Source organism: Pan paniscus, chromosome 5, assembly GCF_029289425.2.
Source record: "Pan paniscus chromosome 5, NHGRI_mPanPan1-v2.0_pri, whole genome shotgun sequence".
NCBI classification, from domain to species: domain Eukaryota; kingdom Metazoa; phylum Chordata; class Mammalia; order Primates; family Hominidae; genus Pan; species Pan paniscus.
Genome location: NC_073254.2, coordinates 69,316,982 through 69,461,160, shown reverse-complemented (window position 1 = coordinate 69,461,160; position 144,179 = coordinate 69,316,982). Strand labels below are relative to the sequence as shown.

General features: G+C 36.1%; 1 protein-coding gene across 1 annotated transcript; it reads right to left on the bottom strand.

Annotated features, from left to right (window-relative positions):
• Positions 1–50,658: 50,658 nt before the first annotated feature.
• FAM83B (family with sequence similarity 83 member B) lies at positions 50,659–125,225 on the bottom strand. Its single transcript, XM_008954368.5, has 4 exons — positions 124,722–125,225; positions 69,238–69,402; positions 68,138–68,262; positions 50,659–56,059 (listed from the first exon to the last, which is right to left on the bottom strand). The coding sequence occupies exons 1-4, from the start codon at positions 125,163–125,165 to the stop codon at positions 53,758–53,760; spliced, it is 3,036 nt and encodes a 1,011-aa protein (XP_008952616.2). The 5' UTR covers positions 125,166–125,225; the 3' UTR covers positions 50,659–53,757.
• Positions 125,226–144,179: the final 18,954 nt, after the last annotated feature.

Below are 144,179 nucleotides of genomic sequence, written 5' to 3'. Positions count from 1 at the left end.
ATTTTAAATTTTTAACTCCTATGTAACACTTGTCTTAAAACACAACATTTTACAGCTGTGCAGAAATATTTTTTCTTTGTATCTTTATTAAATTTTAAAAAATAATTTTAATTTTTTATTTTTAATGTTTAAAAATTTTTAGTTTTATAGATTCAAAAACCAATTTTTCTTGTTTTTGTTTTTTGAGACAGAGTCTCACCCTGTCACCCAGGCTGGAGTGCAATGGCACCATCTTGGCTCACTGCAACCTCCATCTCCTGGGTTCAAATGATTCTCCTGCCTCCCAAGTAGCTGGGATTACAGGCACCCACCACAACACTCAGATATTTTTTGTATTTTTAGTAGAGACGAGGTTTCACCATGTTGGCCAGGCTGGTCTTGAACTCCTGACCTCGTGATCCACCTGCCTTAGCCTTTCAAAGTGCTGGGATTACAGGTGTGAGCCACTGTGCCCAGCCCCAACTTTTTGTTTTATTGACCATTTGTATTATTATTTTTTCTCAATTTTATTTAGTTCTGCTCTGATGTTTGTTATTTTTTTTTTCTTCTGCTAGCTTTGGGTTTGATTTTTTATTCTTCTTCTAGTTTCTTAAGTTGTGACATTAGGCTGTTAATTTTAGATCTTTCTCTCTTTTTTATATAGGCATTTAATGCTATAAACTTTCCACTTGGCATGCTTATGCCATATCCCAGAGATTTTGGTATGCTTTGTCTCCATTTTCATTGGTTTCAAGAATTTTTTTTTCCGCTTTAATTTTGTCATTTATGAAAAGATTGCTCAGGAACAAGTTATTTACTTTCCATGTATTTGTTTAGCTTTAAGAGTTCCTTTTGGTATTGATTTCTAATTTTATTTCACTGTGGTCCAAGAAGATAATTGATATGATTGTGATTTTTCAAAATTTATTGACACTTACTTTATGGCCAAGCATATGGTCTATTTTAGAGAATGTCCCATGTGCAGATGAGAAAAATGTATATTCCACAGTTGTTGGATTGAATGATCTGTAAATATCTGTTACTTCCATTTAGTCTAGAGTCCAGTTTAGTTCCAGAGTTTTGTTATTGTTTTCCTATGTCTGTGATCTGTCTAATGCTGTCAGTGGGGTGTAAACTCCCCACTATTTTTGTATTGCTGTCTAGCTCTTTTCCTAGATCTAGTAGTATTTATTTTATGAACCTGGGTGCTCTGGTATGGGGAGCATATATTTAGGATAGTTGTACCTTATTGTTGAATTGAACCCTTTAGAATTATATAATGACCTTCTTTGTCTTTTTTTTAAAACTGTTGTTGATTTAAAGTCTGTTTTATATAACTATAGCCACTCCTGATTGTTTTTGTTTTTCATTTGCGTGATATATCTTTTTTCACCCCTTTACTTCGAGTATATGGGTGTCTTTACCCATTAAATGGGTCTTCTGTAGGCAGCAAATAATTGGATCTTGTTTGTAATACAGTTTTCCAATCTATATCCTTTAAGTGAAGAATTTAAGCTATTTATGTTCAAAGTTAATATATATATGTTAGGTTTTGCTCTTGGCATAATGTTATTACCTAGCTGCTTTGTAGTCTCAATTGTGTAATTACTTTATAGGATCTGTGAGCTTTGTACTCACATGTGTTTTACAATGGTGAGTATTGTCCTTTTATTTGCATGTTAGAACTCCTTCAAGCAATTCTTATAGGTACGGTCTAGTGATTAATTCCCTAGCATTTACTTGTCTGGGAAAGACTTTGTTTCTCCTTCATTTATGAAGCTTAGTTTAGCATGATACAAAATTCTTGGCTGCCAATTGTTTTCTTTAAGAATACTGAAAATAGGACTTTATTTTCAGTAAGTACTTACTTAGGACCCTATGTAAGTAAACATTATTAATGTTTAAAAATGTTTAGTTTTATAGATTCAAAAACCAATTTTTCTTGTTTTTGTTTTTTGAGACAGAGTCTCACCCTGTCACCCAGGCTGGAGTGCAATGGCACCATCTTGGCTCACTGCAACCTCACTGCTTGCAGTGGCTTGTAAGTTTTTTGCTGAGAAGTCTGCTGTTAGTCTGAAGGAATTTTCTTTAAATGTGATTTGGTTCTTCTCTCTTGCTGCTTTTGGGATTCTTTCACATTGACACTGGAAAGTCTGATGATTGTATGGCTTGATGATGTTCATTTTGCAAAGTATCTTCCTGGTATGCCCTGAGCTTCTTGTATCTGGATGTGTGTATCTCAAGCAAGGCCAGGGAGATTTTCTTAAATAGGTTTGCCCAATGTTTTACTGTTTCTTCTCCCTCAAGAATGCATATAACTTGTAGGTTTTGTCACTATACATAATCCCATATTTCTTAAAGATTGTTTTCATTTTTTTAAATTTTTTATTTTTGTCTGACTGGGTTTGCTTGAAAGACCTGTCTTTAAGCTCTGAAATTCTTTCTTCTCTTCAGTCTAGACTATCCTCAAAGCATTCAGCTGTGTTTTGTAACTCCTTCAGTAAATTTTTCATTTCCAGAAGCTCCATTTGTTTGGTGTGTTTGTTTGTTTTTCAGATACCTATCTGCATTCACATCCAACACTGCTTTTCTGATTTATTTGTGCTGGTTTTCAACTTTCTCTTAGATCTCATTGAGCTTCCTTACAATCTATATTTTGAATTTTTTAATCTATCATTTCAGAAGTTTCATGTTGGTTAGGATCCATTGCTAGATAGGTAGTGTGATTCTTGTGTTACGATACTGTATTTTTCATGGTGCCAGAGTTTTGGGTCCTTTTCACCTGGAGAAACTGTTACTTCTTATTTTTGAATTTACTTTTATTTGGATAGGATTTTTTTTCTAACCGTTGAAAGTATGACTGTAGTGTCTGTTGTTTAGGGTTTTTTTTGGCTTTACTTTTTTAGCCTGGTGCACTTCTGTCAGTAGTTTTTGTATTGTGATGTGCAGTTCAACCTCCAGGCCAGTAGGTGGCACTTACATGTAAGAATTGGCTGCAACAGCAGTTGAGTGTGTGCTTGGTCTTTGCTTATTGAGAGGTGTTCTCTGGTATTTCAGGTGATGGGCTTCTCTGTGGAGTTCCCCTTGCCTTAAGTTCCTTGGTCAGCAGGGAGTGGAGAGGGTGGGGAAGACCAAGCTGGGTAGAGTTGGGCCACCAACTACCAAGCTCACTCATAAATACCCCAGTGACAAGCACAGGCACCAGCCCTGATAGGGGTGGGTGGTTGAGCTCCTGGTGAAATGTGCTCAGGTCTCTGCAGTGGGGGATTGGGCTGCACCAGCTCCCTGTCCTGGGCAGGCAGGAATGTGAACTGTTTCTGTGTCACATCCCTGTCCTAGGACTCGAGACTCTCAGTTCAGAAAGACACTGCTATCTCCAGGCCACAATGTAGCTGAGAGCCATGGAAAACACCTGTCCCAAGATCTTCATGGGAGTGACTTTGGGGTGAATACATCTTTGTGGCTCACTTGTACTCTGATGCATGAATACTGCTGCTTTGTATAGAGAGGAGGAGGGGCTCTGCCTTTCAACACGTGTGGGTGTCAGCTGTGGTGGTACTGGCTGGTTGGGTGTGTGGAGGTGCCAGTGGTTGTGGACTGGGCTAGACATTCCTCCAATCCTCAGGCCCCTGGATGGTCCCCTGGATAGTGTGCACAATCCTACAGGGACTAGGGCAGGTCCAGACCAGTGTACTTGTTCTCAGTTCCTCAGGTTTCAGGTGCTGGCTGTGTTAGGGAAGGGAGGGCTAGCTCCCAGGCCACTGGTAGAACACTCAGGCAGGGGCAGGCAAAACACTCAGGCAGCTGTAGAACATTCCAGTGACAGCTGTGCCAGGGAAGATCACAGGACTTTAGGAATTGGGCTCTCAGGTGGGCACCAGGCCATGGCTGAAATGATTAGGCAGGGGCAGGGCAGTTGTACAGAGTGCCTGTCGACAGGAGGGATAGTCCCCATCAATGAGAGCAGTGGAGGCCAGCAGCTGTCAGGCATGACAGGCCTGCTCAGGCCTCCCTCCCACAGAAACAGTGACAGAATCCACAAAGATGCCCACTCTCCCCACTCCCTCCTTGGCTGGATGTTGGCATTGACAGTGGTGGAAGCCCCAAGGCAGATCGCAGGCCTCTGGAGGCTGGGCTCCCAGAAGGACAACAGGTCAGAGATGAAATGCTTAGGCAGGGGAAGGTGGCTGTGTTAAAATTTTCTGTTAAAAACTAAGACACAAACATACACTTTAGCCTAGGCCTATTCAGGGGCTAGATTATCAATATCGCTGTCTTCCACCTCCACATCTTGTCCCATTGGAAGGTCTTCAGGGGCAGTAACATACATGGATCTGATATTTCCTGTGATAAGAATGCCTTCTTCTGGAATACTTCCTGAAGGACCTGCCCGAAGCTGTTAATTGACAGTTAACTTTTCTTTTTTATAAGTAGAAGGAATACACTCTAAAAGAATGATGAAAGTATAGTATAGTAAATATATAACCAGCAACACAGTCATTTATTATCAACTATTGTGTATTATACATAATAGTATGTGGTACATAATAGTAAATAGAGTTTCTAGCTCTAAAATCTAGAAACAAGCTACCTGTGAAAATGCTTTGTGATATGCTGTTTCATATCACAGAATGGAACCTGTGTTTTGATTCACCAGGTTCCAAACACTCTTTTTGTGGAATCTATGAAGTGACGTTGCTGAGCCTGTATACTTTTATATACCTGTCAGGGCAGTAGGTTTGTTTACACAAATATCACCAGAAATATATGTGTAATGTGTTGTGCTATGTATTAGAACAGCTATGATGTCACAAGGCAGGCTAGGAAGTTTTCAGCTCCATTATAATTTTATAAAATCACCATTGTATATGTGGTCTGCTCTTCACAAAAATGTTGTTATGTGATAACATGGATTGTGTATTGTTGAATAGTGTTATGTATTAATCCACTTGTACATTGCCCTCTCCCAGTTCCTACTGAGCCAGACAAGTACTGTACTAGTTTGTTCTTCTAACTATAGAAACAGCCTTTACAAAGTAGGTATTCAATAGATACCTTGTGAATAAATGAAACCAAATGAGAAATAACAAACTTAGCACAAATTAATTTAGTGCCATGAGAACACAAAGACATTTTCTTTTCAGTTGGAAATAATTAATGATAATACAGGACTTGGTATAGTAGACCTCATTTTATAATAAGGCACTAAAAGAATTGTTGGAAATGCTGAAAGTGGAATTACTTTGCATTAAAATTCACAACGTTTGTAGTCATACTGACCTGAGTTCCAATTCTAGCTTTCTCACTTCTTGACTTTTGGCTGAGAGCAAACTGCTTAAAAAAAAATTTCACCTAAGTCTCAGAATAATGTATATACATCATTGGGTTGTTTTGATGTATAAATAAAATTATGCATTCAAAACATACAGCACAAGGCCAAGCACAAAGGATAAGTTGAATAAGTAACTGTTATTCTCATTGTTGGTAGTAATTGTGATAGTGTTATTACCTACATTTTAATTTGAAGAATACATTATTTGGAATATAAGCTAAGCTGCTAGGACAAACAGACCTCAACGTTTCATGACTGAAACAAAACAGAAGTTACTTTTGCTTTTAAATGTACAATGACAAACAGACCACAACATTTCATGATTAAAACAAAACAGAATTTCCTTTTGCTTTTAAATGTATAAGTCCAAAAATAGCTAAGTGATCCAAACAGAGTAAACAATCCTGCTCTATCAGGTGACTACGGCAATCAGGTACTTCACAACTCTGTCATCCTCAAAAGGGTTGAATTTTCCTTAGTCAAATCTGCCTCAGCTTCACATCTACATCCTGTCCTAAAAGAAAGAAAAAAGGCACCTGCATTTTAAAATCATTTGAAGCAGAAGTTGCACACATTACTTCTATTCATATCCCATTGCCTAATTACCTAGTTACACGGCCACAGTTACCTGAAAGGAATACTGGGGACTCTAATCGATAGTTGGGCTACCATGTAGAGTAGTCACCCCTTATTCAGAGTTTTGTTTTCTGCAGTTTCAGTTACCTATAATCAACCATATTTTGAAAATGTTAAGCAGGAAACTCCAGAAATAAATAGTTGATAAATTTTAAATTGTGTACTATTCTGAGTAGCATGATAAAATCTCACACCATCTACCTGTGATGCAAATAATCTGTTTGTCCAGCATTTCTATGCTGTATACAGTACCCCCTGCGCCCACCCCCCATTAATCACTTAGTAGCCTTCTCAGTTATTAGGTTGGAAAAAACAGTATATCTAAGGTTCGGTGCTAGCCATAATTTCAGTCATCCAATGGGAGTCATGAAAAGTATCCCCTGGAGATAAGGGGGACGTCCCGTATACAGCCTATGGATTGAAGTAAGAAGAGAAAGGAAACTGGGAGATCAATATGGTTTGTCCATGTCCCCACCCAAATCTCATCTTGAATTATAGTTCCCATAATCCCCTCGTGTCATGGGAGGAAGCTGGTGGGAGATAATTGAATCATGGGGGCAGTTAGCCCCATGCTGCTGTTATCATGATAGTGAATGAGTTCTCTCAAAATCTGGTGGTTTTATGTGGGACTTTTCCCCCTTTGCTCGGCACTTCTCCTTCTTGCCATCATGTGAAGAAGGACATGTTTGCCTCCCCTTCTGTCATGACTGTAAATTTCCTGAGGCCTCCCAAGCCATGCGGAACTGTGAGTCGATTAAACCTCTTTCTTTATAAATTAACCAGTCTTGGGCAGTTCTTAATAGAAGCATGACAATGAACTAATACAGAGATCACAGCAGGTGACTTAGTTGTAAGCTGCATACAGTCCTCTTTATTGTTTGATCCTTTTCACAGATTAGGGCCTTCAGCTTCCCCCTAGAAAATAAGGTTGTATATTGTAGTTCTTCTGGAAGCAGCCATTAGATTGCTTTTGATTTTGAAAATTATTTACATTAAAATATCTTTATATATTCATTTTTTCACTTTATTCTCTAAAGACAATTCTTAAACTTTAGCTCATAAATGTTCAAAGACAATGGGGGTGGCTTATAACACACAAGGTGGGGGTGAGGATGATTGCAAATTTAACAATATACCTTGGGATAGGTTTCACCTAACTGTCAGTGAAACCCTTTACGACCATGTCTACAGTAAGGAAGATATTTACAATATGACTCACAGTGTAAGTACTTGGAATTCTCTATATGCAGCATTCTAGCAAATTATTTAACTTATCTTTGCTTCACTTCTTTATCACAAAAAAGTACTAATAACACCTACCTTATGAGATTGTTGTAAAAATTAAACTACTTGAAGAATCTTATAACAATCTAGCAAGTATTAAGCAATTTTAACTCATTAAATTAATAGATAGGTGGATAGATAGATCGATAGATAGATAGAAAGAACACCAAATAGGAATGAAGCACATTTTAGGCACTTGGGTTACAACAATTAACCAAATGGAAAAGCAAAACAAAGCAAAACAAAACAAAACATTCCAGAATTTGTGTGGCTTATGTTTTAATGCCATCTCATTTAAACTCTAAGAAGTAGGTCTCATTATCCTCATTTTACAGACGAAGGAACTCAGCTCTGAGCTATGATTTGATTTATCCAAGTAGCTAATCACATAAACAATGATAAGTAGAGCCAATATTACACACAAATTAGCTCTAAGAACACTGGCTACAAACTACCATGCTATATGTACAGTAAACATTTCTTGAACTTCTACTATGCACCAGGCAAAAAGTGAGCCACACACTACCCACAGCCACTGAGAGGCAAAGCACTTTAATGCTTTGATGTGGTATTTCCAGAGACCTTGATCTAACCACTCCCTTACACACCCTGTGCCATGTAAACACACCCTCACATCTCTATGCTCCCCACTCCTGAATTCGTCTCTGGATAAACATATTTGTGGCAGCAATAAATCAATTAAGAGTTAAATCACTTCTATTTGAAATTATTTGAATGAATAAGAAATAATTTGGATGGCAAGTTTACAAAGAATACATGCCTCATTCACTGAAATTCAAGGACAGAATCAATATTCCTGGAGGAATAGAGTTCTTTCACTGTGGTATTGAGTCTAAATATAACTCTCTGGCTTTAATGATTTGCTTCTACACAGGAAAAGAGTACATGCCAGTGATTTAATGAGGGAATGGATTTTCTTTCTAGTTTCACTATTTTACTACCACCTAAATACCTCTGAGTGTACATTACTGTTCTCATTTGTATATGATTCTATATAGCATATGAAAAGATTTTTTGTGAGAACCTTTAATTTTAAGAAAAAATAGTAAATGTGAGTCATTTGTCTAGATTATTTAGAAAATACAGTACCTATTTAATTGTTCTGAAACATTGGTAGAATGTTCATTCCTCATAGAAACCATGAGCAAAACAATGCTTTAAGATATAAGTGTAATAAAAATGATACTTACATAATCAAGAGCATATGATATGGTTGGTATATTTGTCTCCTCCATCTCATGTTAAAATGTAATCCCCAATGTTGGAGGTGGAGTCTGGTAGGAGGTGTTTAGGCTATGGGGGCAGATCCCTCATAAATGGCTTGGTGCTCTCCTCGGAGTAATGACTGAGTTCTCGCTCCAAGTTCACACGAGATCTGGTTGTTTAAAAGAGTGTGGCACCTCCTCCCTTGCTTTCTCTTGCTCCATCTCTCTCCGTGTAATACATCAGCTCCCACCTTGGCTTTCCACCATGATTGTAAGCTTCCTGAGGGCCTCACTAGAAGCTGAACTGATGTTGGTGCCATGTTTTTACAACCTGCAGAATCGTAAGCCAAAATACAATTCCTTTCTTTGTAAATTACCCAACCTTGGATATTTCTTTATAGCAATGCAAAAATTGACCAACACAACTTAATTGAATCACTCTTCGATAGTTTAAAAGAAAATTTAGAATGTTTCAAGTCATCATTCTAACATATTATTTAAAAAAATAGACTTTAATTTTTTTAACTTTTATTTTAGGTTCGGGGGTACATGTGAACGTTTGTTACACAGGTAAACATGTGTCATGAGGGTTTGTTGCACATGTTATTTCATCACACAGATATTAAGCCCAGTACCCAATAGTTATCTTTTCTAATCCTCTCCCTTATCCTTCCTCCCCCATCAAGTAGACCCCAGTGTCTGTTGTTTCCTTCTTTGTATTTGTAAGTTCTCATCATTTAGTTCCCATTTATAAGTGAGAACATGCAGTATTTGGTTTTCTGTTCCTGCATTAGTTTGCTAAGTATAATAGCCTCCACTCCATCCATGTTCCCACAAAAGTCATGATCTATCTCATTCTTTTTTGTGGCTGCATAGTATTCCATGGTGTACACGATCACATTTTCTTTATCCAAGCTCTCATTGATGGACATTTCTCCATGTCTTTGCAATTGTGAATAGTGCTGCAATGGAGATTTGCATGAATGTGTCTTTATGGTAGAATGATTTATATTCCTCTGGGTATATACCCAGTAATGGGATTGCGGAGTTGAATAGTAGTTCTGCTTTTAGCTCTTTGAAAAATCTCCATACTGCTTTCCACAATTGTTGAACTAATTTACACTCCTGCCAACAGTGTGTAAGTGTTCCCTTTTCTCTGCAGCCTCGCCAGCATCTGTTGTTTTCTGACTTTTTGATAATAGCCATTCTGACTGGTGTGAAATGTTATCCCATTGTGGTTTTGATTTGCGTTTCTCTAATGATCAGTGATGTTGAGCTTTTTTTCATATTCTTGTTGCCCGCTTGTATATCTCCTTCTGAGAAGTTTCTGGTCATGTCCTTTGCCCACTTTTTAATGGGGTTGTTTTTCTGTTATAAATTTGTTTAAATCCCTTGTAGATGCTGGATATTAGACCTTTGTCAGATGCATAGTTTGCAAATATTTTTTCCCATTCTGTAGGCTGTCTGTTTACTCTGTTGATACTTTCTTTTGCTGTGCAGAGCTCTTAAGCTTAATTAGATACCACTTGTCAATTTTTATTGAGATTTGTTTGCTAGTTTTTGTCATGAAATCTTTGCCTGTTCCTATGTCCAGGATGGTATTGCCTAGGTTATCTTCCAGAGTTTTTATAGCTCTGGGTTTTACATTTAAGTCTTCAACCCATCTTGAGTTGATTTTTGTATATGGTGAAAGGTAGGGCTCCAACTTCAATCTGCCTATGGCTAGGCAGTTATGCCAGCACCATTTATTGGATAGGGAATCTTTTCCCCATTGCTTATTTTTGTCAGCTTTGTCAAAGATCAGATGATCATAGCTATGCAGCCTCATTTCTGGGCTTTCTATTTTGTTTCACTGGTATGGGCCTGTTTTTGTATGAGTACCATGCTATTTTGGTTACTGTAGCTTTGTAGTATAGTTTGAAGTCAGGTAACATGACGCCTCCAGGTTTATTCTTTTTGCTTAGGATTGCCTTGGGTATTCGGGCTCTTTTTTTGGTTCCATGTGAATTATAAAATAGTTTTTTCTAGTTCTGTGATGAATGTCTTTGGTAGTTTGATAGGAATAGCATTGAATCTATAAACTGCTTTGGGCAGTATAGCCATTTTAATGATACTGATTCTGCCTATCCGTGATCATGGGATGTTTTTCCATTTGTTTGTGTTTTCTCTGATTTCCTTGAGCAGTGTTTTGTAATTATCATTGTGAAGAACTCTCACCTCCCTGATTAGCTATATTCCTAGGTATTTAATTTTGTATATGTGGCAATTGTGAATGGTATTGCCTTTCTGATTTGGCTATTGTTGGTATATAAGAATGTTAGTGATTTTTGTATGTTGATTTTGTATCCTACAACTTTGCTGAAGTTGTTTATCAGCTAGAGGAGTTTTGGGCCTGTGACTATGGGGTTTTCTAGATATGGAATCATGTTGTCTACAAACAGAGATAGTTTGACTTCCTGTCTTCCTGCTTGGATGTCCTTTATTTCTTTCTCTTGCCTGATTGCTATGGCTACGACACCCAATACTATGTTAAATAGAAGTGTTGAGAGAGGGCATCTTGTCTTGTGCCAGTTTTGAAGGGGAATGTTTGCGGCTTTTGCCCATTCAGTATAATGTTGGCTGTGGGTTTGTCATAGATGACTATTATTATTTTGAGGTATGTTTCTTCAATACCTAGTTCATTGAAAGTTTTTAACATAAAGGAGTGTTGAATTTTATCAAAAGTCTTTTCTACATCTACTGAGATAATCATGTGGTTTTGTCTTTAGTTCTGTTTAAGTGATGAATCACGTTTATTGATTTGCATATGTTGAACCAATCTTGCATCCTCAGGATGAAGCCTACTTAATCACAGTAGATTAGCTTTTTGTTGTGCTTCTGGATTTGATTTACTAGTATTTTTTGAGGATTTTTGCATTGATGTTTATCAAGGATATTGACCTCAAGTTTTCTTTTTTGAGCAGTGTATAATGACATGTATCCACTATCACACTATTATACAGAATAGTTTCACTGCCCTAAAAATCTTCTGTGCTCCATCTGTGTATCCTTAACCTCCTCTCCCCTGAGCTTTGGGCAACCACAGATCTTTTTATTTTGACCATGGTTTCAGCTATTTCAGAACATTATATTGTTGGAAGCATACAGTCTGTAGCCTTTCCAGATTGGCTTCTTTCACTTAGCAATGTGCATTTAAGGCTCCTCCATGTTGTTCTGTGGCTTAATACCTCATATCTTTTTATCTCTAAATAGTTTCCATTGTATGGATGTACTTCTACTTCTGTTTGGTTATCCGTTCACCTACGAAGGGCATCTTGCTTCCTTTCAAGTTTTGGCAATCATGAATAAAGCTGCTATAAAAATTTCTAATGCCATAAGCCATCATTCTAATATTTTTTTCATTCTATAGTCCTCCAGATTTAAAAATAGGAAACCTAACAGATCTCCATGAATAAATTCCAGAAGCTGGTTAAAGAACAAATTCCTGATTCTAACCCATTTACAAACATTTTATGTATCCATAGATTAAGGAAAAGTGTTTGTAAAAGCATGCTGTAACTTTAAGTTCTAGATAAATAGGTGCTTGATGTATAATTATATGTTATTTAAAGGCTAAAAATAATCAAAATTCAAATTATAATAAATGAAGTCCATTTTCTTTAATTTTGGAAATGACTGAAAACACAATTTACTCTCTAAATTACATTACAGTATATAGCATGTAATTTTTTTCTTTTCTAAAGGACTTAAAAAATTTTTGCTATAGCATACAATATTATGTTAATTTTCTTTTGTAAAACAATTATGGTTGGCAGAATCAGCAGCATAAGGCAAATAATCAGATCACCAATAATATTTATAAGTATCTACAGTTAACACTTACTTACATGATGTTTACTGAATGATTCTCCCAGGGGCCTGAAAGCTTAAGGGAATTAATAACTCCCCCCTCCTCAGGCCCAGTCCCAAGGCACTTGCGTCAGCAAGACAGCAGAAGTAGGAAGAGAGCTGGCTGGAAGACACGGTACCCGCTGAAGACCAAGAGAGAGGCCGTCCGGGTACAGCGGTACAGCGTAGCAGTTACATCAGACTGAGTTGTTACTATAAACAACTTCCTGTTTATAGGAGACTATAAAACCCCTGCCTCATCCTAATTTGTTGCTGACGCCATTTTAGGCCTCAGCCCATCTGCACCCAGGCGCTCATTAAAAACAGTGTGTTGCTCCACACCACCTTGTGTTGTTTGTTGGCATGCTCTTGGGGTTCGAACCGATACAAGAGCCTTGCATTTACTATGTGCAGGCACTGTTTTAAGTGCTTTTATATACATTAATAAATTTTTTCCTTATAATAAATGAGTGTGTCAATACTATTAATAACTCCATTTCACAAATAAAGTGTTGTGGTCACCCTGAAGAGGCAGAATGGGCTCTCCCCACTCAAAAGTTGGTTGAGTTGTTGAGAATGATGACACTACACATGCACAGAGGGTATGAAAATATTTGTTACTCACATAATGAGGTTTTCTGAGGAGAGGGGAGGCTCCCAAGCAGTCCCGAAATGGATTGAGAGTAGGGAAGGAGACGGGCTTGGCTTTTAGGGTTTTTGTATGGTTTAAACTTTTTACCAGAGCCACAGGAGGGAACACTCAGGCTCCCTTATCACATTCTCTAGAAAGGAGGCAGAGGGTCCATAAGGAGTGGCAGGGCTTGAAAGCTGATAGCAATCAACAGAAATGGAGTCAGATTCTTTGTTTAAAAAACAAAAACAAAGGCTCAGTGTGGATAGTTTACCCTAATCACAGAGCTTTTAAACTGCAGATCTCAATTACAGTTCAGTCAGTTGGTTCCAGTATCCATGCTCTTAACCTAGATACAACGTTTCTAATTATAAAAGCATCACTTGCTTGCTGCAGAAAATATGGAATTTATAAATAAGCTGTGAAGAATAAACAAAAATCACTCTTAATTATACAACTCGGGAAGGCCATTGGTTGTATTTAGTTTAGTTCTACATTGTCCTTTAACTGTTACAGTGTTTTAATATTATGTAAGGTGTTTGGGATTTTTCTAAATTAAATATTATATATAAAACATTTTTTCAATAAATTAAATATTCCTCAAAGTGGTAGACAGAACTCTAAGATGCCCCTGAGAATCCAACTCTTGGTGTTACACCCTGCATTATCCTCTCCCCTGTGCTTTGATTCTAATGAATAGAACCTGGCAGAGGTGATGGGGTATTAGTACCATAATTACCCTACTTTATATAACAGGTGCAAATATTTTACAGCTATAACTAAGGTCCCTTGAGTTCATCAAAAGGGATATTATCCTGGATAGGTATAATGTAATCAAGATAGTTCTTGAAAAAAAAAAAAATGCTTGGCCATCCCCAAAGAGAAACATTCTTCTGCAGGTCTTGAAAAAGTAAGCTGCCATGTGGAGAGAGGGACTAGGAGAGGCCATAAGGCCAGGAACTGCAAATGGCCTCTAGGAGCGGAAAGCAAATCCTGGCTGACAGTCTTATAATCACATACAATCATAGAAAATAGGGACTTCACTCCTATAATCACACATACACACAAATGGAATTCTGCTGGCAACCACGTGAGCTTGGAAGAGAACCCTGAGAATGGAATGCAGCCCAGCCAACACCTGGATTGCAGCCTCGCGATACCCTGAGAAGAGGACTCAGTAAGCCACCCTTGGACTCCTAACCCATGGAAATCATGAGATAATTAATAAATGGTTTAAGCTGCTATCTGTGGTAACTTTTTATGTAGCAACAGAAATCACGTAAATATGTGTTTTCAAGTCATGGTGCAAATAACTATTAGATGACTCAGACTTAAATTATTTAAGTATTTTTAACATAAACACCAACCTAAATCCATGATTCTTTTCTTGGTATAAATTTAAGGAAATAGATATAGAGAAGAGAGTGCGCATATGTTATTTTTTGCATTTTCAAATTCATGGCACTTTGTTTTAGTAATAGCAACTCAATTGTCCGATGCTTGCAGTCTTGATGAGACGTCAGCCTTGGTACGCAGCCTTTGCCTGACCTGAGGAGAATCATGGACCTAACAAGACCCATCAGACTCTCTTCCTGGAATTTGAGTCTCAAAAAAAAAAAAAAAAAAAAAAAGGCACTGAAAATCCATAAATCTGATTCATGCTTATTATGACATCTGATGAAACTTTCTGTAATTCCCTTCCAATTGGATCCCCATGTGCCTGTTTCATACCACTTCTTACGCTTCATTGTTCAATTTTTCTTTAATTCCATGAGTGCTGACTCATATCCTTCTAATAAATCTCTCTCTCTCCCTCTCCATGCATACACACACACACAAACACATACACACACACGAGTCAATCCTCATTATTCAGTACTTATGAATTTGCATGCTAAATGTATCTGTAACTCCAAAATTAATATTCACTATGGTTTTGTGGTTATACGCTCACATGTACAGGGCATTGAAATCTTTGTGTCACCCACACATACATTCTCTGATGGGGTGGAACAAGGCAAGACTCCACCTTCTTGTTTCAGCTCTCACACTGTAAATGTGCTCCTTTCACAGCCTACGTAATGCCATTTTCACATTTTTGTGCTTTTCAGGGGGGTGACTTTGATGTATAAAATGGCCTTTATATGTGTTAGGCTGAAGCGCTGTCTAATATTTCTAAGCACAAGAAGGCTGTGATGTTCCTTTAGAAGAAATGTGTGCTAGATAATCTTTGTTCAGGCACGTGTGACAGTGCTGTTGGCCATGAGTTCAACGTTATGAGTCAACAATACCGTATGTCTAGAAAAAGAAAGAGAAAACTCACTGATGTGTACATGAGATTGCTTTGGAAAGTGCTAAAGCAATGTGTCCGGAATTGGTGGGTTCTTGGTCTCACTGACTTCAAGAATGAAGCCGGGGATCCTCGCGGTGAGTGTTACAGCTCTTAAGGTGGCGCGTCTAGAGTCTGTCACTTCTGATGTTTAGATGTGTCTGGAGTTTCTTCCTTCTGGCAGGTTCGTGGTCTCGCTCGCTCAGGAGTGAAGCTGCAGACCTTCGTGGTGAGTGTTACAGCTCTTCAAGGCAGCGCATCTGGAGTTGTTCGTTCCTCCCAGTGGGCTCGTGGTCTCGCTGGGCTCAGGAGTGAAGCTGCAGATCTTCAAGGTGAGTGTTACAGCTCATAAAGTCAGCGTGGACCCAAAGACTGAGCAGTAGCAAGATTTATTGCAAAGAGCGAAACAAAAAAGCTTCCACATTGTGGAAAGGGACCCCAGCGGGTTGCCAATGCTGGCTCCGCAGCCTGCTTTTATTCTCTTATCTGGACCCACCCACATCCTGCTGATTGGTAGAGCCCAGTGGCCTGTTTTGACAGGGTGCTGATTGGTGCATTTACAATCCCTGAGCTAGATACAAAGGTTCTCCACGTCCCCATCAGATTAGTTAGATACAGAGTATGGACACAAAGGTTCTCCAAGGCCCCACCAGAGCAGCTAGATACAGAGTGTCGATTGGTGCACTCACAAACCTTGAGCTAAACACAGGGTGCTGATTGGTGTATTTACAATCCCTGAGCTAGACATAAAGACTCTCCACGTCCCCACCAGACTCAGGAGCCCAGCTGGCTTCACCTGGTGGATCCCGCACCAGGGCTGCAGGTGGAGCTGCCTGCCAGTCCCGCAAGGTGCGCTCGCATTCCTCAGCCCTTGGGTGGTCGATGGGACTGGGTGCCGTGGAGCAGGGGGTGGTGCTCGTCGGGGAGGCTCGGGCCGCACAGGAGCCCATGGAGTGGGTGGGAGGCTCAGGCATGGCGGGCTGCAGGTCCTGAGCCCTGCCCCTCGGGAAGGCAGCTAAGGCTCGGTGAGAAATGGAGCACAGCACCGGTGGGCTGGCACTGCTGGGGGACCCAGTACATCCTCCGCAGCCACTGGCCCGGGTGCCAAGTCCCTCATTGCCCGGGGCCAGCAGGGCTGGCTGTCTGCTCCGAGTGCGGGGCCCGCCAAGCCCACGCCCACCCAGAATTCCAGCTGGCCCGCAAGCGCCGCACGTAGCCCCGGTTCCCGCTCGCGCCTCTCCCTCCACACCTGCCTGCAAGCTGAGGGAGTGGGCTCCAGCCTTGGCCAGCCCAGAAAGGGGCTCTCACAGTGCAGTGGTGGGCTGAAGGGCTCCTCAAATGCCGCCAAAGTGGGAGCCCAGGCAGAGGAGGTGCCGAGAGCAAGCGAGAGCTCTGAGGACTGCCAGCACGCTGTCACCTCTCAGTAACATAGACACAGGATGTATTGAAACTATGGAAAAGACAAAAAAGTAGTTAAACGTGTGGATTCATGTGATGACTACGAATTGTTAAGAAGCATAGTGGTCAGCATTGTTGTGAGGTTAAAACCCAAAAATATGTATGGTCACCTTATCCATGCTCAAGAAAATGTTAAAACCATTCTCAGCTAGTGCTGGCTGGTTTGCGTGTTTCAAAAAGCAATGCTACATGGAAAATGTTAAACTGGCAGGCAAGGCAATTAAAAAACACTTGCCAACTGTCATACAGAAAAAGGGTTATGTACAACAGCAGGTTTTCAAAGGTAATGAGACTGGCTTGTTTTTCAAAGATTTTGGCAAACAAACCTAGGTAACACAAGTGGTGTTTGGAGTGACAAAAATTTTGTGACCATAGGCTCACAGGAACCTAATCCTGTATTTCCCCTTGGAGCAATAGTTTGATATCTGCTAAATTAATATTCATGGTGACTTTATGGAACATAGCTACCATGAATAATGAGAATTAACTATGTGTGTGATACACACACACACACACACACACACCAATGTTTCTGTTGCTGGCAACTAAAGAATCCAATCAATAATACACTATATCAAAAGACTGAACTTCAATCACTTTTAATATGGTTAACTTTTAATATATAACTCAGAAAACTATCAGCTTGCATCAGTGATATTTCCAGTTTCCTTATACCATACATCTTGTTATAGCTTTCCAATTTGGTAGACAAAATATTTCCATTTTCCCTATATCATAAAACTTGTTATATATTTCGAATTTGGTAGACAAAAAAGAAACATCTTTTTGTTTTAATCTACACTTCCATTCGAGCAAAATTTGCCTTATCTCATTTCTTGTATGTGTAATTCTCTGTTGTTGTTGGGATGTATTCAGGCACTATCAATTTTTCTTACTGCTTTCTGAAATCATTTTTTACAATCTTCAGGCTGTACTAACCTCAATTTTCTGGTCTAATTCAATAACCTTTATAGTTTCCTCATTCTTTTGTGTTTCTCGTTTTCCTCGTCTTCCTTTTGGATTAATTTTGTGATAAAAATCTATCATACACTATTTCTTCAGCTAGTAATTTTGAGAGTAAGCTTTGTGAGTCCTAGAGGTTTGAAACAGTCGTATTGTCCTCACACATATAATTCATTTGGTTCTGGAAAATTCTAAATCAGACCTTTTTTAAAATCAGATCATATATTCAGAATTCTGGCAATTATGTTCAGAATTGCCAGCTAGAATTCCAATGTCAATGTGATACTTTGTCTTTTAGTCTCTAATTTTGTTCATCTTGAAACTCATAGTAAGTTTCACTTGATCCTGGGTTTTCTAAAATGTTACCAGTATGTCTGGGTATGAAGTTTTGCTTTGTTTCATGTATTTACAACATGTTAAGCACCCAGTTAACAAGATTAATGCACACCTTTCTTCAATTCTGATAGTATTTATTATTTCCTCCTTTCTAATTCTGAGTATTCTATTTATAATGAAATTACTTTAGACATATATTGGAACTTTTAGATCTATCACCCTTTTTTTCTAACTTCTATTTTCATACATTTTAATTCTCTGTCCTTTATGGGTTGAACTAGGAAGGATTTTTCATTTGATCTTGTACTTCACTAATTCACTCCTCATCTGAGTCCATTCTGACATTGATTCTGTCTGCTAATTTTATTTATTTTAACAAGTTTTAGTACTTGCCAAATTTATTCTTAGCTCTTTTTGTGTTTTGGGAAGTGTATTAAATTTCTTCTTCATCACTTTGAGGATAATTCTGTCTATTCTAAATTTGTGTGTTCTATTCATGCTGTTTCATTAGGTGTTATTTATTGACATTCACGTGTCTTTTTTTCATGGAGTTTTGTTGCTTATGTGCCCAGATTTTTTTTTTTTCTTGTGTGCTCATTTTACTGGGCAAACTAGTGAGAGGTAGGATGCTATAGAAAGAACTACATCAGAAGTTAATTTTCTGGTCACAGAATTTTACATTTTACATTTCTTCCTGGGTGTCTCTAGCTCTTCAGTACATTGCCATGTTTCTCTGACCCAAATGACCAATTTCACGGCTTGTGCCTGGCCACAAAAACCTCTACTTGGCCTTAAACTAAGAGAGAGAGGGAAGGGTTGCATGTCTTTGGGGTAGTCTCATCTTCCAAGGCTCTGTTAATTGACTCATGGTCCCTTTCTCCTTAACACATGCATCATGTCCAAGCTTGGAAAAACTTCCCCCTACATCCCCCAACCCACCATCTTTATTTTTTCTATCAGTTTTCTTGTATATAGCTTTTGAGCGGTGACTCCCTCCTTTAATCTCATTCTGTTGTCTGCCACCTTTCAATGATTTATTTCTGGTCCACTGAGGTTATGACTTTTCTATTCCTAGTTCTAATGAATTTTTTTTTAAAAGTATACTGTTCAGCATTTGGTAAGGGAGGGTTGTCTAGAGTGTGTACTTTGTTAATCACGTTAAGGTAATCCTTAAACAACTTTCTGAGTTTAAAACCATCTGAAAACATGAGAAATAAAATCAGCTTTAGATTTGACTTATTTAAAAATTCAAAGCTGCATTACAGTAAAAAATAAATAATTGAATAGAATTAAACAAAGCAATACAAAAGGGTCATTTGGAATAAACACAACAAAAAAGAGTTCATATGAATATATAAAAAAATTAAGGTTCCAATAGATAAAAAAATTAACTGGAAATTTAAATGACAAAAATAAATGTAAATAAACAGAGAAGTCCAATCCAAATAGTAAACAATATAGACACTGAAAAACTGAGAAACTTTTATATTTGCTAAATTCACACATAAAAATAAATTGTAACGAGAATATTTAATACTACCAAGTATGTGGTAAAATAAACATTATTAGATACTGTGGATGAGTATTGGAATTGAACTGTTTGCTAATGCATTTCAAATACCCCAAGTGTTTACCCATTTGAGCCAAATATATGATTAGTTTTTAAAAATATGTTCAAATGATGATATGTTTTATAGAAAATTTGTAATGGAAGAAAAAACAAAGCGTTCTTTGACAGAACAGTTAAGTGAATTACAGTTCAGTCACATCATAGACTATTCTGTAGGCATTAAAATTGATGTTTACAAAGATTTATTTTATGGGGAAATGCTTACAATAGGTTATGTCTTTAAAATAAAATATAATTATGTATATAGGTTTCTTTTAAGTTAAAAAAATGCACATGTGAGTAAACCAAAAACTAAAAGGATGTTTATAAAAATGTCAAGGAAGGTTTTCTTTAGTTGACGAATTTATTTAAAATTTTAAAATCTTCTATGTATTTTCAAAATCATCTGCAGTGAGGAGATAAACTGATAAATAGTAAGATAAATTATTTTAAAAAGCAGTTATCTGAAAAATATTTTACTTTACTTCTCAGCATCTTTCCCTTTTATTTCATGTCTGATAGCTTTTTTCTTCTTGTATTAGTTTCCTAGGACTGGTGTAGGAAATACCAGTCACTGGGTGATTGAAAACAGTATACATTGATTCTATGACAGTTCTGGAGACCAGAAGTCCAAAATCAAGGTCTTGGCACATCTATGCTCCTTCGGAAGCCTGTGGGGAAGAATCCCTCTTTGCCTCTTCCTAGCTTCTGGTGGTGTCCGTGGATCCCTGGTGTTCCTTGGCTTATGACAGCACAACTTCAGTCTCTGCCTCCATCTTCACATGTTCTCCCTGTGTCTTCACATCATCTTCCTTCTGTGCAAGTCTGTCCTGTGTTCAAGTTCTCCTTTTTATAAAAAGCGCACTGGTCCTATCAGTTTAGGGCCCACTCATGATTTCATTTTAACTTATTTAAAAAGACCTTATTTGTGAAGACCCCAAATAAGGTCACATTTGGAGATACCATGGGTTAGGACACCAGGGTATCTTTTTGAGGTGACACTATTCAATTCACCATAACCCCACTTGCCAAGTAATGATGCCATATCTACGTCTGTCTTCAAAGGGGCTATCTCTTGATTCTGAACATCTCTCTTAATCTTCTCAATTATCAAGATGTACTGAATTAGTATGTTATCGCTTAAAGTTGTCTTCTCAATTAGTTGGAAATTTTCTTATAGAAAAGGGCATGATTTTAAGGTAGGCTTAAGGTACAGTAATGGCTTATGGGGTAAGAATAATTACAGAATGGAAGACATTTTGAGCACCTCTCCAATCATATCATATGGGAGACGTGATAAACTACTTCACCTAATGCAGGGAGAGCAGAACCAAGCAGCTGTCACCATGCGGTCTCACTAGAGGCAACAAAGGAAGACAAGATTCAGGATCATTGAAAAGTGGCAGAAATGTCATGTTATATAATATGTGTAGTGACTCTTTAAATTGCTTCCTTAATTCAATATTGTAATTTTTGTTTAGAGAAACCTCTCTTGGAAGCAGTAGTAACCATTTCAAAGTAGAAAGTAATAGCATGAAGCTAGAGCCAATCTCCTGGCTTTCTTTTCAAAATCTGCAACCAAAATACAAGAAACAACAATATATAATACAGATGGTAATTTAGGTGGTCTTGGAAATTCTCAGTAAGATGCACTGAATAAGGTATCAATTAAGTACTTGAGAGGTACTAAGCATTACTTATTCACTAAATGGGATATAGATTTAATCATCAAAATAAATCTTTAATTGTGAAGGCAGTAAGTAAGAAATCTGGGAGCAATACATTATTAATATTTCTTGATCCCCCAAACCCTTATTCCTTTGATGACTCACATAGAAAGTAGTGTTCTGGTATGCATTATGAATTATAACTAGAAAGATTTTTTATTTTAAACCACTTTGGAACCAGTGTCAGTGTCTATTATTTAGATGTCTATATTAAATTACATGGCTTTTTTTCTAGTTTATTTCCACATTTAAAATATATATGCCACATGGTATTGCATCTACAGGCACACTTGCAGGAACTAATTTCAGAGGTAACCCTGTTACAGAATCACTCCTAAGCCATTACCTCCGCATGACTTTGTGGGATCATATGGGGGAAAAAATGCTCTTTCTTTTATGGTGAGTGATTTTTTTCTGTCGTGTCCATTCAGTTCATGACAGCAGAATTAGTGGTTTTGACATGTGGAGATTATTCTAAGCCAATCCAAAATTATAGACAAGTGTCCTACCTGTGTAAACACTGCTACTCTTCCAAATGGAAGGCTTACATTTGAAATTTTCTAAAACAAATCTAACCACTGTTTTTATATTTAAAACCAGCTGTATTTAATGTATTAGTTTTGTTGTTATTCTGAGGGAAATGATGATTTAATACCAAAATATCTTTAAAAACATCATTAAATCTGAGAGGTAATCATTGATGTTGCATTACTCTCCCAAGACATTGTTTTATTTTTTTTTCCTGCTTCATAAATTCCTTAGTCTTTATGACACTGAATTCAGAGAAACACTGCAAAATTTCAAACAAAAGTATGGGTTTGCTATAATGCCTAAATTATCTTTTAGAAGACCAATTGGACATCTACTGGCCTGTATTTTCAACTTCCTTCAAGATGATTTTTCTGGTAATTTTTATCCAGCATTAGCCACTTCCCTATCTTGAATTTCTCAATACCTTGATTATTATTGAGGTAAATAAAACTGCAGAATTTTATTTATTTTTATCCAGAATAAATGTTCTTTAAATACTCTTGGCTGTTTCTCTTTCTTGTGATAGAGATATCAAGTCCTCAGTTTTGGAAATGTCACCAGAATGCCATCCCAATAATTACCTCCCACCCCCATCCCCCCAGAAAAACAAGCACATGACCAAAGTCATGATGTATTTTGTTTTGGCAAAGACCTTTGGCTTAGGCGCTGGTGTTGGATGGTGGTGTATTATGAATGCACTGCCTTACCTGCTGAACATCTCTGCATCCAGAAATTTACTTAGAGATAAAGAGAAAACCAAAAGTATTGTGAAGGTAACATCTGCTCCTTTCTTTTAAGGTTTGAATATTTAAAATAGGAAAATATTTTTGCCCTGATAAAATGAAACCAGGGTTACCCAAAATGAAACTCTGTTTTAAGATGGGGATTTGGCCCATGACCCAAAATTGTCACGGAGGCTTTGTTCACTGTGTGACTGATGCTGGAATCCCGTGGAGCCATTGTACATAGCATAGGTGGGTGCGCCTTAGGATTGGAGGCTGTAGGTATGAATAAAACAGCTGCTCTATAAGAACTGTGAGTCTAATTCTGAAGGGAGAAGTACTCCTTCTTAGAGGTCTTGCCATTTAAAAAGAAGTGTAGGAAAATAAATATAACTTTTTACCCCAGTGAATAAATGCGGCATACCAGTTACATTTATAATATTTTCTTGTATTTTTGTAGATTGTTCCAGCATAGTAGTTTTATTTCTTCAAGAAGGTTATCTCCCTGAGATAAAGAACCATATTTCCTATAGTTTTTTTGGTTTATGATAATGTCGTTAATTGTATTAATTTGTGGATGGTAAACATCTGATGTGTGGTTGTTGAGAAAATGATATCTCACCTTTATATGGCTTTATGGTTCATAATGTGCTTTTGCAAAATTATCTTACAACTGAACAGAGAGACAGCTGTGCCAAATAAAATTGTGTCCCTGAGACTTGAGGAAATAAGGGATTTGTTCATAGCTAAAATCTCATAGCTAATAATGGGAGAAACCAAAACTCAAAAGTATGATGACAGAATCTGAATAAATTACTATTTCAACTAGTACTAGAGGCAGCAATCTAGGAGACTTCAAGCCAGACTTTAGCCACAGGTTTTTTTCTTTTTTTTGGATATGGGGTCTCACTCTGTTGGCCAGGCTGGAGTGCAGTGGCACATTCATGGCTCACTACAGCCTTGAACTCCTGGGCTCAAGTGATCCTCCCACCTCAGCCTCTCAAGTAACTTGGACTACAGGCATGTGACACCACATCTTGTCTTTTTTTTTTTTTTTTTTCACCTACCACTTGATGAAATGCTCTCTCCCCAATTGATCACATTACTCAGCACTCACAGTTAAGCGATACCTAGCATTTCTCAGTGACTCATGTTACCTGCCTAGCCACTGAAGACATGATTTCCTAAACTTCACTATAAACTAATACAAGATGTAGAGCTTCTTTGCCAGCTTTGGGACTTAGCTTAAAAGAGAAATTATTAGGAGTTAGACAAAAAGCAGAGTAAGCAGTGAATGGACTTGAAAGGATACAGAGCTGTGGGAAAAGACTTTTGTTATCAGAGATCCTCATGAAAATTTCAGTGGGCCCTGAGACCACCATCATGTAATGATCATCCCTTCTTACAGAATGCAAAGGAATTACAAACTGTGAATTTTGGTTTTAAGCAAATAAATCTCTTAATACCCCTTTCAAGAAATAACCAGCATATAAAAAAGGGATAGAATTATGTAAGTCTACAGTTTCGCCCTTATAATCTCTCAGTGTCTTTAAGGGATCCCAACATCTGCAAAGTCCAAGCATTTCTCTGCGTTTTATCCCCAGTTAATGGGAGAGAACCATGAGCCTCTGCTCAGAATTGGCAAGACAAGGAACAAATCCCAAATCAAGCCAAAACTGGAAGGAATACTATTACTAGCAGATTCACATTGCTTAGCGTCATATTTAATAGGGAATTGAAGGATAGGATATCTCTTTCTGGCTGTCTATACCTCTAATTTTCCTGGCACTTTACCCTTCTTGATGCTCTTTAAAAATAAAATAAAACTCAAACTCAGAGAAGGAAATCACTCTTAATTTTCCTGAAAGAGGATTGTTGTTCTAATTTGTACTGAGGGTGTTTGAATCATTGAAATGCCTTAACTTGCATCACTTTTGTTAAAAATCTCTGTCCCTTTCCATCTTCTCTAATTCCAATTTTTCAAGATTGCATAAGAAGGGTCTACACATTTTTTAAATAGATCCCTTTGGAGAAAAGGGTCTTTCTGTGGAAAACAAGTCTTTAAAGATTTAGGGTTTTTGTTCTGTTGATCTATTGGTAGTAGTTTTCCATAGCAGTTAATTAAGAGGAGCTATAAGTCTATGTTAGGCTCAGTGAGAGCTTTTAAGTCAATTTGTGTCTTTTTGTCTTTTGCAGAGGCTTCCGAGAAAGAGTGAAGATGGAAAGACCAAGCACTTGTCATGATCAATGTAATAATCTTGTTATGATCAATATGTCTACATGATTAACTCAGGTGACTATGGCTCAGGTTTGCTGGAATCTCAGTAAGAAACAAAGGCTAAGGACTTGGCCAACTGTATCACAAAACTGACAGCTGACCCTGGCTTACCCAGTGCCTAAGAATAAAATTGCAGTATGCAGAAGGTCCAAAGGAACTGAAGCTCAAGCAGGTCCATCCTCAAAAGGCCTGATGTGGCAACTACAAATCAATTCAAATCTTAATACGGAAAATTACTTAAGGTGATGCAAATGCTGAGTACCTGGTGGATTCATCTTCTGTTTATAACTCATGGCAGTGTTTTCTAGGGGAGAGGAACACAGGACTTGGACAGCATCAAGGGTCAGTCGGTCAAGGCTGAGCCTAGTAGGGAAATGGGGCTGGGAAGTAGAAATTGAGGTTAAAAGAGAGTAACAGCAATTGGAAAAATCTGGCCAAGGTGGGTAGAGGAAGGTTGAAGTTAGTTGAGCTAGGCATCTCGAATACTGACAATAGTGTTGAAGATTGCAGGCCCCATGACCAGTTCAACATAGTCCTACCCTTTCTCCAGCCAGCCCTCTGCTCCCTGCATCATGTTGAGTTGCAGGGATGGGGATTCTGCCTGGCACTCCAGGTCAAACTGGGCCCACTGGGAGTAGTGTGTCATTGGCACCATTCAAAGAAGATCCTTTTCTGAGCTTCCCAGGGAATACAATCATCATGGACCTAAACTTGAAGTAACCGTGTTGACAGGATCTCCACTTTTAACTATGGTGGAAGAGAAGGGTTCAAAACATTTTATCTACAGATTTCATGCTGCTCAGTACATCTCTTACTTACGCCAAAATGCAAACATTTTTACCGAAATCATTTTGATTCTTTCATAGGTGTGGTCTTAAAAAGAGCAGTTTATAGACAACAAATCCAACACAAGAAACTGCCTAGTGTCATGGAACGCATTCTATGCAAAAAACTGTTTTAATATATTTTAAAAAATAATTTGTATTTATTTATTAGAAGATAGTGTCTGCTTTGTAATTCTTTCCCAACACTGGGACATTGAACAATGCTAATAAGATAAATGACATAATGTGGATGTTAATTTATCCAGAAAAAGTGGATATATTTTGCTGTCAAATAAAATATGAGCGAAAAGAAGAAATCATGATGGGTAACTGCTCAAATCTGGAGTTGCCATAGTTTAGTACAAAAGTTTCTCAAAATGAAGTATCTGAGAATCACCTGGAGATCTCTTTGTGCTTCATAAGAGAGTTTGAGAATTGCAGATTTATCCAATTTAGAAAATTACCTTAAGTAAGATAGTTTCCCTGGTTAAGTTTTAGAGACCCAATTATGAATGTCAAATGCAAAGTATATACAGCAAGAAATTATGAAGATTATTTTACATGGTGTACTACAATTTTAAATTATTCCATATATCAAATGACAATTATCTCTGTCTTTAAAAATTGAATTGATTTTCATAATAATGAATGTGAAAATGCTCAATAAGTAGAATGTTCTAAATCTACTTCAGTTCTGGAACACTATTTTTTGTTTGCTTTTTGTATATGTACATTTATCTATATCATTAAAAATATAAAAGCAATGTCATTTTCTAATGTACTGGCGAAAATATGTGGCAAAAGATGTAACTATTAAAAGATATGTAACTTCTGAATAAGAAAGATATGTTAATTTGGCGTACTGAAATACATTTTTAACTATTAGGTTGGTGCAAAAGTCATTGCAGCTTTTGCCATTGAAAATAATGGCAAAAGCTGCAATGACTTTTGCACCAACCTAATACATAACTACATGCTACAGAAAAAAAGTTCAGACAAATAATACATATCATCACTAGCAGTAAGAAATTTGTTTATTTTGTATTAATGCCAGTATGGGTATTTTATCTGACTATATGGAAAGAATTTATTTTTCTTATTATCATTAGCTGTGAATTCAGACATGTAATTTTAAACAAAACATAATTTAATATTACTTCCTCTGTATACTGTACAGGACTGGGCTCTTTGTTCTTTTGTATTTCAATCTCAATTTTAACAGTATCAGGAAGGAAGTTAGATATAAGGTTGCCTTGGATTTATAAAATAGTTTTCTTCCCAGGAACTCAAAATTACTTGCATTTATTCTTTGGAAATGTTTGTCAGGCTGCCAGTCTTTATTGTGTTCTTTTATGCACAAGATGTGCCTGGCAGAATGTCTATTAACCCCTCCTGCCTTCTAATCAACAGAGCTGGGCAGGCTTAAGTGGAACTAAATGAGTTATAGGTCTGATTTACTTATTGACACAATAAAACTTAGACATCCATGTATTTGTGGAACTTTATCAAAGTGGTCACCTCGGAAGGATAAACATTTAACAGAGTTGTTATTGTCTCACATGTATTTAGTGCCCTTTTTGATAAGGGATGGCATTGCCTTCAGAGCCAGTGGATGGACCACTTTAGTACCACACATCACTCTTTCATCTTTCATCACATTCCTCCTTCATCAAACACAACTCCCACTTATTTTATTATTGTTTCTCTTTTTGTTGCCTTCTATCAAATTATCCCCATGAGGAAGATTTTGCCATCACTGTAAACATGCAATGAATAATAGGCCAGACCTGCCTTCACAGATCTGTTTAACAAAAATGATGATCATAAGTATAATGTTAGGTAACATTTTATTGAAAGTTTCCTGTAAGCCAGAAACATTCTGAGTCCTTTGTTTGCGTAATTTTAACATTCAACACAGCTCTGTGGAATGGGAACTATTATTCCCATGGAACAATTTTTAAAATGAGACATTGAGAGATCTCAGGCCTATAGTCATAACTTGTAAAATGTTCATAGGCAAGCTTGATGTTGCCCATTTTCAAGTCATCTCTGACCAAGGCAGCGAATATATGGGAAGTTGACATAGACATACCACTAGCAACACAGAGAGTGAGAAAAATGTATTATAAAAATATTAACAAGGAAAAAGTTTGCAGTAGAGTAGACATGACTCCTCATCCTCCAGTTTTCTATTTATCAAAGAAGCAGTATTGGGTTGGGCATAATTGCATGCCAAGAAAGAAATCCACCCTTGGACTCAACTGAATCAAATTTGGTGGTGCCTGAAGCATTTTAATTCAGGGGCCTGCCCTTTACGGAAAAGATTATAAAAATGTGAACAATGATAGGGGAAGAAATTGTATATTTATTAGAAATGAGAAAAAGAACCTCAGTCAATTTAAAAAATAAACAGCATCCCAAGTTTCACAAAATAAATAAAAGAACACATTACTATTATTAATTAATAACCTGTATATCTAACACTTTATTTCTTTTCTTTTTTTTTTTTTTTTTTTTGGAATGGTTTGAGGAAGAGGTTTTATTTATTTTATTTATTTATTTATTATTATACTTTAAGTTTTAGGGTACATGTGCACATTGTGCAGGTTAGTTACATACGTATACATGTGCCATGCTGGTGTGCTGCACCCACTAACTCGTCATCTAGCATTAGGTATATCTCCCAATGCTATCCCTCCCCCCTCCCCCCATCCCACAACAGTCCCGAGTGTGATGTTCCCCTTCCTGTGTCCATGTGATCTCATTGTTCAATTCCCACCTATGAGTGACAACATGAGGTGTTTGGTTTTTTGTTCTTGTGATAGTTTACTGAGAATGATGATTTCCAATTTCATCCATGTCCCTACAAAGGACATGAACTCATCATTTTTTATGGCTGCATAGTATTCCATGGTGTATATGTGCCACATTTTCTTAATCCAGTCTATCATTGTTGGACATTTGGGTTGGTTCCAAGTCTTTGCTATTGTGAATAATGCCGCAATAAACATACGTGTGCATGTGTCTTTATAGCAGCATGATTTATAGTCATTTGGGTATATACCCAGTAATGGGATGGCTGGGTCAAATGGTATTTCTAGTTCTAGATCCCTGAGGAATCGCCACACTGACTTCCACAATGGTTGAACTAGTTTACAGTCCCACCAACAGTGTAAAAGTGTTCCTGTTTCTCCACATCCTCTCCAGCACCTGTTGTTTCCTGACTTTTTAATGATTGCCATTCTAACTGGTGTGAGATGGTATCTCATTGTGGTTTTGATTTGCATTTCTCTGATGGCCAGTGATGGTGAGCATTTTTTCATGTGTTTTTTGGCTGCATAAATGTCTTCTTTTGAGAAGTGTCTGTTCATGTCCTTTGCCCACTTTTTGATGGGATTGTTTGTTTTTTTCTTGTAAATTTGTTTGAGTTCATTGTAGATTCTGGATATTAGCCCTTTGTCAGATGAGTAGGTTGCGAAAATTTTCTACCAATCTGTAGGTTGCCTGTTCACTCTGACGGTAGTTTCTTTTGCTGTGCAGAAGCTCTTTAGTTTAATTAGATCCCATTTGTCAATTTTGTCTTTTGTTGCCATTGCTTTTGGTGTTTTAGACATGAAGTCCTTGCCCATGCCTATGTCCTGAATGGTAATGCCTAGGTTTTCTTCTAGGGTTTTTATGGTTTTAGGTCTAACGTTTAAGTCTTTAATCCATCTTGAATTGATTTTTGTATAAGGTGTAAGGAAGGGATCCAGTTTCAGCTTTCTACATATGGCTAGCCAGTTTTCCCAGCACCATTTATTAAATAGGGAATCCTTTCCCCATTGCTTGTTTTTCTCAGGTTTGTCAAAGATCAGATAGTTGTAGATATGCGGCGTTATTTCTAAGGGCTCTGTTCTGTTCCATTGATCTATATCTCTGTTTTGGTACCAGTACGATGCTGTTTTGGTTACTGTAGCCTTGTAGTATAGTTTGAAGTCAGGTAGTGTGATTCCTCCAGCTTTGTTGTTTTGGCTTAGGATTGACTTGGCGATGCGGGCTCTCTTTTGGTTCCATATGAACTTTAAAGTAGTTTTTTCCAATTCTGTGAAGAAAGTCATTGGTAGCTTGATGGGGATGGCATTGAATCTGTAAATTACCTTGGGCAGTATGGCCATTTTCACGATATTGATTCTTCCTACCCATGAGCATGGAATGTTCTTCCATTTGTTTGTATCCTCTTTTATTTCCTTGAGCAGTGGTTTGTGGTTCTCCTTGAAGAGGTCCTTCACATCCCTTGTAAGTTGGATTCCTAGGTATTTTATTCTCTTTGAAGCAATTGTGAATGGGAGTTCACTCATGATTTGGCTCTCTGTTGGTCTGTTGTTGGTGTATAGGAATGCTTGTGATTTTTGCACATTGATTTTGTATCCTGAGACTTTGCTGAAGTTGCTTATCAGCTTAAGGAGATTTTGGGCTGAGACAATGGGGTTTTCTAGATATACAATCATGTCATCTGCAAACAGAGACAATTTGACTTCCTCTTTTCCTAATTGAATACCCTTTATTTCCTTCTCCTGCCTGATTGCCCTGGCCAGAACTTCCAACACTATGTTGAAAAGGAGTGGTGAGAGAGGGCATCCCTGTCTTGTGCCAGTTTTCAGAGGGAATGCTTCCAGATTTTGCCCATTCAGTATGATATTGGCTGTGGGTTTGTCATAGATAGCTCTTATTATTTTGAAATATGTCCCATCAATACCTAATTTATTGAGAGTTTTTAGCATGAAGAGTTGTTGAATTTTGTCAAAGGCCTTTTCTGCATCTATTGAGATAATCATGTGGTTTTTGTCTTTGGCTCTGTTTATATGCTGGATTACATTTATTGATTTGCGTATATTGAACCAGCCTTGCATCCCAGGGATGAAGCCCACTCGATCATGGTGGATAAGCTTTTTGATGTGCTGCTGGATTTGGTTTGCCAGTATTTTATTGAGGATTTTTGCATCAATGTTCATCAAGGATATTGGTCTGAAATTCTCTTTTTTGGTTGTGTCTCTGACTGGCTTTGGTATCAGAATGATGCTGGCCTCATAAAATGAGTTAGGGAGGATTCCCTCTTTTTCTATTGATTGGAATAGTTTCAGAAGGAATGGTACCAGTTCCTCCTTGTACCTCTGGTAGAATTCGGCTGTGAATCCATCTGGTCCTGGACTCTTTTTGGTTGGTAAGCTATTGATTATTGCCACAATTTCAGATCCTGTTATTGGTCTATTCAGAGATTCAACTTCTTCCTGGTTTAGTCTTGGGAGGGTGTATGTGTCAAGGAATTTATCCATTTCTTCTAGATTTTCTAGTTTATTTGTGTAGAGGTGTTTGTAGTATTCTCTGATGGTAGTTTGTATATCTGTGAGATCGGTGGTGATATCCCCTTTATCATTTTTTATTGCATCTATTTGATTCGTCTCTCTTTTTTTCTTTATTAGTATTGCTAGCGGTCTATCAATTTTGTTGATCCTTTCAAAAAACCAGCTCCTGGATTCATTAATTTTTTGAAGGGTTTTTTGTGTCTCTATTTCCTTCAGTTCTGCTCTGATTTTAGTTATTTCTTGCCTTCTGCTAGCTTTTGAATGTGTTTGCTCTTGCTTTTCTAGTTCTTTTAATTGTGATGTTAGGGTGTCAATTTTGGATCTTTCCTGCTTTCTCTTGTGGGCATTTAGGGCTATAAATTTCCCTCTACACACTGCTTTGAATGTGTCCCAGAGATTCTGGTATGTTGTGTCTTTGTTCTCGTTGGTTTCAAAGAACATCTTTATTTCTGCCTTCATTTCGTTATGTACCCAGTAGTCATTCAGGAGCAGGTTGTTCAGTTTCCATGTAGTTGAGCGGTTTTGAGTGAGATTCTTAATCCTGAGTTCTAGTTTGATTGCACTGTGGTCTGAGAGATAGTTTGTTATAATTTCTGTTCTTTTACATTTGCTGAAGAGAGCTTTACTTCCAAGTATTTGGTCAATTTTGGAATAGGTGTGGTGTGGTGCTGAAAAAAATGTATATTCTGTTGATTTGGGGTGGAGAGTTCTGTAGATGTCTATTAGGTCCGCTTGGTGCAGAGCTGAGTTCAATTCCTGGGTATCCTTGCTGACTTTCTGTCTCGTTGATCTGTCTAATGTTGACAGTGGGGTGTTAAAGTCTCCCATTATTAATGTGTGGGAGTCTAAGTCTCTTTGTAGGTCACTCAGGACTTGCTTTATGAATCTGGGTGTTCCTGTATTGGGTGCATACATATTTAGGATACTTAGCTCTTCTTGTTGAATTGATCCCTTTACCATTATGTAATGGCCTGCTTTGTCTCTTTTGATCTTTGTTGGTTTAAAGTCTGTTTTATCAGAGACTAGGATTGCAACCCCTGCCTTTTTTTGTTTTCCATTTGCTTGGTAGATCTTCCTCCATCCTTTTATTTTGAGCCTATGTGTGTCTCTGCACGTGAGATGGGTTTCCTGAATACAGCACACTGATGGGTCTTAACTCTTTATCCAATTTGCCAGTCTGTGTCTTTTAATTGGAGCATTTAGCCCATTTACACTTATGGTTAATATTGTTATGTGTGAATTTGATCCTGCCATTATGATGTTAGCTGGTTATTTTGCTCATTAGTTGATGCAGTTTCTTCCTAGCCTGGATGGTCTTTACAATTTGGCATGTTTTTGCAGTGCTGGTACTGGTTGTTCCTTTCCATGTTTAGCGCTTCCTTCAGGAGCTCTTTTAGGGCAGGCCTGGTGGTGACAAAATCTCTCAGCATTTGCTTGTCTGTAAAGGATTTTATTTCTCCTTCACTTATGAAGCTTAGTTTGGCTGGATATGAAATTCTGGGTTGAAAATTCTTTTCTTTAAGAATGTTGAATATTGGCCCCCACTCTCTTCTGGCTTGTAGGGTTTCTGCCGAGACATCCGCTGTTAGTCTGATGGGCTTCCCTTTGAGGGTAACCTGACCTTTCTCTCCGGCTGCCCTTAACATTTTTTCCTTCATTTCAACTTTGGTGAATCTGACAATTATGTGTCTTGGAGTTGCTCTTCTGGAGGAGTATCTTTGTGGCGTTCTCTGTATTTCCTGAATCTGAATGTTGGCCTGCCTTGCTAGGTTGGGGAAATTCTCCTGGATAATATCCTGCAGAGTGTTTTCCAACTTGGTTCCATTCTCCCCATCACTTTCAGGTACACCAATCAGATGTAGATTTGGTCTTTTCACATAGTCCCATATTTCTTGGAGGCTTTGCTCGTTTCTTTTTATTCTTTTTTCTCTAAACTTTCCTTCTCACTTCATTTCATTCATTTCATCTTCCGTTGCTGATACCCTTTCTTCCAGTTGATCGCATCGGCTCCTGAGGCTTCTGCATTCTTCACGTAGTTCTCGAGCCTTGGTTTTCAGCTCCATCAGCTCCTTTAAACACTTCTCTGTATTAGTTATTCTAGTTATACATTCTTCTAAAGTTTTTTCAAAGTTTTCAACTTTTTTGCCTTTGGTTTGAATGTCCTCCCGTAGCTCAGAGTAATTTGATCGTCTGAAGCCTTCTTCTCTCAGCTCATCAAAGTCATTCTCCGTCCAGCTTTGTTCCATTGCTGGTGAGGAGCTGCCTTCCTTTGGAGGAGGAGAGGCGCTCTGCTTTTTAGAGTTTCCAGTTTTTCTGTTCTGTTTTTTCCCCATCTATGTGGTTTTATCTACTTTTGGTCTTTGATGATGGTGATGTACAGATGGGTTTTTGGCGTGGATGTTCTTTCTGTTTGTTAGTTTTCCTTCTAACAGACAGGACCCTCAGCTGCAGGTCTGTTGGAGTACCCTGCAGTGTGAGGTGTCAGTGTGCCCCTGCTGGAGGGTGCCTCCCAGTTAGGCTGCTCGGGGGTCAGGGGTCAGGGACCCACTTGAGGAAGCAGTCTGCCAGTTCTCAGATCTCCAGCTGCATACTGGGAGAACCACTGCTCTGTTCAAAGCTGTCAGACAGGGACATTTAAGTCTGCAGAGGTTACTGCTGTCTTTTTGTTTGTCTGTGCCCTGCCCCCAGAGGTGGAGCCTACAGAGGCAGGCAGGCCTCCTTGAGCTGTGGTGGGCTCCACCCAGTTGGAGCTTCCTGGCTGCTTTGTTTACCTAAGCAAGCCTGGGCAATGGCGGGCGCCCCTCCCCCAGCCTCGCTGCCGCCTTGCAGTTTGATCTCAGACTGCTGTGCTAGCAATCAGCGAGATTCCATGGGGTAGGACCCTCCGAGCCAGGTGCGGGTTATAATCTCGTGGTGCACCGTTTTTTAAGCCCGTTGGAAAAGCGCAGTATTCAGGTGGGAGTGACCCGATTTTCCAGGTGCCGTCCATCACCCCTTTCTTTGATTAGGAAAGGGAACTCCCTGAACCCTTTCGCTTCCCGAGTGAGGCAATGCCTCGCCCTGCTTCGGCTCGCGCACGGTGCGCGCACCCACTGACCCGCGCCCACTGTCTGGCACTCCCTAGTGAGATGAACCCGGTACCTCAGATGGAAATGCAGAAATCACCCGTCTTCTGCGTCGCTCAGGCTGGGAGCTGTAGACCAGAGCTGTTCCTATTCGGCCATCTTGGCCCTAACACTTTATTTCTTACAATTTTTGGTGTATACTCTCTGACTGTCTCTTCCCATGGCAACAATTTTGTGAAATAATTTTCTAAAAAGAAAATAAAAAGGTAATAGTCAATCTCTCTTCTGACATGCTTCATGGAAAGTTGGGTGTACTTTTAAAAGTTATTGACACAAAAGAGTCTGTGTATGTCACATTTCTTTACTAATAGTGCAACATCTGCTCAGACAGTGCTCCTTGTCAGGGGACAAGTCATCAGAGAACTGAAAAGACAGCAATTGGTCCACCTTAACTGTGTCTTCCTTGAACCATGCCAGCCCTCACCAGACCATTGGTGTGCAGAGCATGAAGTAACTATGAAGCTTAGACATAGTAACTTCTGGATAGGAAGCAATGGAGCAGACTCTGAGTCAGTTCCCTCTTCTTTAGGTCAAAGACGGGGTCCAGATGAATGATGACATCTACTGGGCACAGATCTAACTATTGAAGGCAAAGATGGCAGCCTATTGGCCCACCCTCAGCCCCAGGGCCACCATTGGTGAACAGAGGGTGGTATCATGCCATGCTCCCAGCACTTCTCCACATACACTATGAAGAATTCTCCTATTCATTTTTTATTAGCTTCTTGATAAAGCTATCTCTAACTGCAATATTTCACATAATTACAGAGAAGCTAGGAGGTGGCAAGTAACACCCATGGACTATGCAACAATGGAAGATTTTTAGCCAGAGAAATGGCTGGTTAGAAAATGCAAAATTCCAGGTGAGTCTGAATACCAGCACTGCCTTTACCTAGAGACCTCGCGTTCTTCCACTGAGCAAGTTTAGTTCTACTAGCCATTTTTTTTGCTAGGTTATCAGAACTTTGAGAGACAAGAGGGACATTAAGAAGAAAATTTTTCTCCCTCCTAATGCTATAAGAAAGAATGAATTTTGGATCCTGATAGACAAAGTCTGTCTCTATTACTGTCTTTATAAAATTGGAGTAATACATATGATTGAATGTTGAGTAGAGATTAAATGAAATATTTTATGTGCAAATAACTGTGTAGTGCTTGGCTCATATACGTTTTATGATAAATCTTTATCATCTCTCCTGAACCAAATAGGACCAATATTTTACACCAGTGGAATAAGTTTGACTTCTGTAAACTTGGCAGGTGGGGCATCTTGTTGAGCACTGGAAATTCAAATATGCACCAATTCACAGCCAACCTCAATCTCTGCTCTCTATGTTTGATATTGCACTTTTGAGCTTAGTATGCCAGATCCCCAGTGGATTGAATCTGTGCTGTAAATCTCTGCTCACTTGACTAATTCTGAATGTATTCATCACAAGGATACTTTGTATTGGCCACTTAGTGACTTAAACATCCTTTGATGTGAGTGACCTTTGCTGCCTTGTTCAATCAACTAAATTAGATTGCCTTCAGTGTCGTTGCTGGCCTGTCTGAAGCCTAGAATTACCCAAGTCTTGTGGCACCAAGGGCCTGGCTACAAAGCTAAGTCATTTGATTTCACCTGGAGCATTAGTGCTTCTCTTTGCTGCTGTCTCATGCTGCCAAGTACTCAGCCAGAAGGAGAGTCTAACGCAGTCTCTTAAGCCATCCGTAAAGGTGTACATGAAACTGCTCTCAATAACAACATAGTTGAAAAATACAAATTGGCTTCTAGGATGACAAGTTTGTAAAATCCACACTTACCTGAATAGAAATTGTAAGGGCCAAAATAATGCTAACAATTGTACCTGCATTCTCTCTCTTACTCTTCGTCAGAACTCTGTAAGGGAGCTATATTTTTATCACCATTTTATAGATCAGCATTTAACAAACTATGGCTCGTGGGTCTGGCCTGGGCTGCTACCTGTCTTTTTGTTTTTGTTTTTGTTTTTGTTTTGAGACGGAGTCTTGCTGTCTCCCAGGCTGGAGTTCAGTGGCGCGATCTGGGCTCACTGCAAGCTTCGCCTCCTGGGTTCATGCCATTCTCCTGCCTCAGTCTCCTGAGTAGCTGGGTCTACAGGCATCCGCCACCAGGCCTGGCTAATTTTTTGTATTTTTAGTAGACACGGGGTTTCACCGTGTTAGCCAGGATGCTCTCCATCTCCTGACCTCGTGATCTGCCTGCCTCGGCCTCCCAAAGTGCTGGGATTACAGGCGTGAGCCACCGCGCCGGGCCTGCTACCTGTTTTTGTATGGTCCATAAACTGGGAATGGTTTATACATTTTTTAGTGGTTGAAACAAAGTCAAAGGAAAAATAGTATTTTGTGACATGTGAAAATTACATGAAATTCAAATTGTAGCATCCATAGATAAAGTTTTTTTCAAACACATCCACATCCATTTGTTTACATATTATCTATAGCTGATTTGGTTCTATAAGACAGAGTTCAGTAATTGTAACAGAGACCCTATGGCTCACAAATCCTAAAATATTTACTATCTGACCTTTTATGGAAAGCTTTGCTGACTCCATTTACCAGATGATGAAGCTCAGAGAATTCTGTAACTTAGCTAAGGCTACCTTGAAAATCAGTGGTGAAACACATGAAAACCCATGTCTGATTGCTCCAGAGATCATACTTTTAACAACTACACACTGTCACTATAGTGCTTGTTTGTTATGAAATCAGTGAATTTCACACATGAAAAGTAAATCACATTTTAGTGACTCCTTAGTTGTATTTTCTATCTAGAACATTGCAGAAAGGTTTGGCAGAAGGTGGCTGCTACCACTTTTGTAAAGTGGTGTGCTGCTGAATTTAGGAGAGTGTTTTGTTTTGCTGACATCTGCACAGCACAGTGAAGTTCCGGTCCTAGTTCAAGTGCAACGGTTGCCAGCCACAAATTATAAACACTTCCACTTCTAACCTAACTTCAAAAGCACAGCACATATACTAGGCTTTTGGAATTCGATGAAAGGTATGGGGACCATGCCCAAGAAATAATTATAAATGATTATTCAAAATTATACATTCAGTTAATTGCCAGTGAAGAGAAAAAATAATCCCTTCCTGGTTTCAGAAGCCAGAAATAGTGGCAAGATTTGGTCCATTAAACCAATGAAAAAAAATTATTATGTCAGAATTATTCTCTCACAGCAACATTTTAATATCCAATATTCGTTTTAATATTCGCTTTTAAATGCATTTATGACATTTTAGTTTGCACCTTGACAAATTTTACATTTTAGATATTATGGTTTAAAACAATCATACAGCCTGGTTTTTTAACTATAAAAAATAGTGCTAATATTCAAGAGTACTATTTTGTATTCTGTTAGGCCACCCAAGCAGGGTCACGAAGGATTAAGGGATATCTTTTTAAAAATATTTGCAGAGATGTGTTGACAGGGGCACAGTGGCTAACTAATAATTAGTTTGGGGATTATATATTGACTTACGAGTTAACAAATTTATAATTTGTATCCCATGCCATCTATGTTGTCAATGGTTTTAGGATCTTTGGACTGAAACACTTGATCTGCATTTGTTTCATGGCCTATTCTGGAACATGTAGTCCTCCAATTATTGTTATGTTGGGTCTTAGGACATCTGTTTTTATGACTTACCACTTAGCAGCAAAGATACATAGCACAGCTTGGAAGAGCACTGCTTTGGTTAAACTAGTATTTACTGTAAGTGGAAAAGGGAGATAGTTATTAGAAAATTATACAGAGTAAATGTCTTGTCTAAAAATTAAACTGGATATTTCTAAACTTTCTTTTTTACTTTTGGGTATCTTTGACTCATTTTTTGGACAAAGTTTGCTTCAAAACTAAGTCATTTTCAAACAGTAATTAAAACATGAATTTTCATCAGGTTATGTTTTCTCCCTCCTCTGAGTCATTTTAGTATTTTGTGTACATGCCTCTTACTGTACTTTTGATCTTTCATTACAGCTATTTATTTACTTCAGTCATTCTACATAGCCCTATATATTGTTAAGTCATTGAAGGCAGGTACCAAATCTTTAAATGATATTTTTTATTCTGGTTCTATGATAAAAGGGAAAGCATTAATTAAAATTGAGTAAAACATTTAATTGTGGAAATGTGTATTATAAGGAAAGCTGTGTGCTTTTGTTTGACAGACACAGGGAAATTATATGGGTGCCACATAGTTTCCTGTGTTCAACTAAAGCAAACCTGACCATTTATAATGTTTGATTTGCTTTGATCATTTGCAATGATGAAGAGAGACATATATGTAGCAGAGAGGGCAATTTATATTTTGAAGAAAAGGAAAATAAGGAGAAAGGGAACTTGAGGGAGAAGACAGAAGACTAGACATGAAAAGAACTTGCAGTTCCTAAGGCAAGAAAAGGATACAGATATAATATTAGGAGCATTGGAGAACATGCCCAGTCTGAACAGTTTTCAGCATTATCCTCCTTTCAGATACAATCACAGTATCCAAGTATTTTCCTCTCTTTTCCCTGTCTCTAATATTTATTATTTAGTATATGCAGGACACTCTGCTAGGAACCATATCTATACCTTATAGGCTATGTGTCTCAAATTAATTTTAAAGAGGTGAATAGATAAATATGACTATTTTAATTTATGATAGTAAATCTGGTCTGAACAGACTTTGTGGTTAAGACATTAATGGGCATATAATGTGTTTTGAACCATCCAATGAAAGATGAATCTGCTTTAAAATATGTTTTTTTCTCATATTTCACTTTGAAAGCTGATTTTTTCAGTTCAGATTCTAATTCTACCACTTACTAGCTCCTTGTCCTGTGAGACCATTAAAGGAGTTTTCTAGCTTCAGTTTTCTCACTGGGAGAATGGAGATGTTAGTAAAACTGAGGCAATAAAATTTCCATGATGATCAATTAAGATAATGTAATTAAAATACTTAGCATGTTGTAAGCATGCAGTAAATACTAGTTAATACTGTTATACTGGGTCTTGATTTATTGTGCAGCTGTCCCTATTATGACTTTCCTCTCCTGTGGGGCAGATATTTTTGAATGGATAATTAATACTGGTAAAGTTTAAATTTATTAATTGGTCTCAATAAGCTAACATTTGTCCATTTAGAATGCTTTATGAAAAGGGAGCTGTCTCAAGCCCAGGAGTCCTTGGTATTCTCTCATTCATAACAATGCACAGAATTTCCAATCCTGATTATCTTTCCATTTTTATTTTAATTTTTTATCCTACTCTAAATAGTCAGATGCATTCAAATATATCTTAAAATTCATTCATTATTTAAATTTAATCTGAACAGAATACATAAACCAGTAGTGTGTTTTAAAAATATAATTCTAGTGCATTGTCTTAGAATAGTGTCAACACAACTACTCAGTAGCTCTTTACTGTGATTATATAACATCGATTCAAGAAGTAAAAGGCTGGACTGGTGCAATGGCTCACGCCTGTAATCCCAGCACTTTGGGAGGCCAAGGTGGTAGGGTAGTTTAAGCCCAGGAGGAGTTCAAGACCAGCTTGGGCAATATAGGTGGGACCTCATCTTTGCAAAAATTAAAATTAAAAAATTAGCTGGGCATGGTGATGTGCATCTGTAGTCCAGCTACTTGGGAGGGAGGATTGCTTGAGCCCAAGAAGTTGAGGATGCAGTGAGCTGTGATTGCACCACTGCACTCCAGCCTAGGTGACAGAGTGAGAACCTTGGATTCTGCTGTTATTTATGAAAATGAGGCTCTTATATGCAGCACCTTATTGTTTCCTACTCAAATTTTTAAAAATTATCTTTGATAGGTTTCTCAAAAATTTCAGAATTCACACTAGAAGTACAGGGTATTTGATAATGTGTTTCTTTCTGCAGAGTAGCCAGATCAAACTGATTGCAACCACAGAGCTCTGGAGGAACAGCAAATAAGCTGCCTTGTCACTAAAGATGGTAAAACTTTTAGAGAAAAGAAAAATATTCCATTCTCAACTGGCAAATTAAATGTTATTTTAATAAACTGCAATGATACAGAGTACACAATTCCCAATCTAATTTCACATGTTATTTGTTTAAAATAATATGCATTAGCACAAAGACAAATAAGATTTGTCTCAATGAGAAACTAGTACAGATATAATTCCTCTCCACTTTTGACGCACATATCACTTTACGGCTAAGTAAGCAAAACCTTCAAATTTCAATAAGGCAAATAAATTAACTTTGCACAAGTTGAAGAGGGAACATTTTATGCGGGAAATTATTTCTAACCTTGAAGATGGAAGAAGTATGGTTTCTCTCCAATATAATCTCGTTTAACCAAATATAGGTCCTAGGAAGTGTGTGTGTGTGTGTGTGTGTGTGTGTGTGTGTAGAACTTGCAAACAAGAGCATATAGTATCTTTCCTTATACAATTAAATAAACTGGGGCTCATCAAATATGTGTTTAATAATGTGCATGAGAGACAGGTTTTATAAGAGATGGTAAAGAAGGAAAATCAGGCCTAAAAGAACAAGTTTTAATATTTTATCTTTGTGGAATTTGTTAAACATCATGATGTCAACATTCAATTCTGGTAGTGTAACCTTTCCTGAAATTAAGATTTAAGAGTATTTTTTAGCATTACTAAAAAATTAGCATTCAATGACTCAAATTATGCTGCCCAGGCTAGCAGCAAGAGCGTCATCCAAGGACTTAGAAATGCAAATCCTCAAGCTCCACCCCAGACCTACTAACTCAGAAACTCTGGGGGTGGACATCAAGAAATCTGTGTTTTAATGAGCTCTTCAAGCAATTTAGATGCATGCTAAAGTTTGAGGACCCCTGGTCTAAATCAATTCCTCACAAAACAAGGGAAATTTGATGTATGTAACCAAGATGTTCAGGGGCAAACACATGAAATTATGCTTCGGTAACTTACTTAAGTTTGCCACTGATGCATTTTCCAGATGCTTTCGAGTCCTATCTATTTATTTTACTCCTTTGACTAAATTAAAATGCAATTTATACAATGCCCTATTTGTTCTACTTTTGCTATAAATTCAAGCTCAATTTTATTTTGATCTTTAAAACTGGTCTTGACCACATTCAAGGTAACTCCAGATCAATAATTTGAAGCTCAGTGTTGTGACACTCTTTGCCAATCTCACTTATCATAGTGGTTAGTTCTACCTTGTCTATTTATCAAACCAAGTTCCTATTTCTGAAGCATGTATACTTCATTCTTATATTTCAATTTCTTATCACAGAGGATACAATGTCCACCCAAGCATGTGCCTCTGACTACTCTCTCCTATTCTGCAAGGGTGCAATAATTATTAAGCAAACTAGTCAGAAACTAAATCATTGAATAGGCCATTCTTCATCAGGATGCAAGAATACTAATGGTGTATATGAGAGTAAACATGGTTGGGTAGAGGGACAGATTGTGGCAGAGAGGGATAGGAGTGCAGTAGGAAGCATCCAGCAGCCTGCCAAGTCTAAGTTTAATGCTACTTCTCAGCCAAGCCTTAAAGGTGGTGGGGCATCAGGTGCTTTCTTATCAGAGAATCCCAGAAGGAAGAAGAAACAGTGGATTGAAAGGTCCTTGTGGCCAGCCATAACTATCTATGTCAATTGCTCTGAGATAAACCAGCAGTTTATATGCTCCATTTGTCAATATTTGGGGAACTCATTTTACCCTTTGTTTGTATTTCCAAATGTTGGGTTCTGTTTTGGACCATCTCTTGTGGTACAAAACATCTCTATTATGCTTCCAATATTCTAAGTTCTGCCTTCCTCTCTGATGATGAAAGAGAGTAAGAAACTTCACTTACTCCATGCCCCATTAAAAGTCATTCTAGTTCTAACTCTAGCTCTTAGATCTTTCTTTATAGTTCTGCTGTAGTTACTCTGTCAAAGCCTGGTTCTATTGTGAAACAGAATAGTCACTTTACTCAGCAAATGATATCAGACTAGAAGAGATCTTTGAAAATGTTGCACTTTTGAGTTTGAGTTTTCATCATGTTAGACCATCTGGATAAAGAGAAATTCAATAGAAGACACACTTAGAATAAGAGAGCCATCAAAATCTTCTTTGGAAGTTACTTTTGGCTTAAGGCAGTTTTATGGTTGTTGGCATCTTGAGAAATTTTGGTATGTATTTATACACATTCATAAATGCAGAAGCAGTATATAAGATATATAGACAGCATCTTGGATTTTAATCAGGAGTTTCCAAGTAAAGATTTTAGGAGAAGTCCCTATTTAAAAGACACAATAGATAATAAAAGAAACAGATTTTTAGCAGAGAAGACTCATTTATTCCATAGACATTAATTTAAAAAAAAGGCCAAAAAAAAAAACCACCATTTGCTCTTCTCTTTCTCCTGTCTCTACTTCTTTTTTCTTTCTGTCTCTCCCTGCACTATCTTACCCTGTGTATTAATCGCTTGAGTTATAGACTCCAATGCACATTACTTCCCCATCTATCATTCTTCTCTGTTGAGCTCCAGGTACACACCATTAGTGGGTACCTATAACCAGGTGTCTCATGGTCAACTAAAACATAATCCAACTGCAAATGACTCACCATCATTGTGCCCCATGCCCTTCACACAAACACACATGGAACATGCTCTTCCTTCTACATGCCTTATCTAAGCTAAGGAGACTATGCAGTTTCCAAAGATAAAAATATTGGAATTATCTAAAATTCACCCCCTTTTAAATAAAAATAATAAATGTGTTATTGATTTTTCTTTCAATTCCATAATAATTCTCAATTTTTCTCCTATTCTTCCCCCAATGCCATTGTATTAGTTTGTCACTCATTGCAAATTTCTTGGATTACTAAAATAGCTGCTTAGTTGGTCTCCAAGTCTCCATATTTCCCTCCAGTCCATCTTCTATATCACTTCTTGAGATTTATTTTTACCAAAAATAAAAATAAAGGTCATTCTGTATCTAAGAGCCTCCAAGAATTCCTTGCTGTTTCCAAGGTAAAGTCTACTTCAGCTAAGCACATAAGACCCCTTACAATTTGGCTCTAAAATCTGTTTTCTAACATTTACTGTTTCTCCTTTGCACCTCCATAAATGCTAAGTCAAACCATATAAACTTAAATGTTATAGAAAAATACCTTTTATGCTTTTTTTGGGGGAGTGGGAGGTGGTGGGATGGAGTCTTGCTCTGTTGCCCAGGCTGGAGTGCAATGGTGCTATCTCGGCTCACTGCAACCTCCACCTTGCCTCAGCCTCCTGAGTAGCTGGGATTACAGGTGCCCACCACCATGCCCAGCTAATTTTTGTATTTTTAGTAGAGACAGGGCTTCACCATCTTGGCCAGGGTGGTCTTGAACTCCTGACCTCGTGATCCACCCCCTTTGGCCTCCCAAAGTGCTGGGATTATAGACATGGGCCACCACGCACAACCCCTTTTATGCTTTTGTTTCTTTTTACAGTATATGTTTTTTCTCTGCATAGAATATCTCTTTTTTATCTTACTGGCATGCAGTATCTCCACTATGACTTCTCATGTGGCATGTTAGTTGTGTGGTTGTGACTCTTTGCTCATTGAACTGTGCTCCCGGAAAAAAGGATGATGAGTATACCATAGTTATCTAGCAGATAATGGACATTTAATTTCAGTGAATGAATAAATGAATCAATATAAGGCAACATGCTTAGTAAGTATACCTATAAATAAAAATCCTAGTGATGTTTGAATAAAGTTGATAAATGAGTGAGTAGTAAATTGTATATATTTGGGGAAGGACTACAAATCTGGAAAGATACCAGTTTTCTTCTCATTTACTTGCAATGTAAAGGAAAAGTTATTTTCATGCTTAAAGTATACCATGTTTGCCATTTTACATCTCTGTTGAAAACTAACTCAAAAATTTTGTCCGAAATTTTCCACATCTAATATCAAGTCAATCCTCATTGTATAATATTAAGGACAGGTCTTTTAAGTGAAGTATAATGTTGACTATCAGCCAAACAAAGAAAAACATTTTTGGATCTTTGATGATATTAAGAAATAACTTGTACTGGTATTACAGTTACATTAGATGAGAATCCTTAAATTTTAGAGATACATGATGAAAACACACATATGACTTGTGAGATGTGCTTCAAAATAATGCAAAATGGTGATGTAATTAAGAATGTGGACAAGGCAGGTTCATCCACAGGTTAATGGGTGTATTAGTCTGTTCTCACGCTGCTGATAAAGACATACCTGAGGCGGGGTAGCTTATAAGGAAAAAGAGGTTTAATGTACTCACAGTTCCATGTGGCTGGGAGGCCTCACAATCATGGTGGAAAGCAAAAAGCACGTTTTACGTGGTGGCAGACAAGAGAGAAGTGAGGACCAAGTGAAAGGGGTTTCCCCTTATAAAACCATCAGATCTCATGAGACTTATTCTCTACCATAAGAACAGTTATGGGGAAAACCACCCCCATGATTCAATTATCTCCCACCGGGTCCCTCCCACAACACATGGGAATTATGAGAGCTACCATTCAAGATGATATTTGAGTGACAGCCAAACCATATCAATGGGTATATAGGACAGGTGATGGATAACAAACATTCATCCAAATATCTGTTCACCTTTGTGTATGTTTGAAATTCTCTACAATAAAGTTTAAAAAAGAAATACATTTTCCATCATGACCAGTGCCTACAGAAATATGAACAATTAAAATGACATCAAATGCTTGTTGCTATTTGTGACACACTGTAATATTTTCTTTTCTATTCTATTTTTAATTTAAATTAAGCCTACTAAAGATGAACCACTAAATTTATTTCAGTCTTTGCTAAAGAGTTCAAACGCTGTTCTATGTCATAAAATAATCTTGCATGAATTAATCTCCCTCTTATCCAATGCCCACTTTAAAAATCTTCCATAACTCATATTAAATATTAACCTTCTCATAAAGCTCCTAAGCTTTTAAGCATCTCCCTAATGTTACTCTAATTTCATCACATGGTTCTTGTCATAAAGTCTGCTGCAGAAGAGTTTTCTGGGGTTGGTCTAAACAGTTGAAGACTAAGGCAGGCTATGGACAAAGTTATGCTTTGATTTCATATATTGTCCTTCCTTGGACAATTTTTTTTCTGACTCTATAAAGAACACTGCTTTGAATAAAACAATAAGCAATATTGTCAACAATATTGTCCCAGGTGATTAAATTGTATCCTTTAAACTTGACCCTAACATAAAAAGAGAGTCTTCCTGAACGTTCACCCTTCCCTATGTTCTGTTCTGTGTATAATCATCTGCAATTCTCTTTGTTTTGCTGGACTTTCTAGTGTTACATTCTGATTGTTTTTTAGCTTTGCAACTACAGAGAAACTTCCAGTTTCATATATTCTCCAGGCATCCTAAGTCACTCCTTAGATTTTATTTGTACAGCCCATTTGTTTCTGATTAAAAAAGTTAAATGCCATTCTGTTTTTATTAATAAATACACTTCTCTTTACCCACGTCATTTGTTTTCTATGGTACAAGCTAGGCCTCCTAGGATGTGCCATCAACAAATAATAAACATTTTTTATATTGGAGCAGTTAGTGATACTGTTGCATCTTATGCAGTCCCACTGAACTGCCTCTTTTGTTGTCCCCTCCAACTTAATTGGACTCTCAAATCTATTTTAACTGATCAAATAAGTATATTACCTCAAACCCATTTTCAAGCTTCAAACTTATTTTAACTGATCAAATAAATATATTACCTTAGACTTAATTTTCAGGCCTCAAATCAATTTTAACTGATTAAATAAATATATTAAAAATGAAAAACTGAGTACCACTAAGTTCTTGATATTAACAAGCCATATAGGCATCTAAATAGTGACAAATCAGTTTTTGGCTTATTTAATAGATATTATCTACACTACTACATTTAAAAATCATAAAGATAAAAATGAATACATTAACCTATACATTGTGTTATAATCTTTAACCCTTCAATAATTGTTCCTATGTATTTACATTATTTCTACAGATTGTGTTTTAAGGTGCTTGAGGCCTGTACCCCATAATTTTGAAGACAGTGTTTGATGTGTATAAGCTAATTTGATAGTATGCGTGTTGAATTAAAATACCAACTCATCGGTCAGGCATGGTGGCTCACGCCTGTAATCCCAGTACTTTGGGAGGCCGAGGCGGGCAGATTACCTGGGGTCAGGAGTTCAAGACCAGCTGGCTAACATGGAGAAACCCCGTTTCTACTAAAAATACAAAAAAAGAGCCAGGCTTGGTGGTGCACGCCTGTAATCTCAACTATTTGGGAAGCTGAGGCAGGAGAATTGCTTGAACCTGGGAGGTGGAGGTTGCAGTGAGCCGGGATCATGCCATTGCACCCCAGCTTGGACAACAAGAGCGAAACTCCGTCTCAAGAAAAAAAAAACAAAAAACAACAACAAAAAACTCATCCTAGCTCTTTAATGCATTACTCTGGTATAGGGAGAAATAAGAACAAGGTAACATCTAGATGTAAAATGAAAATAATTGGCTAAGCACTTGAAAAAAACTGACCTATAAGTAGTTTTTGATTATATATATCAGGTAATATTATGGGGGAAAAGAAGCCTTGCATGAATTTGATGAGTCAATATGGAGTCTAACATGGAGAAGTTTGTAAGTAATCTGAAATCTATAATGTAGTATGTATAATAATCAATCCTGGTTGCCACTTTTAAGCAGATTTTGCCATTAGCCAAACTGAGATGTGTTACTATTGTGGTAGAAGGTCTGTAGAATCCCATTCTTGTAATTGCCTGACATTAGATAAAGATAACTTAAAAATAACTTCCCAGGCTTTTTAGGTATTAAAACATTTTACAGTGTCTTAAATCATTGTCTGTAGGATTCCAACAGTAAGAAATGGGTTCTGTCATTCTGACCGATGGAGTCATCATTACTCTAAGCATGTCACAGGGTGGCTGCATCAGAACACGTCCAATCTTGGGGGCACTAGGAGCAGCACCTGCTACTGGCATGCTCTGCCTCTAAATCACTCTATTCCAGCCAGTCTCTTACCTCTGATTATATGTGCCTTCAAGCTCATACACAAACATTTTAAGCTAGATGACATTTTACATTGTATTTTACTCTCAAATACTTAGTTTTAATTCCAGCATCTGGAAATCTACCCTTTTGCCAAACTCTGAGTCCAGTGAAGAGAACTACTAAGAATTTAAATATTATTACTGTTTTTACCTAAGTAAAAAAACAATGCAAGAGGAATGATGATCTATGCTAATATTTGCCTTGTGGCCCTTTCAAAGGGGCACAACTTATAAGGTAGATGTCTTTAATATTTACATATTCCCATAAAGTAAAATATAATGTTTTATTTAATATGAAGGAAACCAAGAACAAATAAGTTTAGTGTCAAAAAGTGATTTACCAGAAGATTGAAGTAATATTAGGTCTTTCACCTGCTCCGTGCTCTTTTTTCGATTTCTATCTAATTTTATTTCAAAACAATGTCTTTCGCCTTAAATTATAATGCAAAATCTCTCTCAAATTTTTCCTCTGAAAATCAAATGAGATCAGCACTTATTAAGTCCCTTCTCTGTGTCAAGCACTGTGAAAGCACATGGTGTAGCCAATATTGTTTAATTTTGTGTCACATGAAACACATTTTGTAAATGCTTTGTAAAGCAAAATTTTTTCTCATACTTGAATTAGCAAAATACATAACAATTTCCTTCTGTCTTTAAAAAGCAACAAAATATTCTGCTTGAAGGAGAAAAACAAGAAATCAAGTATTTTAGACTTTCCATTTATAGAAATACATTTAGTTCTTAGCTTTATGGTAGATCCCAATTAACTAGAATACTTAATTTAATAACTATCTTACTTAGCCTTAGCAGTTAACTAACATTAAATTTTGGTAATGCATAAAACAACCAACACACAAACCAAAAATACACAAACAACAACAAAAAAGAAGATACTTTCTAAAATGTAGGCTATTGAGTCTAATTGAATCTGCCAATTGAATTGAGACACATACAGATTATTAAAATGCTAAAAAGAAATTTAGAGGCAAAATATGCTAAAATTAAAATATACACTGAATGTTGTTTTCTAAAACAAAGCCCTGATAAAAGGTTTTGTTGTTGGACTTTTTAAAAATTTACCTTTTATTTTTTTAGACAGAGTCTCGCTCTGTCACCTAGGCTGGAGTGCAGTGGCGCAATCTTGGCTCACTGCAACCTAGGCCTCCCAGGTTCAAGGGATTCTCCTGCCTCAGCCTCCCAAGTAGCTGGGACTACAGGCATTCACCACCACGCCCAACTCTAAATTTACCTTTCTAATGAAAGTAAAATAGTGGTCATTCTGTCAAAGTCTAATTTTGTATATTGTATCTGCAGTTGTTATAACCTTTCAACAAGAGCACAAGGGCTGCTGTTGAAAGCAATAGATCGAGTGTTCTGAGGTCCTCAGTGAAGGTGCTCGCTGCTGCAGTCCTGACACCAGGAGTTTTCACTATAGAGATTTTAGAGGAGCCATTCTTCAATTAAGATTCCCACACAACCTGCCCATGTTAGCTGACAATCTAAAGGACTAAAACAAAATCACCACTCCCTTCCCTCATGTGCCAATTGCCTTTGAACTTAATTTGCTAAGCTCTACTCTTTTTTCCTTCAGGATGAATTCATCAGGGGTTTTCTTTCCTGCACAAAAATATACCCTAGGAAGACCAGTACTTCTGGGTCTTTAAAGATGCCCAGATTCTAGGGTTAATGTGGCTGAAGTTTAAACTAGAACCCTTGCTGCATTAACCTATCTACATCTGCTAATACGAATGCTTATTCAGGTAGTTATAAAATACCCATTTTAATGTATGGATATTAATGGACTATTATCTTCTCCAAACTGCAGCTAAGGAAATGACTGGATTCCCACATCAAGTATTTATCAGGTATCTTTTATGTGCACCCTTTTTAGGCACTAGGAGTACATTTAAGTAACAAGTTAGGACAAATAGCCCTCAAGTAACATAGACTTTTGCCGTAAGTTTGGGGTTTTCTTAAAACATGTATGAAAACTTGCTGGCAGCCTCTGATTATCCAGACAACCCTTTTTTTTTTAATTTTAATTTTTTCCGTCAAAAGCCTACTATAACCTACACACTTGGAACAAAGTAGGTCCCCAGTATGAGTGTTAAATAAATGAGCCAGATTGTTGAAACATTAATATTATAGGAGGAATGTCCAAACTTAACATATCACCCCTTTGTTAACTCAGAAATATTCTTCTGTGTATCTCTTGCTTTTCTCACTGCTTGAAGCTCAGGTAATTCCCATTATGTCAAGTGTTTCCCTGGACAGGATACACACATATCCCCTACAATGCCCTTCCATCTTTCCCAGGTCCAATTACTCAAGATGGTCTTTGACTCCTTAAACCAACTGAACCTATTTATAACTTTCCTTTCAGATGGCCACAAAAGTGAAGTCTTATCCATTTCCCTTACTATTCTAACTGAAGTAGGATTTTCTTAAACATTGGCATTTATGATTAATTTGTTCTACCATTCATTATAATTAACTAGTTAAAAAGCACATTTGCCTTTAAAAGGACACAACTTTTAATCTGCAATACACACTATTTCAACTACCTCATAAGCTGTGATAAAAAGGATATTTTTTCTAATAAATTCTGAGTTTTAATTCACTAACTCTCAGACTGTAGGTTACTTAATGTCATTAATACAAATGTGCATATAGAATATTTTACTCAAACCAAATGCTATGAAGTTATACAGAAGTCAACCATCACTTTTTTTTTCCTTTTTAAAGATTCTCCATCTTTTAAAGTAAAAATTAGGCCAGGACAGTGGCTCATGCCTGTAATGCCAGCACTTTGGGAGCTCAAGTTGGGGCAGATTACTTGAGGTCAGGAGGTTGAGACCAGCCTGGCCAACATGGTGAAACCTCATCTCCACTAAAAATACACAAATTAGGTGGCAGGTGCCTGTAAACCTAGCTACTTGGGAGGCTGAGGCAGGAGAATCGCTTGAACCCAGGAGGCTGAGGTGGCAGTGAGCTGTGATCGCGCCACTGCACTCCAGCCTGGGTGACAGGGCAAGACTTCGTCTTGAAAAAAAAAAAAAAGTAAAAATTATTTAAAGTAACCACTATATTATAGTATAATAGAAATAAAGAGAATGTGTATCTATAATATTTTGCTTAAAGGAAGAGAATTGCCACTGAATTTCAAATATGAATAAATTACTATAAGAAATATAATTGGTAATCAAAACAATGTTTTACAGGTGATTTCAAAGTTCATGGAAAAACATTTAAAAATATGTACACATCTAAATTCCTGATTAGAATAACTAAGTGAAAGACTGAGCTTGAATGCAGAAATGCAGAGTATGAAGATTTAAAAAAACAATAGCTTACAATATATTGATGTTTGTACAAAATTATTTATTACTCATTTATTGATCTAAAAACAAAAGTTCATTTGGAAGAATATTTCTTTATAATATCGTACATACATAAAATGTTGAGCTACTCAGGAACCTGAGGCTGGAGGATCGTTTGAGCCCAGGACTTGGAGTCCAGACTGGGCATACTAGTGAGAACCCATCTCTTAAAAAAGAAAAGTTAACAAGTTGACTCTTTGGTTTATCATTTTATCCTCTTGTTTTAAATATTCTAGAACCCAGGATCTACCTGAATATCATGATAAAGTTATTTAAAAAAAAATCGTACATGTCACATATATAGTCAATGTAAAGCAATTCTACTTTGCATCCCTTAGCCACAGGCATATTAAGAATCAACAGATATTCACAGAACACAGAAATATCTGTGGAATGATACTTGAATATGTGGATCTTGAGTAAAGCTGAATTCAGCCAGAATTAAACTTTTTGCATTATTTATCTAGGTGACACTAGACATCATCTTGATTAAACAAGATATTTGCTTCCACAAGTGTAGACTGACAACATATACCCATACCCGAACACACCATGTCAGAATTATGGCTAATCCCAAACTTGTAATAGAGGCATATCTGCATATTCGGGATACAGGGTCACTTGCAGTATTCTCTAGCCATTTGCCAAGAACTACTTTGAAATTATACCCATTTTTCTTGTGTTTCTGCTTAAAAACTAATGTACAGTACCATGTAGACAGTAAAAGCTGCATTACCAAACTTTAATATCAATGTACATCAAAGTGATATTATCTGTCCCCCAATATTAATATGGGGAGAAAAAGAAATAAAGTATATGGCTTAAAACTATTTCATCCCCAAACTGTGATGGTGTCTGTTTAAAACTTAAACAGTAGCTGTATATTTTTTGAAGTATTATATTCTTGCTCAGTCTTATCCCTGGAGAGTTTTTTGGCCACAGAGACTTTGGAAAGTTGTTATGTACATATTCTCAAATATAGACATTTTTGAAGAAAAAAGATACAAGAAAAACAATTTTTAAAAAACGCAGAGAAAAATAAATCTGCTGTGCAAAGCCTAAGTCACCTGTCAGGGGATGATGAAATAAAGCATTCTGTACTCCTCAATTCCACTGAAGAGGAAGAGCTCACAAACTATTTAAAAGGATGTTTCTATAAGCTATCTATATGTCCTGAAATTAAGGAGATTTCTGTACAAAAAGGCAACAGGCTTTTGGTTGTAATTAAACATGATTAAACTTCTACTCTTTATATAATTTCAGTTTTAAAGTTACATTGCACTAAATTTCAGGGCTTTCCATTTCAGAACTGCCTAATGGCTCATTATCCTAATTCCCCATCCAACACTAACAAAGAATGGGTAATAACAAAGTCAGTCTAGTTTGGTTAACTGTGGGTTCTGGGCTTTGTTAGGTTTTCTTTTCCTGTCATATTTTCTCCTGCTATGTTTTCTTTTTCATGGTTTCTAAACACTATGGAAAATTATTTTAATGATATAGATATTTTATACCATTATTTAAATTATTTTAATGAGATAATATTAAAATTTGTCTGAATCTTGCATTTTTAAAACAACAGTATACTGCTCCACACAGCAACTTAGAATATATTAAGTAATATATTTAAAGTGATGTACAAACACTTCACACTTCTCACAGGATGCACTGCTTCTTGAACTCTGTTCTTTGTGAATGAAGCAAAGTCAAGTTAAAGTCTCTGGAACAGATATGGAGCTTATACTTCATTACTGTAAGAAAGACAAAGGGTATCTTATAATCTGAATATCATCCTCAAATCATGGAAGAACTAGCCCAGTACAACTTCTCATTTTCCCAATGGTATTCTTACAAAAACACTATGCAGTCATATCATATTTGGCACAACTTAAAGAAGAGCAAGACCTGTAATCCCAGCACTCTGGGAGGCCGAGGCGGGAGGATCACGAGGTCAGGAGTTTGAGACTAGACTGGCCAACATGGTGAAATCCCGTCTCTTCTGAAAATACAAAAATTAGCTGGGTGTGGTGGTGCGCACCTGTAATCCCAGCTACTCAGGAGGCTGAGGCAGGAGAATCGTTTGAACTTGGGAGGCAGAGGTTGCAGTGAGCCAAGATTGCGCCACTGCACTCTAGCCTGGGTGACAGAGCGAGACTCCATCTCAAAAGAAAAAAAAAAAAAAAGAACAAGAATTTTCGCAAGCAAGACCCCTTAGCATTGTCATGCCAATCTAACAAAAATTTAGGCAGAAATTTACATTTCTACAAGCTTTTATACAATAGAAAAAGGAGGGGGAATCATTCAGATTTTCTAAATTCCTACTGGTTTGTCCTAAATGTGAAGTAAGGAATGACTATAAAAAATCAGCAGCCTATGGGTAAGAGGGGGACAGCTCCCTGGGTCCAGTGTAGAAAGAAGCACATCCCAGACCGTTTTCAAAGGCTGAGGAAAATAAATTCCTACGAACGTCATTATACTACATGAGGCTGATACTTTGCAAACACTTCAGGCAGAAAAATAAAATAAAAAAATAAAAAATAAAAAATGTAAAAGGTACTGCTGTTGCCCAAACAGCTGTACAATGATCCACAGAAAAAATAATATTAATAAAATATAACAAGTTATCCCGTAGAATTTCAAGTTAATATTAAAAAAGGGCTTTGTCCCATTTGCTTATATTTTTGAAGATATGAAAACACTATAAAGACATGTTATAAAGGGTTACTGAGGGTAGTATGACGTTTTTAAAAGGAAATGGTTAAAATCCATACACCATACACCATACATCGTCCACAAAAATTTCTAAGTGAGACTTAAAATCTTCAGTCTAAAGAAAATGATTTAAATACATCTATTATTTTTACCATTACCACTTACAAATCATGTGTTTACAGAGAAATTCTATCTACAGCAGACCCTAACTTTATCACACAGAAAAATAACTTTATACTAGGACACTGGTGAACATATACATCATACCCATAATTCTGTCCTTAGGAAAATCTATTGGCATGTTATAAAGACTGTCCACAATTTTCTTTGGACAAATATTGATAGCCTCATTCATTTTGCATTTTAATAGCTATTTATTTTTGTGTATAAAGTTTCCAAACTTTTGCATAAATCCTCGAAACTTGTTCTCATTGGGTTGATATGAGCGATAAACACCAGTGTTGTAATTAAGCATTGGACTAGACCTGCCATAACTGTTGCCCATAGTCGCAGATTTTATTTCTGGGCGATTTATACTGGTATTTGGCATGTTGCTTGTTGGCTGAATAGAGCTCTCAATCTTACAAAACGGCTCAAAACGACTGTAAACACGCCGATCAGTTGAATGAGATCGTAGAAGCTCACTGGACGTTGGCCTTGGAGAAGAAGTAGGTCTTCTTTCAGGGGTAACAACTGCATTAATCTCCCTTGAATCTCGGTATTGGATCTGTTCAGTGTTAAATCTTGGGGCAGAGGCATCTCCTGCCCTTTCCAAGAACTTGCTTTCAACTGGACCTGGAGAAGGTGTTCTTCTATTTTCATCCGGTGGAGCATTTATCTCTTGAGATGGGCTAACTGTTACGTCTTCCTTACTCTTGTGGATGCTGCCTTGAGAATTCGATGAGGAAGAATGCTTTCTTCTAGGAGATGAATCAACTTTTGTGTCTGATTTCTTTGGTTTTTGATTTTCTTCACCCTCAGAAACTAATGTGTCAGAGCTACTACACAATCTATAAAAGGCAGGTGCTTTATTTTTGGATAGATTTTCTTTCTTATCTGGGGTAAGGCTAAGTAATGACCTTAACTTCTGAGACCCCTTTTTCAAAAAACTTGGGGAACCCTTAACTTCCTTCTTTGAAGCAAGTTCTTTGTTAGATTCCTCTTTATTCACATCAAGTAAAGCAGCAATGGAAACTGATTTGGTAGTAGTGCCACTTGGAGGGTTTCTCTTGGTAACTTCCTCCTCATCCTCCTCCAAGTTATGAGTCACATTGTGCATGCTTTTAGAACTTTTCAGCAAATCTTCTTTGGGCTTTTCTGGTTGTCTAACTCGATTCCTGGTAAGTGTACTATATACATAATGCTTACTATTTCCAGGATCTAAGTTGGCTTTTGAGTTGTCAAATAACGGGAAACTTCGCCTTTTAAGTAGATTCTCAGTCTGTTGATTCTTTAGATTTTCTGTCTGCTTATTTACACCCAAGGTTGTATATATATAGTTATTTGATTCAGTATGGCCATTTGTAGTTTGGTTTAAGGCTACTGAGTGGTTTTCAGGAACCTGCAAGGTGTGCATTTTTGGTGCCTCTGACTGCAATGGGAGCTTGGGGATTGATTCTGGCAAGGGTATGTCTGTCAAATGCTGTACATTCGTAGGGGTGTCTGGGACCTCTTTAGGTGTCTCACTTCCCTGAGAACCAATGATAGTTGAATTTGAGGAGCCAGTTGTACAACTGTTAACTTCCTTTTGCTCAGGTAAAGTGGGTTTAAATACTAAAGAGGAACGAAGCCGAGAATGAGTATAAAGGGCATTGGCCTTCAAATTCTCAGGATTATCATAGCCCTCAAATCGGTCACCTAAAGCTGATCCATTTGAGTCCGGTGTAGCTTCTGAATGATCATTTAAGTAGGATTCAATTCTCCAGTTACGTAGGAATGACTTTGTGGTATGTTCAAGGGTTGGCATTCGTTGTTGCAAAAAGCGGATATGGTTATCTGTCCCATTAAAAGACCTCCGAACATTTGAATTCCTGTCTGCAAGATTTGTTGTTTTTCTCTGCGCAAGCCGATTGGCAAAACTCTGGGCAGGTGTGTTGTGGTGGCTTACATAGCCTTCCCGTGATGAGGACGCCACACTGAGACTATCAGATGGCTTTTTCCAATTACCAGGTGGATTATTGGTTCTATTCAGAGCCCTATTAAGCAGGAGGTATGGCACTGTTTCTGGCTGTTCCCCAGCATAACTATGCCTTTTCCAATTTTCATTTATCTGACTGGGTTGAAACTGACGTATTGCGTTTGGACCATTAAAGTTAGGAACAAAATGAGGTTTGTATCCGTGACTTCTTATGTTATATTTGTCATGTTCATTTAAAGTGTATATCCCTCTGTTTTTGAAGTAACTAGAATCTAGTTTATGAATCTTGTCTTGTCTACCAAAAAGGTTTCTCTGGCTGGAAACAGATGCTAATGAAGAAACCGAATGCTGGTAAGTGCCATTTTCCCAGAGGGCTTTTCCATGCTTCACCCTTGCTGATTCTTCCTGAGCAAATGAACTGGGGACACAGGATCTGGCATAGAGAGTTCTAAATTCTTCATCAAAGGACTCAACAAGTTGTCCTGTAATTATCTGAACCATGCTGAGGTGAGCTTTCTCAAATGACCACATATAACTGGGGAAAAAAATGGAAAAATTTTAATCATTTAAAAGATTGATAATAACATATAGTTCTACTAAAAAAGTATCACTTAATGACTACGTTTTTGTACTTTTCTTTGGCTATCATTATTTAGAATATTTTCCATCATTACATGCACTACATGTTTTCCCATCCTCATGTTCCTATTTTAAATAACAACGCAACTCAAATTTTGGCTTTGAATCCACTACTTTCCAGAAGTCCAAAGAAAAACTTGCTGTGCATTTTCAAAAGCAATCTGCAGATTCAATGCAATTCCCATCAAAATACCATCATCATTTTTCACATAATAAGAAGAAACAATCCCAAAATTTATATGGAACCAAAAAAGAGCCTGCATAGCCAAAGCAAAACCGAGCAAAAAGAACAAATCTAGAGGCATTAAATTACCTGACTTCAAATTATACTACAAGGCTATGGTTACCAAAACAGCATCCTACTGGTATAAGAATAGGCACATACACCAATGGAACAGAATAGAGAACCCAGAAATAAAGCCAAATACCTACAGCCAACTGATCTTCAACAAAGCAAACAAAAACATAAAGTGGGGAAAGGACACCCTATTCAACAAATGATACTGGAATAATTGGCAAGCCACATGTAGAAGAATGAAACTGGATCCTCACTTCTCACCTTAAGCAAAAATCGACTCAAGATGGATCAAAAACTTAAATCTAAGACCTGAAACCATAACAATTCTAGAAGATAACATAATAAAAACTCTTCTAGACATTGGCTTATGCAAAGAATTCATGACCAAGAACCCCAAAACAAATGCAACAAAAACAGAGAAAAATAGATGGAACCTAGTTAAACAAAAAAGCTTCTACACAGCAAAATAATCAGCAGAGTAAACAGACAGCCCACAGAGTGGGAGAAACTATTTGCAAACTATGCATCCAACAAAGGAATAATATCCAGAATCCACAAGGAACTCAAATCAGCAAGAAAAAAACAAATAATCCCATCAAAATGGGCAAAAGACATGAATAGACAATTCTCAATAGAAAATATACAAATGACCAACAAAAATACAAAAGAAAATGCTCAACATCACTAATTATCTGGGAAATGCAAATTAAGCCCACAATGAGGTACCACTTTACTCCAGCAAGAATGGCCATAATTAAAAAATAAAAAACTCATAGACATTGGCATGCATGTGGTGAAAAGAGAACATTTTTACACTCCTGGTGGAAATGTATACTAGTAAAACCACTATGGAAAACAGTATGAAGATTCCTTGAAGAACTAAAAGTAGAACTGCCATTCAATCCAGCAATCCCACTATTGGGTATCTACCCAGAGGAAAAGAAGTTATTATATGAAAAACACTTGCACATGCCTATTTATAGCAGCACAATTTGCAACAGCAAAAATATGAAACCAGCCTAAATGCTCATCAACCAAGAAGTGGATAAAGAAATGTGGTATGTATATACCATGGAATACTACTCAACCATAAAAAGGAACAAAATAATGGCATTTGCAGCAACCTGGATGGAATTGGAGACCATTATTCTAAGTGAAGTAACTCAGGAATGGAAAACCAAGTATTGTATATTCTCACTTATCAGTGAGAGTTAAAGATATGAAGATGCAAAGTCCGAAGAATGATATAATGACTAGAGGAGGAGGGTAGGAGAGGGGTGAGGGGTAACAGACTACACATTGGGTATAGTGTACACTGCTTGGGTGATGGGTGCACCAAAATCTCAGAAATCACCACTAAAGAACTTATCCATGCAACCAAAAACCAACTGTTCCCCAAACACTAATGACATAAATAAAATAGAATGTTAAAAAAAATAAAGAAAAATTTGCTGTGTATTTTACATCTGTGTCAAAACTTCGTGGCATAAAAACTGATGTTATATTTCATATATACCATCTTGGCAGAATGCAGTAAAGCCAGTGTTGGAGAAAAAGTCGAGAGGCCTGGTTTCTGCTGAATTGTAGACACATGAGCTTGGGCTTCACTTTCCTCGTGTCCAATGTAAGGATACGGACAGCATAATAGCTACAATGTCTCATAGCTATAACATGATATAATGTAAGATACAGCTGTGTTAATGCATGTATTTTAAGAGTCGGTAAGTTTTCAGACTGTTATCTCTGTGGTTTACTCAATAAGTGTAATTTAGGATGCCAAGAGCTGTAAACAGGATTTGTGGCCAGCTGCCTCAATCATTAAAGGGCAGACTTCACTGTACTCACTGTACATAGTATTAGTAAATGCAGGCCTCAGAAACCATGCCAGTCAAAATGCCAATCAGGATCTTTTAATATAAAATACAATTTTTAGGAAATTAATGTCTGTATGACTTTATAGTACTTTATGGAAGCTCCAATTCCTTTCCTAGAGTTTAGAGGTAACAGCTATCTTTAAAATTCATATCAAATTTTAAATCTGATTTTTGAAAATATAATGATTTAATATACAGTCAACTGAACTGAAAAATAAATGAATTGCTATTATGCTATGCATAAAGTAATGTATATGACACAATGGGGGTTAATACAAAAGAAAAAAGAGACACTCTCCACATTGAAGCATCTTATTATTTCTATAAAGGAGACAATAAAAATGCAGGAAAATAATTAAAAGAATGTGCAGATTAAACATTTAAAATAAACAAAATATTACATATCACAAACAGGAGCATGTAACTTAAGAATCTTGTTATTTGGATATGCTTAATTTTATCTAGTATGCCTATAGGAAGCATGATACAGGAGGAATATTTATTATGCCACTGGGCTGACTTAAAAGAAATGGTATAAAAGTAAGTAACTAAAGAAATTTTCAATCTGACTAAAGGTATGAATTCAAAATATTAGAAACATCAAGTAATGGAATGAACAGTGAACTATCAAGTATGAGGAAATCCAAGAAGAAAGTGAAGTTCTGCAATATTTTGATAAAGACTAGATTCCCAGTTCAGACACAAAAGATGTGGGAAGACAATTTGTGTGGAGGGAGAAATATGGAAAAGGGAAGAATGCAATAAGGGTCATGTTCTAGTTGAACACAGAAAACATACTATATATAGCTGGAGCAAAGAAGCCATATAAAAGACTGATGAACTAGTGGGGAAAATCTTGAAAACAAAACAGAAAGTTTGATTATGTAGAATTTGTTTCCAAATTTGGATAAATTATAATAGAAAGAGATGTTTGAGGAACTATTTTTTTCTAGTAGCTATTTGTAGTACTATTGTAGTACAGACTTAAAAGTAAGAGCCCAACCAAAGTAGAAATAGGAATAATGAGTGAAAATGTTGAGCCAGTAGTAAGAAGAAAGAACCAAAAGACTTCATGTCAAAAGAACATCCATACGTTATTAAATAAAAACAACTTCCAAGTGTTGAGGTTAGAAAACTAAGAAGATACAGTGTTGGTGAAGGTGTGGCAATTGGAAAAGTTTCCCTGCTATAGTAAATCAGAAAATAATATTGTAATAAAGTTTCAGGCAACAGGAAGACATTCATTGAATATATTCAGTAAGTAAATCTGAAAACCTACAGACATGCTTCAGGGCTTGGAAATGATCTCTGTATTCCTCTATTATCGTAGGTGATTTCTATGCCATTAACTACGAAGTCCGAAGTCCGTATTGCCAGTGCTGACCTCTTCCTCATCTCTGGAATCTGTGTCCAATCTCTACTCAAAATTTTAGTGGGCCTTGCAAGCCTCACATGTATGACTCATAAGTTGTCATCTAGCACTCCTCCTTCCCCGACCTATTTCTTCCCTAGTATTGCTTAAGTGAGTGACTCAGCCATCTTTCAGGTGATCAAGACAGGAAACAAGCAGTCATCTTTGAATGCCCTCTTTTTCAGAACCAAAAGGTCCTGTTGACTCTGCTTGCAAAACTTCTCACAAATCAGTCCTATCCCACTATCACCCTAGTCTTAGCATTATCGGCTAATTTGACTCTTAGTGTTCTCATTTGCTCATTTTTCAATCAACAGAACAGCAGAAGTGATCTTTGCATAAAACAAATTGGGTCATGTCACACTCCCACACAGAACTTTCTGTTTTGTTTAAAAGAAAATTCAGGCTCCTTACCTGGCCTAAGATAATTCCTACCCTGCCTGCTTTCCAGTTTTACTATGGATAGCTCTTCCCTTGCTTAATGTGGTCCTACCACATTGGCCTTTCTGCTATCCCCCAGATATCTGCCCCAGGATCTTTTATCTATTGTTCCCTCTTCAATATATCTCTTCCCCTGCTGACATGCTCTTAGAAGACATTTATGATCACTCTATTCAAAGTATCCATCTGATCATGCTTTATCATATTCCCCTGATTTCATTTATACAATACCCCATTACCACTATCAGATGGTTTCTTGTATGTTCTTCCTTTGTCTGTCTCCAGTGCCCACTAAAATAAAATTTAGCTCAGCAATCTTGTGTACCTTATTTAGGACTGCACTCCCAGGGGCTAAGAACGGTGCTTGGCATATTGTAAACACTTAAAAACATTAGTTGTAAATAAACAAATGATAATATAAATGAACTATTAGTTTCAAAATCAAGACTAAAAGGCAAAGATGTTTATGTTGGTGGAAAACTTAAAAGGTTTACATCAAATCTGGATTATCATGCAGGTTTATTTCTTTTTCTTTCCTACACAATACTAAAAAGATAGCAAAGGGAAAAGGGAAGTAGCAAGTGAAAGTATTTAATAAATGTTTAGAACAGAGAAATCTGATGGAGAAGTGGTGGCTGACTTAGAGGAAGTTTGCATGAGGTGAGCAGCAATGAGAATAAGCCAGATGGGCCCAGCAGAATCTTTATGAATTCAACATCGGATCAAAAGGTACTACAAATGGTGGGTTAGAAAGGTCATGAAAATAGAGAAACAGGAAGATTGATTGAAAGTCTCATATAGAGCAGTTGGGCCTCCAGGTTCCCTACTCTTTCCTTTCCCATGAAGCACTCCTTCCTATCCCTTTCAGGAATCTAAGGTTTACTTCAGCAGAAACCAATCCAGAGAAAGTCTGAACTCAGAAACTTTAAACAAACCATGACTGGGATAAAGGTGAGCTAAAAATGAGACTTATCAGACCCTCAGCTCTCTTTCCCATTCTGCTTCTAGAATATCTTCAGTTAGGATCATATTCTGACTGCATTCCAAATTCCATCTCCTTTGACAATCTTTTGGAGAAAGACATTATTCTCTGGAAACATTGAAAAACCCCAGATAAGTGATATTTATATTGATAGTCGGGGATTCTCCTGTAAAGTTGTCAGGTCCCCAGTCTATCATTCAGCTGTAAACTCAAACGTTGATAAGCATTTCCCGCTCAGTTTCTAATCAGCTTTACAGTCCCTCATTCTTAAATATAAACACATAACAAAGATTAACAGATGAATAAACAAAGTTTCAAAGACAGCTTATAAAGCTTAAGAGCTTAGATGCAATCAGAGATCAAAACAAGCTGGAAAATGGCACCTAGAAGAAACAGACACAAACTACAAATAAAAATACTTCCGAAAACACAAACACAAGGTCAGTAAAGTGGCAGATTAGAAAGTTACAAGCCCTACGTACCCCATAGAGACACTAGTTAACAACAATATGTGAAACAGAAGACCTCTGTGAAATGCTAGCGACCAATTGAAAAGATAGAGCACCCAGAACATTATATTCCAGCCATACAGGTTGAAAAACCTGTGATGTTTGGCCAGCTCATTCCTATTCCTCCCCCATATGGTACAGCATGAAGCAAACAGAGAGAAACTTTTCCCCCAGCCCCCAGACTGGGGTTCCTCCCTCAGGATGGAAACAAAAGAGTAGACTATGGATCATAATTCTGGCTTGTCTTCAGTGCAGCCCAAGAGACTGGCTTCTATCTTACCTGAGTGCTAGTAGGATTGGAACCAGAGTTTAGAAATCATTGAAAATAGAGGTAAGCAGCATGTTAAACCTGCAGTTCCATGGGCAGACACCAAGGGAACGAGAGGTCAGAAAAGATTTGAAAGGTCCTAGAATCTGTGGCCGGGCTGAATGGTAAAGGTCTTCCCCTGAACAAAGACAGTATACAAAGACTGGGAGAGGTGACTGATTATTTTTAAGATGTCTGAATACTAGCAAAAAATTACAAGGCATATGAGGAAGTAGGGAAACTCAGCCCAATCCTAAGAAATAAAATAAAACTCCAGAAACTGACCCTAAAGAATCACAGATCTACAAGCTGCCTGATTAAATATTTAAAATAACTGCTATAAAAATGCTCAATGAGCTAAAAACAAACAAAACTAACAAAAAAAAAATCAACAACACACACACACAGACAAGTAAACAAAATCAGGAAAATGACATACCAATGGAATGAGAATATCAACAAAGATAAACTATAAAATAAAACTAAAAGGAAATTCTGGAACTGAAAAAATATAACTGAATAATTCATTAGAAGGATTCAACAGCAGACTTGATCAGGCAGAAGAAATAATGAATAAACTTGAAGACAGGTCATGGATATAATTGAGTCAGAAGAGCAAAATGAAAAAAAAAAGGAATGAAGAAAAGCAAAGATATACTAAAGAATTTATAGAACTACCAAGGAGATCAATATTGCATTATGAGAAGCTCAGAAAGAGGAGAGGCAAAGAAGCAGATAACTTATTTGAAGAAATAGTGGACAAAAACTTCCCAAGTCTGAGGAAAAAAAATTGACATACAAATTTTAAAGAACTCAAACTGGGATAAATCCAAAAAGAATTACACCAAGACACATTATAATCAGACCTGTTTAAAGCCAAAGACAGAAAGTCTTGAAAGCATCAAAAGAAAGGTGATTTGTCACATACAAGGGAGCTTCCATTAGACTATCAGTGACTTTCTCAGCAGAAAGTTTGCAGGCAACAATGAAGCAGGACCACATAATCAAAGAGCTACAAGAAAAACACTGAAAACACCAAAAATCCAGCAAAACTGTCCTTCAAAAGGAAGGAGAAATTAAGACTGTCCCAGATAAATGAAATCTGAGGGAGTTCACTACTAGGAGATCTACTCTACACAAAATGCTAAAGTGAATCTTTTTAAGTTGAAATAAAAGGATGGTAGAGAGCAACACAAAGCCTTATGAAAATATCATGTTCTCCAGTAAAAGTAAATATGTAGACAAATGAAGTGACCTGTACTATTGCAGATGTGGTTCATAGAATTTAAATGTGAAAAATATAAAAAGTAACTTTAAATCTGTGTTCATTGCTATACAATATATAAATACGTAATTTGGAGCAACAATTATGTGAAGTGAGGAATAGAGCTATAAAGGTGTGGAGTTTTCATATGTGATTGAAGTTATCAGTTTAAAATAAAATGCTATTACTTTAAAATGTTTTATGTAAGGCCATGCATGGTGGCTCACACCTGTAATCCCTGCACTTTGGGAGGTTGAGGTGGGCAGATCACCTGAGGTCAGGAGTTCGAGACCAGCCTGGCTAACATGGTGAAACCCAGTTTCTACTAAAAATACAAAATATTACCCAGGCGTGGTGGTGCACACCTGTAATCACAGCTACTCAGGAGGCTGAGGCAAGGGAATTGCTTGAACCTGGGAGGCGGAGGTTGCAGTGAGCCGAGATTGTGTCATTGGACTCCAGCTTGGGCAACAAAAGTGAAACTCCGTCTCAAAAAAAAAAAAAAAAAAAAAAAAGTTTTATGTAATTCCAGTGATAACTGAAAAGAAAATATCTTTAGAATATACACAAAAGGAAATGAGATGATAATCAAAGCATATATGTGCAAAAAACAAAACAAAACACAAAAGACTGCAGTAAAAGAGGGAAAAAAGAACAAAGAAGTTACAAGACATACGGAAAAAAAATGACAATAGTAAGTCCTTCTCCATCAGTAATTAGTTAAAAGGTAAATGAATTAAATTACCTCATTGAAAGACTTTAATTGACTGAATGGATTAAAAAAAACAGTATCCAAATATATGCTATCTTCAAGAGACTCACTTTTGATCTAAGGACATATATAAGCTAAAAGTAAGAGGATAAAAAAAGATACACCATGCAAATGGTAACCAAAAGAGAAAGCAGGAATTGCTGTAAAAATATCAGGAAAAACAGGCTTTAAATTAAAATAAAAAAACTTATAAGAGATAAAGAAGAATATTATGTGATAAAAAAGGGGTCAATTCACCAAGAAGATATAACAATTATAAGTATTTGTGCAGCAAACCTCAGAGCTCCTAAATATACAAAGCAAACTTTAACAGAATTGAAAGGGAAAACAGACAGCAACACAGTATTAGTAGGAGACTTCAATACTCTACTTTCAATAATGAATGCAATGAGACAGAAGATCAAAAGGAACACAGACAACTTGAACAAGAGTACAGACCAACAGCACCTAACAAACACATAGAGAACACTTGACAAAAGGAGAATATACATTCTTCTCAAGTACAGATCGTACATTCTCCAAGACAGACCACGTTAGGCAAAACAAACCTCAACAAATTAAAGAAGATTTAAATCACACAAAGTATCTTACTTGCAACAGAACACAACTAGAAATCAATGGTACAAGGAAAATTTGAAAATTCACAGATATGTGGAAATTAAACAACACAGTTTTGAGTAGCCAATGAGTCAAAGAAGAAGTCACAAAGGAAATTAGAAAATACCTTGAGACAAATGAATATAAAAACACAAGATATCAAAATTTATGAGATGTAGCAAAAGCACTCTTAAGAGGGACGTTTATAGCTGTAAATACATATATTAAAAAAGCAAAAATATCTCCTCTGACTTAATATTACCTAGTCTATGCATGTAATAAAATATGAAAAATATGACCTATACCATATGTACATGTATTTTTATCAATAAAACATTTTTTTAAAGCTAAAAGATCTCACACAACAACCTAGCTTTATACCTCAAGAAACTAGAAAAAACAAAAACAAATAGGGAAAAAAGGGAAATTCTGAAAGGTTCAAGAAAGAAAACATGGCTGCGTGAAAAGAATGTGACTAATAATAATTGCTGAAACTTCTCAGCAGCAACTTTGATTATGGGGTAATACCTTACCAATTTGGAGGAAAAATGGTTCAACTTAGAGTTCCATCCCACATTAAGCCATAAATGACTTAGAATTATAAATTTTTTAATTTAAAAGTCCTTGAGCAATCTTGGGAGAAAAATGAAGACTTGGAAACAAAATGAGGAAATACAGGATTTAAGAAATCATGGATCAAATCACTTAGAAATATGAAAAATACCAGGCCCCCAGGTGTGCTTCCAATTTAAGGACCTGCTAGTTCAGATGGGATGTCATAGATGGTTGGTTGTAACTGAGCATTTGGGAAAATCATTCATGTGCTGCAAAATCTATGTGGTCAACTGGAGAAAGAAGTAGCAATAGATAAATAGAAAACAAACACAATTAATAAAAACAAAATGGCCATTATTAACTTTGTTTCGAAAAAAGAAACGTACATCACTCTATGGCTCATCAGTGATCCATTTTGACACAATTTCAATAATGTAGACCTGGACTTCTCATTTAACCAAAAATTGTGATAAAACTATAATGCAGACAAGAAGGAATAGTAGGTAGGAAATACAATTCTCCAAAAATAAAAAGCCAAGATAATATATGAAATTGGTAAATCAAAAAAGAATAACATAATCATGTTATTTAAGGGATGAAATAAATATCAGAAGAACCAACTAAAAGAATTGAGCAACTGCATCTGGAGATCAGGACCAGAGTTGGCTAGAGATGGAAAACAAAAGTCACTGTTTTGTACTGCACATATTTTAGTAATATTTGATTTTTTTAAAATGTGCAAATATTTTCATGGATTAAAAAAAAACTGTCTACTCCCAGCTCCACTAAACACACACTGTCAGATATTAGTCATGAAGTTGACTTAAAAATTCCGAGTTCCTGGCTGGGGGCTTAAAGTCCATCAAATGTAAATAGTAACAGTATGCTGGTTGCAGCCTGGACCTCAACTGTGATGATTTTTATGTGTGGTTAAAAATGGAACCTGAGAGGTGCCAACTTCAGCCAATTTGTCTTTTGAAAGTAACTTTCATTGAGCTCATGAGATTAAAAATGAAAAAGCCTATAAAATTATCTCTCAGTTTGATTTATAGACAATGCTTTATTAAACATTCATCAATGTTAGTATCATGTTATGAAAAAACTCCTCATGTTTTCCTGATAAAATCATCAGCATGTGAGTGAGCTGTCACACAATGTGTAACTGTGGTAAATACAGATTCTGGGCCTCTCCAGGAATGGTAGGAGTTTAGAATCCAATGATATCCCATGGCAAAGAATACCGAATTAAAGAAGAAGGCATTTTCAACTTGCCTATGAGGAAAACAATAGCAATACCAGAATGTGAGGGACAAAGGCTGTTTTTAAACCAAAAGGAAATTCACTTTTAACCAAACTAGTTCAAAACTAGTCTACCACATCTCGTTCGAATATTGTTAGCAACAGGAAAGGTCCATGATAATGTCAGAAAAAATAAAAAGGACAATGATTACAACTATAAATTATTTAAAGAAATATATTTAAAATGAACTTGAGATAACACAGAGAATAGAGTGTTAGTTAAGAGTTGTGACGAATTTTTTATAATCCACGGTCCTAGGAATTCTATAGTTACTATCATAAATAGTAACTTAAATTCTGCCTCTGGCTTCTGATATAGACAGAAAGATAGAGATATATAATTTTTTTGTCACTGCTGTTTGATTTCCCCCCACATTAATCAAAAGTAGCTCAACTACAGTCATTGCAACACTAGCAACTATTAATATCTAGTGGCAGCAAAACAAAGCTGAGGTAAATTTACTGTCAAAGATAATCTTAAAACTTAAATAATAACCATAGAAACTATTAATTATGATGAGCTTAAATAACAATGATTCTACAAGTCAAGTGAACTCTCAATTTTAATTAAAAGTTCAATTAAAAACTCTCCAAAACCAAGTGGGTCTGGACAAATATATTCACATATAATGAGTCTTTAAAAGGACTCACTAATTTCAAGCACTAGCTGTATTTTCTGCTGTTAATATGTTTTCATTTGGAACTCCAAACAGCACGTTTTTTTAAAAAGGTCCCGAGCTTAAAGAGAGAGTTAGCAGAAAGTAACAAATCAAGTCCTAAAATAATAGTTAACATTAGGGGTTTGGGATGCATGAACTCATTTAATCCTCGCAACAATGATATGAGGCCAGTTCTATGACTTATTTTATAGCGGAGCAAACTAAAGTGCAACCAAATAAAGTAACTTGCTCAAGGCCACCATTTCAATGTGATACCTCCTTCTCATGGACTTTCTGTTACTAAGACAGGAGACAAAGGTTTCGCCTTACACAGTCGTGTTCACATCCATAGCTCTTCTGGATTCTTCCCTCAGTCTTTAATAATGACTCTACCCTGCCTCAGTGACCTAGCAGTTCATGGGTATTTGGTGGTGCTTTTATCTTCCTGTTTATGTAGCCTCACTATGTATCTGATTCAGGACTGAAGCCAGGGGACTTATTTACAAGAGAGTATTAGGGCAGTGCTTACACTCTCGAGCCAGCCTCACCTGGACTGGGTTGCCAGTTCTGCTTTGATCAGATTCTTAAGAATACAAAATAAGAGAAATCCATTTACCAGATTATTTAAAGTGGTAAATAGCTTCTGTTTTTACAAACGATTGTAACTAAATCCATACTATGTAATGTTTCCATAAGGAGCAAAACCACTTTTAGTACCATAGAGCTGTAGGGAACCTTAGATATTGGTCAATGTCTTCATGTTCTGGATGAACAATCTGAAGCTCAAGGAAGTTATATGATTTGCATAAGATCTTAATGCTCTTTAGTGGCAGACTCATAACTCAAACCTAGGTCTCTAATCTCCATGGAAGTGTTCTCTCTCCCTTTTTTTTTTTTTTTTTTTTTTTTTACTTTTAAGGAAGAGCTTAACTGATTATATTAAAAGTTGAAACTAATAAATCATCTAAACGATTGATAACACTGAAATTAAACACAATGATCTTACCTGTAAGAACCGTACATCACTTTCTGGCAGTCAACTAACAAAAATTTCTGTTCCATTTTTCCATGGAATTTTGCCCCTGTTTTTGAAAGATAATCTTGGCCTTTTACTGTTCGCACTCGAATATTCTAGAATTATATGTAAATAAAAAGCAGACATTATGGCTAGGAAAAGAATATTCTGAAAACCAAAATCCATATCATGATAGAATCTTAATATAAAAAATTTACTTGAGGTAATTAAAAAAAAAACTCCCAAATATTAAATCCTTAATGAAAGTAATCATTTAAAATATACATTTCAACATAGCTTAAATAGGAGATTTCACTTTATATTTACACAGAATGGCATCAAAAATCACTCAGCCTCTGACTATAAAAAACCCTTTTGGGTTATAATGCCTTGATGATAAATTAACTAAAATTAAAATTAACCTTCCTTTTAAAAAGTCAAAAGTAACAGAAAATACTACGTGAAATGATTCTAATAAGCAATACATGCTGAACCATAGAAGCACCAGAGTCACTGGTTTCAAAGCTGTGCATGCAAAACTGATGTATTAAATATTAATCAGTAAAAGCACAATATGAAACCCTCATGAAGGCCGGGCACGGTGGCTCACATCTGTAATCCCAGCACTTTGGGAGGCCGAGGTGGGTGGATCATGAGGTCAGGAGTTCAAGACCAGCCTGGCCAAGATGGTGAAACCCCGTCTCTACTAAAAATACAAAAAAAATTAGCTGGGCATGGTGGCGGGCACCTGTAATCCCAGCTACTCGAGAGGCTGAGGCAGGAGAATTGCTTGACCTGGGAGGCGGAGGTAGCAGTGAGCTGAGAATGCACCACTGCACTCCACTCTGGGAGGGAGAGCAAGACTCCATCTCAAAAACAAACAAACAAACACTCTCATGAAGATGTGCTTTCAGTCGCATTCTAAAAAGTACAGGGGACCTTTCTGTGATCAATCATTCCATAACCTTAAATAGGTTTTTTTTTGTTTGTTTTTAAGTTTTATATTCATCTACCTTAAGATGCCTTACATTTGACTGAGTTGAAAATGACACATAAAATACTTGAGGAAAAAAAAAAAACAGAATTCTTACCCTGAGACGCTGAACTGAACAACCTTGTTTCTCAGTCATATTTAGAAAATGATTAAAATTAGACTCATCAAGCAGAATGTAAACAGATACTCCTCGAGTTGATGCCTCAACTATTTCTTTGAAAATGTCCACATCTGTAAATTTATCCATCACTAAAGCAATGACCTGTTAAATATAAGAATATGAAACAATTTTAGATCCTTGATAGAAAAAGATTTAAGAAATTGCTTACTTTCAGTAAAGGTCAGATAAAATTTTAAAAATTAAATACATATATGTATGTATATACAAACATACATTTCATTTTCTAAAACAGAAGATAAACCATATTAAAATAAGCAAATAACTATATGCAGATTTGTAACACTAAGTCATTTTCATATTAGCTTTAATTTAAAGGAAATCTGCATTTCAGTAGGATTTTGAAAAATGGGCGAATCCAAATCATGGATTTCAAGACTGCCTGTAAGGTAGACAAACAGGACAAGGTGGAAACCAGTGTTACAATTTTTCTAAGAGGCATTTCCAGGGGAAAGTAGGATTTTTTGAACCAGTCATTAAGAATAAAAGTCTTGGGGAACTGAGACAGAGAAAAAAAATATTCTAGAAATAGAAATATACCTAGGAAAGGATGAAAGATGGAGAAAGAGTATAAGATGACTTGAAGACCAAAAAATTAAATATACAGTTGTTCCTCAGTTTACTGGGGGAATGGTTCCAGGACCTCTGCATATACCAAAATCTGCACATACTCAAGTCACAGTCAGCCCTGAAGAACCCACGTATATGGAAAGCAGGAACTCCATATATGTGAGTTTCACACCCCTTAAATACTGGAGTATTTTATCCATGTTTGGTTGAAAAAAAATCTGCAAAAAGTGGATTGAAGCAGTTCACACCCATGTTGTTTAAGGGCCAGCTATACTTGCCTAAAATTACTTTAGCAGATAAAATAAGCAAAAGAAAAAAGTGAATTAAAAAGGTGATATAATTTAGAAGGAAAATGCCCTAAAGGACAGGTCCCTAAGATGTAGAGTCTGTGTTGATTGTTGGAATGAAAGTAAAATAATGCTAGCAGAAGGGGAAAAATCATTTAAGTGGTTGTCCACCTTCTATGTGCCAGGCATATTTATTGACCACCTACTATGGGCCATGCAAGAAGAACAAAATCCCGCCCTTATGAAGCTTACATTCTAGTGGGGGAAGACATAATAAGTAATAAAGATAATAAATAAATCAATTACGTAACAAGCTATAGGTTTTTTGAAAAAAAAAAAAGAGCAGAATAGGGGATCATGGGTTCCTGGAAATTCAGGAGGAGTTTGGGGGTTTCGGGGAAGGTCTCTCTGAGACAGTGTCCTTTGAATAGAATTTAAAGGAAATGACATTATCCACATTGATATCTGCAAGAAGACTCTTGTAGGCAGAGGAAACCAGCGACTCTGCTCTGGCAATCCAAAAAACAGAAAGGAGATAGCAAGAATGAAATGAGAATGGGAGAGTTATCACAATGTCTTAAAGTCACTAAAAGCCTTCAGTATTTTTTTTTCTGAATAAGACTGTAAGCTATTAAAGGGTTTTGAGTTGAAGTAATGAAATGATCTGGTTATGTTTTGAAAGGATTGTTCTGGCTACTGTGTTAAGAATAGGCTTTAAAAAAGGTAGCAAGGATGGAAACATGGAGGCCAGTTAGAACTACTGGTGCAAGAGAAGTGAGAGGTGACAGTGTGTAGGACCAAGATGGTAGTGTCAGGGATGAAAAGAGATAGCCAGATACTGGATATCTTTGAGTCCAAAGGTCTTATGGATGGACTGACTGTAAGGTATGAGAGAAAAGGGAGAAAAAGTGAAGAAGACCAAGAATCAAGCCCTGGTACACTCCAAGTTAAGAAGTCTAATAACAGAAAAATTCCCAGCAAAGGAGACTGAGGAAACAAAGGGCAGGTGGAATACTGAACACCAATAAAGACAGTGCATTTGTAAGAAGGAAGGTGAACTTGAGAGGTTCAAATCCTACTGCTAGGCCAAGAATAGTTTTAGTGGAGAAGGAACAGCAAAAGCCTCAGTGGAAGGCATTTAAGAGAGAATCGGGACAGATACTAGATATAGAAGATACAGAAAACTATTTTTGTGTAATTTGGCTACAATAGGAAGCAGAGAAATTGAACAGTAGTTGGGGGTAGAGCTGAATCAAAAGAAGTTGTACTTTTTATTTTTTAATTGGCATAAAATTGTGTGTAATCATCATGTACAACATGATGTTAAGATAGAGACTTAATCTAGGTGTCCATCAACAGATGCACAAAGAAAATGTGGTGTGTGCGTGTGTGTGTGTGTGTGTGTGTGTATAAATGAATACTGTTCGACCATAAAAAGAATCCTATTTGTTACAACATGAATGAACCCGGAGGGCATTATTTTAAGTGAAATAAGGCAGACACAGAGAGACAAATACTGAGTGATGTCACTCATATGTAGAATCTAAAAATATTTTAAGGTGAGAGAAATAACGGTATGTCTTTATGCTAATGAAATGCTACAGTAAAGAGTAAAATTAATAGTGCAAGAGAAGGTGGGAGGTGAAGTGGAGAAGGGGAGAATTTCTGGAACAATATCTTTTAGTAGGCAATAAGGTATAGAGTCTAGTGCAAAAGTTAAAAAAAAAATGAAAAAAGAAAATTATAGCACAGAAAGTAAAGTAAAGACTAGTAACTGGTCATCTATTATATGAAGCCAGAGGGCCAAGTATAAAGGTGCAGATGCTGGTGGGGGAGACAGCATGGCAGTGGTGCTGTGGATGTTCTCTTCTGAATTCTTTGATTTTCTCAGTGTAGTGGGAAGCAAGCTTGGTCTTCAACTCAGAGTGAAGATTCCAGAAGACATTTTAGAGATCTGAGGAAAAGGGTACTATGTAGTCATCTAGGAGAGTAGAAAATAAAATAGACTAAGAAAATATAATATGATTGATGGTTAGCTTTAAGACTCACCAGGTCATAAATTTAATATGGGACTAGTCAATGTGGTTGTGAGTTATTCTTCAACGCTGTTTGGTGGCAAGCCTCTAGGAATGGAGTAGGCAGAATTTGATTTAGCCATGGCTGTGGTTCTGCCATGAGTGTGTAACAAATTGAAAGAGGGCAGGGAGATTGAAGGTGTATATAATATGGAGTGGCTGAAATGATTGATCATGGGCTTTAAGTTTGATATAGAAAGGAGAGAAGATGTCATGAATGTGAGAGGCAGTGAAATGAAGGTAGGATAAATGAATTTTAGATCCTGCTGGCATTAAAGAACATTAGATATTAAAGAATTATTGTTAAAGATTGAATATATATCTTATCTTTAAAATAGACATGTTAATATAGTTACAGATGAAAACATCACGCCTTATATTTACTTCCCATTATAATGGATGAAAAAAATGGCCATGAATGATAATTGTTGAAGCTAGTTGGTTGTACATAAGGGCTCCATATACTATTCTTCCTACTTTTGAAAGTTTTTATAACATAAAGATTAAAAAATTAAAAAGACAAGAATATTTTTTACTAGCAGATACTAGAGATGGTAAGCCAAAAATAGAAGCAGAGGTGGTAGTCAGATGAATAATGTTGAAAAGAGTGACAGAGACCAGAAAACAAAAATTGTAAAGAAATGAGGGGGAATGGAATGACCTGAGAATAGGCGAATGGCAATATACAGCATAATGTAACGGATACATTGTGAATACGTTAGAAGATGAGCAAAGTTATGGATAATATATGAAATAATTTTATTTACGCTAATTACAGTGTTTAAACAAAATACTGGACCATGCTTGAATTTTATCTGTGATAACATTCTTCAAACTACCTGTGAAACATACTCCAATCAGATTTTCTCTAGAAAGAACAATTTCAATCATTCCAGTAGCTTCCCACAACCTTTTTCTTATTTATAAATGGTATGAGGAGCCAGATGAAGGGAGAAACCAGTGATAACCATCTCATTCGTGTTTGAGAATACTTTTCATAATGTCAAATATACAAAAAGTCTTAAAATCATACCCAAAATTATTAATTTAATGCATTAGGTATGCATTAATGAGGGGTGTAATGATACATAGGCATTAAGATTTTTAAAGTCCATATTTCACATTTATTTTATAAAATAACTTGTAAAAACATATGTCTGGTGCAGTCTGGCACTAATTTTTTTAATCAGAATTTTTTGAATACAGAAACAGTATTGTACAACATGGTATTCTTTAATTAGCATATCTAAAAATTTATTTTTAATTTGCCAGATAGTCTGCATGTAACACATTACTTTAGACTTTGGAAGTGAACAAAAACACATTACTAGGATACATAAAGGATTTTGTTTGCAAAAAGTAATTGAAGTCACTCAGCCAATGGATGTTTCTGTCACACTAAACGCAGAACAAATGACAGTCTTTCTTGCATGACAAAATAATACGCTGGATCAGCATCCAGAAGACTAGATTACACATCTCTGACAAGCTTATCTGATGTCAACCAAGCCAGGTTGCTTTTCAGGGCTTCTGTTTCTTTGTACTCTCACTTGATGTGTGGAAAAATTACATGAAATCTACAGTAACTTCTAGCTGTGCTGCAAAAGGCAAAATATAATGTAACTTTTTTTTTTTAAATGATGGGTTACATTCCTGGGAAAGAATAATAATTAGAAATGAGGTATGCCAAATCTGATCTGAAATTATTACATGCTTGGTTAGTTATCAAAATTACACTGTGTTGCACACATGGCCACATGGCTGTATATAATTGAAGAAAAATTATATGCCTGATTAGCATAAGGCTTTTCAAAAGGTACATCAATCGATTATATTAATCAAGAAACCAGTTCTATTAATTGGTGTTCATTAAACTACCATGACATTATATATTTCTTAAATTATGTACTTGCTTCTTCATTAATTCTTGTCATGAATTCACAATTCTTGCATTATAATTCAAAAAGGTAAATAAATAAATGCATTCATTGGAAACATGAGACTTAGAAAACTTTCAGAACGCTATTCCAGGTCATTTTTAAGATTTGAGTAAAACTTCACATCTTTTAGTATTAACGGTCTCCGAGAACCTGACCCAAGGACATTTTTCTTCACTTATCTTTCTTACAGTACTAAATTTTCCCGAAGTGACCCAGACCCCGGAGGACACCTACAGTATATATTACATATATAGTCAATGGGTATTTTGATAAGTTCATATGCATTGCAAAATGTAAGGCCATTCAGGAAAGTACATAATCAAGTGTTAAGTAATACAATGGTAATTCAGAGAAAGAAAAACAATAATCTATATGTACATGGTTGTAAAGGGGGGTATACAGTAGAATGAAAGAGACAACAGGTCTTCATGGATAAGCAGTAAATAATGAGCAAAATTATTTTTAGCCATCCAAGGTGAAAGGCTAGTACTGCAAAGATACAGAGGCAAAAGTAAAAAAGAAGATGAGGGTAATATTCTAACAAATGTTTATTGAATTAACATAAAGTTAAATACAAAGATCATTATGCTCACAAGTAAGGAATAAATTTAGTTAGGATTTATACAGATTATGAAAGATCTTGAAAATATGATTCATTATTACATTTGGTCTGGAGACCAATATAAGTGCTAGAAAAGAGAATATCTAGTCAAAACTGTGTGTTGGGAAAATGTGTCTGATAGTAATACGCATACTGAAAATATCTAAGTTCTAATGAGTCATACAATTGCATAAGATTGTGAAGCCTTCTGTATGATTTTTATTGTAATTTAATAAATGCACCAAATAACCAAAAAGTGTGGTAGAAACCAGTGATAAGAAAAGTGAAAATAAATGACACATTTCATAGAAAATATTCATTACAGTGTTGACATTGAAAACTTGCATTTCCTTACAAATATGCTTCACTATTTTCAATATTTTATGTTAAAACCTACATTGTTTTTCCCTTTGAAGTCTATTATAATACAGAGCTATTAGCAATATGCTTTTGTATGACCTAGATACTTAATGAAATATAGGTGTACCTTGGGTTAATGTTCTTTAGTCACACAACTGTCACTATCACCCTCACAACTGAATATTATTCAGACTTCTTTTGTAATTGCCTAAATAGAGATAGGAGGATTTATTTTTTTCAGCGGAAGAAAAACTCATAGAGAGTTCTAATTTTGAAAAAACAGATTAATGGAGCTCTACAATAACATTATAACAAAATTCAACACAACTGAAAAACTTTAAAGAATTAAATAACAGATAAAGGGAAATGATCACTTAAGGGACATATATTTCCAAGTCTGTAAATCCTGTCAAAAACAATCTGCTAAATGATTTCAGAAAAAAAAAATGAGGCTGATATAAAGAAGTACCTTTGGCCCAAATCCTTCTATAGCCTAAGTAAGAGTATCCATTTTGCATGAAATTTATATATAATATACTGTGTGCACTATAGTATTGCTTAGTAACTTACAGCTTTACATTATGGATGTATTAATAATTTCTCAGATATTTAAGAATCTATCTTAACTGCTATATCTATATATCTACTGGTTTGGTCTGCCATAAATTAAGTGATTCTGGGAAAGTTACTGAAATGACTTTGAGTCTCACACACCTCTAAATATAATAAACAAATGAACCAGAGAATATCTTGCATGTACCCGGTTCCAAAAGTCTATGTTTTCAATAACCATTCATTCACTCCATATTATGATGGATAAAATAATATAAATAGACATAGACTTCAAGCACTATCATAAAAGAGTATTACAGGGTTTCATTTATATATATTAAAACATGAGAACTGAGTCACACTAGACATCTTGGCAACTTATTATTCAAAGTTGATTTATATATTACTAGGGGGATACAAACAAGACCTGAAACTTATAATCCTAATTATCTAGACTTTGTAAATAATGAGATCTCACTAGTTTTTAGCAATTGGATTAAAAGGTACATTGTACATAGCTTGCTTGGTGAAAGTGGGGGGAAAAATCTAGATTATTGTAATAAAAGTCAATTGGAAATGTAAAAGGCATGTTTGGGTTCTGTTACAGCAAAATTAATTTATAAAATGAATACTAGTGTATGGCAACTCAGAAGGGAATCTGCATACATTATTTTCCACATTATTTGCATCATATCATAGAACTGAAAATACTTAATACCACAAAAATAAATCACATTTTTACCTTTGTCCAATTTAAGGAAATCTTTATATCAGCTCTGTGCAAGTAGGCATCTTTGATTTTTAAAGGAACTTTTGCTCTAATAAGGAAATCTACAAGGAATTGGGAGGAATAAAGAATGAGGAGTAGGCCTAAAAGAAACTGCAAAGAAAAGCCATAGTTTTTTTTTACTGATTTCAACAATTCAATAATCTTTCATGTTCTAACTTCCTCAGTACTTCCTGAAAAGTTACTTTTTCTGAAACTTGGTCTGGTAAGTGTCCCACGCATGGGCCCTCAAAGCCAAGATGTTGGAGGGTCAGGACAGAGTAATTAGTGGTGGAAAAATGAGCTCAAGACCCCTCAGCCTCTCCTATGTTAGAATAATCTAGCTCTGTGATCACACAAACAATGCACCTTACAAAGCATAAGAGGAAGCTCTGCGGGGAGTTACACCATTTGAGGGGATGCTGGAAGACAGAGAGGAGGCAATGCCAAAGCATATTTAGTTCAACCAGAAAACAATTAAAATGCCCCCAACTTTCTGCAAAATCTAACTCTCAGTATGTCAGAAGGATGTTGATATGGTTTGACTGTGTCTCCATCCAAATCTCAGCTTGAATTGTAGTTCCCATAATCCCCATGTGTTGTGGGAGGGACTTGGTGGGAGGTAATTGAATCATGGGGGTGGTTACCTCCATGCTGTTCTTGTGATAGTGAATGAGTTCTCCCAAGATCTGATGGTTTTATAAGAGGCTTTCCCCCACTTCACTCTACACTTCTCCTAGTTGCTGCCATGTGAAGAGGACGTGTTTGCTTTCCCTTCTGCCATGATTGTAAGTTTCCTGAGGCATCGCCAGCCCTGCAGAACTGTGAGTGAATTAAACCTCTTTCCTTTATAAATTACCCAGTCTGGGGTATTTCTTCATAGCAGTGTGAGAATGGACTAATACAGATGTTCTTTAAAATAAAGATGTGTGCTGTATTACTACAGAGTTAGAAATCCCAGTGTTTTCTGACTTGCTGCTATTGAAGGATCAGGGCCAGTTTTAGTAAATTCTGACAATATTTGTAAAAATGTAAGGAGAAATATATTTGAAATTAATAATAGACTTTACTAAGAAACTATGAAGCATTCATAATTTTTCAAAGTGTATGTTATAGTATTCTAATACTTCATTACCATAGAATCACTTCATCAGGAATGAGTATCAAAATATAATATTTATATATGACTATTTTCCTTCATTCTCAATTTTATTATAAAATTGTCAAACCTACAGAAAAGTTGAAGGAATAATATGAGTATCTATAATCCATCACCAATATTTTTAAATGTTAAAATTTTGTCATATTTAATTTTACAGGTATTTATTAAGTGACACAGGATCAAAATTCAGAGTAAAAACAGATACATCTGATATGGCTATATTTTTTAACAAGAGTTAGAGAGAGGGCTTCGGGTGGATACGTAAGGCAACTTGCTAAAACAGAAGAATTTTTTATGAGACTTTTTAAGCCATGCATTAAAAGTAATAAACATTTTTCTACTTAATTTCTTAATAGCTTACTATTAATTTTTCAATTTTGCACTATAACCGAATGTGTAATTGGTCATTTTCACTGGTGCTATTTAAAAGAAAACTTATTATGGAGAAAATGAGTATTATAATAACTGTTATTTTAGATTATTAATTTGAACCAAGAAAAGCTACTCAAAATTCTGACCAAGAAGGTAAAAATTCTGAACAAGAAGGCAAAAGGTAGATCATATATTTTTTAATTTTTCTCTGGCTTTTTTATTTTCACCAATCATGAATATAGGTATGCATTAAAGTGAGAAATGATTAAATTATTAATTTAATTATGTAAAGAAGACATTGGGAAGGGAATATTTAAAAGTGGAAATTTTAAAAAAATCACTTTAGAGTTAAGTGAAAACTTTAGTTGTAAATAAAACCTCTGGGTTAGACTAAAACATACCTGATCTTTCTAAACACGTGTTTTGTAATTATTAAGTTAGTTAGATCTTTCCATAATTAACCACACAGCCTGAGAGTATTTACTCTGTTACACCTAGTTTCTAAGGTAGTTATAACTGATATATTTCAGGTATTCAATAAATTTTTGTTGGGATGCAGTGTCTACAGGGCACCTGTTCTCAAAGAGTATACAGTATTGAAAGACTCATTCATAGAACTATAAATCATTGTGACATCTGCCATAAAATGTACATAACACAGTAGAACAAACTACTGTAAGGGAATAACTGTTTATGACTAAGAATTATGTGTCGTCAGTACCTAGAGCCTACAGTGAGTAAGGCATCCCTGTGGATCTCATTTAATAAGGGAAATGAGACTGTCTTCTAAGAATTAAATGTCAACAAATGAAAGCACTGGCATTCAAAGTCCCTTAGCAGAGAGCAAGGTCTGCAAGATGTAATAATAACCAGATGAAAGATAGCAACATAACATATAAAAGTAGATATTTCAGTAGAAAAATGTAGAAGTTGGTTCGTAAGTCATGCAAATAGAGTCAAAGAGACAAATACTGCCCACATTCATCTGTGTACTATCCAGAAGAGAGGAGGGGTATTGAAAGGCATGAACTTGATCTTTGTATAATATTGGCTAGGTATATTTAGTTTGGTAATGGCATCTGAGCCAGATGCATTTTAAACATCCTATTAGCTCCTCTTGTTCTGATTTTATAGCCTTCAAATATATTGGGATTTAGTGTGTATATTGCCACAAAGGAGACTGAGCCAGTTGGAAAACACAAATCTGCTAGGATATTGAGCACTTACAATTGGCACTATAAAATGAAATTATTTTGTCAGACATCCGTGTTCCAAGCTTAGTCAATATGAGTGTGTGAATCAGGCTTTTAATTCTTAAGTGTAAGGTTCAGAATCTAGATTTTGGCAAAGTGACTAAAGAAAAAAAAATTCCCCCTGAGACCTCTTGGTAGGTAACTTTTTCTCAGTAATGTAATTATCCATGGTCCCGAGATAGCTATTATCTTATTTTGTACTTTAGTGATATAAAAGGGTGTCTGTCATGAAAAAAGAAGTGAAGGGCACTGCAGGCAGAAAGAGAAAGAGGGAGGACGGAGTAAAAATCCCTCTGCGTAAGGAAAATTGTAAAATAGTGCATGAAGAGGAGTTTGGGGAATAGGAGCAGAAGCTTTAGGAAGGTTCAGTGGCAAAGCAGCACTACCGCAGAAACAGCTAGAGGCCCAGTTTTGTTGGGAAATGGAATTCTATTAAGAAAGAGATGGCGATAAAGCTAGAAAGATTGTAATGGTAAATTTGGTCAATTGCGGAGGGAAGTCCTTGAATGCTAGGCTAACTATGGATTCTATAAGGCACAACAGTGAACCATTCATAACTTTATAGTCAAAGAATCACATGATTAAAACAATACCTGAGAAAATTAACGTGTTTGTATACATAGGATGAGTTAGAAATGTGAGTTTCTACCAGTAGGTAGAGGAGTTAGGGGTTTTCAGTCCTAGTCTAGCATGAGATGCCAACGTGGATGGCGAAAGCAGGAATAAAAGGGTTGGAGGTAAAGTTGTAAAGGATGATGTGACAAGACTCATTGGCTAATTGCTTCTAACGGACAACAGAGAAAGGATAGACAGAAATCTCTAGGGTGTAGAGACCTAAATTACATGGAGAATTACTGTAGCATTATAAGAAAACTTAAAATTCAAAAGTAGTATTTCATTTTTGTGTATAAAGAAAGCCATCAGACTAAGTCAAAACAATATGATAAAAAGTTGTGTTACTTTTTAATCTACCTACCATTCATCCATCTATCCATCCACACATCTACCCATCTAACTATCTATGCTTTTTTTTTTTAACTATAGAAACTCGGGAATTTTTATGCATAAAAACAGGTGGGTGAACATCAAAAGAATAAAATAGGAAAGAGGTGATTTGCTTGATGATAGAAGATATCAGTGGCATCACAATGATATGGTATAAGCACAAGAGAAAAAGTCTGCCTTAGAATTAAGTTATACATATATGCTAAAACTGTAGGGAAGAAGAAAATGAAAAGGCATATTTTGGTGGTGAACAGGACACAAAGGAGAAATGGGAACCAGAGTAGGGGACTGTCACTTGATGCTGTTAACATACCCTTCATGATTGGAGGTAAAGTTTTCCTCTGGGTGCAGTCAGTGAGGGCTCAGATTGTGGGCTTGCCAGGAAGTGAAAAAGATCAGAATAGCTGCTTAGAGAAATACAATAACAGTTTATGAGAAATTTTTAAAGGGTTGGCAGAGTTCAGTGAGAGCCCAATTGAGATTCAAAAATGTAAACTTGAAGTCGACATTTTTTACAAATGTTTTAGACATTTTCCAGCAATGCCCAACAACCCTGGAGTGAAAGCAAAGGCAGCAGGAAGTGGGTTTGACTCAGGATTAGGGGTTCCTCAGGTTAATAGAGAGATGGGTTCTGACAAAAATGACCAAACAGCATCCAAAGAGACTGATGGATGGATAAGAAGAATGTGAAGAGACCAGAAATCAGCATAAGAAAAAAATTCAAATTCATTGGGTTTGATGAAAAGTGACCTCTAGGGTGAGACAGAATGTAAGTGCTAGGTTCAATATAAAAATAAATAGGTTATTTTTTATTATGTCATGAAACTTGGCATTTCTAATATGTAACATAAAGTTAAGGTTTTGTCCTTTCTAGCAGCAATGTTATACAACACATAATTCATGAATAAATTCTAGTTTTTCACAGTACTTTGCTGATGTTCACAGGAACACACCCACTGGTATCTTACGTTTAAAGACACCTAGAAAACAGAAAATATCCCACCACTATTTACCAAAAAAGGAGAGGGAAACTTATAGATTAAAAGATTACTAAGAGACATATCAACAAAATGCAATGTGTGAACCAGATCTTGTTTGGATTTCAACAAAACAACTGTAAAAAGACATTTAGGTAACAATCAGGAAAAGATCAACACTGACTGGATATGTGATAATATTAATTATTATTTTTATTCTTTAGGTTTGATAATTACACATGGGGTATGTTTTCAAAAGCTTTTTTTTAAAAAAAAAGACAATCACATTGAAACAATTCAGATGAAATTAAAAATATATGATGCATGAAATTTGCTTTAAGGTAATTCAGCAAGAGTGGGATATAGAAGGAAGCAAAACTGACCACAAGTTGATAATTACTGAAACTGATTCTTCATATACATATGTTTGAAAACTTCCATAACAAGATGTTAAGTATCCAATAACCTATCTTAGCTTTTACTCTATCTATCTTATTCCTCTTCTCATGTTTTTTTTTCTATTTTTATCTCTCTTTAACTCGTATATAACATTCTTGCTAAATTTTCCCTTTTTATTTTTGTTCTCATTCTCCCGAAGTCACCTGTCAGTATTTCCTTTTCTTCCACAAGTGTCTGTCTCTGTATATCTATTTCAATCTGGGATCTGCCATTTTCTACTCGGGCAAACTGAGAGAAGAAAATTATCTCTGAGCCTCTATTTCCTCATCTATAAAATCAAATAAATACTTCCTGCCCCATGGGATTATTGGGAAAATTGAGATTATGAATACCAAGTTGTTAGAGCAGTAGCACATGGTAAGGAAGCATTAAATAGTGGCTATGAATAAAAATGTTGGTGACAATATAACTTGAAGAATAGAAATTGATAGTCCACATGTAAAGAGAAGATTGGTGAGGTGTTTCACATTTCTCAAGCCATTATTTTTAATTTATGTTGACCTCAACCAAATATTCTTCCAACAATTAACACAACAAATACAGCAAAGCAAAACTTTCTATTCCCATTTTAAGAGGCTGCATTTTTTACTTGGGTGATAATTGTTTCACTTTGATGTCAAGTATAAACAATTAACCTAGCATAAAAAATCAAATATACTGCAAAGGAAAAATATAGTCCTATTTATTTTTTAGTAATTTCCATTTGAATAAAAAACTTAAATGTAAAGTAGTTATAGTCAAGTCATAAACTGGTAAAGTAGCAATTTTGTATTTAATGTAATATATTCCTACATCTGTACCCAATAGTCAATTTCTATCTACCTAATCTCCTCTTTATTTCACTCCACTATTCCTCATTCTTCTCTTGGATATTTTCACACCAATAGCTTCCGTAAATTATGCATTATTTTTCACTTTCAAGCCTGAAACTTGAAAGACAGCATACCTTTGGTGGTAGAAAACATTTGTTCTCAAAGCTAAAGATGTGAGAAATAAATTTTCAGGGGGCCATCAGGCTAAACTGAACAACTTTAGCCATGTTACTTAGAATGCTAACTGAATATTCCTCTCACGAGTATTTAACAACTAACGATAAATGAAAATAGATAATCTATAAACAGATAAACAATATATAAATATAATATATAGTTCAAATTATAAAACTTAGAAAATATTTTTCAATTGGGCTGTAAGATGTAGAGTTTGTATTTTATTAACAATTTCTATTTTCAACATTTCAAGTAATGATTAAAATCTCACCGTCAGAATCTTTTTTTGTTTTTTTTTTTTTTTGGCTGGGGAAATTATGAAGTATAATTCACTTCCTCTATGAATTCAGGTTCATAAAAAAGAACTTGTCGGTGTTCTGATTTGGAAGGTTGCTTCTGTTTATTACGTATTTTACATCTAAAAATTGACATTTTATTGAAATTGAGATTGCCTATATCAAAAGCTAAAACAACCACATTTACTCCAACCATTTTCATTACATTAAACCAAATTGTTTTATTTGTGAAATTCAAAAACTTTCACAGCCTTATGTATCACACTTGATATTCTAAATAAATGTTATTTGGGAAAATAAAATATGCTTCATATAAATATATCCTCAAGCAGACAGTTAAGTTATAAACATAGGGATCATGAAATATAATGATTGAAGAAGAAGAAGAAAATGAGACAAAGAGGGCAAAACATAGAAAAAAAGGTATAAAAATTATCTTGGAGCAGTACATTAAATGTGGTTATTGTACCAAAAATATAAAATGGCATTTAAAAACTTACTTAAACTTTACATATTTCCAAAGGCTGAATAATTTCATCTTTCATACATAAAGACACAAATAATATTAAAAAGATGTATCTATTGTGATCAGCAACATTTAAATTAGAATTTCAATTTGGGCAAATGAAATATTTTGAGACAATTTAAATATGCCTATAATTTAGATTTCTTGAGACTTCATTTTCAGAAACATAAAATGGCAAGAGAAAATTATATCAGATGGCCAATAAAAATCCCAATAGTCACAGCGAAGGAAAAATTATCCAAATTATTAAAATGTGAAGCAGTTCAGTAAAAAATCTAACCTTAAGCTATTATTACTGACCTTACGAAATACAAAAAAGCCATATGCTAAGAAGGGGCCCAAAGTATTGTGTCATCTGTGAGGAGGGAAGAAAAGGGTTTTGTAAAATATTCTTCTGAATTTATAATTTGTGACAGTATGTAACTTATTCAATAAAATATTTAATTTTAAAGTAAATTACAATTTGTGAGCATCTAAAACAGGCTCCTAACCCCACTTCCTGAGGTAACCTTATCACTAATTATCCAGCTAAAAGTGAAAGATCATCTCACTATTTTTTTAGACTTAATGTCAGACTGCCTTTGCTTTTGTTTTTTTTTTTTTTTCTTTAACTCAAACTTCCTAAGTAAAGTTTAGGGGCATTTCTTTCAATTCTAACATCTGGATCAAAAAACAAAGAAGCAAACAAATAGTTGGTAACATTCTATATAAAAATGTATAAAATATTTTTCTATTACACATACACACACACACACACACACACACACGCTGTGTGTCATTCTGCATTCCTCTCATGCTCACTCTCTCTGTACCCCCCAGGAGAAAAATGATAGACAACAGACTAAGAAAAGAAAAATAGCTATAATTTCGCAACCAGGAAAAGTGATTCTTTTCCTTTCATCTTGGTATATGTATATTTTTACAAAGCTGAGATCATCTTATGTATGTGATATTGTATGTTGCATGTTTATCATTATAGTATATTTTCTTATTACAAACTGTTGTTACATCCCATGTTTGGAAAAAAAACAGTTCTTCAAAGCAGTATAAAGAATGTAGTCTGAACACAGAAAGACCAGTCATAAAACTGCTGCAGAAGTCCAGAAACGAGAATCTAACTTAATTGGCAAAGGGGATTCTATCATTCAGGGTTCTGGCAGGAATCCAAATTTCCCTAAGAGATTTCAATGCTGACATTTACGAAAATGAGACATTTATGAAAAGACTATTTACTGAAGTGTGAGCATGGCTAAGGAAACCAGCATGGGAGACAGAACTCTGGCACTCAAGGAGTGAGGGAGCAAGAGAAAAAACAAGCAAGCAAACGGAAAGTGAACTCTGCCCCGCTCTAGTGTTCTACTCTCCTGCTGGCACTTCCTACTAGGCAACCTGGTGACCACCAGAAAGGCAGGCAGCAAGGAAGCCCAGCCAATGCAGTCCATTGCATTAGCCTCGGAAAACGAAAGCGCAGAGAAGCATGGAAAATAGATCCGGTAGAGGCGGGAACAGAGAATAGCACGCTAAAGGATGTAGAACAATGAACTCGGATTTCAGAGATATTTAGAAAGTAGGTGGCAAAAATAAAACCTGACAGTCAATTGGATGGTTGGGCACATGAGGAGAATGTATTTCCAGGTTTCTTGTTGGCTAAGTGATTGGTGTTGTCAATTACAGACATCTGGATATTGATTGTTGGATAGAATCCATCTGGCTTTGGGTCGCTGAGTTCCAGCCATCTATGAAACAGCTAGGTGGAAACTCATTGTGAGCTGGTTTTCATGGTCTGGGTCTCAGAAGAAAGCTCCTGGCCTCCAATTTCCAATCTATCTTTCTTTCAGATAAACTATTTAAAAATAATTTATGGAATCATAAATAAATTCTTTACAATGATATTCAGTGTCTACCAAAAGTTTACTTTTCTTCTTAGTTTCACATCTTACTGAATCTTCCATGTGTGCTGCTCTGATGGCCATGTACTTTCCCAATATCATGCTCATGTCGTTCCTTCCATCCAAAATCCCCGTCTTTTCTTTTCTCTAAGAAAATTCAACTCATCTTTAAAGGCACAGGCTTCTGCAGGCCTCTTCATAAAGCCTTTGCCAATTCTCTGAGCCTAAATTAACTGCATCCTAATTTATGCTCCTCTACAGTTTAGGTATACTTTTAGTGGAGTGTTTATTTTATTCAGCCTTGTTGCTTACTTATTACTTTCTTGGGGGCAATAAGTTACTTGAGGGTAGGTGTGGACCTAAGTCATTGTTGTATCCCATCCAATTAACTAATATAACTCAATAAAACTTATTATTCACTGTTATTTCTCCAAAGCATCAGGTACAGTTATTTTCAAATACTAAACATGCAAATAAATATATTTAATGAATATTTCATCTTTTTTCTTTTGAATTCCTGAAAATTGTAATAATTTTCTAAATGAAGCAATGCCTCAGAAATCTCTCATGGTATTAGGTTGGTGCAGAAGTAATTGCGGTTTCACCACTGAAAGTAATGGCAAGAACCGCAATTACTTTTGCACCAAACTAATAGTTTTCATCTGGAATCTACAGCATTCCAAGAGGGAGTTGGATTGGAATATACGGACCGTTATTACTTTGCTTGCTGGTCTTCTGGTTCTAGGTAATATTTTATGCATGAACACCTGTATGAAACAGCTAGAAGACTCCTAAAGGTCACCCGCCATATATTCAAATGAAGTATAACCTGAAATACATTCTAAATGCTACAAGTAATAAATGTAAAAAACATGAATCTTAGTAAGTTTGGAATAATAACACTTGCATTGTGGAAGGTATTGTAAAAATCAAATTTCTCAAAACAGCCCTATGAGTTGTGTTAGACAAGTAGTAGTATTTCCACTAATACAGACACATGCCAAAGACATCAGCAATAAAAGGTTAAATATCATAGAAACTAATATTTATTTAAGATCACACAGTAAGTGATGAAGTTATGACTAGAACTAGTTTTCTTCTAGATCAGTACTCTACTATTATACTATATGACTCCAGCCCCCTACCAAAATCAAGGACAAATGGGTATACCTGAGGGGTTCCAGAACATAGAATCCAAATTGATCACAGATATATGGCTAATGCTCCCTTAATAAGAAGGGTCAAGGAACAGTGTGATTCAAAGTTCCATTCTTGAAGTACACCTGTACCCCATGTTCTGGAATCCTGCCTCAAACTTCTGGCAATTTCCATGTTACTGCCATTTGGGTGAGGCTGGTATTGAATTGTACATTGTCTCTATGATGAGCTATAGCTGAAGCAAGTCTAGGACAGAATCTTAAGTCCGAGAACTTCAATTATAAAAGCACCTAAACCCATTATGGATGAGAAATTATAAAATACAATTTTTAAATTTTTAATTTAGAAATTAAAAATTAACTAATCAGAATAAACCAGATATCAGAAAATGTTCATCTATGCTAAATGCATACAATATTTATATGACAGATTTCAGAGTGTTTGAAGGAGCTCTTTTCTTTGGTAGTAGAATGATACTTTAGGAATAACTCTCAAAAATGAAAGAACCCTATCTATTAAAAGTTAGAATCTCAACAGTGAAAATACAATAGCTCATGGAAGAAATTGCTTAGTTTCTAATAAAGAAATAGAGGAAAGAAAAAACATAACATAAGGGAATAAGGAGTTTGAGAGTGAACGAAATCACTAAATACAACTTCTATCAGTAGAATAGCTATCCTTTACGCAGCACCCACCCTGACAGTAATTGCTAGACTTTTTTTTTTTTTTCCATGAAATCTCAAGAAGGCAGAAATCTCCATTTGGTCAACAAATTAGACAGCAACAGCTGCCCTGTTATTTTGAAAGTATCAAGCCCACTTTTTTTTCATCCTCTAAATTATGGCCAAGAAGAACCTTAAATAAGTAATGGTAATTTTTTATTCCTTAAGTGGACTTTGATTCATAACAGAGTTCTACATCATATCTGTCTCATGTCATTCCTTTGATAAAAATCATATAGTAACTTATTCAAGCTAAATATGTTCTCATAATACTTATGACCTTAGGTCTCTTCCCAAGCCAATATAAAAAATGTATTAGCTTTAGAAATCAAGATTCCTTCAAATCTTAATATATCCTCAAAAATTTGGCAACATTACAGTGTTTAACCAGAACCTCGCATGGAACAGAAAAAATTCATACATTGAACAAATACATAAATTAGGTCAACTCTGACCTCTGAGGTGCCTTCAAACTCTGAAATTCTATGACACTGTTTAAAAAAAAATCTTCATAAAACATTCTCTATGAAAATATCATCAAAACCTCTCTTCTACTTCCTCAGTCTCACCCTGTCAGAAGGCTCCTTATGTTGAAAGCTAATGAGATGTTAAGTATAGAAATTGAAAGTAAAGATCAAGTGAGAGCAAAGAGAATAAAGAACTGAAGAGATGCAGTGCTAGGTTTCTGAGAATGGTTACTAATGTTACTCAAAAACTTACTCATACTGAATTTTTTTTAACTTTTTTTATTTTAGCCACATTTAATAAAGCTTTGTGGTTGTTTATTTTCCATGGTAATACTTCTAAATCATTGAGATATGTAAATAAAACAATCTACGAAAAGTAGCATATTCTTAAATACCATTTGATTGAATAAAACAATGATAAGAATAATCTTTAATTAAAAACATAATAAGACTAATGTAGATAATAGCTTTTCTATCCTAAAGAAACAACAAAAGAGGCTGGAATGCGTTTCTAGCATCTGTTTTATTTTATGGTTAACTGGCATTCAAGAAAAGGCACAGGCTGATAATGGATGCATAGCACGTATTAAAAAGTAGGCTTTCTCCATATAACTGTAATGAGTATAAATTTGATGCTACTGTTCACCCTTAACACATTATAATAATAGAACAAATGGAAATGGGCATTCATAAAACAGAATGGGTTTCAATATAATCAGGAAAGAATGTCTAACCAAAAGGGTTCACAAATATATATTAGACAAAAGAGACTGTATAATACCTGCTGTATCTGTGAATATATTATTTCAGTATGTTGTTATTTAGTCATATTACTTGGACTGAAATATAATTCTTAGCAACATCCTCTATCAAATCACCATTTTAAAAAATAATCTATTAACTGAGAGAATGGTAAATAACTTGTCTTGCTTTAACTATATACTATACTTTATTAGATTGAGTTTTCAGTCTAAAAATAATTGTTTTCTCGGCCAGACATGGTGGTTCACGCCTGTAATCTCAGAAATTTGGGAGGCCAAGGCAGGGAGTCACCTGAGGTCAGGAGTGAAAGACCAGCCTGGCCAACTTGGTGAAACCCCATCTCTACTAAAAATACAAAAATTAGCTGGGCATAGTGGCACGCGCCTGTGATAGCAGCTACTCGGGAGGCTGAGGCAGGAGAATCGCTTGAACTCAGGAGGCAGGGGTTGCAGTGAGCCGAGCTCATGCCATCGTACCCCAGCCTGGGCAACAGAGTGAGACTCTGTCTCAAAAAAATAAATAAATAAGCATAAAAATAATAATAATTGTTTTATTGGTTTAAATTTAGATAAGAAAATCTGATAAAATAGGTACCAAAACACCAACTCAATTCATTTCATGTATGTTAACTATATAGGGTAATTGTCACAGATTCTGGCACTTTTATCTGCTCTTAATAGTATAAATGATCTAGTTTATATTTAAATTGAACTACACACTCTTTATTTTGTGGTCCTTTGAAAATGCCATTTAAATAGAATCTACAGTCTCCATAGAGATAGAACCAGCTGATCAGTTGAAACAAAGAGTCTTCATTTAGAATGTCACTGGTTATTTTAATACTTTTTTTTTTTTCAAATAGTAGGTGCAGTAGAATGAATGCAAAATAATAGTGTCAGGGAGAATATATATAAACTATTCTGTATAGAATCTTAACCATGAAAAGAAAGAGGAAAAATCATAACTAACATAAATAGGATAAATAGTGGGATTTTGTTCTTCTAATAGAAGAGAAAAACATGTTTATAGGGGGCAAATGGGGAAAAACAGAAATGGAGAATTCATAACATAAAGGAAGCAATTTCCTTTACATTATGATTGTGATCATAAAAGATTATGATCCTATGGCCAAACCTTGATATTTTAGTTTTATTCAACTTTCTTAAATGTCTCTATTATTTATTTTGTTGACATATAAGTTTTAGCCTTTACTAAGTTACATAACCTTTCTAAACTTTTTATTTTCTCAACTGTGTAATTAAGAAAATAGTAAAGACTATTTTACATACACAAAGTTTTAGACAGGAGGAATAAATTTTTGAGATCTACTGCGCAGCATGTTGACGATAGTTCATAATAATGTATTGTATTCCAAAATGGCCAAGAATAAAAATGGTGAGTTCTTACCACAAAAAAATAGGAAAGAATGTGAGGTGAAAGATATGTTAATTAGCTTGATTTATTTACTGCACAATGTATACATATATTAAAACTTCACATTGTACCTGATAAACATATACAAGTATTATTTGTCAATTTTTAAGTTTCAGGTTCATAATTTAGTCCTTTCAGCACAATCGCACACGTACTGAGAGCTTCGTATTAGGGAGATAACTGGCTTCCTGAGGATTCCTGCCACCCAGTCAGTAGTAAAGCTAAGACTTTACCACTATGCTATGCTATTCCCAGAACAGCAGGGGCCAACAGTTCCAAACAGCACCACCATCTTATATTTTCTTTGCAGCAAATAAATTCTCCCTGCTGACCCCAGGTTCTTTTCTCCACCTCTTGCTCTTTGAGTAGAAACAGAGAAGACTTTATTCCCACTAGGTGCCCTGCAACTACTCCTCCTATCCACCTACTCCAGGTCCTGCCTTAACCACCATTGCTACTACCTCTGCCAATCATTTTACAACTTGCCAGAATGTCTTTCCTTTCTTTACAGATCGTTGATCTCCCGTCCTCTCCCTCCTCCTTTCTTTCTCTGCTCTCTTATTTCCCTCTAATTTTCTTCTTTCTTCCTCTTTCCCTGCTCCACAGAATATATTTTTTCTCTGCTTCTTTTTACTGCTTGCCTTCTCCACAAAGCTGGTAGTATTTGCCACCGACTCCTACTATGCCAAGTTTGGCTTGCATTCAGTTCCCGAAGCCATGGCCAAATCCTGGCTCTTACCACATTCTGGCTTCATACCTCTAGTCCTAATGTCATCTACTAACCTTAGTATCTAAGTCTCTTAGTCTAATGTCTTAATCCTCAGTCAGAACATCTTTGGTACACCCATGGAATGAATAGTAATGACTGGCATGGGCAGAGGTGAAGCCATATCCATATGTTTATTTTTTATTAAAAAAATGTACTGGGCTCTCATTCGCTGACAGGCACCTGTGAGAGATATTAAAACAGAGCCGTGGAGTGGGGCAAGGAATGGGAGGTGTGTTTTCCTTAAATTGTCTTAGAAAGTAGGGGGAGGCAGTGATCTAGTTTAGAACAATATTTAATCTTTGGACGACAGCACCTCTACATAGAAATGTCAGTACCTGTAGATTCACTCCACAGGTACCTTAGAACTTGTGGAAGATCATGCCACTGGCTGCTTTTGAAGAAGTTTTGTTTTTTCAGATGGACTTGATAACTGCCTACATATCAGCATATGTACTGATCATCATTCTCTAGCAACATTAAAAACCTGTGAACACCAACTACTTTGTAAAGCATTTCAGGAGAGAAAGAGTCTTTCATTTATAAGTTTTTAAAAACATTGGCTCATAACTTAACAATTGAGCAATGAACAATATGTAAACAGACTTTAAACTGTGATTAGTCTGAGGAGCCTTAAAATAAGCAGTAAATTATATTGGCCAAATAAGAGGGCACAACAACAATCTAGGATGCAGAGGACAGTTCTCAGCCGAACAAAAGAGGTTTCTCCCAGCCATAATGGATAAGGGTTGCCATGAAATCTTAGTGAGGAGGAGCTGGGAAGTGACATGAGAATCTACTCTGTACATGTGTGGTACATAAGCATATGGGGCAATGATTCCAATATTTGACTGAAAAATGAAATGTAAGACTATACAGAAAATGTCAGAGAAAAAAGTAATTAAAAAAACCTATTATGCTAGAATAAAATAGTATGTTACTAGCATATAAGAAACAGACAAGTAGAAAGGTATGTAGAAAAAAATAAAGAATGAGTTAAAAAAACACTTGAGATGATTTTATGAAGATGACTTTATAGCAGTTAAGAAAGGATGAAATATTATATTAATGTAGTTAGGAAATAATAAAGATTAATACCCCAAAAGAATAATTATTAAAACCAATATAAGTGGCCAAGAAACATACAAAAAGATGCACAAGACCTCAATAACAGATGACTGCAGATTAAACTATCATGTTTTGCCTGTCATCTTTGTTAAAAATTGAAGCTATTGACAACATTCAAAGTTAGCAGGTGGTGTCAGAAATATTCACATGAAGTCTCAATGGTAGTAGAAATGCAGACAATTTTCCTAAATGGCAATCTGGCAATGTTCTTTACAGTGAATAGGTGACCAAGCCATACTCTTTTGCCATGCCGGTCCAACTCTTTGGACTTATCCTAAAGGAAAAGCATGATTCAAATATACAGAGATATGTATACTTGCATGTTCAGCACTACACTCTCTACACTTACATTTGTAAGAAACTTAAATGTCCAATAAATAATAAGGCATTCCAATTATGGTACACGTATATAATGGAAAACAATGATAAAAATAAGTCAAGTTCAAAGAATGCTGAAATAAACCCACTTATTGAAATATAGAGAAATATATCCATAGAAACAAATCTATAAATATATGCAAATTGTATGAGGTTATTTTTATTATTTTCTACATATCTTCTTGTTATACATGAATATTAACTTAAAGATGACTTGTTCTATTTTTTCTAGTTATCAAAATGTACTTGTTTTAAATATTTGTGAAAATAAAGTGTATAAATCTCATCTTACACCTTGGGGGTTCAATTACTCTGAACAAATCATTTTGTTTTACTCCTAAAAGCTAAAGAACCCTTCAAGATTCTTGTACACAGAGAGAGAGCAAGTACAGTAATCAGCACTCCTTGAAAAATTCTGTCTTAATAAGACTTATTTCTGCCTGACTGAGTTACAGGTTATGTGGGGATCACTAATAGAGTACTGGAAATAAAATGAGGAGACAATCTGACATTTACACAAAATAAGGGGAGCTATTGCCTGGAATTCTATGGTCCTCTTAATCTTAGGACAAACATAAAAATATGGAAAAATGTAGAAAAATGTCAAAAACAAGGTAACTATGATGATCAATGAGGGCATGTGTAGCCTCCAGAAAAACAAGTTAATCAGAACTTCCACAAAGACGATGATCATAATAGAGTTGAAGACTGAAATCATGACACCTGCACAATTCCTAATAACATAACCCCAGAAAAGAAGAAATTCGATATAGTAGATATTGGACCTAAGGAATCTCTACCTGTAGAAGTTGGCAGAGTCAAGACAATAGAAATATGATCCAGAATGAGAGCTGGGCACTGTAGCCCATGGCTGAAATCCCAGCTACTCGGGAGGCTGAGGAGGGAGGATTGCTTGAGGCCAGGAGCTTGAGAAATATAATCCAGAATGAGTAAAAATAAATCCATAATTTATAAATTTGCAAACACCTCTGAAATGGAACTTGAGGGCATCTCGGGACAAAGCTTTACTTTTTGGAGTCAGATCATGGAGGACAATTGCTCTGCTATCTTTAAACATAGAGCTTGGTGTCAATGTGAGAAAGAAAACATTGAGATATAGGAAATAATGGTTGACCCAATACACCAATCCCTTCATTATGAGTTAAATGAAATAGAAAATAACTGTGTTGAAAGTGTTTCAGGCAAATGGCAGCAAATTTGCATATTATGAATACAAATAAAGTCATGATTCCTAAGTAAGAGGGACCACGGATGGGAAGACAGCTGACCTGTAAAGGCTTGAAAAGGAGGAAAAATAGGGCTTACAGGAAGGAAATATAGTCTTCAAATTAGCTGTTTGTCATAAAAATGACACACCTGTCACTAAATAACATCAACCTGTCAGAGTTAAAGTGCTTAATTACCTTAAATTGCTTCTCTATAAATCTGGTTTAAAAAATGATCTGAATGTAAAATACTAAATTTTCCTCCAGGTCATTGCAAGAAAGAGCTTAGTACCTTGACAGCATAACTTCAACCAGCAAATATTGTTTATTTTCTTTATGTTGTTTCTTTTATAATGTTATGTTTCAACATTAAAGAATCAAATAAAGGAAACAATGAAATTTTTAATAAGAACCTCTATAAGTTATTAACTTTTTATATCATAGCAATGCTGCATCTCCACATTTTAAAAGCTTCTTTCAGGGAATATGTGATGTGTTATATATTATCTCATGACAGAAAATTCTTTAACATAATGGCTTTCAGAAATAAAACTATCTTGTAACAGGCTTTTATCACATTTGCTCAAGAGGATAATAAGATACAGTGTTGTTGTTTTTTTAAATCGTGAGAAACTTTGTAAACCTGAAACAATTTTACTTACTGATATTCTATATTGATCCAGGTGTTTACCAAATTCCCCTGTCCCACTGGAGTTTACAGTCTAAGAACACATGGTAGATGTATTAAGAGGAGTACAACAGTTGTCAAGGATAACAGCCTGAAAAGAAGGATCAATATAAATTGTGTTCTGAGTTATTTGTCATCTGTAACCTTCAGGCTTTCTTGTTTTAGTCTGTTCAAGAATCCTGGCTTGGCTAGATAAATAAACAGATTCCCAGTTCTTTCCACACATGGATAATAACTTTTGTTGTCAGTAACACAACATTTTTATAGTGTCAAAGAGCAATCATGTTCTAATGGGCAATTTTAAATTTTGACCTATGATTACTCTTTAATGTCTGAATACACAATTAGAGTTGTTTGAATGTTGAGCTCACGCGTGCCTGCTGTTATTTATTGGATACACATGTGGATACAGTGCTTGTGGTTCTATGCCCACATTTCCCAGCCTTTCTTACTAAGTAGAAGGGGGTGGTCTATCACACTCATCAGTTTTGGCATTTCTCACTTTCTTGTTAAAGGAACTTATTTGAGGCATACCATCATTTAGCTGCAAGCTATAGAGTCAATTCAGCCCTCCTAGGTCAAGCACTGGATTTCCTGTGCATATGTGTTACATATATGTGTATATTGTCACTGACACATACTTATTTCTACATCTGGTCTCCCTTATTTTACCCCGTCAACAACACTTACTTGATTACGAGCAAAGACAGAATCTATGGCAACAAATAACTTTAAAATAAATGCTTCATTTTGAATATTTTAAAATGAGTTATTTTATTTTTTATATTTTTGAACTATGAAACAGAAATCAGATCAGCTATTAACTTCTTCCTCCAACAGTACTCTCATTTTTTCTGCTTCAATATTCTTCAAGAATAGTACACTCCTGTCAGGCAAAAGCTCACATTACACCTGGTGCTTCCTACTGGGGCCAAAGAAAATGAGCAGTTTGAAAAGTTCCCCCAGAGATCCTGATATGCCAGCATGGGGTAGGATAGGGCCTCCCTCTTTTCTCATCACTCCAACCCACTGAAAGACAATGATCTAAAAATAGATTGGTTCTTTGTTCTTGCTTTCATGTTGTGCCTTGCATTTATATGAAAATACCAAATATTGGAAAGCCCCACCATTAAGGTTATATGTGCTACAGAAATGAATGTACATCAAAAACTTCATGTAAATGATATTTTACATAACAAATGTTAATTTTGACAAAAACTTAGCTTTGAAATGTGATACTGTGTTTTGTAATCATCACTAAACTATATTATCATAGGATAAATTACTAACTTGTTTCATATATCAGGTTTCCTTTTTGTTTTAATGTGAGTTGTTTCATTTTATTATAATTGAAATACATGCTCTGGGTCATTTCATTGCTGGAGCGCAACTTACCTTCAGTCAGAAAAAAACTGAAAATGAACATGTGAACAACATTCAGTTTGGTATTTCCACTAGCTATTGAAAAAAACACCGACTGCTATGGTAACATTCATGTTTGTGTTTCCCCGAATTCTTATGTTGGGATCCTAACCTCTAAGGAGACAATATATTAGGAGGTGGAGCCTGTGGGAGGCCTCATGAATGGAATCAGTGCCCTTATAAAGCTGGTATCAGAGAGCTCCCCGCCCCTTCTCTCATCTGAAGGCATAGCAACATGCTAGTCATCTAAAACCAGGAAGTGGACCCTCACCAGACATCCAAACTGCCAGTGTCTTGATCTTGGACCTCCAAGTCTCCAGAATTGTGAGAAATAAATACCTGCTGTTTAAAAGCTGCTCTGCTTATGGCATTATGTTATAGCAGTCCTGAACAGATGAAGACACTGACAAAAGCAAGTTGAAGAGAACACTGAAATCATTAGGTATAACGAAAGATAAAATGTGTATTGTGAATCCATATGGAGAGTTGCTACATTTACTACAACAAAAGAATCCTAAAATCTCAATGCAAAATTACCCATGCTTGTGATTTTTGAAATCCTTTGAAATGTTTAGAAAAACCCTTGTACCGATTCTCCCATTCACCCAAGTGTTATATGTAACACTCTTCAAAAATAATAGAGCCTTTTCAATTTCTACTTTATCTATTTATATGACTAACTCTAGATTTCATGACAAATTAAAACTCACTTTTTCTATTTCTCATTTTTATTTAAGAAATATGCTGGGCATTTACTATGAGCTCGAAAATGTTAAATGGGGAAAGTACGGTTCCTATCTCAAGGACTTCAAAGTCTAGCTGGAGCAACAGGCATAAACAAAGATTTGAGTCACTGCCTGATTAAGTGCTACAGAAAATGTGCATAGCAGCATGGAAGGCAATAATGAACTAACTTGGAAAGTTCAGGAAATGCTTAATAGAAAAGACACTTCAAACCTTACAGAAGAAGTCAAAAGGAACACTGCAAGAGACCACCAGTAAGTTAAAAAGTTCCTGAAACAGTCCAAGCAAAAGATCATGCATGCCTAAAGTAGAGCACGTGGCACTGCGAATAGAGAAAATAGAACCAATTTGATATATGCTTGTGATAGAATCAACAGGTCTTGACAAAACTTTGGATGAGGTTAGGGAAAGGTACGGGAAAGAGGAAAGAGTTAAAACATAACTTCAGTGTTACTATGTTGAATGAGTTGTTAGATGGTAATTCCATTATCCTAGTCAGAAGCTATAAATGGTAATAACCAGTTTGGAAGCAGAGTAGAGATAAGGAGTTCAGTTGGGGAACTAAGTACCTAGTTTGGGGTCTATGGAACACTCAGGTAGGGATGTCCAGAAGACGATGTTCATGAACTAGCAATGATGGGCAGCACTTCATTTTTTGTGGCATTTGTCCCATTTCTCAACAAGTAACAAATGACCTACAAAGACCAGCCATCTTCATTTCTGAGTCCACGAACAATGTAGAGGCGGCCCAACCCTGCTTCACACTTGAACAGAGCTAATGATAAGTCTCCCAGGAAATTCTGTTATTCCTGCACTGCTGGGGGGCTAACAGGGAATTTCTTTCTAAGCTAGAGACAGATTGGACGGAGAAGAGCATCAGAAAATAGCAATGGGCAGGTTCAAGTATGTCAGGCACCCGTTGTTTCTCTCAAGCATTAATTCTAAGAGGAAATATAGAGAAAGCTATACTGGATTCTTAGAAAGCCTATTTAAGCCAGCAATTTTAGCTAACACCCAAAAGGGGAGGAATAATGTATCATTAGCCACCCCAAGAAAGACCTACTGAATAGAGGGAGAAAAAAATAAATATATTAGTTATATACAACCAAAAAGTATACATGACATCATAATCTTTCAATTTTCTGATAATTCTAGTTTAAACATATGTAATAATTCAGGTATGTTTCTTATTCATTCAGGACTTTTCTCTGCCCCCAAGTAATTGTTTTACTTGATTATGTTGTAATTATAACACCAAATTTCCTTAAACATTAAGGTTGCTGATTAGAAAATAAATAGTTCAGGCAATATTTCTATTTTATGCTTATCTAATCCCTATATGCTTGCCAAAAGCATTACTGATGGTGAACTTGCATGTGAGTTATTTCATTCTTTTTCTTCTAGATATCTTCATGTTGTTTAAATTTCTTTTTTACTGAATCATCTTACCAGTTCAGACAAAAAGAAAGAAAATGACTAAGAAATTCCAGAATATAACTCTACCCAATAAGAGATTAAACACTTGGACTGGACTTTGACAGCTAATTTAATAGTCAGGTTTCTATGTTGTTTTGCTTTTCTCCAGACATCTGCAGTTTTCAGATGGAAACTGTTATTAGGATTTCTGTCAAAAGTTCTAAAAAAAAATTTTAGAGCCTTATTTCCTATATTCTATTTATAGAGAATAAAATGATACATAAGTAAATGTCAGAAATTTTAACCTCATTTAAGGCTTTCCTATTTGTAACATTTAAACTACTGAGAATACCTAACAATGCAATCAAGACTTTCATTATCAGCAAGGAGATTATATATATTGTTTTAGATTAATCATTGTGCCCATGACTGTTTCCCATATGTGATTTCCCCACTGTCCAGATGGTTTTTTTTTTTAGATCACAACATGGGTTACTGCCATACCAGTGTAGCAGCAGTATTAGCTGGTAAAGCTGTCCCCAGGTTTGTTGTGAGAGTGGCCTAAAGGGTGTCAGAGAGAGGACAAGGGAAGAAATTTGGCAGTGACAATAATATTAACAGTAATGATAAAAAGGAGGACTCCAGGGAAGTCAAGACAGAAACAAACTCTAGCTAAATACTAACAGGATGGTGTCAAATGTATTTTCATAGTATTGTGCATTCTTACTGTTACAGTATGACCTCTAAGAATCTAGACTTAACTGTAATATTCAATTATGTTTATTTTTCAACAAATATAATTGATTTTTGTTAAACAACTTCCTTCCAAAGATTGTGGCTAAAGTTTTCCTGACAGTTGTAGAAATGTGACTTCTTTAAGTACAAAATTATCTTTGTTGTTTTCCTTCTGTCAACTTTAAATGGAAAATACTATTAAATATAGAAGATACTTTCCTGACTTCTCAGAAATAGTGTCCAGAACATAATTTAAATTTAGTATTATTTAAAAATACTCTGAGACATTGACAATTTTAAAGGCTATTGAGAGTGGCAGTGGCCATATTCTTTTGCTTTATGCTGCTGTGTTTATGGTATTCTTTTGTACGCTTCTTAACAGTATTTCTCTTTCTTGTTTTCCTTTTAGACGTCAAGCTAACACTTCCTTCTCTTATCAGTGTGGACTTGCCTCTTGTGTTCCAATTTCATACTTATAATCTGATCTGGGTGTGGAAAGAAGATCAGAGAACTTATTTGAATTATGTATAAAACAAGGGTAAATGAGCTCTGAGGTAGGACCAGGAGGCTTCTTCTACCAACAAGCTTTGCATGTCTGTTTTGGCTGCTCAGTGGATAATTTGTTCACTTCTCGTTTTTTGCATCATTCGAGATGGATGCTACAAGGTAGCCAAATCCAGAAAGGTAGAATGTTAAGATTATGCTTTTGGTATAATCAGTTGATGAGGTATTTTATCAATGGTTGTATTTTTTTCCTTAGTTTGTTTTAAACCTATGCCATGTTGCCAGGCACGGTGGCTCACACCTGTAATCCCAGCACTTTGGGAGGCCAAGCAGGGGGGATCACGAGGTCAGGAGTTTGAGACCAGCCTGGCCAACATGGTGAAACCCTGTCTCTACTAAAAATACAAAAATTAGCTGGGCATGGTGGCATGCCCCAGTAATCCCAGCTACCAGGGATGCTGAGGCAGGAGAACAGCTTGAACCCTGGAGGCAGAGGTGGAGGTTACAGTGAGCTGAGATAATGCCACTGCACTCCAGCTTGGGTGACAGAGCAAGACTCCATCTAAAAAACAAAACAAAACAAAACAAAAAGGTAATCACAGCTACTCAGGAGACTGAGGCAGGAGAATCACTTGAACCTGGGAGGCGGAGGTTGCAGTGAGCCAAGATCACCCCACTGCACTCCAGCCTGGGTAACAGAGCGAGACGCCATCTCAAAACAAAACAAAACAAAACAAAACAAACCTATGCCATGTTACTGGTTACTGGTTTCAGAACCCATTTTTCCCTAATTCAGTAGAAGTCCCTCTCAACAAAAACAATCATTACATACAACATACATACTACATACAATATAAAAACTATGAATGTCAACTTCACATATTCAGTTTCAGAATCTATGATGCTTGATATGTAAATGTGTATTAAAACTGTGGTGCAATAACTGTGTTTGAATAGATATTGCTTGTAAAAGTAATATTGCTTAAAAGATACTGCTTAAAAAGTTTAAAAAGTAGTAAAAATCAGAAGCACAAATTGGCACATCTACCTGAGGATATGAAAAAGACACTACATATCTTATGAAAATAAATGTACAAGTCCCAAGGAGGTATAATAGAATTTTATGCAAGGCTAAAATAATAAAGACTGAGGAGACCTTGAAATGCTATTGAATCTGTCCCAAGACCTTTCCAAGACTATGGCTTTTCTAGGTAAACCAAATTTGTTCTCTTCATACTCAATAGTAATCATTTCTTCAATATCTCTTTGTAATGTTTTTCTCACTGATACAGTTTTGGATGTTGTTTCCCCACATCCTTTCTGAGTTACAGAATCTACACAATACAGTACTTTTAACACCACTGGTAATGCATGAGTTAAGACCTAGGCTTTGCAGTCAGAGACTTAGGTGTCAGTCTTGGATTCAGCTGCTGACCTTGGTCAAATTACTTAACCTCTTGAAATCTCAGTCTCTATGTGAACAATGGGAACATAATACCTTACCCACAATGTTTTCAAAGATCAAGTGAAAGACTCTTTGAGGCATGTGTCGCATCATACATAAGACACTGTAAAAGCTAAGTGGTAGAGCTGAGATTCAAAGCCAGGCAGTCTGGATCCCGAGTTCATGCTCTCAACCACTGCCCTAAGCTGTCTCACAGTGTCTTTTCAAAAACCACAATATCAGATTTGTCCCTGCTTCTAAGTTTTCTGACCAAAGAAGCCATTTTGTATTTGAATTCTAAATTCTAAGGGCCTGTTACCCTTTCCAATATGTCATCAACTAAACAAAAAAACTTAAGTAGCAGGCTTTGTATTCTATTCCAGTAAAAATCAAAATTTGTTAAACACCAGATGGTTGAGGCCAAACCCCTGTGGAGTTCTACTTCTTAGTTTCCCTAAGATGGCATAGATTCTTAATTAAAATCTCTTCAACTGTGTTCTCTCAAGTATAAGATACCTGCATAAACTAGACTTATTTGTACATTTTGTATGGCATGAGTGTGCATTTTCTTAGCAGACATCACACAAATATGTTAAGTTACAGAATGCGTATCATATTTCCCCAATTTACCTATGAGACTATCATCCTAAACAAAATCAAGAGATTCATCAGAATCCACATAGACCAATGTACCATCTTACCAAATTCTGTCGGGGAAAAAAAAAAAGTTCCTAGGACTTAAGTTTGTAAATTCTTGCCAGATTCACTGCTTCCTGAATTCAGATACAGAGCACTTGCAAGAACCACTTAAATCAATGGACACTACAATCCCTGAAGGCCAATGGTTACCCATATACAGCATTTATGTGATGAAAGCACAAAAGACATACTTAAATATAAGCTTTGAAAGAACCCTTCTCCCTCATCCTTAAGTTAAGCCTCTACAGAAAAATATAAAGGACCTAGTGGAAAGGAACACAGTTTACTTCATGGAATAATGAAGAGTGTTGATCTTTGACCATAATAAAACATACTGACACGGGTTAAAATAAGGTGAGAAGAAACCAGTGATCTTTTATCACCTATAACACTTCAAGTGATTAGAATGTCAAATCATTTCCAAAATGGACAGAAGTAGAATGGCTACAGTAATAAATATTGAGACCTCACACATACATACATATGCACTATAAATTACTCATTGGAGGCTCCTTTTATATTTCTCTGCATATAAATATTATCAGAGGAAACTCCTTGGCACTAAACTTAAGAAGGTTCTTGTAAAAAAAGAATAATTTCCCCTCTCTATCTATATATATATCTATGCTTAACTATACACATATAGATATATATTCATGTATCTGAATTTGGATTTAGATACTGGCTGTATATACAACTTAATGTAGTAGAATCGTAATTCTTTAATTGGTTCATGTATGTTGGACATAGAGCATAATCAGAAATGTGAAGCTTAAGATGAGGATGCCATTTAAGAACCACCTGGTGATGATAAACATTTATACCTAGAAATTTCCCAAAATATGAAGTATTAAGATACTAAACAGATAACCAGAACTTTGGTTCATATTTTGAGTTTTTATGTATTTACATGTTTCATTAAATAGTATAGACTTGGAAAAATTTGCCCTAATACACAAAATTATAAAATGTATTAACAAATAACCACAATATGAATAGACTGTGACAAGGAACAGGTTGATGGTATAAATAAAAAATTCTCAGGAGAAATATTATCTTACTAATAGAGACTAGATCTCCTCGAAAATATACTGTATTAGTTATCTATTGCTGCATAACAAATTGTTCCCAACATTTAGTGGCTTACAACCACACTTATAATCTCACAGTTTATGTGGGTGAGGAACCTGAGGGGAACTTGACTGGGCAGTGCTGATTCAGAGTCACTTGTGAATCAAAGCTGCAGTCATCTAAAGTTGACTGGGAAAGAGTATCTGTTTCCAAGATGGTTCATTCACACAGTTGTTGGTGGGAGGACTCAGCTCCTCACCCCAACAGCCTCTATATAAGCTGCTGAGTCATCTCATGACACAGCAGCTGGGTTCCCATAGAGTGGATAATCCAGAAGAAAGCAAGGGGGAATCATGATGCCTTTATAACCCATGATTCATGCCATCACTTCTGCTATGTTCTACTCATTAGAAGGGAGGTACTAAGCCCCATCCGCACTTAAGAGGGAGACAATTGGCTCCACCTTTTGGAGGGAGGATTGTTGAAGTGTTGTAAATGTATTTTAAAATTATCACATGTAACATTTAAATTTGGTGTTCAAAATATAAATATATATACAATATATACAATATATATATTTATGTATATAATATTAATAGGAGGAGATGGAGAAGAGTATTTTTGGAAGAAAAAAGGGAAAGGAAAGATTCAGAGGCAGCCATAATAAGAATAAGACCATGTCCTTTGCAGGAACAGGGATGGAGGAGGCCATTATCCTCAGCAAACTAACACAGAAACAGAAAACTAAATACCCCATGTTCTCACTTATAAGTGGGAGCTAAATGATGAGAACACATGGACATATAGAGAGGAACAACAGACACTGGGGCCGATTGGAGAGTGGAGGGTGGGAGGAGGGAGAGGATCAGGAAAAATAACTGAATACTAGGCTTAATACCTGGGTGATGAAATGATCTGTACAACAAGCCCCCGTGACATGATTTTATTTATATAACAAACCTGCACATGTATCCCTGAACTTAAAATGAAAGTTAAAAAAAAAAAAAGATTCAGAGGCAGAAAAAAAGGAGCATGTTAAATCTAGAAAGGCAGGCTGTTGGATGAAGTGAGGGCTTCTTTGGCACTTGCAGAATGCAAAGACACAGAGATTTATATTTAGAAAAGAATGACATTATCAGTGATCATTCAGGCAAGTGGCTACAGGAATACGGGAGAAAGCAGAAATGTTCATTAGCAAGATAAGTTAAGGGGACTGTTGCAAGTAATTACCAAATGTAGAGGGCAGAACATGGATGGTAGCAATGGCGAGCATTAGAAGGAGGTAGACATGGCAATTTCCAAGACCCAGTGCCTGTGGCCAGGTGTGCTGGCTCATACCTATAATCCTGGTACTTTGGGAGGCTGAGGTAGTAGGATCACTTGAGTTCAGGAGTTCTAGACCAGCCTGGACAACATAACGAGAACCCATCTCTATTTTAAGAAAAAGAAAAAAAAGAAACAAAACCCAGTGCCTGATGACAAAAGTGAAGGTATACAATGAGAGAGGAATGAATCATTATGTGATTCCAAGATACTGTAGTCTTGGCATCTAGGAATGTGATGATGCCTTTAACAGAGAGAGAGGATGAGAAAAAGTGTAGTGAGTTTTCCATTCTTCTAGCTACTATTTTGGACATGCTGCATTTGATAGGCCAGTGGGCCACAGGTAAATATGCTGGACCACCAGCTAGAATCACATAGGCTAATGTTCAGAAGACAGGCCACATCAGGTTGTAAATAGCAAGAGTGCCAAAGTATGAAGGTAGAAAGCAGCAGTAAGAAATAAAATGTGGAGAGAGAACAGACCCAAAGCTAAAAGTCTTTAAAACATTCACTTTCAACAGATGGAAAGAGCAAAGAAAATCAAGAAACAACAGTTAAAGAGACAGGGAAAGAACAAAGAGAGAAATAACACAGAAACCAATGGTAAGAGAATTAAAGGCAAACTACTTACAGAGGAGTGGAAGAGACTAAAGGATATTACAAGGTTGCAGGCATGTCTTGGTCATGTGGACGACAGTAGCCTATGAGACACAGGTTAGGAGAGGAAGGAAAGCAAAATTCAGACTGCAGGGCTGGGAGGAAAGAGAAGTAAGGAAGTAGAGCCCTTTATGGAAACTACTTCTTTCAAATGTTTAATGGTTAAAAGGCAAGAAAAAGGAATAATAACCTGAGACACTAGCAGCAGGGAGGCAAGCAACTCACTCTAGAGGACTGTCATGATGGAACACAGAGAAATAACCATAAATACAAATTAAAGGTATAAAAATTAAATGGAATCGCAGGAGGCTCAAGATCACAACTTTATTTATTTATTTTTTCTCTGAAGAAAGCAAATTAGAAGTAATGGTAGCTGAGATTAGGCTTTTGAGACTGGGAAGACAGGAAGTTTAAAATTCACTCTGAATGTCCCCTATTAAACACAGGGATTTGTTGAGGGAAAGAGAACAAAAAGGTTCAGTTGAGTTTAAAACATTAATGCACATGATAAATGTGTAAATTTTTAAACTGATCTTATCACTGTTTCTTCTCACTGATTACATAAATTGAATGCAGTGATACACAGGTTACAGTAATCTATAGAATTCTTATGGTGGCAGGTGGTGGGGAAAGATGAGGGGAGGGCAGGGAATGGACTTTTTCTGCTTTTGAAGTTGAGATATTTCACATGTGTAACTGATGAGTGCATTCTTTGGTCACATTTCCTGTACTATTATGTTAAAATAATTGTTTGGACTCTTAATTTCTTTGATCTCACCCTTAAAAATAAAATAATATGGACATACAAGTTAACATGAAACTAAGCTTTGGGAAATCTATAACTTTGAGCTCCAGGAATTTTACTCCTGTGAAACTATGTAAATAAATCCTAAAAACTCTGTTGATTGAATGAGAATTGGTCCAGTTTTACAAAAATAGAAAAAGGCAGATGACAAGGCAATCTTTTATTTTGGGAATTAGCTGCACAATTTTTCAACTTGGGTTGTTAAGAATTGAAATAAATTATGAAAATGTAACTTAGCAAAAGGTTGGTGTACTTGGTTCAATAAAACATTTCTTATTTCAATGTGTCAAATAATTTTGAAAATCAGATTAAATGAACATATAGTCAAAAAAGTTTTGACATTACATTTTCCAAACCTATGTGTTCTACAATACAATTATTTTCTAGAATAGCTGTAAAGAATATGATGCAATAAAATTCTTGTATTTGGTTTTATTTATGGCTGTTCTTTTCATGTTTTGAATAGATCATGACTATATATATTTTTAAAACAAGTTTAACATAAATGGTTAAAATATAAAACTTATAAGTATCAAAAACTTCACTACTAAATTATGTATGTTTGTAGGATATTTATAATCCCATTTTAAAAATACACACCCATAACTAATTTTTTAAGGCTTTAAAGCCATGAGTACTTAAACTCTATTATGTTTCCAATAGAGTCAACCATTTGTAAGCGTGTATCAACAACTTGGAGTTCATTCTCTAAGTTTATGAAGAAAATGAAAAGTCTACACATATATCCTCATATGTATATAGTCAGCACTCCGTCCATGATTCTGTTTCCAGAAAATATTTGATTTAAAAAACAGCAATTAAAAAAATACAAATTTTGGATACACAGTATAGCAATATTTACACAGCACTTGCTTTGTACTAGGTAGTATAAACAATCTAGAGATGATTTAAAGTATTCAGGAAGATGTATGTAGGTTATATGCAAATACCATGTCATTTTATATAAAGGCCTATTCATGGATTTTGGTATCCCACATTGGTACGGGAAGGGGTGTGGGCGTCCTGGAACCAATACTCTGTGGTAGCGTTATTTTAAACACAGGGATTTATCGTATGTAGCTTAAATAGACAACACTTCATTGGGATAATGGTTAAAATCATGTTTCTTTATGTGCACTGCATAAATAAATGTTGGGAAAGTAAGACATGGGAAGAAAAAACAAAATGCAGGATGGTTTCCATCCATTAAAATATTGGAAATGCTTAAAATAAGAAAATAAAAACAGACAAAAGAAACAGGCTTACAGGTAATGCAGACATTGGTGTTATCAAAAACAGACTGTGACACAACTGTTATTGAAGCATTCAAGACAACAGATGCCAAGAAAGAAAATTTCAACAGAGAACTGAATACACAGACTAATGAGAATTATAGGACTGACAAATATCAATACCAAAATTAAAACTCAACAGATGGGTTTAATAGTTAATTAGACTCAACTGCAGAGAGGATTAGTGATTGAAAGATATCTATGTAGAAAATACACAAAATGAAGTACAGAGAGAGAAAATTATAAAAAACACAAAAACGAATGAGAGATAGCTGGAACATGGTTAAACAAACAAACAAACAAAACAATGTATGCCAGACCTGTAATCAGAATTCCTAGAAGAAGAGAAACAGAAGGTAGAAGCAATATTTGAAGAGATGCTAGCTGATATATTTCCAAAACAGCAGGAAAACCTTAAGGCACAAATTCAAGAAGCTCTATTATGTCAAGGAGAAAAAACAAATTAAAAAACTGTTCCCCTAGTTACATCATGTTAAAGCTATTAAAAATGAATGACAAAAGAAATCCTTAAAAGTAGACAGAGAAAAAATATATACCTTTAAATCAGCAACAATAAAAGTCAGAAGAGTTTACAACTGAAACTATGAAGGCCTAAAGATAAAATAACTCAAAGTCACTGAAGTGCTAAATAACAATAATAATAATAACAACTTTTATTCCATACCAGGTATAAATTATCTGGAAAAAGGAAGGAGAAATAAACACATTTTTTTAAAGTTCCAAGAGGACTCATTGCCAACAGACTGGTAACAAAAGCAATCCTAAAGGGAATTCTTTAGGAAGAAGGAAAATTATCCCACATGACAGAATCATAACAAATATGGAATGAACAGCACTGGCTAAAGTGAATATGTATATATAACTAATGAATATTGATAACTTAAAACAATAATAAAAATATTTTGGAAATAAAACATATATTGAATTCATGACAATGACCAAGATGCAAGAGAGGCATTAGTAGAATTAAAGTGTTCAAAGGTCCTTGTACTGTCTAGATTGTACTAAGAATACTAAATTCTAATACAGTTTAAAATGTCAAGAATGTAAATTTATTATTATATAAATAACACACAACAAACAAGCTCATAAATGAGGAAAGTGAATAATAAAACCTACGTGAATGATCCTACAGAAAAAAAACAAACAAAAAAAAGGAATAAAGAACAGATGGGGTGAGTAAAAGAAATCAGTAATTACATGTTATATACTAATCATACCAATTAAAGGACAAAAGTTGGTTAAAGTTAATTTTTTAAAATATAACTATACACTGTTTATAGGGAACATACCATAATCATACAGAGAAAAGTTGAACATATAGGGATGAAAATATATAGCATACAATGTATAGTGTGTGTGTGTGTGTGTGTGTGTGTACAAAGACACATCAAATACATATATACACATTTTATATATACACACATATAAAATACTAATTTTATAAAGTTAAATAGTTATGTAATTTCAAATTGAGTAAATTATAAAGAAGTTTTTTAGGAGATAAAGGGAACTGTTTCAAAACAAAAGAAATTTCTATGTACCTAAAAAGAGTCTCAAAATATTCCCTTTAAAAATAAAATAATTACAATTAGTAATAACAAGGTCCATAACCATTGATAAAACAAGCAATAAAACAAATAAACAAAAAAACCAAAGTGAAAATAAGGAGGACTATACAAGAATTAAAACTTAACCTAAGGAACAGAAGACTTCACCTAACAGCTATTGAATATATAATAGAGTCGTCCCTCGGAATACACAGTTCCAGGACCTCTGTATGTTCCAAACTGTGCTTTCTCAAGTCCTGCAGTCATCCTGCAGAAACAGCATTAGGAAAAGTCAGCCCTCCACAGATGCGAGTTTTGCATCCCAAGAATACTGTATTTTTAATCTGTGTTTGGTTGTTGATGCAGAACCCTTGGAAAAGGAGACCTACTGTATTTGTTGAATAAAATCCACATACAAATGGACTCATGAAGTTCAAAGTCATGTTGTTCAAGGGTTAATTATGTTTTTCAAATTCTCATTAAACATTTACCAAATGCAACACAGGCTGAATCATAAAACACACTTTAAATATTGTCAAAGTACATAAGTCATACAGAGTAAATTATCTGATCACAGTATAATTCAAATAAAATTCAACGACAAAAAGATAAAAATTCGAAACGATTTGGAAATTTAACAAACACTTCTGAATAATCCAGCAACCAAAGGATCAATTAAAATTGAAACTAAATGATAGTTTAAATAATAATAAGGTATATATAAATATTGAATCTCATAAGATAAACCTAAAGCTATATTTAAAGAAAAAATTATTTTCCAATTCACATATTATAAACTAAAACACTGAAAATTAATAGTTCAAGTATTCAAGAATCCTGGAAAAATAAAACAACGTAAAACAGAAAAAAGAAAAAGGGAATAATGAGATCAGAAATCAGTAATATAAAAAAATCAACACACTAAATTTGAAAAAGAAAATAAAGAAACTAGTCACGAAAAAGAACAAACCTCCAATATGAAGGATGAAAAGATAACGTCATCACAAATCCAACAGTCATTAATACAATGAGGAGATATTATAAACAATTTTATGCAATCCATTAGAAAAACTCGGGTGTTCCTGTAAAAAATATAACTTAAAAGCAGTAAAAACAAAACAAATACAAGAAAAAAATAGAAAATCTGAATGGCCTTAGACCTATTGAAGAAATTAAACCCAGAATTAAAATTAGACTCATAAAAAAGACTTCAAGCACAAATAACTTAATTGGCAAATCTTTCCTAATATTCAAGGTTGAAATCTTGTACAAACTCTTCCAGAGAACTGGGAAAACAAAAAACAAAAAAAAAATCATTATGTGGGCAGCATAACCTTGATACTAAAAACTGACGACTACAATTATAAGAAATGAAAACTACAAGCCAGTATTTCTTCTGAACATAAACACAAAATTCATAAATAAAATACCAGCAAATATAATCTAGCTTTATATAAATAAAATATCACAACTAATTCAAATGAATTCCAGGATTGCATTGGTGATATCTTTCTAGAAAAATCAATTAATGTAGCTTAAGATATTACCAGAATAAAGGAGAAAAATCATATGACATGATAAAATGATAAAAACTCTTTAGGAATAGAACTTCCTATATATGACAGTTACTTCTTCTTATTATTATTATGCTTTAAGTTTTAGGGTACATGTGCACAACGTGCAGGTTTGTTACATAAGTATACATGTGCCATGTTGGTGTGCTGCACCCATTAACTCGCCATTTAGCATTAGGTATATCTCCTAACGCTATCCCTCCCCCCTCCCCCTGCCCCACAACAGTCCCCGGTGTGTGGTGTGTGATGTTCCCCTTCCTGTGTCCATGTGTTCTCATTCTTCAGTTCCCACCTATGAGTGAGAACGTGCGGTGTTTGGTTTTTAGTCCTTGCGATAGTTTGCTGAGAATGATGGTTTTGTATAGCAAGTATTGTTTACATTTAACATTATGTTAAACATTGCAATGGAACACGTACCCAAGGTATTACGGCAGTCAAAAGATTTGAAAGTTATATGGGTTGGAAAAGAGAAAAATAAAACTACCATTATTTACAGATAATATATCTAGAAAATCCAAAATAATCTATATAAAAACTATTGGAATTAATAAGCATATCAATCCAGTCACTGGACCCAATGTCAATATACAAAAAATATGTTTCCATATTAGTAAAAAAGAAAAAATTAAGACAAAAAATTAAAATATTTCCAACAGGATCAAAAATAACAAATAATTAGGAATAAATCAAACAAATGATATGTGAGGCCTATACACAGAAAACAACAAAATTGTACAGAACAAAATTAAACATAACTTAATAGAGGAATATACCTTGTTCCTGGATTAGAAGACTCAATATTGTAAGGTTCAACTCTACTCAAACTGTTCTATAAATGCAGTGAAATCCCAATCAAAATCCCAACATTATTTTTTTTTGGAAAGTTGACAAGATGATTCTAAAATTCCTACAGAAAAGCAAAAGATTTAGAGTAGCCAAGGCAATACTGAAAAAAGTATTGTTACTGGGCCGGGCGCAGTGGCTCACGCCTGTAATCCCAGCACTTTGGGAGGCCGAGGCGGGCAGATCACGAGGTCAGGAGATCAAGACCATCCTGGCTAACACAGTGAAACCCCGTCTCTACTAAAAATACAAAAAATTAGCCGGGCTTGGTGGCGGGCGCCTGTAGTCCCAGCTACTCGAGAGGCTGAGGCAGGAGAATGGCGTGAACCCGGGAGGCGGAGCTTGCAGTGAGCCCAGATCTCACCACTGCACTCCAGCATGGGCGACAGAGCTAGACTCTGTTTCAAAAAAAAAAAAAAAAAATACTAGAGGACTCACTAGCAAATGGAGAGGCTTACAGTAATAACCAAGACACTGTGGTTTTGGCACAGCAATGATAAATAAATCAATGGAATTAGAATAGAGTCCAGAAATATACCCATATATAAGTGGTCACTTGAGTTATGACACAGCAGTAACTGCATATTCATATGGAAATCAAAATGGACCCTGACCTCACATCATATGAAAGACAAAATAAAACATCTAGAGGTCAATTAAGGATAACATCTTCTTGATATTGGGGAAGGCAAATATTTCTTTTTTTTTTTTTTTTTGAGACAGAGTCTCACTCTGTTGCACAGGCTGGAGTGCAATGGCGCAGTCTCAGCTCACTACAACCTCCGTCCCCCAGGTTCAAGCAATTCTCATGACTCAGCCTCCCAAGTAGCTGGGATCATAGGCATGCGCCACACACCCAGCTCATTTTCTTTTTTTTCTCTCTCTTTTTTTTTTTTTTTTTTTTTAGACGGGGTCTTGCTCTGTCACCAGGCTGGAGTGCAGTGGCACGATCTCAGCTCACTGCAGCCTCTGCCTCCTAGATTCAAGCGATTCTCCTGCCTCAGCCTCCAGCATAGCTGGAGCTGCAGGCGCACACCACCATGCCCAACTAATTTTTGTATTTTTAGTACAGACGGGGTTTCACCATGTTGGCCAGGATGTTCTCGATCTCTTGACCTCGTGATCCGCCCACCTTGGCCTCCCACAGTGCTGGGATTAAAGGCATGAGTCACCATGCCTGGTCTTCTTTGCATTTTTAGTAGAGACAGGGTTTCCCTATATTGGCCAGGCTGGTCATGAACTCCTGGCCTCAAGTGATCTGCCCGCCTCGGCCTCCCAAAGTCCTGGGATTACAGGCATGAGCCACTGCACTCAGCTGCAAATATTTCTTTGATAGAACACAAAAATAGCTAACCTTAAAATAAAACATTAAAAAATTGGGCTACATTGAGATTAAGAATTTCTATAAATTAAGAACTCCTGTTAATCCAAAAAAAAAAAAACCATTATCAGAGTGAACAACTAAGCTATAGAAAATATTTGCAACATGTGTCTGACAAATAATTCATACACAGCATAAAAAATTATTGCAAATAAATTTAAAAAGAAAAATAACCTAGTTTTAAACAATCGGCCAGGTGCGGTGGCTCACGCCTGTAATCCCAGCACTTTGGGAGGCCAAGAAGGGCAGATCACCTGAGGTTGAGAGTTCGAGACCAGCCTGACCAACATGGAGAACCCCCGTCTCTACTAAAAATACAAAAAATGAGCCAGGCATGGTGATACATGCCTGTAATCCCAGCTACTCGGGAGGTTGAGGCAGAAGAATCGCTTGAACCTGGGAGGCGGAGGTTGCGCTGAGCCAAGATTGCCCCATTGCACTCCAGCCTGGGCAACAAGAGTGAAACTCCATCTCAAAAAAAAAAAAAAAAAAACTTAAAAAAAAAATCACTAAAAAATCATGGGTCCTACGAGAAAATGAAGAATATATCTCACCTTAAAGAACAGGTATAAAGTGACAGTAATGGCTAGGCATGGTGGCTCACGCCTGTAATCCCAGCACTTTGGGAGGCCAAGGTGGGCGGATCACAAGGTCAGGAGATAGAGACCATCCTGGCTAACACGGTGAAACCAGTCTCTACTAAAAATACAAAAACAAAAAAATTAGCCGGGCATGGTGGTGGGTGCCTGTAGTCCCAGCTACTCAGGAGGCTGAGGCAGGAGAAGCTCCCGGAGGCGGAGCTTGCAGTGAGCTGAGATCGCGCCACTGCACTCTGGCCTGGGCGACAGAGCGAGACTCCATCTCAAAATAAATAAATAAATAATAAAAAAATAAAGTGACAATAATATAGAGGATGACTAACTGAAGTCTGGTAAGGGAATCAAACAAAGCTTTCCCAAACAAGTATAATTTAACATGGATTTTAAAAGATGAGTTGGAGGCAAAAAGTTGGGAAAGAATGCTCCAAGTAGGTAAATAATCATGAACAAAAGCAGGAAGGAATACTTCTACAGTGGAAGGCCCAGAACAGGTCCAGTAGCCCTGGAGTGGAAGTGATTGAGGGAGGCAGGAGATAAAGCACAAAGTCTCATCATATACTCCATGCTTATGAGTTGGAGTCCATGTGGCAGATAACCAGGAATCAAATGCAATAATACTGGAACAAAAGCGTAGTTGTGAATGTTCAGTTGGTTTGCATGGAGCCTGCCTGGAGTGGTCTATCAGAGGTAATACACCATAATGGTAAGCCCAAGCAGGGTCTGTCTGAGCCCATGACCCAGGCTCAAATACCAGACCTGTCATTTTCTACTTCTGAAGCCTAGAAAAAATTATTTTTTTATTCCTCACCTCTAAAAAAAGGGCAATAAAGGTATCTACGTTAGAGAACTGTTGTGAAGATAAATGTGTTAATACATCGGTATATATAAAATGCTTCAAACACTGCCTGGCACATAGCATTGAACATTAGCTGTTACTGGTGTCATTAACAAATGTATTTCTCCTACCCACTAGAGAAGCAACATGATACAATAATCATAGAATAGAAGTCCAGATGCACTATGCACAATAGCAAAGACTTGGAACCAACCCAAATGTCCAACAATGATAGACTGGATTAAGAAAATGTGGCACATATACACCATGGAATACTATGCAGCCATAAAAAAGGATGAGTTCATGTCCTTTGCAGGGACATGGATGAAGCTGGAAACCATCATTCTCAGCAAACTATCACAAGGACAGAAAACCAGACACCGCATGTTCTCACTCATAGGTGGGAATTGAACAATGAGAACACAGGGACACAGGGTGGGGAACATCACACACTGGGGCCTGCCGTGCAGCAGGGGGAAGGGGGAGGGATAGCATTAGGAGATATACCTAATGTAAATGACCAGTTAACGGGTGCAGCACACCAACATGGCACATGTATACATATGTAACAAACCTGCACGTTGTGCACAAGTCCCTAGAGCTTAAAGTAAAATAATAAAAATAAATAAATAAAAAAGAATAGAAGCCCAGATGCCTGAGTGCTGTCAGTCCTTATGGTCACCAAATGGGTGACTTTGGACTTTCTCAATTTCTCATTGCCCAATTGTAAAAAGACTACATGATCACAAACCTCAGATTTATTTTTTTTTCAGTAACTGCTCCAGAATTCAGCAGGTTGAAATATGACTACTATGACTCAGTTTTTTTTATGATTATAGATTTTTTTCAGCAGCGTATATTGGATTGATATTTAGCCAAATGACAATGTTTTCCCTTTCATGTTTATTTATTGCCTGTGTTTGAGTTCGAGGAAGAAAAAAATTCAAAATGTGATTATTAATATGAAATTAATACAGCCCAAAGGAAAGTTCTCATTTTCAAAAGAAAATGTACAGTTACCAATTTTTCTTACCGATGATTACACAGAAACAGTTATGAGGCTTTCTTCATTTCTGAAGGAATATTACCATGAGACTCTCACCATATCAGCACTGGTATGCTGAGAGGTAGAGGGATGAGTAAGAAATGGGTGGAGGTGGCAGTAATGAAGGAGTATATTATCACTAATATTATTTACAATTGTCAGCACATGCTCTCAAAAGCAGACTGCCATCTAGTCAATCTTAGTGTTTTTAAATTCCGTGGGAGACACAGCAGCTCCCACTGTCCCCTATTTTGTTATGCCATTGCATTTCAGTACAAGAAACCAATTATTTTATTGTAAGAAAAATCCTAAGTGAAAAAAGACAGGAGGCAACTTTAAAAATATTATACAACATATGATCTCAAATATAACACATCTGAATCTTCTATTTCAGGGATTTATATAAGATATCAAAACACATACACATTCACTTGTGTATACATGTATGTCTATTTAATAGGTAAGAAAATTTCTAACATTAATAGCAGTGATTATCTCTACTGGGAGATTATGATTGCCTTTTCTTAACCCTTTCTTGAATTTTTCCATATTGACTATAAGGAATGTATGTACCCTAATAATAAAAAATAAACCTTCGACTGGGCGCAGTGGCTCACACCTTTAATCCTAGCACTTGGGGAGGCCGAGGCGGACAGATCATGAGGTTGGGAGTTTGAGACCAGCCTGACCAACATGGTGAAACCCTGTCTCTATTAAAAATACAAAAATTAGCAAGGCATGGTGGCGCACACCTGTAATCCCAGCTACTCAGGAGGCTGAGGCAGGAGAATCACTTGAACCTGAGAGGCAGAGGTGGCAGTGAGCCGAGATCATGCCACTGCACTCCAGGCTGGGCAACAAAGCGAGACTCCGTCTCAAAAAAAAAAAAAAAAAAAAAGAAACCCTCTATATATACATTCATCGCATTAGTAAAACATATTTGCTAATAAATATTTTGGAGGTATTTTATCTGTATCATATTTTTGCTACTTTAAAATTTCAATAATTGTCTCTATAATCCTGATACTTAAAGAGTAAACAGGTGGAAAAAAATCCAGATCCCATATAACACATAGATCATTCGGGTGATGCCCAAAAGCACACATGATTTTACCTATATATTTCCTACGAATCTCTTACCATATCCCTCAAATATTAGACTTTAAATCACTTGAAGTGGGCTTTTCCCCCCATCCGTATGAATTAGCAGAGTGCCTTGCACATAGCTGGGACTCAATAAGCATATGTAGACTTAAACTATATGTAGATTGTTAAAACTTTTTTTGTACAGGAATAAATTTTATTAGCTTAAAATCAGATGATTAAGACATCTTAAAAATAGCTTTAAAACAAAAAAGCACTTTCCTTAAGATACAGAATTAAGTAGTTACATTTACATTCTATTCTAGTAGGAAATTGAAGATATATTTTCCCCTTGAAAAGACGTTTTGTTTGCTATTGGACGTCAGCTTCAGCCTATTGTCAGCTTGTTGCTGACCATTATCCCAATGCCTGTTACAACCTGTCTTACATTCTTCTGTATGTGTTAACTAACCAAAACACAATATTAATATGTCCAAAATCAGATTTCACAACATCACTGTCACTAAAAAACATCTCATGACTTCCCACTATTCTCTTCCACAAGGTTTGATCAAAGGACCTTCACGATTTGGCCGTAATCAACCTCTCTCAACAACTCTGCTTTCCTTTTTTTCCACCCTACTCTACTTCTCTCACGCTCCCCTGCTGTCTGAAAATGCCCAGCTCTCCACCATACATCTCCTACTTATCAAAACTATCCATCTAAATGGCCTGTTAAAAAAAGGGACCTCCTACGTGACCCCTTCCCAGTTTCTCCTTCTTCCACTCACCTGACCCAGCATAAAGGAATTGCGAAATAATTGCCTGTAAAAGTTTGTTTGAAAAGACTAAGTGTTGGGAGGTTCTGCTTCTCAGCAGGGTAGATAATCTCCTGTTTTATTAGGTCCTGGGACAGCATCTAATCAGTCATGTTCTTATCTCATATTCTCTATTTACCCACTCCTTTGCATCTGAATCTTATCCAAGTTACTTACAACTAGGTCCTCGGGGTCAGGACTGTTCTCCAAGTCAGTCTATTTGGGTTCCAATGTGAACCCTCATCTAGAGATACTTAGACATGTGTGTTGCCAGATGTCAGTGACTGGGGTTACGGATCAACCATCCAAAGGCTATGGTGAAGTCGTAACTTAAAAGTCCCCTTAACTCAGTCTCTATGCCTGCTTCCTGATCCCAACTTTGGGGCCTCTGACACCAACCTCAAATGACAATACCATCACTCCAACTGCTCAGGCAAAAAATGTTGAAGTCGTGTTATATTGTTCAACCTATTTCACATCCCATGTTTCACTACCTTCAAAATATACCTAAAAACTAGCCATTGCTGCCACCATCTGACCATCTAAGATACCATCACCCCATACCTGAATTATTTTAGTAATATCTGATATGCTCATTCTTAGTCCCCTACAGTCAATTTTCAATATTACAGCCAGAAGTATACTGTTAAAATATAGCAGGTTTAAAATTGATGTCTCTCTTTTGCTCAAAATTCTCCTGTAGATTCCTGATTTACAGGAATCATAGCCAAGTTCCTTAAAATGGCCAGTGGGGATCCCCAAGATCTAGCCTCCATGTTTCCTCTCTGATGCATCTTCTACTCATCTCCTCTTTGCTGTCGGGTCCAACAACTGGTCTCTGCTCTTCTTCTAAAAAACAAGAAAGCTTCCCCTATGTCTCCTGTGTTCTGCCCACAAATACATGCACGGCTTATTCCTTCTTTTCTCAAATCTTGGCTGAAATGTCACTTTGTTAAGGCCTACTCCGAGCACCCTATTTAAAATTGCAAACTACCTTCCACCACCACTCTCAGCTCCCTTTACTCAACCATATTTGTGTTTTGCTTCTTCCTGCTAGCACTCCTTATTTATTAGTTGATTAACCCCATTTGTAGGTAAACTTCATTCAAGGGTACGCAGGGTTTCTTTGGTACTTTAATCACCTATGTATTCTCAGAACTTAGAATAGTATCTGATACATCATTGGCACTAAAAAAATAACTGCTAAATGAATAAATGGCCTGCAATACCTTTAACCTATAAGGTTGGCCAAAGACTTACTGATTTCCCTCATAGCTGAACCCAGCAGAGGCCAAAGGACAACTTCATTACCTGATTCTCCTTTTCTTCCTGCTTCAAATTTACCTTACCTTTGAACTCAGAAACGCATTTCCTTTCAGTGCCTCCTGGCCTGGTCTACATTCTGGGTACTAGCACCTCATCTACTTATCATTAACTTTTGTCAGTTCCAGGTGAGTGACTTCTGACTTCTAATAACAACCACATGATACTTTTTACCTGACTCATTTAGAAATCAATGCTTCCACATCTACACCCACTGACCTCAATCTTAGACCCTCTCAACCAGGTCTTCAAACAACTCCAATTAGGAATATGTAATCTTTACCACTTTCTAGTTATGATCATTTTGGTTTCATTCTGCTTCATTACCGCTGACCAACCTACCACGTGAACGCAGTATTTTTCATCAGTAAAATGTGGATAAAAGGGCACACTTCACAAGGTTACTATGAAGGTCAACTTAAGATAATGCATGTAAAGTGCTTAGCACAGTGCCTAACATGTAAGTGCTCAATACATGTTACCTGATATTGTTACTAAATTGCATAATATAAATTCATTACTCAAAATCAGATGTGAGTTCCAGTCCTTAGGATAAAAGTCGCCCAACTTTTTTCAAGATAATTTGAAGAGTGACTAGTTAAATAAATCAATAATTGATATAAAAATATATGCCACATGATGGATCTGTAGCAACTATAAGACAGCAGGCAGAATCCTTAAAATGCAAAATGTCAGTGTGCCAAAATGTCAGCACTCATCATCTCAAAAAGGCTCCCATGGCAAACCTTCATGACTTTTTACATCTCATTGAGAGGACAGACAAGTAAAGTAATATCCCCTTATTTTCATGAAAGTTAACTTTTGATAAGATGCCTCAATATGTACCTAAGGTCCTAAGCTTATCACCTCTATAACAAATGCCTAAAGAATGCCTTAAGTCTGGTCAAGTTATCTCTTCTTCCATGTTCCTTTCATTCCCTATTGGACTACCATCTGCCCTTTCTCCTTTGCAGAGTTTTTGCAGTTATTTTTGTGGCTTAGCCCTGAAGGCATTTGAGTGTGTAAAACTGCTAATTTCTACCCCTCTGGAATTTAGTTGTTTAGGCATTAGGAATTCTCAGTATTTTATGACAAGGTTTTATGATGACAATTAGCTTTGCCATTCCAACAAACTACTATAGGTGTATCATCAGAAAATATTACACATTTCAATAAGTAACTGTTTGGTTTTTATTTTAAACCAGAGACAGGAAAGAATGAGTAAACATAAACAATCACAAAAAATAAACATTCTACTTCAGAGATCCCCAAATATATAGAACTACATTTTGTACCATAGTCAGTAACACTACCTCAAAGCTCAGAGGACTATACACACCATGTGCAGTACCTACAAAAATTGTTTCTCACTGCTTATTATATATATATATATATTTAAAGAGAGAGAGAGAGAATTTAAAAATACTAAAGAGTAATAGCGAGTAAAGGAAATAGTCTCAAAAACATTTCTCCCAATCAAATAAATTATATGCACTCCAGCAGGGTGCGGTGGCTCATGTCTGTAATTCGAGCAATTTGAGAGGCTGAGGCGGGTGGATCACCTGAGGTCAGGAGACCAGCCTGGCCAACATGACGAAACCCTGTCTCTACTGAAAATACAAAAATGAGCCGGGCGTGGTGACGGGTGCCTATAATCCCAGATACTAGGGAGGCTGAGGCAGGAGAATCGCTTGAACCTGGGGGGACAGAGGTTGCAGTGAGCCGAGATTGTGACATTTCACTCCAGCCTGGGCAAAAGAACAAAACTCTGTCTCAAAAAAAAAAAACAAAAAACCATATATATATGCACTCCTAAATAACTTGCATTTTAAATTATTTCTTTCCAACTATTAATAGAGGTATTGGTTAGTATTAGCAACGCAAAGACTCTGATAAACTTACTGACACCCATAAGTAACTGTATTTTTTCTTTTTAAAGCAAAATTCTTTTCTCAGTTGTCAATTTTTAAATAAAGTCTCTTAAAAATACAAGTCACTGAGGATCCTTAGACTTTACCTGATAATACACTGCAGAGTAAAACATCTGAAATTTCTAAGTTACTGACGACTTTGGTGTGCAACCAAGTTGGAAGTCTCATATAACAATTTCATTTTCATTTTTTCATACTTTGTTAATTTTTTGGCTTCAACAAACATAAAATAGATATGGAAAGTGTTGTCTCTCTGTATAGCACCACGAGTTTGTTAAAGACAGAGAACTGCCATACAGACACAGCAATTGTTGGCAGGATGAAGTCAGTGCAATTTTAACCAGATCTCTTTTTCTTTCTCTCTCCTTCCCTCCTCTCCTGTCTCTTTCCCACCTTCTTTTCTCTCCCTTTCTTCCACCTTCCCTCTTCCCTCTCTTTCCCTCCACCTCTTCTTCCCCACCTTCTTTTCTCTCCCTTTCTTCCACCTTCCCTCTTCCCTCTCTTTCCCTCCATCTCTTCTTCCCTCTCTCTTTCCGTCCTTCTCCTCTCATGCCCTGTCTCTCAAACATACACACTCAAACATAATATATATTAACATGTAATGCATTTTATTCACAGAAGAAATGTTCAACCTAATGTCCCAGGATAGTAATGTCATTAAATTTGACTAAGCAAAATATTATTTCCAAGAAGAAATCAATTTTGACTCAAATTCAAAGAATGACAAAATTCACGGTGAGAGTTGGGACAGGGATAGGGTAGAGAGGAAATTCTTAATAAAAATTAGGAACATCAGGACAGAGACCATTCTAGTCTAATGAAGGCACAGATAAACATATAAATAACACTTACCTGGGCAGGACATGGTTGCAAAGGGATGCAGATGAAAGTAACATATCACGACACAATAAAAATCATTTCTATCATGAACTAATTCAACAAGGAATATAACATATCAAAATAATCTTAAGTTGGTAAGCAGTATTAGAGATTTGGATAGGAACACCAGATTTTAAAAATGTGAAAACATTTTTGCTTCATATCTTTTCCAAAATAAATGAAGAAACTTGAGGAGGTACAATGACTTGTTTAATGCTACGCTAGTTAGAGTCCTGGTGACAAAGTCTCTATTCTAGTTCTACTTTTATAATATCAGCTCACTCCCAAGAAGATTCCCCATCACCTGTTCATCTTCCTCTTTGCATCTGTGGGGCCAACTGATGGTTAATATTTCTCTATATTACTAATACCTCCCAAGGCCATAACAGACACACCCAGGAATAGTGACTCAGTAAGGAACCAAGCCCTGAACTCAGGTAATGTGGTACAGAGCGCATCAGGAATTACTCTGTCCTAATTCTCACTAGACTTTTGCTTATGTGTCTTGATCCCATATTTCACAAGAGTAAGATTCACATCTCACAAAAAAAGCTAGCCTAGAATTAGGAAACAGAGATGCAAATAACATTGTGGTTAAACATTCAGATATTCAAGACTCTCAGAAGTTATAACTTTGTAAATACGTACCACTGAGTGGCTAGGAAAAAAAAACTTTAATGAAAGAAGACTTTTTTAAGTAATTAGAGGGGATGTTTTCATAAGAGGAGTTCACAGTAATTAGGAATATGTGCATATATCATCTTGGGAACACTTCTTGACAGACAAATAATTACCTGGGAAAAGTCTGGCTAGACACTATCAGACTTTGCAAAGTAAAGTCTGACCTAAATGTAATTATGTCAATCACAAAGTGAAAAATAGAAAGGGTTTCAAAAAAAGAATCAGTAAATTAAAATATGTCCCTTTAGGGCACAAGTAAGATTTTATCTACAATTGAATTTTCCCAAAGGAAAGTTCTCAAACAAAATAAGCAAACATACAAAAGAAAGAAATAAAACAAAACAAATAAACAAAAAATATCTAATCAATTTCTAAGTGATAATTAGCAAAAATAAAATTAATAAGTAAAAAAGTATAGATTTTTGAAATACTATAAAGATCACATTCTGCTTATAAAAGCAAAATGATCAAGAGCTCATTTAACTCTATAACTTAAGCTAGAAATGAGAGCATATAAATTACTGAAATTCAAAAACAAACACAAAATGTTTCACCTCTTTCCAGTAAAGACAGTTGAGATTGAGAATCATTTTTAATTCCTTTCATAAGAGACTGGAAGGTTAACTTGGTGCTTATAATCAGACTTCAAATGTTTGGGCCTTTAAGCAGATAACTTTTATATTATTTTCATTAGTTTAAGATTTTTCCATAAAATGGCATTATTTTCACAAGTACCTTATCTCAACTGCAAACACAAAAGTGAAAATGGATTTAAATTCTTATCTGAGATCTTTTCCTGGGTTCTGTTTTGATGGTGTCTAGTCCTACTGGTTTGGCTTCATATCTCTGTAGAGTTTTACAGTGTTTATTACCAAAAGATTCTCCCTGAGATATTTGGAAGCCAAAAAAAAAAAAAAACTTTATCCATTAAAATATACATTATCCAAATACTTTATGAAAAAAAAGATCATCCCTTTACAATGCCATGACAATTCACTGAGTTACCAATAAAGATAAATTACCCTCTGAAAAAAATTCAAAAACAGAAAGCTTATCCTGATGACTATTAGGCTCCCATTGATTCTGAAAGATAATAAGAGCATGACATCTGTTGAGTAAATGATAGTCATGAAAACCACATTTAATCTTTAAAAAGCAATGTGTTCTGGTAAGCTTTTATTTCATATTTGTTCTTTTAAAAATTCTTCACAGGACCATGTCCAGTTATAAGCTAAATAATCTTAATTTTTTAAAAATGGGGTCAATAACTTTTTTTCCCAGATTACTTAATTCTTCAAAAATCTTTAAGTAGATATGGCGACATATAAAGAATCTTCCAAAATAATTGAGAAATACATATTCCATGCAAAGATAACCAATTTGACTTCAATATTTATTGCATCTGGGTAGAAACTAGCACAGTCCCTAACACCTTAAAAAATAACAGCTGGGTGTGGTGATTCATGCCTATAATCCCAGCACTTTGGGAGCCTGAGGCAGGAGGATCACTTGAATCCAGGAGTTTGAGACCAGCCTGGATAACATAGGGAAACCTTGTCTCTGTGTTAAAAACAAAAAATAAAATAAATAAAATAAATAAAATTAAAAAAAAAAAACCATGTGCACCAAATCGAAGTCGTCTGTTATAATTTATATTTGGCAGTATACTCAGTTTACAAGATCAAATAATTCTCTTCTTTCAAATTCAACTTAGCTATAGCTATACAAGTAGAAAAAAAGATACAATTATCTTTCTTATTTGCATGCCACATTGATTTTATGAAAGAGAAGCACACATCACATTACTGTTTTACAGTATGGACTTCAATTTCTTCAGCTCGCTAATTCAAGTGGGAGTTCTCAACGGACAGTGACCGGGTAGAAGATATTACTTTTAGAGGCTCATTAAATACAAAGCTGCCACATTAGAAAGAAAAATACATCAAAAGATCATGACTAATGTTCGGTTCCCAGTGAGTGCTAGCCCAAAAACTTATGATATCTCCTGAATTAACATTTTGTATCACAATAATGCAATGTCCCAAAGGAAACTAGCTATCACGCAGGGTGATAAATGCATTACTACTAAGTTACTACAATAAGAATCTTCATCTTCACTGATGTATTTTCAAAAATGGATTTCAATTTCCCGTTAACATTGTGCTTCAAAAGCATATCATGTCACCAAACAAAATCAGCAAACATTAATACTTGATATTTATTATTTTGCCATTACAAAGACTCACATATAGCCTCAAATTTTGTACTGTTGCCTTACAAAATGCAGTTGTATAATTTGTTCACAGAGCCTAAGATAGCGCTGTTTAAAAAAATATTCATGGTTCAATTCAGAAAGCTGAATGACAGTTCAATTCATTCAATAAAAGTTTGGTCACTTACAGTGAGCCTGATTCTATAGCTAATTTTTAACAACTGGAATGGATTAGTACTTTATTTAATATAATACTGTTAAGGGAATTAATACAGCTGAAAAGACAGGTTATTTAAACTCAAAAGGTTTAGGGAAAAAAATTACCTCATTTTTACAAAGCTTGCATTTGACATTAGCTTCAGAACACTGTGTCTCTCGACATGATTGTTAGCCTTTTAGTTGCCTATCTTGCAAACTGCCATGACACTGAGGAATTCAAGGGTCTTATATTGATGTACTTCATAAAAGCATGCTCTTGCAAGCATTTCTGTGTCTTATTGGCATAGAAGAAAGCAATGTCATGCGTGTGTGCTTCCTAAGGTTCCTTTTAGATCTAAATTTTTGTATCACATAGCCATAACTAAAAAATGCACACTTTATAATTAAAAATTGTAACTTTTTGCCTATACCTTTTTTTTTTTTTTTTTTTTTTTTTTTTTGGTGAGACAGGGTCTCGCTCTGTCACCCAGGCTAGAGGGCAGTGGCGCAATCTCAGTTCACTGCAACCTCCACCTCCCAGGTTCAAGCAATTCTCGTGTCTTAGCCTCCTGACTAGCTGGGACTATAAGCACTCGCCACCATATCCGGCTTATTATTATTATTATTATTATTATTATTATTATTGTAGAGACGAGGTTTTGCTATGTTGGCCAGGGTAGTCTCAAACTCCTGACCTCAAGTGATTCGCCTGCTTCAGCCTCCCAGAGTGCTGGGATTACAGGTGTGAGCCACCATGCCCAGCCTTGCCCATACATTTTAAAACTCTAGATTGAGCTTGGCAAATTTTTTTGTAGTCTCCAAAGTGCCCACCATGGTGCTGAGTAGATATAAAACTCTTAATAACTTTTGTTGCTTGATTAAAGAGTCCTACAGTTTTACCCAAGTTCTAAAATAAGATCTGTGAGATGTATAAGTCAATATAAATATTTGATAAAGAACACCAAAGCCTTAAAATGCTAAATATCTCAGAATCTTGCTTTAGAATTTTACATTATTATGTTGATTTTATACTGTTTCCACACAACTCAGGAAAATAGATAAGTAAACGTATGGTTTATTTAATAGCATAAAGCACATTCAGAGCAAGAATTGGTATTCAGTCCTGTTAAGAACAAAGAAAACTTCACCATATCCACCAACTACTTCCTTTCAGAGAAGAAGAAAAATTTAGGTGCTTTAAAATTATGAGTGTTGAGTCATCTTATTCCTAGTCAACATACCTCAGTCTTCTGGGAGAAGAGATCTCCCGAGTACATTATTAAGAAAAGGAAATCTCTTTTCTTTAGCAGAGACCTAATGCCACTCTCTTGGATATATGCAAGATATAGGAAATACAACCTTCCTGTGTATCCATAGGTACTTTCCTAAAAATAATAGGCATGGCCTATACATATAGAGATTCTTTTATTAACATACATATTTGTGTTATTACTCTCTCTACTTTTCTACATGTTTCAAATTTTTCCTTTCAAAATCGAAATGTTATTACCTTTCTTGCTTCTTTTATCATCTTCCGAATAGTTTCTTTTATCGTAAGTAGATGTGCTCTTGGTGGATGAAAAAGGAGATCTATATGGGTGCCCCCTAAGAGTCCGGGCATCACATATGGCCAGCCTAAGTCAAGATTTGGAGCTTCCACATCAGACTCAACAGGCCAGTAGGTCCCTGAAGATGAGGTATCATCACAGGAATCATCAGTACCATGTGCTGTGCTTTGTGCAACTTTCTGGACATTTTTCAAAATATAATTAATTTCTTCCTCAGCAAGAAAGTCTGAAACTCGTTCCTGGACAAGAAATTCTTGGTATGCTTCTAACCCGTGTTCAATCAGAATATCAATGGCTACTCGATACCATTCCTTGTAGTGAGGCTCAATGTAGTTGTCAGATTTACACTCATCATTCAATGAGGAAAGCATTGATGAGGTCTCCATGCTTGCAAGTGTTTGGCTATGGCACTTTCAAATGTCCATTCATGCAGTGGTGAGAAGTATCTGGTATTTGAAAAGAAGAAAATCAAGATCAAGTTAAAATTCCGCAACAGAATGTTTTATGATACATATCAACTATTATTTTTTCATTTACACATTTCCATTACCAGAAGCTCAAAATGACACATATTTCGTATCCAAAATGACATTAATAGCACCACAATTCACACATCTATCACAAATAAGCTACACAGATTTCCCTTACAGATTGCTGCTGGATTTTCCTTTTCCAAGGTATCTCAATTTAAATTAAAAGAGAATTAGAAAACAATCAATGCCTACCCAGCCATTAATGTCTCTACTGAGTACCTGTCAGGCATACAGAATATGCTAGATGTAATGTTAAGAGCACAAAACACTGGTCTTTCAGGAATTTATTAATTAGCTGAGGAGGCAAATTGTACGCACAAAACATTAGTTACCACTTTGAAGAAAGCTATACATTGCTAAAGGCCAAAATGAGTAATGCCTATATTCAGTGCTTTAAGAATAAAAGCAAGGAGAGATCAATATGGAGCAAATGAGTTATGAACAGCCCTGAGCAAGAGGTGGGCTTCGGCTGGACCCGGAGCAATGAGTAAGAATCTGATCAGGTGGCAAGAAGAAATATTTCCATCCCATACAAGGATAAAAACATGAGCAAAATCACGGAAGAGATATGAGAGTTTGGTACATTCACTAATTATGAAGGAAGAAAAAAAATTAAAGAAAAAAAAACCTGGCATGCTGGAAAACAGGTTCCTTTTAACAGGAGGAAGAGATAAAATTGAATAGACAAGATAAAGCCAAGAATGGAAGGACACAAAGTTTTGTGATTCAACAAAACTTCTGTTTTAAACAATTCTGGCAGTAGCAGGGGACTGAAGAAGAGACAGGTAGCTAGGAGAGTGTTTCAGTGTTCAAAAACGCAGTGAGGAAGTGGACAGAGTATTCCAGAGATGGTTTAAGGAAGGAGCCTTGAGATTCAGTGACTTGACAGAGTATACGAGATGAAATTTAAGACATGAAAGATAATTCAGGAATTTCTCTTAGGAGTCAAAATCTGCCTATGCAGGCTCACATTCCATCTCTCACAATGCCCACAGAATGCTCTTCATTCAATCATTCAGTCACTACTCCACACTGTGTGAGATACTGGAATGGGCTCTCTCAATCAGATGATGGACTTTCCAGTCTTTTGAAGTCATGATCTCCATTGTGTGGATTCAAGGTACAGATTTATGATGTGCTATAAGCATTAAAAAGGTAACTTGGAGCATGGAACACAAAGGGTGCCTCCATTTACCATCTTAGTGGAGACAATCCTGTTCCCATCTCTGAGCTCAGAAGTTTTACAAAGAAAGTCTAACAGTACAGAAAGCCCAAAGATTAAATATGATACAGGAATAAAAATAGAACATGTTCTTTTCTGTCTTTTGGAAAGCCCTCAGCTTGAGTCATAATTTGATCCAAGCCCAGACAACTAGAACTATACCTGGATCCTAGGCTCCACAATGCAGCATCTGAACTTTGGGGATGGCAGCATCTGAATTCTGGTGATGGCAGTCTTCCTGCCCTAAATAGTATAATGGTGAAGTTTTGCAAAAATATTCTCTTCTCCAAGAGAAAAAGGAAGAACACCCATCTTGTCTGCTAGTATAAAAGCTATCGCATGGGGAAATAAAATTTCTTTTGTTACTTAATTAAAATTAATCTATTGACATGTATTGGGATACATCCTAAAACTTTCATAAATTTCTCAATCATTCTAGGATATGTCATCTTTTTCCCAATCACATTTCATTCAAGTTCAGTGGTTCTCAAAAGGGAAGATTTGTCCCTCATCTGACAACATCTGGAGACATTTTTAAATAGAATCATTTGTGCGGAGGAGGGCTACTAGCATCTAATGATTAGAGACCCAGGATGCTGCTAAACATACTACAATGCATGAGACAGCCATCCATATTTAGAAATAATCTCACCCAAAATGTCAACAGTGCCAAGGTTGACAAATCTTCATAAAGTTGCTCACTTCATATTCATGATATCATGCCACTAATTAATAACTTTCAACAATCATTGAAGTTCTCTTTTGCACATAATGCTCATTGTTAGCAAAAAAAATTAAAAAATAAGATTTGCATTCACTTAAAAGACTCAATCCTTATGCTTACAGTTTCCTAAGGTTTATTGAGGTATAGTTTTCACTTGAAAATTCCAGCCAATGAAGGAACAAGCATCTGGTGATTACATGATAAATTACATCTGTAATTTGTAATTGTTAAGTCATAGGTAACTACTAGTTGTTCATAATCCAAGTTTCCTGCAAACCTATTCATTTAATTTTTAAAATGTAACTTTTGAATTCCTATATATGTGATGTTAAACACCTGTTACCTATTTGGAAGTTAAAATGCATAAAGTACTTTTAAAATACTACTTATTTCTGAGCTACACCTATGCAAATAAATATTTTGGAACTGTAAAAAATTCATCCTGGAACTATGTAAACTCTGAAATCACAGACCTCGAAAGGACCATGAAAACCAAACCATGAAAACACAGATAAATTAATCTGAAGAAAAAAATTGGAAATAAGAAGTGAAACTTATTTATAATTAATTACCATTACAGGACTAATCGATAGCCAGATACCACACAGAAAAATATATTATACAAAACATACAACAGAATGAACAATGAGGTTACAATATTATGTACAAGACTTAAGATTACTACTAAATATACTTTATATTGTTCTGGTAGAGAGGCTATGTTCCAGCCACGGTTTAGAGATATTTATCATAAGAGCTATTTGCATGGAATACTTGTGAAGGAACCATCTATAAATGAATTTTATCAGAGAACTACAGGGTAATGGCACTTGCATAGTGAGTATTGCAATTAAATATCACCTGTATTTAGTTATAGACTTAATAAAGCACTCTCAGCAGTTCAATCCCTGAACATTTGGAGGGCTTTATTTGAGGACAAAATTAATTAGGTGTGCCTTTAAATATATATATAAAAAATAAGGAATTATTTTATTAATAACTATTAAAAACTCCCAGGAAGCATATTCTTTTATCATACACAGTAGAGTTAATGAGTAGAGAAAAAAAAAAGATATCACTATGCCATGTAAGCTGAGCAGACCATTAGGCTTATCTAACAGTTAAATGACTCATTCCAGAAAAAAACTGGCCTTACAAATCCATGCCTCAAAAAAAATTGAAAATTGCATTTGATATTGAGCTTTAGGGTCATTTGTAGCAAGTAGAAATTCCACTGAAATTCTATAAATACAAAGGATATAAAATAAGTCATAAAAATTGATTTCAATTCATGGGCTGCTCTGGAAAAACAGTTTGGCAGTTTCATTTATAAAATGACACATGCAACTAACATACAACATAGCAACTGCACTTTGGTGATTTATCCAAGAAAAGTTGAAACTTATTCTGTACACAAATATTTATAGCAGCTCTATTCATAATAGCCTGACAATGGAAGCAACCCAAACGTCTTTCAACAGGTGAATATTAAACTATGGTACACCCATACTGTGGAATACTACTTGGTAGTAAAATAAATGGCCTACTAATACATGCAACAACCTGGATGACTCTCCAGAGAATTATGCTGAATGAAAAAACACCAATCTCCAAAGTTCACATGCTGAATAATTCCATTTGGTTAGATGCTGCACTCTTAAAATGACAGTGGGAGAGGTAGATGTGGCTATAAAAAGGCAATCAGAGGAATTTTTGTAGTTATAGAAATATTCTATATCTTGACAGTATCAATATCAGCATATTGGTTACGATACAGTATTATAGTTTTGCAAGACAGCAGCACTGGGGAAAACTGGGTAAAGGATACAAGGAATCTCTCTGGATTTTTGCCCTTAACTATATGTGAAACCACAATTATCTCAAAATAAAAAGTTTAATGAAAAAAATCTTACTGATGAGCAATGTCATGAGACTTAGATAGAAAAAAAAAAAACCTATAGCACACAAGATAAGAGTTCATCTGTAGGGTCAAATTGCCAGGTTAAAACTCTGCTTCATCAATTACTATGAAGCTCTTGGACAAGTTACACATGTCCACAAGCCTCAGTTTGGGCAGATGTAGAGAGGAGAATAACAACAGTCTTTATCTTCTTGGGTTATTTTAAGGAATAAATAAGGGAATGCATTTCAACCTTATTATTATGATGATGATGATGACTATTTTACATGTTCACAATCTGCTACAGTATAATTACTATAAATATGTAATAAATTTGATAAGAGATTTTAAGATTTGAAAAGAGATGTTTTTTCATACCATTAGCAATATCATACAATTTGTAACTATTTAATCATCTGCAGTATAAAACAACCAAACCTAGCATCAGTTTGTTCCTGGTTTCTGACCTGAGAGAATTCATTGAATAGGCTTCTGATGTAATAGGTCAGTGGGAAAATGTTCCAAAGAGAAATTACAACTTTTTAAAATCAAAAGTCCGAGGCTATAATTACCTAATGTGCAAGCCAATAAACCAAAGTCAGAATTTTGACTGAAACAAATACAAAAAATATCACAGGGGCTAACATCACTGCAGTCCATTTTCCAGTCTCTCTCTTAAGCTGTTTCTCTCCAACTATTGAATGCTTTATGAGTTGCACTACATCCTCCAACAGGATATGTTGAAGTCCTAACCTGCAGTACCGGTGAATGTGACCTTACATGGAAATAGGGTCTTTGCAGATGTAATCAAGTTAAGATGAGGTCATATTAGACCATGGCTGATCCTAATCCAATATGACTATATGACTTGTGTCTATAAGGAGAGAGGGGACACAGAGACAGACACAAAGGCAGAACTGCACGTGACTACAGAGGCAGAGACTGGAATGCCAAGAATTGCCTACAAGAGCAGAGATAAGAGAAATGCATGGAACAGATTCTCCCCTAGAGCACTTCAAAGAGAGCATGGCCCTGCTGACACCCTGATTCCAAACATCTAGACTTCAGAAGCATAACAGAATATGTTCAGCTGTTTTAAGCCAATATTTTTGGTACTTTGTTACAGCTGCACTAGGCAGCTGATACAAATGCATACAAAAATGCTTTTATTTTGAAACCTTCAAAATTTTTAAATAAACTTAAATTAACAAGTAAATTTACCATTCAGAAATGATTGGTTTTTGTAGCTTAAATGATATTGTTAAACTAGTTATCTGATATAACTTCAATATTAAGCAATTTTATTAAGAAATACTTTGCAAACTCTCATATATTGAGGGAAAAAATTCTTGAATTTGTTATTTCTTTTGGTAATTGACTTTATGATATGTATCAAAATGTCTGTCTACATAATGTAAGAAAATGTTTCATAAAGGATTGTTTCAGAACGTCTCTTTCATATAAAATCATTATCCATGGTGCACAACAGTTGAAAATCATATATCTTTTCTTTCTTCAGCTGTCAAGATTGTTTGTCTTCTCATTTGATTACCAGAAATTTAAGATAACAATTAAAACATGAAAGAAGTTTCTATTAAATTAAAAATTGACTATAATATTCAAGCTGTCAAGTGCAATTTGATATCTCATGTTGACATCCAAACTCATTAAAAGATTCTAAGCTGGCTTCATAATAATACTTATAACAACATGGCCCAATAGCACAGATTACAGTCATCTGCACGGCATGATATTCAGCAGGTCACAGAACGTATAAATACATGACGCACTCAGTCACAGGGTGTTGGGTGCAAACATCTCCACAGATGGATTACCAGTAGAATCACCCATCTTATCAAACTCATAAAAACAATAAACATACTTCCAATTCATTTTCTAAATCTCAAATGGGAATCCCATTTGCTCAATACCTACTCATTCTTTAATTTCCTCAATTTACTTTAACTGGAGGGAGGGGATAGCAATATCACTTTCATACCAATATGATTCCAGGGTTTGTTTGTACTGGCTGCTATTTGCCTTCTTAGATATAAACTATAGGAATTTTAGATATCAGGGGAAAAAAATACCCAATACATGTTAATGACATTAAAACACAATTATTCAATGTCATTTGGAAGCATTTATTGAATAATTCCTGTAAACAAATTCATTAAGAAAAAATAAACCATTTACAGAGACAGCTTATACTGAATGCTCAAATTCCAAAGGATTATACATGGCTTAAAAATGCAAATAAAATTAAATTATTATTTTACCAACATCTAAACTACAAGGCTATCTTGATAAAGTTGTGTCTTGTGCCATACCAAAGTGCCGTATTCTTGTTCTGGCCCTGATCAGCAACCATTTGGATGAATAAATAGAGACACATTAATATAATCTGCAGAAATCAACAAAAAACATACATGCTAGATGCCAAAACAGATATGTAAAATAGTGACAAAGTGGCAAAATAATAAATCAATATGAACATTATTAAGTTCAAGTGCAATAAATTTGGAGGTTTTAATTTATATCGAAAATTAACTACATTCACACAGGATTAGGCAGGGTTTGGAGCCCATTATGTCATGAAGAATAGTTGAAAAATTGGAACTTTTAGTCCAAAGAGAACACTAGGAGATGCACTAAAGGGTAGTCTTCAATTATATGAAGTGGAGAAGTAGAATTAAGGACCAAATGACAAAAGTCACAGGTTGGCTCTGCGGCATAGTTGGTAAGATGGCACAGGTTTTGACCTCTACTCTGAAACTTATTGGTTGTAAAACTTTAGTCATGTTATTTAAGGGCCTTAAGCTTCATGGTGCTCACCAGGAAAAAGGGTAAAATAACTGTACTGACCCGAAGGGTTTCTATGTGGACTAAATGAGACAAAGGCCCTCAAGTGTACATGTGCCATAAAAACTGCTAAAAACTGTTAGGTAATAATCTAAGACGGAGTTTTATTTAATAATAAAGCTGCATAAAGACAGAATTGGTACCTCTATTTTGGGTTTTTGTTGTTGTTGTTGTTGTGTTGTTTTTAACTGAAACCCCTCTTTATGCGCATAATTAAGCAGAGGACACATTTTTGGAGAGGGTCCTATAGGATAACAAGTTGGATTTCTGAGACTTTCTTCATGTCAGAATTCCAAAATAGTTTGTGTTTTGCCCGCTCAAAAGATCTGTGAGGTTCATAAGCTTGCTCAGCAGTGAGGTGTGTTGTGGTTTCCTACACCAGAGTGACAAGAACTCGCCTCCTACTCTTCTTCCCAGTTTCTCCAGAATCACCCTTCAAAGTTCAGCTTCATTTATTTTTTTGCACCAATAAAAAGTATTTAACTAATGAAAACAAGATGACAGGTGGATTTTTTTTGTTTTTTCATGGTTTTTGGGGGGGGTTTTTTGTTTTGTTTTTTTTTGTGGTTTTTTTGAGAGGGAGTCTTACTCTGTCACCCAGCCTGGAGTGCAATGGCGCGATCTCGGCTCACTGCAACCTCCACCTCCCAGGTTCAAGTGATTCTCCTACCTCAGCCTCCCAAGTAGCTGGGACTACAGGCACACACTGCCATGCCCGGCTAATTTTTCTTTTCTTGTATTTTAGTAGAGATGGGGTTTCACCATGTTGCCCAGGCTAGTCTTGAACTTTTGAGCTCAGGCAACCTGCCCACCTCAGCCTCCCAAAGTCCTAGGATTACAGGCATGAGGCACCGTGCCCGGCCAATGACAGGTTTTTAAAAAAGAAGAAGAAACACTTGCTGATCCATCTAGCCTCTCATTTTACGGAGGAAGAAGCGAATGTCCACCACGGGCCACACACTGAAAGTCACATCCTGAGTAAGAATTCAAGTCTGTTAACTGCCATCTAGTGTCCTTCCCACAGTCCTAGCTTCCTCAGCAAGGGTTACTTCCCTCACTGTTTTCAGGGTGTGCCTTGGATCACTCCAACTATACCCTGATGCTGCTCAAAGGCCGGACTACACCTTCTCCTTTTGTTCCCCTCCTCCTGTGACCCACTGTGCTCAGCCCAGACTGGTCATATAATCTGAATAGACCTATAGCCTCTCAAAATCCGTGGCCTTCTGTGGCAGGCCAGGTTCCCATTAGCCACTAGAAGAGTCAGTTTCTACTAATCTTCTATTATAACTCTGATGTATGTATAAGTTAAACATTAAAGAACTGGGGAAACTGGTGCCTGAGTACAACAGCTGGAATACGAAAACAAACCCATTATGACCCCACCTGGTTTTCTTAGACCCTAACGTCTGATTGAATAATAAAGGCATTCTTACACGTATACCTTGTACCAGGGCCCACTTAAGAAACTTTCCAAGACTCTAGAGAAAACCTTCCAGACTCCAGACTCTAGTTAAAGATTACATATAGATTGAATGAAACACTCCGGCTTGTAGGTGCACTCCCACAGGTAGGCATGGGGCTTAAAACGTACATAAGCACTAGAAAAAAACTTGTAACTTGGAGTTGATCTGGTGAGTTACTCAGGCCTTTTCCCTGTAACCGGTTGCAGAAATAAACTCCCTTCTTTCCCCGTCTGTCTGCATCTCATTATTGGACAGTGAGAACAAGCAGCTGGACCTTTCTGTCTGGAAACACTCCAACTAGATTTGGGGCCATTTTACCTGGGATTCATTGCTTCTTCCATCATTTTATAAACTGAAATGACATTTAGGACCAGAAAGAACCCAAGAGACCACATCATGGACCATTCCTCTCATTTTATGAGACCACTTCTTTTTTGTTTGTTTGTTTTGGAGGTGGGGTCTTCCTCTGTCAGCAGTGTCACAATCTTGGCTCAGTGCAACCTCCACCTCCTGGGCTCAAGTGATCCTCCCACCTCAACTTCCTGAGTAGCTGGGACCACAGACACGCCCCACCATCCCTGGCTAATTTTTTTGTATTTTTGGTAGAGCCAGGATTTTGCCATGTTGGCCAGGCTGGTCTCAAACTCCTGGGCTCAAGTAATCCATTCATCTTGGCTTCCCAAAGTGCTGGGATTACCGATATGTGCAACTGTGCCCGGCCTAGGCCACTTCTCTACTGGGACATTTTGATGCAGTTTAAAGAATGAAATATTCAACTCTCATCTTAGGAAAGATTTGCTCAAATTCATCTCAAATTAATAATGAAATACTGCCTTAATAACTGAAGGTAACAGAGTGAGAGTTGACTAAAGTATAAACTAGAGACTACTAAAAAATAAATTTTAAGAAAACATAAACCCATGGCCGGGCATGGTGGCTCACACCTATAATCCCAGCACTTTGGTAGGCCAAGGCAAGCAGATCACCTGAGGTCATGAGTTCAAGACCATAACGTGAACAACCACAATATCCTCAAGTCCTGGAGAGGGTCAGGGATAAGCAGAGCAATGAGTCAGCGCTCAGGGAGGTCTGTGGTTAACATGCTGTGAACATGTACACAAGAGAGTTTTACATTTTGATGAAACACTTTCCTTACGCAGCTTTATAGTTTTAGATTTTAAGTGTTAGGTCTTTGATTCATCTCAAATTAATTTTCGTATATGGGGTGTGATACGATTATGTACATATATTTATACACACACTTACACATAATACAGTTGTTACAGGGCTATTTACTGAAAAGACAATTCTATTTCCCATTGAATTGATTCATGCCTTGGTTGAATGTGACACAACTATATAAGGAGGGTCTATTTCTGGGTTCTTTCTTCTGTTCCATAGATCTCTTTATTGATACATATGTCAGTATCACACAATCCTCGTTACTATAGCTTAATAGTCTTAGAGTTACTTAATGTAAGTTCTCCACTTTGTACTTCTCTTACAAGATTTTTTAGGATATTCTAGTCCCTTTGCATTTTAGAAACAGCTTGTCAATTTTTTTAATGGCATACAATAAAGGATACAACTCAGGAAGAGCCAAATGCATAGGGCAAGGTATAGGAGTATAGAGGAAGTGAGGAGCTTTCATGCTCTCTATAAGCACATCCCTGTCTCAGCAAGTCAATGTGTTTACCAACCCAGACTCTCCAGTTTCATTTTTTTTCTAAGTTAACTAAGCAACATTATCGACACCACTATTCAAATGCAAAAACAAAACAAGATTGTTAAAAGCTGCCTCTAGTGGTTTTAATAACATGCAGAAAAGCTTGTTATTATGCTATGTAGCTAACAAGCAGGCTACAAAACTATATAAGAGCAAAATTATAATTGGAGAAAATTCACCCAAAAACAAAAGGAAAACACACACACACACACACACACACACAATGAGGGTGGTTTTCTTTGAGTAGTGGTTCTACAGGTGGTTTTTTGAAGCTTCTTTTCACTTTTCTGTATTTAACAAATGTTTATCAACGAATATGTATTATTTTGCAATGGGGAAAGATTTTTTAAAAGAAGTACCTCAACAGTTATTTTTGAGTTTACAATAACCACTTCTTTTCTCATTCACAGACTGTTGGCTGTAACTGGTGATTCAAAACCCTGCATATCAAAGTTTGATAATTCTTACAGAGCAACACATGAACAAGTACAGAATATCCAAAGTAAAGCCATATGGGTACAGACCCACAAAGGAAAAAAATTAAAATAACTAGATGTACTTAATTGGGGCTTAGTAAGTAGCTCACTGACACACAGTGTCATGCCTAACACTCGGCGGCTAGTACAACAGTCACTGAAAGGAGCTCCCACAGTAATCCCCAACACATGCTATCCCTTCTCATGCATTATTTAAATGCATCATACTCTACCCTCTCCACTAGACTGTGAGCTCTATGATGGCAGAGATTATGTCTGCTTAGTACAATTCTAAATGCTCGGTAAGTACATAATTGTTAAATAAGCTAATGATATACTGCCTTAATAACTGAAGGTAACAGAGTGAGAGTTGACTAAAGTATAAACTAGAGACTGCTAAAAAATAGATTAAAAAAAATCATAATACCCGTGGCCGGGTGCAGTGGCTCATGCTGGTAATCCCAGCACTTTGGGAGGCCGAGGTGTGCAGATCATGAGGTCAGGAATTGGACTCCAGCCTGGTCAACATGGCGAAACCCAGTCTCTACTAAAAATACAAAAGTTAGCTGGGCATGGTGGTGGGTACCTGTAATCCCAGCTACTCAGGAGGCTGCAGCAGGGAGAATCGCTTGAACCCGGGAGGCGGAGGTTACAGTGAGCTGAGATCACGCTATTGCACTCCAGCCTGGGTGACAGAGTGAGACTCCGTCTCAGTGGTGGGGGCTGGGGAGTGGGCACGGTGTGGGGGGAGGAATTATAATGCCCATACAGAAATTGTGAATATCTGAACATATATTTGCTTATGTTAAATCGAGGTTATGTTTTTGGTAATATAAAATATTACCCATTTATAAAGGGCTTCAGAAAGAATAACCAGAAATGCACTGAGTACTGTAAAAGTGATTAGGTAAATGGATAGATCTATATCAAAAACATAAATATTAATTTCAAATGAGAACTTTGTCAGAAGAAGAAAGGTGGTATCAAGTGTCTCTGGGGATTCTCCATAAAATTTGCATTTTTCATTATTTTATTATGTTAAAGTCATTCTGCAAACAGATTCTTGGCATTTTCATTAATCATAAAAAATAAATTGCTAAGTCTTGTGTTTTCAACACAAGTAGTGATACAAATTAGCTATAAAGCGTGACTCATTTTTTCTTGTGTTTCTGGTATCAGTTTTGTTATTATATAAACTTATTTCAATAGCAAGAAAAGATTAATTGGCTGTTTAAATAAATTATGGTTATGTATATTTCATATATCAATAAGGTGAAATTGAAGTAACTATATATTTCAGAGCAGTCCCTGGGAAGCTGAAGTCTATATTTTACAACTTGATATAACAGAACAGTGTAAGGCTTAAGTTCATCCAATAAGTCATCCAAATATGAATCTAGATTCTTTTTTCAAGAAGAATGCATCCCTCACTCTACTCTAAAGGTAGGCAAAACTTACAACAAGATGAGGATCTCCTTTTCTTGAAAATGTCGGATAGGTGGGGGAAATGACTTTTAAATAGTGACTATTGTTAGTGCCAATGGTATCTGAAAATCATTGCTGAGATATGCAGAAGACTAAGAATTTTCCTCAAGTGTCATCAAAGCTATTGATGTTCCTGTTATCAGGGTTTGGACTTGGGAGTTGCCATCTCTCTTCGCTCTTCTCCCATTACTCTCCCAGAATAATCCCGTCCAGTCTTACATCCATGAATGACTTGCAGACATCCAGACTTCACTGCTCCCTTCTCCTCTAGACTCACATATCCAGTTGGTTTGTGGACCTCTTCCCTGGATATCCAACAGGTTTTCTTTCTTTACACCTAACATCCTGAGTTAATTTCCAACTTAGGATCTTTGCACTAGCTGTTCCATCCACCTGGAATGCTCCTTTTTTTTTCATTTCTATCTTATCCATATGCCACCTTCTCTGAGAGGTCTTCCAGACTACCCATTGTAGAGAGTACCCACTCTCTCTGCCATACTTAATCGTTGTACCCTGCTTTAACTTATAACACTTATTAAGTGAAGTAAGTAAAATATTTATTTATGTGCTGTTTCCTGTACCCCCTTCAGTAAAATAACAGCTGCTTAAAGGCCACTGAGTCTGTATATTCTAATTTACCACTGGCCCCATCATGTTGGTTATTCCATATTTTAGGTATCATCACTGTCTTGGATAAGACCTATTCTCTTACATTACAAGTAAATTCAGTTCTGCCCTCATGGTATAATTATAAAGGAGAAATAACTACAGATCTGTCGACCTACCCCTTACTTATTCACCTTGACTCTCCTCCTCCTCACTTCACAACACTCATACATAATTCCCTGAACACCACGGGAAGCAGGGTTCAGTCTCGTTCAACCTCAGTTTCAGAAATGTAGTATAATTTATAACAAAGACATATTTAGACAAAAACACCACAGGCAACAAGAGCCCCATGGAGTGAAATGCTGAATGTGTCATGTGCCCTCCTGTCCCACCTCTGAGTCTATTTAAGGCAATAAAGTCACTCTTGTTGCATGATGACATTTGCAGAGTAAATGCTGTAGGAAAAATGATAAATGTGTGTTCCAATATCAACTTTTAAAACAGCTTCCCAAATACATTTAACAAGGATAGTGTGCCTCAACTATAAAATAGTGCAAAAGTCTATAAATAAAATGTCTTAAGAAAATGTATTTTGTTTAGTTATGACAGGAACAGCTTTTCAAAAAAAGTAAAATTGTTACATACATTTAGTGGCAGAAAAGCAGTCTCAGACGCTTATAAAGTAGAGGGTTAAAAACAGAAATAATTTTGTGCCAATTGTGTAAGTGGACACAAATTTATTTAGTTCGAATGCCAAATAATATTAAATATTAATAATATATCTAGCCTGGAAAGATTTTAGTTTTCATTTGGTTAAAGAGCCATATAAATAATCAGAATATCTAAAATAATCCCAATACCTACCAATTCTTTATTAGTCATTTCCCTTAGGATTCACTTGTAATCAAGCCTGCCTAGACAGCTGTATCACAACTGAAAAAAGTGCTTTTCTCTTTATGTTACCCCAGAAACTGCCAACAAATCTGATCAGAAAACTAGCCCACTCTAGTTCAACTTTTTGTTCTTTTCAAAATAACCTTTTTTGTTGGCTTCTTTACTTGTTTATAGAGCACTTGCACACAGGGAAGTTAATAAATAAGAGATAAATAAAGAAATATATATTTTAAATGTGTAAAATGCTGCTGGATTTATATAGACAGATTTCTAGGACTTGTGGGTTACATATGAACAGTAACTTGGTTTCTCAGCTTTCTCTCTCTACAATTGTGCTCAATTCTTCTGACAGCAGGGCTAACTTGCAAGACTGCAATTCTGAGACAAAGCTGATGTTTATAGAACTCTGCTAGTCACAGTTGCTTAAACCACACCTGAACCAGAAAATGCACCTGGCAGCTTATTTCACTTTCATTTGTCCTTAAGGCCTATGTCAGCATAACAGTGGGGGAGAAGGAGACGACTTGGCCACATGGTATTGCAGCTATCACTGGTTGACTTATCGCTCTGCACAATTTACATATGGGTGTGTATATGTGAGTCCATGAGTAAATCTTGCTTTTTCCACTCCTTCGCAGCTCAAAGTTCTAACTGATTTCAAAGACAGGGCTCCTCACTTAGTCTCTCAATTAAGCTTTCCCCAAAGAGTTATGGCCATTATTTAGCAATTGCTACAACACTACATATCTGAAGTGAAAAGACGTTGGCACCCTTTCCATGGAATCATCATTGATTATGTTATCTATACCTTTCTTCTCTTTCAGTTTTAACCATCCTCTGTACAAATCAAAAATATTTCTCATATGTATACAAAATAAACTGAATTATTTGGGAGACAATGGAATTTCTACATTGTTACATTAAAATCAAAGATGATTCATTTCTTTAACTCAAGTAATTAATGGTTTTATCAAATTATTTACTCTGTGTGTGATACATCCACACACATACTTAGGATTTCAAGGGCTCCTGCCCCCACTTTTTGGTGAATCATATTTTGGATCCACTCCAAATTTCTGTGGAATCACATTTTGGATCTAATGACCTTGGAGAGATTTAACACTCTTCTTTTCCTGTAAATGTCTTATTCTAATTCTTCCACATACAAGATTTAACATGCTAAATGGGAGTAAAGCCACTCCATAAACAAAATATAGAATTTCAAATAGTTTGAAGACCTTATGTTAATAACAGAGCTATGAGTATGGCTTTGAGTATGAACCAAAGGTGACAGATTTCTCAGATAATATACTGAGATATCAATGGACATGAATTGGCCTAGTATCACACAAATAAGTGCTTCTGCAATAAACCACTTTCTATATTTTTTTCAATGTATATGGACTGATGTTTTTGTCTGACATTAACAGACATAGAAATTGTAGCCATATGCTGTAATTTTCAATTATATGTATAAGTGATCTCCTACTTAGCTCTTTTGACATTTGAAAATCCTGAACTTTTCTGCATGAGAGATTGACACTCAAAACAACTTTAATAATTCTAGTCTTTAATCCATCAATTACTAAGTATTTCATTTTACTGTACATGGGGCTGCCAGCATGTCAATATGCAGTTTCAATAATATCACTGTATTTTTACCGCGTATTTGCACACTTATTTGAATATTTTATTGCAATTTGAACTTATAATCAATTTTGAAAACTGGAAAAATGAAAATTCTGAAGTTAGTGACAGGATGTTTATAATTTGGATACAATTAAAGCAAAGATGAACTTCACCATACATGCCAAGAGAAGCGACTCTTTGGTCTTGATCAGATGACCATTGCACACATGTTCCATTGTGAAGAAAAGGAACAATTTTTTAAAAGTATAAAATACTAGAAACATATTGTTGAATATTGTGTTTACAATGTTTACAGAGTAATCAATCGTCAATTGTATTTATATTTTAGCTACCAGAAAATAAAATTTGACCTGTATTAGAAAATAAAATTTGACTTTCATACCTAGGCATACATTGAAGATAATACAGGTTGGGTTCCAGACACCACAATAAAGTGAGTATTGCAATAAAATGAGTTACACAAAATTTTTTGGTTTCCCAGTGCATATATAAGTTATGTTTACATTATACTGTGGCTTATTAAGTGTGCAATAGCATTATGTCTAAAACATCAATGAACAACCTTAATCAAAAGATAAGTTATCCCTAAAAAAATGCTAACTATCATCTGAGCCTTCAGCAAGTTGTAATCTTTTTGCCATTGGAGGGGCTTGTCTTGATGTTGATGGCTGCTGACTGATCAGGGTGGTGGTTGCTGAAGGGTGGGGTGGCTATAGCAATTTCTTAAAATAAGACAATAACGAATTTTGCCAGAAAGATTGACTCTTCCTTTCACAAACTATTTCTCTATAGCATGCAATGTTGTTTAACAGCAGTTTACATATGGTAAAACTTCTTTCAAAATTAGAGTCAATCTTCTTAAATCCTGCTGCTGTTTTACCAACTAAGTTTTTATAATATTCTAAATTCTTTGTTGTCACTTTAACAATGTTCATAGCACCTTCACCAAGAGAGTAGATTTCATCTCAAGAATCCACTTTCTTTGTTCATCTATGAGAAACAACACCACATCCATTAAAGTGTTATCATGACACTGAAAAAACTAAGCCACACCTTCAGCCTCCTCTTCTAATTCTATTAATAGGTCCCTTGCTATTTCCACCATATCTGCAATTACATCCTCCACAAAAGTCTTGAACCTTTCTAAGACATCTACAAGAGTTAGAATCAACTTCTTTCAAACTGCTGTTAATGTTGATATTTTGACCTCCTCCCATGGATCACAAATGTTCTTAATGGCATGTAGAATGGTGAATTCTTTACAGATTTTCTATTTATTTTGCTCAGATTCATTAGAGGAATCACTTATCTGTGGCAGCTATAGCTTTATGAAATGTCTTTTTAAATAATAAAACTTAAAAGTCAAAGTCACTTCTTGATCCATGTGCTATGGAACAAATGTTGTGTTAGAAGGCATGAAAACAACATTAATCTCCATCAGATCTCTTAGGTGACCAGGTGCACAGTCTATAAGCAGTAACATTTTGAAAGGAATCTTTTTTTCTGAGAAGTAGGTCTCAACAGTAGGCTTAAAAAGTCAGTAGACCTTGCTGTAAACAGATGTGCTCTCATCTGAGCTTTGTTGCTCCATTTACAGAGCACAGGCAGACTAGATTTAGAATAATTTTTAAAGACCTTAGGCATTCTGGGATGGTAAATGAGCAGTGGCTTCGACTTAAAAGTCACCAGCTGTATTAACCCCTAAAAAATCAGTCAGCCTATCCTTTGAAGCTTTGAAACCAGGCATTGACTTCCCCTCTCTAGCTCTGAAATACTAGATGGCATCTTCTTCTACTAGAAGGCTGTTTCACCTACATTAAAAATGTGTTGTTTAGTGTCACTTTGTTCATCAATTATCTTAGCTAGATTTTCTGGATAACTTGCTTCAGCTTCTTCATGAGCACTTGCTGCTTCACTTTGCACATTTACATTTTGGAGACAGCTTCTTTCCTTAAACCTCAGGAACCAACCTCTGCTAGTTTCATACCTTTCTCCTCCAGCTTTCTCATCTCTCTTAGCCTTCACAGATTTGAAGAGAGTTAAGGTCTTGCTCTGGATTAGGCTTTGGCAGAGAATGTTGTGGCTGGCTTGATCTATCCAGGGGTGTCTAATCTTTTGGCTTCCCTGGGCCAAAAAGGATTGTCTTGGGCTACGCATAAAATACACTAACAACAATAGTCAATGAGCCAAAAAAAAAAAAATTGCAACAAAAATCGAATAATCTTTTAGGAAAGTTTACAAATTTGTATTGGGCAGCATTCAAAACCGTCCTGGGCTATATATGGCCTGCAGGCCACAGATTGAACAGCCTTGAATTCTAGACCAATAAGATTTTCTCCCTATCAGCAATAATGCCATTTTACTCTCTCATGATGTGTGTGTTTACTGGAGTAGCACTTTTAATTTCCTTCAACAACTTTTCCTTTGCTTTCACAATTTGGATAGTTGTCTAGTACGAGAGATTTAGCTTTTAGCCTATCTCAGCTTTCAACATGACTTCCTCACTGAGCTTAATCATTTCTAGCTTTTGATTTAAAATGAGGGCATGCAACTCTTCCATTCCCTTGAACATTTAAAGGCCCTGGGAGAGTTATTAAGTGGCCTAATTTCAATACTGTGCCCAAGGAGCGGGAAAGACACAGGGGAATGGCCAGTTGGTGGAGCAGTCAGAACACACACAACATTTATAGATTAAGTTCACTGTCATATATGCACATGATTTGTAGCACCCCCAAAAAATTACAAGAGTAGCATCAGAGATCAATGATCACCAAAAAAAGACATTATAATAATGAAGTTTGAAATATTGTGAGAATTACCAAAATGTGACACAGAGACACAAAGTGAGCATGTGCTGTTGGAAAAATGGCACTGACAGACTTGCTTAAGGCAGTGTTGCCAGAAACCATCAATTAGTAAAAACACAATTGCTGCGAAGTACAATAAAGCATAGCACAATAAAACAAGATATGCTTCTAATTTTACTTGTACAGATTTTTAGAATACCAAAGTAGAGAACTGTGCTGATAAAGATGACAGACAGAAATAAAGAACTGTAAATAGGCCAGGCACAGTGGCTCACGCCTGTAATCCCAGCACTTTGGGAGGCCGAGGTGGGCGGATCATGAGGTCAGGAGTTTGAGACCAGCCAAGCCAACATAGTGAAACTCCGTCCCTACTAAAAACACAAAAATTAGCCGGGCATGGTAGCGCCTGCCTGTAGTCCCAGCTACTCGGGAGGCTGAGGCAGGAGAATCACTTGAACCCGGGAGGCAGAGGTTGTGGTGGGCCAAGATCATGCCACGGCACTTCAGCCTGGGCAACAGAGTGAGACTCTGTCTCAAAAAAACAAACCAAAACAAAACAAAACAAAATGTAAATAAATAGGTAGTTCAACAGATGGTGAAATGGACAAATAAATAGAAGTATGAAATGGGAGATAAGAAAGAAGAAAGATGAACAGGTAAAAAAGTAAATCAGAAGGGCTCAGAAGGGATAGATAAAAAGAGAAGGGAAGTGAAGAGAAAAACATAATGGGAGGGAAGAGAAGAGAAGCATAAAAGAAAAAAGAAGGAAGAGAAGGGACAAAAGGAGGATAGAAAGGATGAGATGTGACAAAAAAAGATGAAAAGGCCAATAAAGATGAAAATGGAAAGGAAGGGTTGAAACTAAAAAAAAGAATCATAGGGGAACACTGTAAACAGTTACTTACTCTAAAAACAACTTAGCTATATTGCACTCATCTTTAACAAATAACTCAGAAGTTATATTTGAGAAAAATACAGGACTTTTTTTTTTTTTTTTTTTTTTTTTTTTTTTTTTTTTTGAGATGAGTCTCACTCTGTCGCCCAGGCTG

What these genes read in the sequence shown, in the direction of transcription:
- FAM83B (XM_008954368.5), bottom strand. Translation starts at nt 125,165, where the DNA reads ATGGAGACCTCATCAATGCTTTCCTCATTGAATGATGAGTGTAAATCT. An exon ending in TGATAAAAGAAGCAAGAAAG is followed by an intron (nt 69,403 to 124,721) that starts GTAATAACATTT and finishes TATATTTAACAG; the next exon opens with GTCATTGCTTTAGTGATGGA. An exon ending in GTTCAGTTCAGCGTCTCAGG is followed by an intron (nt 68,263 to 69,237) that starts GTAAGAATTCTG and finishes ATATAATTCTAG; the next exon opens with AATATTCGAGTGCGAACAGT.